General features: G+C 34.2%; 1 protein-coding gene across 3 annotated transcripts; it reads left to right on the top strand.

Moving 5' to 3' along the window:
* The first annotated feature begins 54,348 nt into the window (after positions 1-54,348).
* Positions 54,349-131,716, top strand: LOC149080665 (protein FAM13A-like). Of its 3 annotated transcripts, none has more exons than XM_089239853.1 (24): positions 75,141-75,226; positions 81,009-81,384; positions 86,653-86,722; positions 88,383-88,548; positions 90,621-90,830; positions 94,497-94,680; positions 100,022-100,172; positions 102,742-102,881; positions 103,588-103,667; positions 104,163-104,350; positions 104,597-104,740; positions 106,025-106,241; positions 107,809-107,902; positions 114,559-114,615; positions 115,202-115,258; positions 116,308-116,369; positions 116,482-116,540; positions 116,622-116,703; positions 118,573-118,796; positions 122,425-122,676; positions 126,466-126,596; positions 127,186-127,287; positions 129,441-129,495; positions 130,244-131,716. In XM_089239853.1, exons 3-24 carry the CDS (start codon positions 86,672-86,674, stop codon positions 130,313-130,315), a joined length of 2,778 nt encoding a protein of 925 aa, XP_089095979.1. In that variant the 5' UTR covers positions 75,141-75,226; positions 81,009-81,384; positions 86,653-86,671; the 3' UTR covers positions 130,316-131,716. The 3 variants fall into 3 exon arrangements, with proteins under 3 accessions (XP_089095978.1, XP_089095979.1, XP_089095977.1); XM_089239851.1 differs by having other exon boundaries at positions 86,595-86,722; XM_089239852.1 differs by lacking the exons at positions 75,141-75,226; positions 81,009-81,384 and adding an exon at positions 54,349-54,477 and having other exon boundaries at positions 86,595-86,722.
* The last annotated feature ends 8,867 nt before the right edge of the window (positions 131,717-140,583 follow it).

The raw sequence follows: 140,583 nt of genomic DNA, 5'->3' as shown, positions 1-140,583 counted from the left end.
TTTATGTTTGACTCCATCTATTCAACTAAGCAACTTGACAATTCTGTCACAGTGGAACCTCGCATATACGACGTTCAAGAGGCCGCGTCACAACGTCGTATAAATGTGTAAGTTGAATAACTGAGACTGTTTAAAAAATTATCTCCCCCCCATACATACAAAATGTTATAAAATTTAATGTGTTTGTTCATTCCAATTCTGTTCTAAAAAAAATTAATGTAATAATTAAATCACACTTCAAATCACTTAAAGGAATAATATTTAGCAGAACATTATTTTTGGGGCACAACATTCATGGGCGGAGATATGGGGGGCATGGGTGGGTCCCCCAGTGTCAAAGGTAGTGACCTGATCTAATGTATATATGTATAATGTCAATTCATATATGTATATATGAATCATCATCGGGCCCCCCCCCCCCAGACTTTCAAGCCTGTCTCCGCTATGACAACATTGGGTACAAAACTGCAACAAAATCTTCTCGACTTTTTTTGGTAGTAGATGATTTTCAACCAGTAGCTTGCTCTTTGATTTTGTTCTCTGCTTTATAATCGTTTTCAAAGTTGAAACGAGGATATTCAACTGTTTTGCAAGATGAATTTACGTTATTAAATTAAAATTCTTGTCGGATTCTTCCAAAATTTCCAATTTCTTTTAGAGAGAGCGTTTTTTGTTTTTTCGACATTACGAACGACGGATTTAACACAATTAGCAAGCAAAGCACCACATCAAAAGAAAATTCTGCAGGAAGTTATCGAAAGAACTTACTGTGCATGTGTACCGTATCTGTCTCTTTTCGGCAGACCTATATCCCCCCAAATGCTTATACAATGGACTTTCTTGCCTTCTCAGGATAACGCTGAAAACATGGAGAGAAAAAAAATTCTGAAAGGACGTATGGCTGTCCCAGCAACTGAAACCCGTTTCTTCGGGGCTCGCCGCATCTGCGTATTCTCAGAAACAAGCAATAAACAAATCACTTGTGTCCGGTCTAAATGGTCATCAGCCAGCAACTGGCAATGTTCGTATACATTAGCAATGATCCTAAAATGTATGGCTTTTGCGATGACAATATGCAAGAACTGCTGTAGCAACGCGTTTTCATTGCATACAAAAACTTTGTGAGCATTTGATAGATATAAATGACTTTTTTTCGAAGTGGAAACGTCGAATAATTGAGGTTTTCCGTTGAATAAATTAATGAATTATTTTAACATTAAAATGTATAGGAACCAATTGCGACCGAAGCCAAGCATCGTGAATGTCGTTTGAGCGACGTATAAACGAGTTCCCACTGTAATTCATTGTATGCCCTATTAAAAATGAGCATTTTAAACTTTATAAAATACAATTCAACAAACATCGCAACTGGCCTCGAGCAGTGTCGTCTTAACGCATGGGCCTACCCGGGCAGGGCCTAGGGTCCTCACAAAAATGAGATCTTGTTGAAATTTTCTAGAATTAATCAGTGGGGCCTCAGAAAAATAACTTGGCCCAGGAGCCCATGATGCTCTTAAGACAGCTTTGACCTCAAGGCAGGGCATAACTCTTCGGACGTAGCGTGATAAAAATTAGCATCAGCTCAGCTCAAAATAAAAATTTATCTCAAGTGTACATTTTCAGCTTTGTTAACCGTTCTTTTGGGCTAGAAGAAACCATCTTCAGGATTCATCTACGAGGGAAAAAAATTTAATCCTTTATGGACGCACTCGTTCAACTATTTTACTAAAAGATTTCGAACAAGTGTATTTTTTCAGATGGGAACCATAAATATTTTCTTTTCAACCAATCCAACAACGTTGTCTCTGCATAAAAGTTTAGCAAGGAGATGTGTCCTCAAGACAGTACATCGGCTTAAAAAAGGCCGATGCGGAGTGTAGAATCTTTTTTTCAGAAGCAAGGAAAAGAAACCCAGCAGGAAAACGTTATAAGCTTGATCCACTATATTGTGTACAAAAGCTTGTACCAAAGTCGTCGCTTTATCATGACCCGCCCACGAGGATGGGACTAAGCTTTAGCCATGGAGTCTGGACCATTTTCGTCTGTCATTTTTTGTTTTTTCACACTATAAATTCACTATAGAGGGGTCCGCTGAAGAGCGCAGCCTAAGGGCTCCTGTTCCAGAATGTAGGTCATGCGCTTTAACGGCACCCAAAGGCAATTTCACTGTAGAATGCGGCATCTGTTTATGCTTCCCCCCCCCCATTTTCATTTCATCCTGACATTATGGCCTTCTATGCACTGAAACAGCAGCGGTCGCACTCTATAGCCTTGAGGTCACACAAGGGCGTAGCGGGGGGGACGACGACTTGGGGGTCTGGTCCCTCTCGAAATGTGAGAAAATGACTGAAAAAAGGGAAAAAGATGGCCAAATCTATTGTTCTATCACTTTGGTCCCCGTCCCCCCGAACGAAATTTCTGGCTAAGCCCCTGAGGTCACACACCTAATGCTGGTGTCCTAAGCCGGTGGCAGCGGCGTCGGAGCCGGGGTGCGCGCTCGAACACCCACAGTATTTTGTAGCACCAGTCTGAGCACCCCCAAAATTAATTTAGAAATCAAAAATCTCTTTTTTACCAAGTCGAGCACCCCCATATGTCTCAAACACTTTCGACGCCTTTGATCAATGGTGCGCAAACCGTTGGTCGTCAATGAACTGGGGCCGGGGGGTCACGAGAGATTCTCCAAAATGAAAACTTCCAAATAAGAAATTAATTTTTATTCAAAAATATGTTAAAACTAAAGAATGCCTTTATTCAGCTGAGCTAATTACCATGCATCATACAATGTAATTTTATCAAATTCTACTTGCAAAATAATCAATATTGTGGCCTCGTCATGCCAGAACCATGAATGTGCAATGTCCTTGTAAAAAAAAGAACGTGGGAAATGGCGTTTGCATTTTTACTCTACCCATGTTACTCTATTGAAGTTATTTTTCTAAAATGTTTTGTAACGTGTGTTTCAATAGGGATGCACATTCACGTTTCAGGCACAAGTTATTTACAGGGTGACTTAGAGAGAATCACCCGATTTCAAAATTGTATATTAAGTAAAAATTAAAACACAGAAGCAGTGCCGTCTTAACGCATGGGCTCACCCGGGCACGGCCTGGGAGCCTCAGGAGAAGAGGGGCCTCACAAAAATGAGATCCGATTGAAATTTTCTAGCATTTGCAAGGTAGGACCTCAGAAAAACCAATAGGCCCGGGGGCCCACGATGCTCTTAAGACGGCCCTGCACAGAAGACATGAACGGATGACTTTTCTGTCCAAGTTCACCTCAGCATAGTGTCCAGAAAATAAATGTCTTCACAGAATAGAATGATAAGTTATATGTGAATATACGGGAGAAATGTGTCTACGTCTTATGAAAAATGTTCATTAATAGTCGATTTGAAGTGTAGAATCATTTTGAAATCGGATGGCTCTTAATCACCCTGTATACGAAAATCAAGGACCATATACACATTGCTACACTTCCATCTTGCATAAGGGACACTAAGTAGGCAACATAAAAAAAAAGTAAATATTTATGAGATATTAAAAAAATTGAATATCTTTGGGACAGCACGTTTATACTGGCAAACAGTGATGGTAACCTCGTCAAGTATAAATTTCCCTCCAAAAAAAAAAAAATTCCCTTTGACTAAATTTTCACCCCCCACACATTCTAAAAAATGTGCTACCATCTATCGGTGGAAATACATAGTTAAGTATTTTAGTTTTCGAATCTAGTAACCCTATACCAAATTCTAACTGAGAAAGGAGGATGCCTGCGCGCGCAACCTTAGTGAAATAACTTGTTCCAATTTTCCCCAGTAGATGGCGTCACTATTCCGACCAATAAAACCGGCCACAACAATAATTTTTTCCCAACTCTAAAACAGAACTGCTAAAAAAAACAGAAATAGAAAAAATTCTAGAAATTTTGGCGTTTATTGGTGAATGCGTGTGGGGAAAAAACAAATATCAATGAAGAAATATATATATATATATATGTTTCAAAATGGAAAAAAAAATTTCCCCCTGAAAAAAAGAAAAATAATTCCGGAACCCTGAAAAGGAGGACAAAAGGGTGAATTTTCCGAAACGTATAAGGAGGACGCTTGAAATGACATAGAAAAGGAGCAGAGGCGCCGACGTGAAGAAAACATTGGGGGTGCTGAAAGGTGCTGGTCGTCCCGTATATACGGGACTCAAGCACGTACACAGGATAGGGAAGGTGTATTGCATAGTTTTTTAGAAATTATTGGGGGAGGGAGGGGCTCAGCCCCCTTTCAAAATTTATTGGGAAGGGGGGCTCAAATGGCCTCATCCCCTGGGTTTTGGCGCCTATGGGAAGGAGAGTGGTTGGTACCCCCTAACTGTATATATCACACTTATCTCTTGAAACTCCTGTGGCGACATGATGGTGATATATTACTCTATAGCGGTGTACACCGAGATTAAGATTACCAGATTCGCGCGAGAACTGAAAAAGGAGGACGCCAGCGCATGCACCCTTAATGAAGTTTCCCCCCAACTAAAACAAAACCGCTAAAAAATGGCAAAAACAGAACAAATTCTGGGAATTTTGACGGCTATTGGTCAATGCGTGTGTGAAAAAACATAAAAACACTCATATCAATGAAGAGATGCATGTTTCAGAGTGGTGAAAAAATTTCCAGCCCCTCCCCCTTCCCCAGAGTGGTGAAAAAAGAGAGGACAAAAGGGAGAATTTTCCGACACTTGAAACAACATCAAAAGGAAGGACATATACTCGTAAAGGAGGACGTCTGGAGAAACCCAACCGAGATTGAGTGAGTCATTACACACGTGTGATTGAGTTGTGAATCCATATCAACGTTTTGCATGATCATGAATATAAACGATCAAAATGTGTTTATTTTCTTCAGAAGTGATTCCCCAACGTTTTTGATGTCGCGGACCCACAGTAGCAAAAAGATCATTTCACGGCCCTCTCCCTTTCCCATAAAATCCAAAATGTACCTTTTTATAATTTGCATATGATAAAAATTCACAGCACTAAATAAATGAGTTATTCATAGAATGGAAGTAAATGAAAATGATCCCGCAGATTCCCCCTACAAAGTACTCGCGGACTACAGGTTGAAAAACACTGTTCTAGAGATTTATGCAAAATTACTGCGTTAAGCTGTGGAAAACATAGCCGTTAATCAAAAGGAGCATATGAACATCCGTAGAATGATTTGTCTAGCGGCGGAGACACATGTTTACAATTTTCGCAATAATGTTTTATTTATTAAATGATGAACGCATCATTCGAAGTATTTCGTGTTATTTGAACCAGCTCCCTTCACAGTTGCGAAGTTTCTCTTCCCCTCAAATATTTAATGCTGATAATCCTAATATGTAAACTAACATTGCTTGATCCATTTGAAATTTTTAAGGGAGTTGGTGCACGCAAATTTTCCAAAAAACACATTTTCCAATTTTTCAATTTTTAAATACTATGAAATTTTCTGCGTCTAACTGTGTTTAAGTTTTTGTTCTACCTGTATTAAAAATATTTTAATGTATTTTTACATTAACTGCTGGCAGGCATTACACATGCTAATGTTTTTCACTATAAAATGCATTTTTCTCAAAACTATGTTTATTGTTAGATAAGGAACATTTTTTCGAACACTGCTCATTCAAAAGTCATGAAACTTTGTATGCCTCTCAACACTATAGTGTTACATACTTTAACACGAGCTTTTAGGATTTTAATTGTTGGTTGTTTTTTTTATCGAAATTTAACTCCAACAACATGCAACTTTTTCAAAAATCATCAAAATTTACCCATATTTTGGGCCTTAAAAAATTTTAAAATAATTTTAATAAAAAATCATGAAGTGTGTAACATTACAGTGAGGGTTGAGAGACATACAAAGTTTCAATACATTTGAATGAGCGGTGTTTGAAAAAATGTTCCTTATCTAATAATAAACATAGTTTTGAGAAAAATGCATTTTAGTGAAAAACATTAGCATGTGTAATGCCTGCCAGCAGTTAATGTAAAAATACATTAAAAATATTTTTAATACAGGTAGAACAAAAACTTAAACACAGTTAGACGCAGAAAATTTCATAGTATTTAAAAATTGAAAAATTGGAAAATGTGTTTTTTGGAAAATTTGCGTGCACCCCCTTAAATGTAGTTTTTTTTCAATAATTTTTCATACTTTTAATAATTTTTTAGCATACTTTTTTATAAATTTTAAAAAGCATATATTTTTTAAATTGATTTTTGTGCTACTAATATCATGTATTCTTCATTACATTATCGATTTTTCAATTTTGTTAATCCTCGGAGTTCAACACTAAATTTTCGATAATTAAATCACGATCAAATTCATTTTCTTCTACTTTAGCTCCCAGTTATATAGGAAATAGTAGTTAATTTGAAATTCTGAAGGGTTTTTTTAAATTTTATCATTTACTATCAAAAATACTTGGCGCTGCCCGTGTTCTCTTCATATGCTGGGAGCATTGAAGAAGTGACAAAACATTGTAAAGGGATAAACATATCTCAAACGCATCGTTTGGGAACCGTGGTAACCAAAACGAACATTCCAAAAGTCATTGTTGAGGCTCACGAACCAGTGTTCCCAATGGTTTTTCGACTATTTTGGGCATTTTCTAAGCTTTCACGAACTTTAGTAAGTATCGTTTAAGTCGGGTCCTGTGTGTTTAGTATATATGCAAAATTTAGCGAAGATCGGTCTAAAATTGTAGATTTGTATATAGAATACACACACAGAGAAAATCAATTTTTATATAGATTATACCAACATAGGCGTAAAGTTATTGGAAATATTGATGAGCTCAGAATTATTGGGGGGGGGGGGGGGGCTCTCAAACCTAATATTTTCATTAATTACTATGGAGATGGGGGTAACTGTTGGGTGGGGGAGGGGTCCATAGGCCGGATACAAAAATTTACGCCTATGATAACTAATATTGTAGTTTTCTTGGTAGAAAAAGCTTTCGCCGTTTTTCTCGCGTGGGACGTCGCATGTCGTGCCTCATCTTATTTGCAATCTGACCCCATGAACGCCAGAAAAAGCTTTTTCGCCAATTTATGGCAACCTAATTTAATTATATATTGAGATGTAAGCGAACACACAGGAAGGTCACTCAGCGTAAACAACTACCTGTTCGAAATGTGACGCAATAGTCGCTTGTTTTAGATGAGAGACTCATCGCATGCCCACAACACGTCAAAAACAAATGCATTGTCATCGGAAAGGAAACGGAAAAGCAACGATATGATATAAAAAAGAAGATCTAAAAATAAATCATTCCGTTCAATTCGCGTTGCCATTTTTTAGAAATCAATCTTGAACATAGATAAAACTTTGCGTGCAGCCGTGTAATATTTTCGAGAACTTAGACTATACTTCAGTGGTCTCTGACTTAATTACAGCATTAGGTATATCAAACTCGAATAAATATCAATTCGGGATAATTGATATAATACGTATTAAGATATCCACGTGAGACGCCGTTATTTTTGCTTTCGACAAAGGCAAATAAAAATGATAAAAAGAAATAGTTGTTACACATATGTAGGTTGCTTTTGCTTAACCTTTGTCAGCTAGTAAGGCAATTAGCCTTCAAAATCGCATTATGCTAAACAAAACAAGTTCTACAAATGGCAACATTAATAATTAACGAGTATTTAGGTCGCATCGACGATTAACCGCCGTCGGTGAAAAAGAACAGCAATATACTGTATATCAAATTAACAAAATACACTTAGCGTTAAACGCGACAACATCTTAAGTAAAAAATGTTTGAAATGCTGTGTTTTCCACGGAAATATTTCCTTTCTTTTTTCCTCTCTAGTCAATATTCGGAAGATTAGGAGAAAGTTGAATGTTTCATGTGTTAATTTGGACTTGGTATCAACCTGTTGCTTGTGAGAACTGTTGTGTTCTTTAGATTCTCGTTAAGGCTCGATCGACACCTAATTAAAGTTTCATAAAAAAAAATTAGCATTACACCAATCTGAGTATGAACATTTGTTATATCTGCTATATCGGCGAACTTTTTCCCATACTGGACATAAATGGGTGACTTACAGGACCGCAACTAGATGCTTGATCAGTTAGGGCAAGCACGCATTTTGTCAACCCTTGTTGCTTCAGGAAAGGTGCACGATCTTAGCTCCCCAGGCGAAAATCTTCATTTAAAATTTTTATATTCATTTTAGGCACTCAATTTTTTTTTCAAATATACTATGGATATTTTTATACAATTTAATGAGAGCATTTGGGATTTTAATCGTAGGTTATTTTTTTCTCGAGTTTTAATTTCAACAACATGAATTCAAAACACAATTCAAAAATCACTGAAATTTACTCCTATATATACTTTGGCCATAAAATTTCTATAAATCATTTTTTAATAAGAAATCCTCTCTTTAAAGTATGTAACACCTTAGTGTTAAGAGACACACAAAGTTTCAAGACATTTGAACAAGTGGTATTTGAAAAAGTGTTCCTTATCTGACAAAAAACTCAGTTTTGAGGAAGTAACATTTTAATATGGGAAACATTAGCATATATAATGCCTGCGAGCAGTTTATATTAGAATATGTTAAAAATACTTCTAGCGCAGGTAAAACAAAAACTCAAAGTTAGACGCAGAAAAATTTTATAGTATTTGAAAATTGAAAAATCCAAAAATGTATTTTTTTTTAAATTTGCGTGTATCAACCCCCTTAAAGGGGGAACCTTGTGACCCTTCTAGTCCGGCGTCAGAGGCACCAGATCTGCCTGTTCCCCTTTCCCCCCTTGTTGCGACCTGTGTGCTGGACATATTCAGACACGTATTCATACCGTATTTCACCCCCCCCCTCCCCCCGATAACAGCCGGCATACCGTAAAATTCGAGGGACATCAGCTTTTTGAATGTTGTGGTCTGGTTTGTTCCCGGCATGCCGCGGAAAGAGAGGTTATATAAGGATCACAATATGCATTTAGCCTATTGAATGTATTTTTAAAATAAAAATATTGTATTTAAGTATTTTCCATGATCTGTGACTCGAATTTCCCGGCATACCGGGAAGTGCAGGTGTTCCTGGCATGCTGATCTCTCTCACTGTTTCCCGGCATGCAGGCTAAAGAGGGGGGGGGAATACGGTAATTAGAATTTTAGGTTTAGAAAGACAAAATGTAATGTACACTTTGAAGACTGCCACGGTTTCATTGCAAATCAGAGACAATCCTTTACAACTGTGAAAAAACAAATACGATAAATATATTATTTTAACAACTTTATGCATATTTAATGCATATGTGTTCCATTTTTTTGCATAATGCAACAGTTTTTAAATCAATTTCCATTTAAAAGATCTCCTTCCCTTTTAACATGGTGAAAACTATGCTCTAGTAGAAATATTATTAAAAATTCTACTTAACCATTGATTTATCAAAACTTTTTTACACATATTTGCGATTATATACGCGCCATCCTATGTCAGTATAAAGTTTTACACATCTCTAGCACTTAATTTTTTTTACAAATTTTTAAAATAATGCATTAAAAACAGCTTGCGCGCAAAATAGCATTACATCAATGTAATTGAATAAAAATTGATTCAAAATGTAAAGGAAACTGTTCAGCTCATGAAATGAAGCAAAAGGTTGAGATTCCATTGACTCGATCTTATTTAAAATTAAAAATCAAAATTAAAAATTAAAAATTAAAATTAAAAATTAAAAATTAAAATTAAAAATTAAAAATTAAAATTTTAAGTTTAAATTTTAAATTTCAAAATTTTTAAATTTTAAATTTAATTCATTTCATGAACTAAACAGTTTACTTTATATTTTGAATCAATATTTTTATTCAATTGTATTGATGTCATGCTATTTTATCATGCTAGTTTATAATGCATTTATTTGAAAATGTGCAAAAAAATAAATGCAGTAGAATTTGGTTAATTAAGATTTTGGATAATTCGAACTTTTACGAACTCCCCTTGAGTTTCCTATCTAATTTAATGTTAAAATTTCTTGTTTAATTCGAACTTTTCCGCATTTTTTGGATAATTCGAAGTTGAAAAAATCCTGATTTTTGTATGAGCAGATTCAGTTTGGAAAAATTCTACAAGACCGACTTTGCTTTTTTCGATCAAGTTGTTAAACAGCAAATTAAAACAAGATTAATAAAAGTTTGAAAATTCTGTTTTTCTCTATTTTTTTTTTTTTTTGATAATTCAATGCTATCATTTTAACATATTGTTAAGCTGGGGTGCATCGAGAATGTGTACCACTGGATATCGATTATGCTTTTCAACTTATAGGATCAAGGCATAGTAGCATTTAAAATCTGAATCTTTTTGTCGTCATTAAGAATATGGAAAGTATAGTATTTATTGGATAGTTCAGATTGCGTAATACGTTAACCTTGATATTTCCTTGATAGCATGAGAATGATAAGCAAAATTTGGGAAAAGTTTCGTAACGGACGATCATGAACTGTTTCCGTAAATCATTCTTTGAACATGATCACGAAATTCTGCAACGATGCTGTTTTCGGAGCAGTGAAATAATGTAGCAGCTAAGATCAACTTGGGAAACTTGGGAAACAGTTTCGTAACTGATGATGAAATTTTAATACTTGATAATTATTATCCTATATGAATGTTCATGATTAAGTTATATAATTTGTAGTAATTTTACAGATCCATGATAGATCATCGAACTTTTTCCAGGGACTTCGGACCTCGAATTAACCAAGTTAGACTATATTAGAGATATATAAAACTTTTATACTGACATAAGATGGTATATATAATCAAAAATGTATAAAAAATATGAAATAAATCAATGGTTAAGTAGTATTTTTAATGATATTTCTCTACTAGAACATAGTTTATCACTATGTTAAAAGGTATGTAATATGAGACCCCTTATATAAAAATTCTCACATCTATATTTTCCACATGCAAAAAAAATGGATCTCATCCTCTTAAATAAATTTTTTTAAAACACTGAAATTGAAAATTTCTATACTATCATTTTAAAATCTGCGGCAGGCTGGATAGAACATGTAAGCGGGCCGTAGTTTGCCCATCACTAGTCTTGATGGTCTGTGGAATTGAAATCAGTATCATCTCTTTATATAAACGTCACTTAAACCGCTCACAAAAGCATGACGCGCTGATATTCTTTTTTAAACTTGTTCCGAATGCAGTTTCTCTTCTTTTATGAATTTTTTTTTCCTTCGATTTGTCCGGATTCTCAGCCTCTAGCTAAAAACCGGCTTCGGATTTCGCTGAGCAATAGGCTATCAATTCATTTTTTTTTTCTTTGCTCTGCCGCTAGAAGATGACGTTTAAAGATACCGGTAGAAACATCTTGAAGCGGATCAGATTCCTATGACGCTGGTTTTTTTGTTTTTTTTTGTTTGGCTTTTTTTAACACATGGATTGTTTGTGAATATGCATGCCAAGTTGACTGTGTGAATGGAATACCAAAAGAGTATTTTGAAGAGAAGCTGCGTAATAATAATATTTTTCCTCCTGACACATTAAAAGGAAGAAACATATCAAAGAATGTCAGTGAAGAGATCCGATAAACTACCCGTGAAATCAGACTGACGTGATTCGAATTATTAGACACTTTTGGTTATTGTCATTTTTGACGTTTCCCACTAGAAGGAAAAGTGTTGTTGCTGTTTAGTTAGATGTGTTCAGCTCTTGTCGAATCATATTAAATTCTGTGATATATAGTACATTCGGGTAATATGGAATACCGCTTCTATTTTTTTGATTATTCCAATTTGAAACTTGGTAGAAACCTGAAACCTGTATTTCTATAAAATTTGGTTTCTTGTTTTTGTATTGACAAGTGTATCCTACTTAAAAGTAAATATTATAACTAAGAAAAGTCATTAAAAAATCATTTTTGTGGGATAATAAGGAATAGGGGGGGGGGGAAACTGAAGCCAACTAATTCTAATTAATCAAGAACAAGATTTAATGAGTCTATGATAATAAAAAATAAAAGTTCCATTTTCATCAAATAAATTTGTTTTTGTAATTGATCATGTGGTGGTGTCATAGTTTATTTGCAAAAGATCTAAATGTAATTTTCATATTCTGCCCCAAAACAGTCAAGATGGGCCCACAGAGAACAGGAAACATTATTTCTAGACCTTTTCTCTTCTATCACATACTAATCTTTCTATCTCGAAGAGACATTCTAGCAATACTATAATCCAAATAATACTTACGGTATTCCCACATAATATATATATATATAACCCGCCGCACCATCTGTGAAAAAATAGTGTTCCATCTGACCGGAGCTAGTTAAAAATGAGCACAGAACAATAAGGTACAACACTTTTGATGTACACTGTGCTTAATTTCAAATTATTGGCCCATTTTCAATAACTATAAACTTTTGAAAACTGGCCTGAGTATATTTCTGGAAGTTGGAAAAACAAACATTCTTCTATAGGAGCTCTGATGATGGTGACAACCGAGTGACACTGAGTCTATAGCGTCATTGGGGACATTTTGAAGTTGTTTACCACTTTTCTCCACTTGGACGCGATACACGAAGGCAAAGAAAAGCTGGTGAGTTCTATATTAACCGACTACTCCATATCACCCGAATGCACTTATGCATGGTGTTCACTAAGAGTATAACAATCCTATACTAGGTTCTAAAATTAAAATAAAGTATGAAAAACGATCAGCAAAAATAAGGAGAGAAATCTATCTTCATATTCCCATAAAATGATAATAAAAAGAAATTGAATAAAAAGTCACCGAGAGATATCACTGAATGATATTCTTGATTTTGCGTTTTTTGCATTTTTTTATGTATTGAAAATTTTTAGGACTTAGCTATTTTAGCACGTAAAAAAATGGAAAAAAATTCAGCCAGTATCTCAGTAAATTTTTTATTCGATTGTCATAATTTTTTTTTTCAGTAAAATAAAGAGGGGTGAATTTTACGGGTTAATATTTTTGTGATTGGGAGACGTATAAAATTTTTAATTTTTATATTTTCCCTTATTGTCATCTTACGGGAGTGGAAACTAATGTATTTAAGCTCGATTTCGCTCTCTCTTTTCTCATTTTTCACATTTTATTTTCATCAACTGTGGAATTTTTATTCTTTATGGGCACTCTCTCTCTCTCTCTCTCCCTTTGTGAGCGAAAACCCTGTATAAAACTATTATACACTGTGTATAGACCAATAACGTTCAGATCTAGATTAAGATGTGAGGGAAACGCTTGGTAATTATTTTTCACACGTAATAAACGGATTTTTTGACGATCTGTAAAAGTGTCACGTGTCTAAGCTATTTGTAATGTTCCCCCTATCACGTATTTAAGTGAATTAAAGGTACTTCCCTGGAGAACTATTGAACAAGTGACATTTATGACTCAAGAGTAGAAAAAACATAATGATTCGACGTGTTAAAAGAACATGTCAGTTCTCAGATTAAAGCTTTAATAAGCTTCACGCTTGGTCAACTAAAAGATATGAAATGGTGATCTCAACCTGAGGCCACGTGGCTCCCTTGTGGTCCTAGGACATTCTGGAGGGGCGCGGGTGAAAATAATATAAAATAGGAGCCACGACATGTGGTGAACGAGACCATTGAGAGCTGTGAGGAAATAAATTTTTGAAGTGAAATATGTATTGGGTAAATTTTTCCTACTTTCAGAGAATGCAGCAAAGCTGTTCTTGGGCAGTGGCGTCGGAGCCGGAAGTGCTGTGGCTGCTCGAGCACCTACGGTAATTTGTGACATGAGTATGATCGCCCCAGAATTGATTCAGAAATAAAATTTTTCTATGTAAAGACTCAAGACGAGCACCCACCAGTTTGAAACACTTCTGATTCCCTTCCATGGGAATAACCAACTAGAGCATGCGCAAGCATATGAATGAGAGTGACCTAGAGCGCGTGCAAGCATATGAATGAACTTGAAGAGTGACCTGTGGCATCGAAGTCGGAGCCACTAGCTCACCCACGGTAATTTATGGCATAGGTCTGAGCACTGCTGAATTGATTCAGAAGTCAAAATTTCCTACATAAAGATCAAGACAAGCAACCACAAGTTCCAATGTCCCTGTCCACTTAGCCAGGGAAATCTTTATTCATGCACCCATGTAAGCATGGCTAGGGGCATGTCCATAGGAAGCTTACACGAGGAGAGATATGGTACTATGATTTTCGAGTGTATGTATGCAAATATGTAAGCTGTTACTTTCAGCTGAGTATGGGCCCCAGAACATCATTTTGCATGTATAGAATCTCCCCTCCCCCCGCACCACAAGAAAGAAGCTCACTCTAGCCCGAACCCATGGTGGTGTGTCGGGAGGGGTGATGGGGTTATTTATTGTGTAGGTTCGTTGGATCTCCCGTATTTTATACAGACGTATTTTTTGCTTATAATTCAGCTCTTGGTTGCAGAGATCAATTTTGTTTATAAAATTTTTGTTGACTGAATTCAATTTAATAAGTAGAAAGGGTCTCGCTCCTGGGTGAAGATAGAGGCCCTGGGTGAGACAATGGGGTACCGACAACAGCCCAGGCCTATCTCGGGTTTGAACCTGGGACCCTGACAGCAACCTTCAGGGTAGACGAGCATCTTACCACCACGCCACTCGGGAGCAGTATTGGCCCTCCCTGGGTAAGACAGGTGACCAAGAGAAGAAAAATATGATCAAAAAACCATGGACTGAAAAATTTCGAGAACCACTGATATCTATATTATAGCTCATGGCTGTTAATCTGATCGGTTTTTACAACTTATTTGTTTTGATAAGTTTTCTAAGAAATTTTACCGACATCCATTCACTAAAATTTCTGGTATTTTTACTTTCTTTCATGTTGAGAATTATTCACCCCGACTTAATATCCATTTCCAACAGGTTTCTTTCTCTAACACTAGAAATAAACACGATAAATGCATATAACAGGGTCACGTCAAGAACAGTAAAAGCGAATGATTGATTTTAGAAATATCAACATGCATTAGGTCAACCTGTAATCGACCTGTCCTTGCAGAATATTAAAAACATCGATCAATATGAGTAGCGTTATTTTTCACAGTTTGGTTACAGTTAACTACTCTGCTACAGCGTACCTTGACGGTTGTTTAGGTTTAAAGAAGATTATAGTATAAAAAAAAACGAATTATATATAAAAAAATATATTCATCAACTTCTCAATTAACTCAACCATTTTAATCGTTATTGTCCGGGTGTACATTTCATTTTTAATCGCATCATTTATAAAAAATCAAATATTTGTAAAATTTCACCGAGAAGGTTATTGGAGAAATAAAGCAGAAAAAAAATTAATGCGGCAAGGAATGAAAATTTAGAAAAGTGCTTTGATAAAATCAAACTCTATTTTAGCAACTGACTGATTGGGAAATGGTAATTAATTTTTTTTTAAAAATGTTGAACTAAAATTTTTTCAACTTTTCAAATTTACAGAGTTTTAAGAAATTGTGAGACGTCCAAAGCAGAGTTTGATATGAATATTTCAATGCAATTTCAATAGTTTTGGTGAATTAGTTTCATTCAATTATTTTTCGCACAATTTATTTTATTCATTTCATTTCTTGTAAAAAATATGAGGTAAAAACAGCCAAGGATTCAGAAGACTATTAATATTGGTTGATACAATGCAAATTTATAATCAATATTAACAATTACCAATACATGTAATTAGTCATCGAATTAACAACAGAAAATGGGGGAAAATAATGCATAAATTTTGCGAGAGAAAAAGAAATGAGTGCAGTTGGTTTGCGACTAGAAACAAATCAAATGCCTATAATTCTTTCTCGTGATTTCTAAAATTTTTTGGCAACAAATTTTTTGAGTGCAATTACGCTACGCGAAACGCACATATTGCGTGATTTTTAAATTACTACAAATGATGAAAACTAGCTGTTACCCGTGGCTTCGCTAGCTTGGATTTGGTAATCTGAAAATTACTCGGCGATGATTCCCCCGTATAGCATTTGAACGCCTCACGACTCACTTGGAGGTTGAATTTTCAGAAATCCCACCTTAGAGTGGGGGTATCTACATTATAATATAATACTAACCTAATTTCATATTTATAGCTTCAGTGGTTTAGGTTTGGCCATAATTACCCCATATAACCTATGAACCGAATTATGACATTTGAAAAGTTCCTCCTCAGTGAATATTAAAAATCATAAAATAAAACTAGTGACCAAATTTCATAATTATAGCTTCAGCGGTTTCTACTCGGCGTGATTTTCCTATGTGACCATTGTACCCCTTATGACCCCCCCCCCTGGGGGGGGGGAATCCCCTTCTTAGTGAGTCCTTTCATCATGATATATATATATATATACAGGCGAAATTTTATATTTATACTTTCAACGATTTCGACTTTGTGATGTCAGTCAGTCAGGAGATTTTATATACAGGGTGTCCTATAAGTCCTAATGCCTCCTTGATCTGGTCAACCGTTTTTCGTAGAGGTATGGCATAAATTTAGAATACGCTCAAAATGTGCTCAGGAATCACCTGGTACCAGTTTCGAGAGTGAAAATACAGTGTGTCATAAAATAGAAGACCTTAATTCTTTTACAATCCCCTTGTCCTCTAAATTCCAATCAGAAAGTTGTTGCCCTGTCCCTCCTGAGCCAACACCATCTATAGGAGAAGCCCTCCGCACGAAGCTTTGACGTCACTGAAGAAGTCCATTTCACCTGTAGCCATTGAATATAGCAGGCCGATGCGATATCTTTACCTTTTTGCAGTATGTACAATGACTATAGGTGAAATGGACTTCTTCAGTGACATCACGAGCTTCGTGCGGAGGCTTTCTGCTATAGATGGTGTTGCCTGAGTCCAACAAAAGAAATAAAGAAAAATTCCACGTCTATATAAGGGCATTATTCGCTAAAATATTTGAACTAAAAATTGGAGAAAAGTTGGAAAAGGACAGCATAAATGAGGGAAAAAGCGTTTTCCGTGAGTTTATGCTGTTCTTTCCCAATTTTTCTCCGATTATTTTTAAATTCAAATATCTCACCGAATATTGCACTTAAAGACGTCGAATTCCTTTTGTTGGCTTCAAGAGAGACAGGGCAACAACTTTCGAATTGGAAGTTTGAGGACGGGGGAGGGACTGCATAAAAATTTAGATTTTTTATTTTATGACACACTGTGTATTTTCACTCTTGCAACTAGTACAGATTAATGATTCGTGAACACATTTTGAACGTTTTTTAAATTGGAACCATACCTCTCTATGACGAATGGTGGATGAGATAAAGGCCACATTAGGACTTACAGGGTGTCCTGTAAGTCCTAATGCGATATTATTACATATCGCAATATGTAAGAGTCAGTTGATCCACAATTTAACTAAATAAGAAGCGTGGAGAAAATGAAGAGAAACTCTCAATGTCACTGATTGAAAGTAGATATTTTCGCTCATGTGTTTTTGACGGATGATAAATTAGTAAAATTTCGTGGTGTATTTTTACACCTTTTATTAATTTCTTTTTAAATTAATTTTCAGAGAAATAATAGATCGGTTGATACTTTTTAGTTCTATTTCTTCTAAATCATTTCAGAAAAATAAATTTTTAAGATCCTGTACGTTTAAGGGTAATAGCCCCACACGTTTGAAAGGAAATACGGTGTTCATTTTAGGATAAACTGAGATTCTATCTATAATTGTATGAAGACAACCAAAATTCCTTGAGGGCAATGTATTATATTTTCTCACAGTTTTTAGTTTTTTTTAAGAAAATTGCTTTTATGTTGGGTTGCTGAATTTTTTAATTTCTATTTGACATCCATATATATGTGAACATTTTTTGTTTTTCAGCCACCTTGTTGGGCAGTTTGGCTGTTGTGGCCTGTGTATTTAAATTACCAACGGGATATTAGGAGATGATCAAGAAACTAAAAAAAGCAGAAATAGACACGCACAACATTTAAGTTAATTCTTAATAATAGCCAATAAATATTCATATTAAGTATTTGAAAAATGGGTAAATATTTTTGTTTTTCTTCTCATTCAACTTTTGTTTTTCCTTTAACGAAAAGTTAAATTTAGAAAGAAACTATAAAAAAAAAAAACCACGTTTATAAGGAAACGTATTGACCGACCGGGGTCTTACTATACTGTTTAGCCGTTAAATGATGACCTTCGCATTGAGCAAGCAATTTTCAATGAGTTTTTAGATCCGACGGTTAAAATTTCTGTTCTTTGTGAATGCTCCCTTTTGGAAATTATATTATCGCACGAGAAACCGGTCCACGTGCGTGTCTTCCTTTTCTCTCTCTCTTTACCCCTTTTTTTTTAGTTTCTTTTTTTTTTCAAAATTTTTCTCCCGCAGCTGTGGAGAGGTATGTACAGTATATGTGGTGATGGTTTACGTTCAGAGTTACCATCAAATAAAAAGATGGGAAGGTCGTTTGAAGGGCATGGAGCGGGAATCACGCGGATTCGTAAAAGCAAGATAGGCAACACGTGCCCTGAAAGAGATGATGAGATGGAATTCTCTTGCTCCGGATGCTTCTTTCTTTGCTTCACATCTTTTTCTTTTCTGCTCAAGACAATCACAAGAAACCAAAGAAAATCTTACGTAGGGGGATATATATATATACATATACACAACACACGCACGCAAACACTAATACGTATTACAGAGAGAAAAGAGCTGATGCTTGAACGCACCCGTGCGCAAGGTAGTTTTCTACGTTAATTTCCATTCTAACCACACCACCAGAATGCTTTTATTCTTTCTCAGACGGAAAATAAATAAATAAGCTCGTATCTTGAAACCCGCCCACGAATTGATTCAGAAATATTATAAATATCATATTTCGTTTACATGGAAGAAATTGGTGCATTAAAGCAGGGCCCGTTTCTTGTTTGGGCCTCAGACAAACTTTTTACTTGTTTTTTACAATCGTTCTTAAACTATTTAACCCTTAAATGTGTAGTTTTGCGTATGCACAAAGCATTTTTTAAACTCGTATTGTGCATATTACACGTATACATTTCTAATTTTGAGCATATTTTCTTGAATAAAATGATAGGAAACAGAAATATTGCGTAACACACATTTATATATTTTAATACAAAAAAAATTATTATAACTTATTCTTTATAACCCTTGAATTGATAGAACAATCATCATAAAATAAAAACTTGAGCATTTAAGGGTGAAGAAACTTTTTCGAAAAATGAATTACTGTTGTTATTCTAAAGATTACTATTGTTAGTAATGGATAAATTACTATTGTTATTGTAAAAAGGAAATTTGAACTTTATCAAAAATTTGAACTTTAAAAATCGTAGTGAAAAACGTAATGAAGTTTACGAAAAACGACAGTTGAACGCGACAAATATGTAAGATGAATATTTATAGCCATAATTATTGCTGTAAAATACAATTTATAAATTATAAAAATTATCTTCATTCACGATTTTAGTAAAGGTTTCAAATTGAAGCATGCTTTGCTTTGGTAAACGGAACAATTGTCCATATACTGTACATATAAAATTCGATACGATCAAAAATACAGGAATATTCCGTAAAACACGGGTCATACGGTCACTCCAATCAAGCTGTGAGTTAGTGGTCCGTTGAATTGTTTCAGACATTTTAGTTGTCCTTTGGCTCGAGAAAGGTTGAGAACGCTGCTCTAACCATAGACTTAAGATATATATTATTATTATTACTATGACATAGGTGGTTCGCTGATAGACTTGATAAAATTATTCACCCGTTGTAATTGATACTAGTGATATCCATATAGGTTCAAAATTATACCTCCATACTTGGGTTCACCATACATCATCGAGGAAAATGCAGGAAATGGCGATCCTGAATACGGAATATTACTAAATTTTGCCAAAAATTGTAATTTATTGCTTTAAATGCATTGTGCTAATTACTGCTGAAATTGCTAAAGGGCGTAGAAATAAAGGGCCGCTACAAATCGTAGTAAACAAAAATGTGTTTCACGGAAAAAATGTTCAAATGATAACCATGTTTCAATGGGAAAAATGCGGTAAACCGGTATCTTTAAACAAGAATCCGTTAAATACGAGACATCGCCAATTGTCATCAAAAACATTGTCAGAAGTAGGCACAATCAACAACCGTAATAAAATTTCCAAAAAAAATTGCGGACAAAACGTTAAATCTGACAAATATGTGAGATGAATATTTATAATTTTTTGCCATAATTATTATAATATAATTTATATTATAAAAAGGCTGTGCATTCACGATTTTAGTGAATATTACAAATTCAAATAAATATTGTTGAAAAAATGAGAAAAATGTATGAAAAAATCGGAACAACGGAAATTACTGGAATATCCCATAATACGGGACACAAGTGGTCCGTCATATTGTTTCAGACATTTTACTGGTCCTTGTTTTCAGAAAGATTGAGAAGCACTGCTCTAACTCATTGGTTAAGAACTGACAGTGTAGTTCGTAATATAGACGTCTTTGATTTATAGATATGTAAGGATCACTGTACTTTTCAATGGAAACACAATTTTTGTTTTTTGTGTTTTATCTTTGGTGTTGTTCGCATATTGTTTACATAAAATTAGGTTACACTCTTAACAATAGTATTAAATAAAAAAACACACAGCAATTGCCTTGAGTTATGAGACGTTCATTTTGACCTTACTTTGCATTTGAGTGGCTTCGGATGCAGAAAAAAAAATACAAATTAAAAGCTATTGAAGCCTGAAGGCTTTTTACTTTTCCTTTTACATCGATATTAATAGTAAGTTTATTGTTAACGAGATATACATAAAACTCAATAACCTCATCATTAACGTCTAAAATGAAAAACCACGTTATCGCCTTGAATTTCAATTGAAGGTTGTGATCAAAAGCTTGGAAAAAAGTGTAATGTTTTACTACAGTTGTAGTAGTAAGAAAGTAATTGTTAAGTATCATTAACACTAAAAAAATCACCATAATCCTGGATTAACTCTTCGCTTCTGATTCTTTTCTAGGATATACTAATTAATAGATGTGCAAGAAACATTCATTTTCACACACACAAAAGAAAATACGGCTACTTTCGATTATTCTTCCAAATATTTCTAGGCATAATTAAAATAAAAGCCAAACAAAAAATGAGTGCATATAATTCAGAGAAGAGATCTTAACCAATTTATGTCCGCATCTTGATGCGCTTTGAATTCCATTTCAATATTGTGATATTTTGTTCAAATTGCACCAATTAAGAATATTCCAAACGATTTTTTTAAATACATCATCAACAGCAAGTATGGCACTAGACGACAAGTGTCCTCAACTGAGGACAGCAACATATGACGACGTATTTAAAAAAAAATTGAAGTGAAACGAAACTGAATTGTGTTAGTTTTATTCACATTAAACTGTAATCTAAATAATCAATTACAAAAGAATCACTTCATAAAAATAACAATATAGTGTCGATAATATAAGGTGGAAAACAAAAGTACCCACGAGATAATAAAATACACCAGCACTTCAAGAGTTCATTTCTAAACCAGAAACGGCTTCTCAAGAATTTTTCCGATACCAATCTCTGAGTAGGGTTGTCATTTACACGTGCTAAATTACACAACATTTAGCTGCAAGGCTAAAACATTATATAAAGCCAAATCCTCGCTGTACTCAAATGAATAGCAATCTTAATTTTCCACAAAATTGAAGAAACTGAATCATAAACATTGTGTTTTAATTGTAATTTGGAGTTTAATGTTTAGCAATGAAATAACTATTTAATTTTATTTAAAACTTCAATACTTTATGCGCATAAGAATATTTACAAATAAGACATTTTTATAAACCTGTTAAATTTCAAAAATGTGAAGATGAATCTTACTGGTGTTACTGAAAAAAATATATTTGAGAAATATGAACGATAAATGCTAAGATACGGACAGAAATAACTTTAGACTAATATATAGCTCATTACGTGCATTCAAGGTCAATACATTGCTCCTTTAAATGGTTATAAGATACTGGAAACGAAAACATGTTTTTCCTCATAGTGCTCAAAAACATTGCTCGACCTATCAAATAGATTCTCATTTTGATAATAATTGTTGGTCCCATAAAATAAGACAGCTATAATGAAGAAAGAAATTTGTTTATGAGCGGTGATTTATTACATAAGTATCTGAAAAAATATGTCGGTAAAATGAAACAAGTACGTCACATTTCATTTTTACAAGACATTTCTCCATTTTGTTGATGACTGGCGATATGGTTGCTTTATTTTGCCACAAAAATGATCATGGGTGAACTCCATCAAGCGAAGAAACATACTGAGTCGATGCTCGAATGACTTTTTCGGTTAAACTTGACCGTTTTTGGATGCCGTTAAAAGATCCATTTTATCATTGTAAATATAGTATAAAAGTTAGACGAGCTCTCGATAATGACGCGTGACTTGAAAAGAAGTAAATGGAAAATTAAAGAAACTTTTTTTTCTTCAATCATTAGTATTAAAATTTCAATAAATTTCAAATATATGCTAAATATTGAGGAAAAATATTTCATCATAGATCTATCAGTGTTATCAAAACTTAGTAATTAAGTTTCATTATTTATGGTGACTTTTTTTGTTTTCCCGAGAAATTTGAATATAATGAAACAGAGCCAGAGATGAAAATGACTGAAAAGAATGGAAAAAAAATCATAACAGAGAGAGAGAGAGAACGTTAAGAAAAGCAATTACATGATCAAGTTTCGAGTGAGAGAAATGGTATGGGGTCAAATTTTACCTTTCGTAGATTTTGTAATAACATAGAAGTAGGAGAAAATATTATTCCTAAAACTTGACTATATATATTTTTCTCTCACTCGACTCTTGTTCATTTGATGCCCTTCTTAACGTTCTGATTATGGTTTTTTCCCATTATTTTCTGTCATTTTTATCTGATTCTGTTTCATTATATTCAGATTTCTCACGGACCTGAGTTTATGTGGTGGATTATTGAAAGTTTTTGCTTGATACGAGAAATAGCGGTGCTGTATTTAGTAGACTTATCGCAAGTCACAATGAAATATTAGTTGGTATTTTCATCAAATGAAGTATTCTAATTCACATAATACAGAACTTTTGAGTTTTTTTCAACTATCTGAAACCAGAGCAGCCCCTTGAATGTGCAATAGGTATAGCTACGCTTGCAGAGTCTAAATAATATAAGAAATTAATGAACAGTATGCAATATATTCATTCGGCACTGGAGGGGGGGGGGGCTTTGATTGTTTCCGCACCGGGAATAACGTCTGGTAAGGGCGGTCCTGTCTGTGAAACGAGATTTATATTGTATTTATATTTCCAAAAATGAACTACTTGTTTAAATCGCAATTTTGAATGAGAATACCAGCCATACTAATTTACATATTTACTTTCGAAAATCATAGTACAGATTTCATTACAAATGGCAAGGGTTTCCATTTGGACTTCCACAGTATTAATATCTGTACAATTTTTCACTGTTTGGGTGGAGTAAAATATCTATTTTGTGGAAATATTCATGTCTTTTTTGGATTCCGTGACACAATTTATTAACCATTAAGGGTTCCGCGTGAATTAAAATGTTGAAAAACTCTGATCTGAGGGGTTCGATACTCACCGGAGGTCTCCAGGCCGTGCCTAGATGGACCCATGCTATAACCTCTTCAGTCCTCGAGATTATGTTGAATTTTACGGTTTCTTTTAACTGTGAAACTGTCTAAAATTAATTTCTGCCGATAGATGAGTATGAATGAGTTGCTATCAAATGTTTATAACATTTGGAAGCAACTCATTCATGCTCATCTATCGGCAGAAACTAATTTTAGACAGTTTCACAGTTAAAAGAAACCGTAAAATATCAAATGTTTATAACATTTGGAACTAATTTTGAGGTCTCTGAGCATTTCATTTAACTAGGAGTACTTTTTTAAACAGCTATTTTGTGTTTACCACAGTCAATGCAGGGACTGAGGAAGTTAAGACGGCCCTGATCGGTATCCGAAATTGTGTGTGTATGTGTTCAACCGTCTAACGCCCAATGTTCTCCATTGGGAACATCGATTTTAATAATCAGAAAAAATATTTTTTGATCGTGAAAGCACTTAATATTTTATCCTGAATGTGTGAGATTCCAAATTTAATTTACAAAACAAAAATTTTATTCACTTCAGCACTTATGTCATAAATTTAATTTTTTTAATCACTTATTTTTAAGAAAGAATAAAATTTAATTATTTTGTTTTTAATGTTATTTTTCTATGGACATGGGCAATTCCAGAAAACGTATAGGAAAATTTTTTTCATGAATTTTTTGGTTGATATCTCTAAACTAAAGGATCAGAAAATAAAATATAAAACTAAAAATATATGTGTGTGAGAAAATCAAACACAATCTGAATTCGGCCTGTAAAAGATTATCAAATTTTGCCTTTGTTTGACGCGACTACTGGCGACGATTCAACTCAGGTCAATATGAATCTCATACTAGGTAATATTTAATCCCACTTTTCCTCGTATCATAAGGATGCACTAGAACAATTTGCATGGAAAAAAATAAAAAGAAACGTTGTAATTACGAAATAGATGATAATAATAAGAAGAAAAGCAAGAAAACTAGAAGAAGAGAAATATTGGTTATGCGAAAAACAACAAAGAAGTAAGTAACCGGAAGGGAAAAATGTTGCATAACAGAAGTAATAACAATAACTGGATAGAAAAGAAAAAAAAAAGGCACAACATAGAGAGAACTTTATGGTAAAAAAGGGTGAAGGTGAGTCAGGTTAACAGCCTAAATAGCATTGCCTGTGTTGAAACTCATCTCAGGGAAAAAGGTTATTCAACTCCTTCGAAAATCGAGTGGCACTTCTTTTTTATACTATATGTGCGTATGTTTTCTTTTCGAGTGTCTGCAGTGTTCCGTGAAGAACAGTTTCACCAATCTTTTAGTACCTTCCACATAACACAAGCAATAACTATACTCAAAAAGCAACTCTTATTTTATTTTCCTTACAATCTTGCGTAATAGCTACAAACCGATATGAATTGTGCGAGGGAAAAAAAAAACGTATTAAAGATTTATCTGTCTTTTAGCCTTGGACCATATTGTATGATTGGCGAGTCCATTTTGGCGAAACGAAAACAAGAATAGAATTGGAAACGGAATTCATATCGAAGAGAAACTGACTATGCGGGGTGTTTTAGAGCAGGGATTTGCAACGTAAAAGCTCTTGCGGAACCCTTGATAGTTGTAAGACTGTTTAGGGGAAACCTTGATGATAATGATGCTGTTCCACGGAACCCAAACAAATTTTGAATATTTATCTAATGTACAAGGTGTCTCTACCGCCATCTTAACAGTATCATAGCAGCCGGGCAATATGATATGCTTGGACACCAACCCCAGTTTACTCATTTATATTAACATTACACAAATATCAATGACTGAAATTTTTTGATATTTCCTCTTTTTTTTGACATCTCTGTATTCTTTTGGGACATTTTAGAAAAAATTGACGAAAATCTTGTATTTTGATTATCGATATCTCGATGAATTTTAATTGAAATGTTATGGATAGGCATTAAAGAGAAAACCGTAAATTTTATTTATTAACATTTTATCATTCAAGATACATACCAAGATATCAATTTTTATATTTCATTATTAACATAAATAATTGAATAAATAATTATTATTTTACAAATACAAGGTCCGAACAGGCAAAATGCCCAACGACTGGCTGAGCAAAAGAGAAAACACAGAAAAATTACAAAAACTAGAAACAATATATATACATGATAAAATAACATAATTACGAGAATGAAACTCACAGCTCAATTTCTCTCTTTTTGCTGACATATTTTTACATTTCACTTTCATTTTCAAATCAACTATAAAATTTTTATTCCTTTCGAACACTTTTCATAAAACACTCGGTATACAAGCAACGTTTTGTTTTCGATTTCATTGTGCCATCAAGAGATATTAGAATCTGTAACTCTTGAAGCTTCGATATTCTATTAGTTTTATTTCGTATTAACCCTTTAGCCCATTTTCGACTGCCGCAACGCCATGAAAAATATATATTTTCAATTAATTTTCATACAAATGTTTTGTATGAAATTTAATTTTTTGGATATTAAAAGGTCTAATGATTGCGCTATAGTATTTAAAAAAAATTTTACAAAGAAATTTAATTTTTTATGACTTTTCAAAATTAAATTTTGGGAAATTTTATCTTGATTATAGATCTGTAAATTTTTTTTCCATGACCACGAACAAAAATAAATTTTTAAAAATAGAAAAAATTAATTTTTCTTGAATTTCTTTTGTCGCGTGATACATGAGATTTCCCAAAATCATAATTATCAATTATTTTAATTAAATGAATTAATTAATTTATATTAATTAAAAAGTTAATTAAATTAATTGGGAATTTACATTAATTACAAAGAAAGACATGCTAAATTAATATCGAATTGATTGAAACTTCTCAAATTGCTATTTAAGTAACCAGTTATCATATATGAAAAAATTGTGGAGCGGTCAAAAATGGGTTAAGCGGCACAGCAGAAAAATCACTAAAACCCCTTCATAATATTATATATTTCTTAATGAAGTAAGCTTTCTTCCGATTTTCAGCAGAAGCAAACTAAGGGATATAGAAAAAAGTGTTTCATTGAGAAATCGATTTTACAAAACATCTAGGCTTGTCAACATCTGGGCTAAAATAAGAGGCTTTCAAGAGGGCGAGATATCTCGTCAATGCCGCTTAAAGAATCAATGTGGTAATAAGATGACTAGAGAGTCAGTTTTTTTTAAGTAAATGCATTCCTATAATAATTTTCTTTTAAAAGTATAAAAAAAATTAAGTAAACCAGCAGAGTAGATCGAAAGTCAAATTACTTAACTTTTATGTTGATGAAATGAAAAAACGCGAAAAATGTACAAGAAAAGCGAGCTTCTTATCTAATTTCATAACTATTTTTCGTAAGAAGTGAAAGTTGAGTCGTTAGTTGGCAAAAAAGAAAAAGAAGATGGCAATGATGATGGTGTCATTGGGCCTAAAAACGAGTAATGCATGGAGCGACGCAGACTCAGCTTAATTCCCAAGATGATGACAGATTTAGGTCAGTCATGCGTACTTCGTAAAAAGACGGTGTTCGTTTCTTTTTGCAGAAAACGCCCAGATTGTGTTGTTATAGTTAAGCTCATTTCCTACTGGGCATTAGAGGTGAAGGATAGCCAATAACCTCATAAGTTTTTGGTCATATATCTAAGTATATAACACCCTCAGAAATATATCGACTTTTCTTTTACTACAGATTTTGTTGACATGGTTTCTCTTTTTCTGTTCTTTACCAGGTTATTATGTTAATCAGTTTCATACGTTATTATTTTTTTCCAATTTTTATACTTTTAATTGCATTATTTTATCTTTCCATCAATTTTTTATTATTATTTTCATAAATTTATGGAATACTGAAATGACGAAATTCGCGTGTCACTTTTTTTTTACAGAATCACCCCTTTTTTTTTGCTGTTCATCCGTCAACATTCGCAATAAATATAAGACATGGAGACGATATCAGGTTTTTTTGATGAATCAGCATCCTGCATAAAAAGAAAATAGCTGAAGCATTTTCGACCATATCGAGCGTAGATCGTTCGAGAAGAATGACGGTAAATTTACCTGATTCATCAGAAATAAAAGCCATCATCAGCATCATTTTTTGTTTCGATTTCATCCGTCAAATGAAAGCCACAAAGTGATTCTACCTTATCTATTTTTTTTTTACATTAGCTACATGTTTTAATGCCTCATCCCTTTACTCGAGAATTATTTGAACAGAAAGGCTTAGTCAATGCTGAATCGTGGAAACTGAAGAACTATGAAAGAAAATTTTAAAAAATAGTTTTATTCGTTTCATGGGATATCGTAACAATAATCCATTTATACAGAATGTACGCGCATTATCGAAAATTTAAAAGCCTTAGTCCACAACGACTTCAAAAAGAAAATATTTCATTTTTCAACAAGTAAAGGTAAACAAGTGTTTCATGAAAAACGCCTGAAAATAATAAAAACTGATCATTTTGGTTCTAAAATTAAAGTAAAATATGAAAATATTTTAAAATGAAATGAAAATATACTGGCAAAAAGAGGGAAATTCAGATGTGATTGTGACACCTCCGTAAAATAATAATTTATAAAAAATTTAAAATTGAAAGTTTTATACGGCCCACAATACCAATGAAATTTGCATATTTCTTTATTGTACTGAAAACTACTTATCTTTGACGTTTGAATAAAATCAATCCAAATATCAGATTGAAATTTATGATTTTTGCCAATTTTCACTGCTTTCTCCAAATCTTGAAATTTCTTGAGATAGTTATTTTAGAACATGAAAAAATGGAAAAAAAAAATCAAGAATTTTTATTACTCGTATCTCAGCAAATTACCGTTCAATTGTTACGAGGAAAAATTTTTGATGGAAAATAGGGAGAGACGCAAATTTACTAACTGGCATTTATTTTGATTATATGGGCTATATATAAATTTATAGTTTCATCTTCCCCCCCCCCCCCAATTATTATTTCACGGAGGTGCCTCTATCCCTGCCCTGCTGAATTCCCCTCATTTTTCTGATATTTTTCCATATTTCACTTCAATTTGAGAATCAAAAACTGTAGAATTTTTTTCCCGTCAAACGCTTTTCATGAATTTTATGTTTCTTATAATTGGGATTTACTTCATATCAGTTATGTGTGCAGGCAGGATGATCGATTTACAGAAAATTACACTGTCATATAGCACGCACGCGTTTCAAATTACCGCATAATATTTTACAAATTCAAGTATGCATCTAGACAATGTGTCCTTGAAAAAAAAAAAACAACCTAAATTCATTATTGTTAACTCCCTTGAGTGAAATCCGACAAAGTGTTATTAATTAAGCTCTTATTGTGCTCCTACCACGATGGAGAAAAATTGTAAATGCTGACGTAAGCTATTATATCGAACTGCCTCCTACTTTGTGAGAAAACAGAGAACGAATCAATATTCAAGACATGTTTTGTGAATGCTCCGATATTTATTACTTATCTCTTATGGGAGCAAAAGCGTTAAACTCTCATTACTCATCAGCCAGCGGGAGGCGCGCCCATTGACGCCAGCTCGGTGTAAAGGGCGTACAATGAAAATCATGGTATCGCCTTGTTATGTGTACATACATATTTGCGACTAAGTTAATTTATCAGGGCTAAATAAAACAAATGTAGTTCTCGGTGTTTATTTTTCCTTAAAGCTAGAAATATTTGACCTTGTGAGCGATGGACGTCTCGAATTCTCTTTCTCTTGTTATTATTGTTATTCCCGGGTTTAGGAAATAAAAATCTTCCACAATATCCCGCAGAGAAGATTAAATATACATATATATACATAGTATAAATATAATATATATATGAAAGAAAAAATGAAGTCACATTCTTCCTTCTTTGAAATGGGATCATACATTAACGAGTAAACAACAAAAAATCGCAAACATCCCTCAAGGTGAAAAAGCGTCTCGAACTTCCTTTTCTAACGAGTTTACGAATAAAATGTTTCGTCTTCCCTGTGTTGTTGTGTGTGGGAATGTTTTACATTTTTATATTCCTCCCTCTCCCGGATACTTATCGCTGAAGTATATACACGGTGAAGTGCCTGAAATCTTACTATATTTTCGGATTTTTAAAATTTCACCAAGTCCACATAATTGAAAAATGTTCTTTTGGGCTATAAGTTCGTTTTGTTCTCAACGTTTCTCCAATGCTAATGGCAATCACAGTGGATTTTTCATGAAGAGTGTCCAAAATAAATATAAATTTCATGGTTCGTTGTTAAATTAATGAAAAACTTGAAAAAAAAAATCAGCAAAAAGAGAGAAATTATTCATGAATTATAGTGGCATTTCCATAAATAATTAACGAACTAATAAAAATTGAATTTTTTATGCGGCCTAAATAAAAAAATTAATAATTTTGCACTTGAATAAATAGTCATCAAGATATCGATAGTTGGAATTCTGGAATTTTGCCTCTTTTCACGTGATCAAGTTTGAAAAGGAATAACGGAGATGGTCGTAAAAAGTATCAATTAACATCTCGATGAATTTTCGTTCAAATAATAAATTTCTTTCGGTATAATAAAAAAATTCATGGATTTTAATAATACCGGTAGATATTATTTTAATGAGTCATAAAAAAATATTTTTATTTTCTCACAATTACGATTTCAAGTGAGTGAAACTATTACGGATCGATTTCGCTCTTTTTGCCGACATTTGTTTTATGCCTTGATATTTTAGAATCAACCCTGCAATTTATATTTCTTTCGGACATTCCTCGTGAAACACTGTTAGTTGGAGAAATGTGGAGAATGAACCCAAACTTACAGGCAGCATATATAAATTAGCATATTTCGGCTCCGATGCGTCCTGATTTGTACGCAAAATGTTGGAAACTCGAAAATGGCTTTTAAAAAATTTAAATTTATTTACACCAACAAATACGTTATAACACATCAACACGCAGTAACACACGATACACACAAAATACAAATATACATTATTCACCCACGTTATTGCCCAACAATCCGTCCAAATCAAAATAAAATTTATACATATTGATATATACTTATACCGGGGGCCGACAACAGATCAATCATTGGTATAATACCGTTCTCAACATATTCATAAAGCTGAATAAAAAAATGTAAATAATAAAATTATAATCCTTATTCAATTCGATTTATTTTGCTGATTTTTTTTAGTAGTTTTTTAAATTTATGTAAAGATTTTTCCGAGATTTCATTATTCTATCTATTATATATATTCCGTTGGTGCTATGTATATAAACTGTGTTTTATAGTTTTATTTTGTCTAGTTTGTCTCTCTCTCTCTCTCTGACGGTGCTTAACTTCAAACCCTCCGGGATTTTTCTGAATAAAAAATAAAATTTTGTAAAGACAAGTTTATATATTGATGTTAAATCTAGTCATTATAACGGTCTTGGATTTTATTAGTTTTTTCAGCTATGTTATTTACTACCTTTCTCAAAGTGTTTCTTACTATATTTATATTCGAATCATAATCATATATCATAATCATCCCCATATCGATATACTTTGGCTTTTAGGATTGAGATATCGTTTAACGTTCAGAAATAACATCGAACAAGTACAGAGAATGTCAACAATTAATTTATTAGATTAACTCATCAAAAACATTAGTATAAACGGTTAAAACAACTAACCGTTGTTTTAGATAAGATAGAGAACGAGGAATTTCTCATCTTTTTGCACACACGGCACGGGCCCGTGTATGACTGCTGGAGTGAACGGCGCTATCATCTTGACGCACGAAGACATGATCTGCTTCAGCAAATTCTTTATGGACGAAGCTTTTCCTCGATGAATGGTTGTACGCTGGAACTGGTCTGAGATTGCGAATTATATTCCGCAACTTCTTCAAGAAGTCTGTTCGTGGAGGCAGGTCAACGAGAGAAGAATTACGGAAGAATTCGCAAGGCAAGCGAATCGTGCTGCCATATACCATTTCCACTAGCGAGGCTTGCATGTCCATCTTCGCACTGGAGCGAATACCCATGAGGATGGTAAGAAGCAGTTCACTCCATTTGGCTCCACCATGGCACATCAGTGAGCTCTTCAAATGACGGTGAAAACGTTCAACCATACCATTGGCCTTCGGATTGTAAGAGGTTGTTCTGGTGACGGATGTTCCTAGGAACCTGCAAAGTGACTTGAAAAGATTACTTTGGAAATTTGTGCCTCGATCAGTTACAACTATGCCGGATACCCCAAAACGGGTTACCCAGCCATTGTAAAAGGTACTGGCAATAGTGTCAGCAGATTGGTCTTTCATCGGAAATGCTTCAGGCCATCGACTAAAGCGATCGACCATATAGTTAGAATATACTTATTGTCATTGAAAGATGGCAAAGACCAACCACATCTATATGTACGTGGTGAAATCTAGCAGGAGGCAATGTATACTCGCCGAGAAGAGATTTCATATGCCTCTGCACCTTAGATTTTTGACAAGTAATGCATGTTTTATGCACCATAGTCCACAGTCTTTTTCCAATTATTTCCAAATGAACCACTTACGTAGAATGTCGATAGTGGCCTTGATCCCTGGATGAGGCAATCCATGTACGGCGTCAAAAACTTGACGTCTGAAGCCTTGTGGCACATAGGGTCTAATGGTGTTTGTTGACATATCACAATACAGTGTATAGTTCGAAGGAAAGGGAATTTGCTACAATTTGAGATTAGTATCTGCCAAGCAGTGACCGCAGTTCCCAATGCGAATCCTGAGCAGTCATTTCCTTATATAATTTACAGATAAATTTTTAATTTCAGATATGCGGGAAAACGCATCCTCTACTGAGTTTTCGCTGCCCTTGACATATCGCAAATCGGTCGTAAACTGGCATAAATTCTAAATGACGAATTTGTCGTGGTGAACGTTTATCACCCTTTTGCAAAAATGAATAGGTCAGAGGGCATGGTCAGTCAGGATGATAAAGTCTCTGCCTTCAACCATATATCTGAAATGTTTTATAGATGAATAAACGGCTAAAAGCTCACGGTCAAAAGGTACTATATTTGCATTCAGATGGTAGAAGTTTGCGGAAAAAAACCCTAAAAAAAAAGGTTTGATGCGATTATCAACATGCTGTTGTTTGTACATGCCAGAATTTGCGATTGCTTCTATCGCAAATTCTGATGCATCTACCATGGGTGACAATTTAGCGTTATGTTTGGGATAAGAAAGTAAAGTAGAGTTAGAAATCAGGGTTTTAAAATTTGGGTTTTACATTGGTCAAAAGTATCTTGCAAATTTTTTGTCCAACCTGTATCCGATTTATCTTTCTACGATTACCCTTAACTAAATCGAACAAACGAGCTTGCTCTGAAGCAGCATTCTTTAAAAATTTACGGTAAAAGTTAAAAAATCATGACCACAAAAATCTGCGTAGATCATGAACAGTTTTGGGTAACGGATAATCCAACATGACTTTGACCTTGTCAGGCAAAGGTGCCACACCCTTGGATGAAATTTCGAATCATGAAATATGAAAGTTTTTCTTCTCCAAAAATGCATTTATCCAAATTAATTACTATTCCATGATCAGATAAAACTTGGAAAAATTTACTCAAATCGAATTTATGTTGTTCAATATTTTCTGAAGCTACCAGAAGAATGTCATCTAAATAGCAAAGGCAGCAATCAAGATCTCTAAGAATATTATCCATAAATCTTTCAAATGTCTGTGCCCTATTTCTTACGCCAAACGTCATATAACATATAACCCTATAAACATATTCATATAACCCTATGGGGGTTATGACCGCGGTTTTAGGAATATCTGATTTTTCGATAGGAATTTGATGGTACGCTCTTTCACCAGATCAATTTTGGAAAAAATGCTTTTACCACGCAAATTGTGCGAAAAATCATGAATATGACGAATAGAATAACGATATGCAATAGTAACGGCGTTTAATGTGAGAAAATCACCGCATATTGCGCCACTCGTTATTCATTTTTGGCACAAGATGTATGGGACTAGCCCACTCACTTTTCCAAGGTCGAATAATCCCTCGTTTTAAAAGTGATTGGAATATATTCCTCTGTTTAAGGACTATTAATTTCTCCGGTGTAAGTCGTCTGACTTTGGAAAAAAACAGGAGGTCCCTTATAGTTTTAATACAGTGGGTAATTCCATGGCTAGTAGGCTTCACATTCAATGTGGTATTAAACAATTTGGGAAAAATTTACATAATAATGGACTATATGGCGATTCATTTAGTACTGGCGTTAAGCCAAAAAATGAGACGGAAAATGGTAGCCCTTTATTCCAGGGTTGTCAAATTGTCAATTAATACATTATTCTTGACATCTACCAATAATCCAAACTCCCTGAGGAAGTCGGCCCCCAATATGGGATGGCTTATGTCAGCAATAATAAATCCCCATGGAAATTGTCGACGTAATTCTAAGTCCAATTCCAAATGTTTGATGCCATAAGTGGCAATTTTAGAACCATTCGCTGCGAACAGCGTGAAATTTTGTACTTTAGAAGTCCTGTCTAAATTTCGGGGGGAAACGGGATACTACAGCCCCAGTGTCGACTAGGAATGGAAACCCTGATTTCTTATCAACTACAAATAAATGGCTGTTGGTATCATGAGGTGCGTCGGCCGCCGCCGAAACGGACGCACTTGTCAGTTTCCCGACCACTGGCAAGGACTAATGCATTTTTTTGAAAAATGTTTATGGTACCAACATAACTTGCCATAATTAAGTCGGTCTCGGGAAATACTTCTAGAAAACTTTCGTTTAAACCAGTTTCCCAACCTTTTTTGACTCATCGTCCCCTTCTTCAGAAATTTTTTTCTCCCATCGTCCTCCAACGCAATCTAACCCATAGGATCCTATGTTATATCCGTAGCTTCAACCCCCCCCCCCGGAACATCCCATCGCCCCCAGGGGGCGTTAACGCCCACGTTGGGAATCACTGGTTTAAACGAACGCCGATTATTCGAAAAATGAAGAACCGCATGTGTCACTTAGGTTTTGACACATGCGGACGACGTCCGGACCCTGATGAACATTTCCTAGGTGCGGAGATTTTTCGGCTCGTCTGAAAGGCGCAGTATATTCCAATTGTTAAAACTTCTTCCGGACCCGCGTCCGAATCCGCATCCGCTCCGTGTGAAAGGGGCCTAAGCAGCACTGGTATTCCATCAGCAAGATTTCGTCATGGTATTGCAAGTCCCGTAAATTGACTGGAGAGAAAATCCCAGCACATGCACAGCATATCGATGATAGTAAGACATTTGAGTATTAAAGTTGGCTAAAAAAAATCCGTACATAATTTTCACGAGCTCGAAACCCGAGTCACCAGTTTTGGCTTTTAGGATTGAGATGTCATTTAACGTTCAGAAATAACATCGAACAAGTACGGAGAATGCCAACAATTAATTTGTTAGATTAAACTCAACACACAAAAACAATAGTATAAACGGTTAAAAACAACTAAACATAATTGAATCAACATAAGGGGAAAAAAATAAACAGAAGGCTAAAAATCGACGAAAAAAAGCAACATATGCTGTACAAGTATACATCCAGTCAGCACCTGCTAGAGATAGAAGGCCTCCGCACGCTGCTTGTGACGTCAGTAAGTAGTCCATTTTCCCTCAGAGTATTCAGGGGAAAAAATTCCCTGCTCGTGCCAGTATCATCTTTGTGAGGAAAAGAAATGATCGGGCTCAGAATTGGCGATTTCTATGCCCACATTCAATCACTATGCGGTATTTGTGAGCCAATCAGGAAGATTCTACGCGAAAATAAGAAGAAACGAAATAGGATGCCGTATTTCAAAATGTGGCAAACTTGCTAGGTAGTCTGAATGACGTTTATGGCAACCTGTGCAGAGGCCTTCTATCTCTAGGAGGTGCTAGTACATCACGCTATTTATACTGGTTGTGTCCGTGGCCACACAACACAAATGACCATCCAATTACGCACAACGGTTAAGAACAAAACTATATGTAAAACAGCCAATAGTGCGACAGTTTCAGCACCACAATACCATATTGTATGATTGGTAAAATCCATGCAAAATAAATAGTACGAAGAAACACTGGGAATATATATATATATATATATATAGTTACTATTTATTATATAGAATAAGTATCATTAGCTCAGGAAATATTTTTTGCCATATTTTTGAAAATAGAGAGTTTTTTCTTTAGTATCATATCTTTATATATATGTGTATAATAGTATTTATTTTTACTAATACAGCAACTACTCTCTTGTTTCCGCATCGTCCATCATCGCAGCGCTATTTACTCATTAAATTAAAATTTAGCTATCTATTAGTTACTAACAAGAAACACTTTAAAAAAATTGATTTGACTAGTATTTCAAATTATCTACAACATTTAAATTTCTTTTTTACGAGTGAGGGTCCATTTGTTTTTATGAATTTGATTCTTAAACTCAAAATCACAGTGACAATCACACAGTGTACCCCCAAATTAACCCAACTAAAAAGAAACACGAACCTTGGATTACCCCAGAACTAGTTGATTTGACTAAGATAAAACAAAAACTTTAAAATCTAAAATAATACCCATTTCACATCTTAATGCAGAATGCTTACAAACACGTCACAAATTATCTCAAAAATCAAATTAGAGCAATGAAAAAAAAAAATATTATTCAACTCAATTTTCAAACTGCAATACATCATTCAAACGTTGGAAATTGATTAACACGATACTTGGATCTGATAAAAAAAAAAAAAATCACACACTGCCTTCTGAAACTACAGTAGACTCTCGGTAATCCGGCACATATCACAGACCAAGGTGTGTCGGATTACCGAAATCGCCAAAATACTGGAAATCAATTGAAAAAGCCCATTTAAATATTATAAACTTTTGCACAAAGACATGCAGGGACATGTTTTCGTCTTATATACTCGAAGAAAACCCGCCAAAAAAAAAAACCACCGGATTACTGGACGAGCCGGATTAGCATACGGCCAGATTATCGAGAGTCCACTGTACCTGAACGGGAGAGAAAACATTTTATCAACCAAGTATGCTGAGATATCCCCTCCTTCAACTGACGTTCTTATCTATAAGATCATTACAGCACACTCTGTGGGATTTTCAAAGAAAACAAATTTCTTTTGGTTTCATTTAAGCCTCTGCTGGTGCATAGAAAACAGGTTCCGAGCGTGTGATTTACATTTTTTCTTCGATGTAAAACTCCTTATGTCTTTCTTATACACGCACTCTTCTTCATAGAGTTAACCTTGCAGTTCGAAAAAAATCGTGCTACGGTTTTATTTAATGTGGGTGATAAGAAGAACGAGTTAAAATAAAATGAATAGTATGCGATCGCTTTTAGTTTATTTCATTATCATTTATTTAAATGTTTGTGGGCAGGTGATCCTCTCTCAAACTGGATTCTAAAAGGTTTTTTTTTCCTTTTTTTACTTATGTTATCGTCGCTAAAAATAATTCTATATTCTAGTTAATTTTATTTTTTTATTTTAAGAAGAAGAAAGGAAACGTGATTCTATGGTTTTTTTTTCTTATTCCGCAGTAGGTATCTTGGAAGAAACTGTTTAAATATTCCTACGCTTCCATATTAAAATGACTTCGTGCATTTCTCTTCTCTGCATGGAGTGGACGTCGTGACTAAATGAAATAAAATGAAAGGAAGACATAAATCAGTCTTGTCTATGTCCTTTTCTTTTCTATCTTATAGCATATATTTTGGTTCTTATTCGAAAAAGATTCGTACTTTATAGCCTTGGGATTGCGAAATATCTGAGATAAAGGGTTACCGTATGCAGAACCTGCAATTTGGCTGTTATTTTTAGCTGATAGCGATTGTAATTTGTCATGTGTTTCGGTATAATTAATGTAGAATATCATCTCTTTTTCATTTCATGAAAACTTTCACTAACTCAAATTGCAATTTAAGATGAAAATTTTGCATTCAAAAAATATATAAGAAAAATTTTGTAACTTATTAACATTTTAAAACGTTTTCTAGTTTATATCTTAGAGCTCGATTTTGGTATTTTACGGTTTCGGATCATATTTTAGTATAGATATGTATAAAAATACTTTTTTTTTCTAATACTTTGTGAAAGTGGAACCGTATTTCCTTAGAGGAGCTCACGTCACTTGACATTCAAATATAAACCACAATTAAAGTGCCTTTCAACTATTCCAAATAGTTTGAGCATCAAGCAAGAATTTTCTAATTTCCTTTAAATACAAGGAAACAGTAATTGCATGAAGTTAAATTTATCCTGGAAAGAAGCGCGATTCTTACCTTGAATTGCCTTGAAAAAAACATTTATGACTGCATCACTTACGCAAAAAAGAAATACGGCACTCACAACTTTTCATCATGTTATAAGATTTACATGATTTATCAATAAATACGACACGAGTTACATTTTTTTTACGCTCTATTTATAAAACGTGTTCGATCCTTGACACGAGAAGTATATTTTTAACACCTTTTGTTATAGTTTTTCAAAAGCAACCTGAATTCTTTTATTGCTGTGTCTTTATTCGCTTTCACTTTCGGGGAGCCAAAAAATATCGTTTTGTATGCCTACGTCAGTACGTCTTAAGTAAGATCTAGCATCTTCCAAAAAGACGTTTGGCCGTGACCGTAATTATGGTGTTTGCATTTATTTATGGAAGAACAAAAGCAACTGGAAGAGAAAAACTGACCCAGTTTACAGAGAATGAATGCTGCCGTTGTTTTTGTTGTTGTTGCTGTTGCCGATGTTGTTGGTAATGATGATGCTTACTGTCCATTTGTGATCAAATGAGTCATTCAAAATAAGAGCACTGATCTCAACCGGTCGAGGAGAACGAGTGCATGATAGGAAAATAACCGTTTGTTGAGCATGCTATGCTTTACTTCTGGTGTATAATAAATATTTCAAATACGTCAAGCGTAATCCGTAAATATTTTAAAAACTGTTTCACCTAAAGATAGAAAAATCTCAGAAAATTTCTAAATGTAGTTCGACAAAAATGCATGATATTTGTTTAATTTTTTCAAAATTTTACGCATATATTTCTTTCTGAAAATCTTCGCAAAATTTCAAAAGAAATAATTACCTAATGGTACTAATGCAAATCAAAAAGGTTTAACCATTTAAAAGCAAATCTCATTTGTCAAAATAAGTATCAAAGATGTACTGTATCTCAGAAGTAGTATAAATTATTTAAAGTCGAATTAAGAGTGTATTATAATTTTATGCAACTATTTTTTATCTAGTCTAAATAGAAGCCATAATTTTTTCTAAAACGACAGTTTCAAAAATGTATTGGTTGAGGAAAAAAATCTAATTATAAAATAGTAAAAATTGTTATTATTATTTTTTGTATTCAGAGCGATGATTGCTTGATCATGAAATGATGTGCCGTTCTAATTGTGTGAGCATGTGACGTTTTAGCGTGAATATCCACTGAAATATTTGAATACATTTACTGATATTGATTGAAATTACTGTAATTGACATATTTCGTTGTGATTATAGCGAATGCATATTATTATTTTAGGGGGAATGTTACTGTATGAATATGCGGAATAGTGAAATAACAACAATGATTTCGAAACAGAATCCAAATAATGATGTAATTTTTCCTCCATAACTGTGTCGTCTGTTATACAGTTAAAAAAAATTACATCAGCCAAATGCACAATCATTTGAATTCCAGATGGAACCACAAAAAAGAAAACAAAATGCCAATAACTTATCTAAAAAATGATCATAGATACTTTTTTCGTTACGGTAACCATATTCTCCAACACAATTGTTTTTGTATTTTAATGGAGCAAGAACTTGTAAGGTCGTGGTGCGTCATCTCTATCACGAAGAGTCCTGTAATCTGAAATAAATTACATTCATTTTTTAATGGTTATTTCATTCCATGGCCCTGTTGCCAGAAGCTCATTTTTGTGCTCTCTTCGGCGAAACCATTGAGGCACCGTCTTTGTTACAAATTTGGTGGCAAGTTATTTGGCTCAGCTCTAGCCGAATAAACAACAGCAGAACAATTATATTCAGTTACATATGACCAATCTTACTCTACGAGAAACACATTCTCTAGTGAATTAACATATTGAGGGTTCGCATCACTGAATATATTGATATCGCATTTCTGTCATCCACGCTTCATTATTAGTTCGGTACATTTCCAAAACTGCGGATAAGACATTGGACAGGGTAGTAGATGAAACAACGTCAGATCCTCCACCCACTTTGGTCACAGAATATATTTATATTTACAAATAATGATGTAATAAATATTTTTTGGATATAGACATTCCCTTTGATGTCATAACCTATCATTACACGAACAGTGGGTATAGTTTTTCTCTTCGAACCGTGAAAGTAAACGAACCAGAAAACTGGCAGACAACAGCTATAGCTTTTAATTTTATGGCAGTGAAATCGAGTTATCAGCGATGCATACAAAAAGTAATAAATTGAAATAAATTACTAGAGGAATATAAAAAAAACACTATAAATATAATTTATTTCAAAAATGTAGCTTCGGGTAGCCATTTAGGCATCGAATAAAATACGCATGTAGATAATTGTTCCCCTCTTTAGAAATAAAATAAGTATTAAATTTGTCACCAGTAAATGGCTGTCGAATGTGAATCAACTATACAGCATTCGAACAAAGTGAGAGATCAAGGAAACATATTCCCTCGATGTTATATCGAGGTGAACTCGGAAAGAAAAGTTCTCTGGTCTCCATCGAGACTCGAACCCAGGTCCTCCTGCAGACCGAGCACAAGCATGGTACCATCTACACGACTGGAGACATGACCCTGCCTTAATTATTTCACGCACTTCGGCGTGAGGCGATGTTCGTCAAATTTTAATTTGTTGAATGTTTGCCGTTTTGCGGAATCAAATGGCAGTTTCTTTCCTTACAAAGAACTGAAACAGACAATTAAGTATGGAGATTCAGTTTTTTTCCCATGGTAGTTTTATAAGCCTTATTTGTTTAGTTTGAAAGTAAATCACACCACGGTTTGAAAAATTTCTAAAAACTACTGTTAAATAAATAGGATAGAAAAAGTTATTCGGATGAAATACGGAATAAGAAAGCAACGAGAATTAAACAAAGTGTTGATTTTTAGACACCATGAAAAAAAAATAATGCTCATTAATAATATGGTGTTTAAATTTTTTACATTTTGCAAAATTAATTACAATTATAATTAATTTTGGCGAATTAATTAAACGAACTATTTTATAAGCATTTAAAAAATAATCATTTTTAAATGCCTTTAAAATAGTTCGTTTTTGTTAAAATAAGAGGTTTTTGGTTTCCTTTGACGTATGATTTTCCATAGGTTCTTGTTTTTGGATTCAAATCTTTTGCACACTCATCCGCGTTGAAGTGATGCGAGCACCCAATCATGAATCTGTAACTTCCTCATTAGTTCTTTATCCGCTCTGAACAGTTATTTGAATATTTATGAGTCGTCGCTATTAAAAGCAAACTCGTCTGGTATTATTGCGACGCATTAGTCATTCATTACGTTCCAGATCCTCCTGTCAAGCTCGTACTTAACAACAGAGAGATACGATAAAGACTTTTAGACAGATTTACATAATGCTATTATCTCAACTGTTAAATATATCTCGCAATATTCTCGAATTTTTCCAACAGGCAATTTTTTTGCCGTTGGAATCGTTAATGCCAGGTTTCCCGTATGAATTACATTTCTCACGATAGTATTAATATGAAATTACTTTTTTTTTTAGAAAAAATATATAGTATATAGATATTTTAGAATAATTTTTCTCTTTTTTTCATTTTCAAAAATAAGTTATTTCGGTACCTTGGTTTTAGCGAACTTCAGGAGAAAGAGCAGGTATTTATAAATATTTTAAATTTTATTGATTTTATTTACTAGAAATCTGTCATTTGAGCTCAGAAACTCTCCTATTTGTACTGTATTACAAAGCTTCAGAATTTTTTTTTTATTAAAAGCAATCTTTTTTTTACCATTTTAATTGAAGCGCGCATGCACACACACACACACACACACACACACGAACGCACGCAAGCACGCACACACACACACACAAAATATGTATCCATTAAAACCGAAAAGTTTCGGATCTCTGAGTCGGTCTCTATCAGAGATATGTAAAATTCAAACTGATATAATATTCGAAGTAGTAAAAAAAATTGATACAAGGTGTGAAAAAAAATTATCAATAAGATTTTGCGCAGTTTTAAGGTGACAGAACCTATTTTTTTAAATTTCCATATACATTAATTATTTATGAAAAATGATTTTTTTTTGAAGTAAAGGCATTCTGTAATTTCTCAACAAGCAAAAAAAAAAAAAGAAAGAAAGAAGACATTATCGTACTCATACTAAACTTCCCGCACAAACATTAAGTGCTGCTATAATTAGAAAACTACCTGTTCCTTAGCGAGTTCAGGAAAACTATTCACTTATTGAAAATAAAAAATTTTCATGCTATTATATATTAGGGGGTTCTGGTTTTTTCTCGTTTGTTTACGAGTTTATTAGTTTAAAACATCAAGATTCGTTCCAAACATTATGAATACCCGTTTTGCCAAGACGCCTGCGTGTACACTGGACTGTATAGAACAAGGGCTTGAGGTGAAAACATTATAAAGGGCGAGTTATAAAGAGAGTTGAAGAGCTTTTTCAAAAAAAAATTGAAGGAAAATTTTCAAAGTTTTCTGAAACTTAAATTGTTCCCAAAATTATAGATATTCATAATTATTTAAACCTAATATGTAATATTTAATTTATCTAATTACCTAGATTGCAATATAAGTTCATTATCTTATTACTTTGTCTACTTTATTGCTCTTATTTTTAGCCCTCGCGTGTGAGGAGAATAAACATACTTTGACTAAAATACAAGGCATTATTAGCCTACCTTAGATTTAAAAGAAGGAAATGATACTTGTAATAATAAATATCTATTATAATATTGGTATTTATTATTTCACATCGCTAAGTTTAACACGATTACTTGACTTTTAAACTACCGCTGATATACCGCTCATGCTGCTAACCTCTAACGAATAGAATTCCGTAAGGTGTGTGTTGGTATCGCTTGCAGTATAAGTGTATGTTTGCAGTTAAATACTTTGTTCAGTGCTGCCATCTATCATCCGAATTCGAAATTAAACCGGCAAATTCGTATATTTTTTTTGGTCCTGAAATTTCAGGCGTTTGAGTCTGCTAGGGAGATATTTTGGTGGGGAAAGGCTCTGGATTTTACAGTCAAGTTCAAAAACCAACGTTAACCAATTTTTAACCTACCATGATTTTATAATGAGGCTGAGAATCGATTAAAACTTTTAACTGGTTGATAAAAAAATTTTTAATCGATTAATCTGATATTTTAATTCATGCTATAAAAAATATTTTATTCATTTCACGCACCTATTCGCCAGACGTGAACAAATATATAGGAATAGATCAAGAAATTAAGGTTGCCCCTTTGATGCAATTAATTTAATATGCTGAACATATTTTGTAAAAACCTGGAATTTCTCTACTCGGATCTTGTGCTTTTTTTTTAAAAAAATCGGTTATTTTAAATTAGCCACTGATTTTGAAACTACTTTCGATCATATTGTTGTTTTTCTTTCGAGAAACTTCTCTTAAATGGTACTTGGCAGGAAAGAAGCTGATACTTCCAGAAATACGAAAAACTACTGTTCATATGAATACATTAAATTTTTGTCTTAAAACTTATCAATCAAAGTCATCAAACTGAATTTGAGACTGAAATCATCACTAGTTTTTGTTGAACCGACTTGTATTTCCTCCATGCCAAAAAATTTGATCAGAATATTGATTCAAATTTTTTTAAATATGGTCACTTATCCAAAATATTATATAAAGCAACATAATTCTCTCTCTCTCTCATTTAAGACAACTAATAAGTTTCGTTAAATAAATCTTAAATATTTCAAACTTTTAACTCAAATTTTAATCGGATTGATAGAGTCGATTAACTCGACTAAAATTTTTAACTGTGATTAACAATTGACCGATTAACCGACCAGATAAATCGGTCCAACCCTATTTTCAAACTACAGATTGATGAACGGTCAAGATGATTGCATTGCTATTATTATATGTTAATTAGACGCATAAATACCCAAGCATTGGTCAAATTAGAATCAGTGGAACGATTATCAATCGGCCTCACAATGTATGATATCTAGTGATACAGCCAAGGAATGAACGAGGTCTTTTTGGTTCAGCCTGTAATATAAAATTGATTTGTGTCTTCATACAGAAAGTCTATATTCCGTTCACGTTCTGTGAAGAGAGATGTACAGAATCAAAATTGAATTTATAATGAGAAAAATTATAATATAATAGTAGTAAACGGAAAAAAAAAAAGAGGAAAGAAATCTTGTTCGTAAAATAGATTTTTTTGCCTGATGCAACAAAGTGTCTGTTTCATTGTAAAAAAACAAGGTTAGAGCAAAAAAAGTAAACAAACGAAGCGCAACAGCGATGGGACGTACAATAATGGCGTGTGCTTTAGTAAGCAGGAGGATATCGAATTGCGCTTCGTTCATGTTCTTCTACTTTCACTTTCTTTATTTCTTTTTTCTACGTTTACTTCTTTCTTTTATTTATCTCTTATATATTTATTTATTTTCTCTCCTTTATGGTCACTGACCAGCAAATTCACAACTTGCGAAACAGTAAACTTAACGTTACTCTACGATTCAAACTACAGCTACAGATTTATGGTGCTGTTGCTCTGAAATTCACGAGTTTGAATAATGATTTGTTCTGACAAGCTTGCTTCGTATTCTAATTCATGCGTTTTTACGCCTTGGGCAAGAAAGAGCTTTATTTTTACTAAGCTCGGGTGACAATGACCTAAAACAAAGCTGGGTGATTTCCGCTTTTTTTCACTTGCTTGCTGTTTTTATTCTCTCCCTTCTATAAATTTGATCGATTTTAATTTTTTTAATATTCAATATTTTATTTTTATCTTCTGATGCAAAAATCGATTTTCAAGAGACTAAAATAAAATGTTTGATTAATGGAATCTATAACTTTTTCTGAGACAAGCGAAGAAATAAAAAACAACGTATTATTTAGCAAATAATAAATTTAAAGCATTAACCTATGACCTATGTTTCTCCAATCATAGATGCAGTTTTCAAGTCGAAAACAAGCTGTAAAAATTTTTGATTATCTTTAATTTCAAACAACATGAAACTTTTTTTAAATATTATTTATTACTCAATCAAATCTAGTTATTCCTATTTATCTGCAATGTAGGTACAGTAAAACTCGGTTGTAGCAGCATTCATACCGTAGAATTTTTTCGTTATGAATAAGGTGTCGTTAAAATCGAGATTAAGGTTTTCAAGACGATGGTTTGAAATACAGAGGGTGATTGCTTAATTACCCTTGCCACATTTTACTGGCCAACCGTTGATCCTAGAGGCATACTTCCAATTAGAAAAGGTATCCAAATAACAAGAAGAACTCCGATACGTCATTCACGTTGCAAGAGGGCTGTGCATAGTTATTAAAATAAAAAATAAACTTTTCATACGAATACTCGGTTTTAAAAAGCCTAATTAGAAAGTTGTTGCTCTGTCTTTCCTGAGGCCAAGAAAAAAATTCCATTCTTTTTAGTGCAATATTCATTGAGATATTTGATCGGAGTAAAGTTGGGAAAGAACAGCATAAATAAGGGAAAGAAGCGTTGTTCTTTAGTGTTTTTGCTGTTCTTTCCCACCTTTCTTCCGATTTTTGAAATCAAAAAATAACTCAGGGAATATTGCACTTAGAAACGTAGAAGTTTTTGTTGGCCTCAGGACAGGATAACAGCTTTCAAATTGGGTTTTTGAGGACAAGGTGACCGTATAAAAAGTTAATTTTTTTTAATTTTAATAAGTATAGAACCCTTTGTAACATAAATGATGTATATATATCTGAGTTTTACACGTTATTTGAATAATTTTCTTAATTGGAAGTATGCCTCTAGGATCAACGATTCGCCAGTAAAAAGCGGCAAGGGGGAGTTAATTAATCACCCTGTATATACAATATAATTAATCACGTACTATCATGAAGTGGTTATTTTTCATACTGATAAATAATGTAGAAATAAATAAAGCTTGTATTATGTATAAAAGATGGTCTTATCGTAAACAGGAATGAAGAATAAATCTTTGAAATCAGAATTGATGACAAAAAAAGCAAGTATGTGCTTTTCTTACCATACGCTCTGAATTCCAGAGTGAATTCCAGAAGTTACTTCAAATAAAAGACAAAGCTTAAAGAAATAATGAACGCATATATTGTACAGAGTAAAGAATTCCGATCCTTAAGGTGTATTTATAGTTTCTATGGAAAAAACTTGCCAATAGGGATTCATTGGCTCTTAGAAACTCTGCCAATGTTCCTATAGACAGGGCCGTAACTAGGCGGGGGGCGGGCAACTGCACCTGGCGGCAGAATTTATGAGGGCGGCAGTTTTAGGTGGGAACAAAGAACACTATTACAACATTATTGAATTTTAAAATTCTAGGGCAGCAAAATAATGTTTGCCCGGACGGCAAAATTCCTAGTTACGGCCCTGTCTATAGACATCACATGGAAATTAAACGATAAGCGACAACGAATCTTGCTTTGTTGTCATAGGTATAAACAACAAAGTCAAAAATTTTTTTAACAATGTGTTCAATTGTGAAATTTCAAGAATTTATTGAAAAAAAAGCACTAAAGCAAAAACGAAACTTCTGAAAATGTGTTGTCACATCCGAATCAATTGCATTTCGTTGACGTTAAAAGCGAAATCCATCCATATTGTTCCATATGGGAATCGGCCGGGACCACCTCTCATTAGCATCATATCTCGATAGTTGTAACAACCAAGATTGAAAAAAAAACTGAGTTTAAATGTATGTCGTGTTGAATTGGGTACGGTATTTCATTCAAAGACATGGGCCTACACGTTTTCATATAAAGTACATACTCAAAATGAGGTATTTTCAAGACACATCGAGCTACGGTGTATTTTCTCAAGTGGAGAAAACAGTTACCTTGTGTTTTATAATTCGTATTACGCCCCAAAAAATCAATTAATTATTTTGGAGTCACCATAACCATCACTTATGTCCCTCGGGATAATAGCATAGCTCATGTCTGAAACTGTAGGCCACAGACTACGGCAGATCCACCACGTGCGAGTGACGAAATCTTTCTCGTAAGCAGCTATTTTTGGTAATTGGGCTTATCTATAATCTGCGACCTATCTACGTGAGGAATACCCGAAGGTTAAGTTCGAGAAGCCAAAACGAAGGAGAAAAGCATGTGTAACAACGAAGAGAAGAGAAATAAGGACTCTTTCATTTCGTTGCAATAAAATAAATGTTTGTCCTACATCGAAAAGAAATTCCATCCATCATTACATGAACGGAACGCTCAAGTTGATATCAAATTAAAATTCAATGCATCATAATCTGATGCATAGATATCATACGAAGCCTGAAGAAATATTTATCTTCATCTCGTAAGGTTTTAAGAGTTTTTTTGCGTTTTTCACCTATTTTCTACTCAATAATTTTTACATAAACTTAACAATTAACCCTTAAATTCGTAGCTTTGCATTATATGCAAAGGGTCCTTTAGACATTCATTACTGCAGCCAGGTTGAAGATGAAAATTCTGAATCGACTTTACACATAAGCTGAGGTCATTTTATTTCCATTTTATACCTTAAATTTGCTGGCAGGTGCCCCAATTAATCTTTTAACCCTTTATATTCTGACGGTACTTTAAAGTACCAGGTTAGATAATTTGTTTTGAACGAACTAATTATTTCAAAAACATTGTTTTTTCTCTTTAATTAGAACTAAAATTATCTACCAAATAATTTACATGATAGCTATTTATTATTATCATTACATTTATACTATTATTTTCATTTATTATAATTTTCTTCTTATTCTACTTTCATCAATGTCAGATATAAAGGGTTAAGCGGTAATGACTAGATATCTCTTCTTCATAAAAGCCTCTTATTTTAGCATTAACAAGCCCAGATATTTTGTAAACATAATTTCTCAATGGGAAACTTTTCCCTATACCCCTAAAGCCGGGTTTTCTTAGGAGCAGGTTTTCTATGCCGGGTGCAACGTGAATCGCCCAGCGCGACACGCCGTCCGTGTTTTCCTACAGAGTGCAACACGCCTCACGTCAGCGCTTAGCAGATGCTATAGATGGTGTTCGATTGGCCGACTGCTTCTGGAAGAGTCAAACGCGTCGCGCTCCGCACGTTTTGTCGATCTTCTCTCTTCACTTTTGTTGTGTTTTCTTTCCATTCCTTTCTGTCTTCCTTTTTTTTTTATTGTGCAAAATGGAAAAAATTCGTGGACATGCAGACAATAGAATAGATGATGCGCCACGCTAGGAAAGTTACCCGTTTCTGCCGACGAGAAATGGTCTTATTTGGTGCAAGCGGCGCAGAAGAACCTGCTCCTAAGAAAACCCGGATTTAATTTGCATCTGTTGAAAATCGGAAAAAAATCTACTTAATTAAAAAAGATATGGCATTTTGAAAAGGGTTTAGTGATTTCCAATTGCCGCTTAAAAGATTAACGACAACGATCTCTTTTTTTGTTGCGCTAACCCCTCGATGTGGGATTCCCTGCGGTAGCAATCGTTTTCTGAGGTCATGTCACAATGATGTAAATGTGATAACCACAAGTGTCCTTCATGCCGCTATTCTAGCTAGGGTGCTAGGCGGGACGACACGAATGGTTTCATAATAACCCTTACATGTAGTTTATATTATATATATATTCATTTTTTTTTTCAATATAAATATAACCAGCCAGATCGAGTCAACCAAAACACCAAGACCGAAGCTGATCCTTAGCTAAGGCTCTCTCCAGACAATCCCCCATTTAAACCAAGCCCACATTGCTCACCAAAATAGGTATTAGACGACTCGACCTGGCAGTTATATATATGTATATAAATGAGTGTATATGTGTGTATTTCTCTTTCCTCTATTCAAGTTGTTCATGCATTTCATGTCCACAACACACGTGCGTACTCATATTGTCGGATTCATGTTGCTCACCGAATAAGGTGCTAAGCGAGATGCCACGGGTGCTCCCTAATTGTATATATTCCTCCACACAATACTTCTATTTTGTATATTTTCATTAAATCCGCCGGAGCGAGTGAACTCAACCCAATAAAACTGATGCTGGCTTCTAGTCGCAAGTTATCAAACCCATTTGCTCACCAATAAGGTGTTAAGCGAGATGACTCGCTCCGATGGATATATATATATATATTCTTTCACAATAAGATTCTCATTTCTTTTTCTTTTTGTATCCGGTGTATATAATATGGCAAGCGTAAGATAACAGATGAGATGGCATGGGGGGGGGGCGCTCAATTGCTTTTAAAACGTACCTCCATCCTAATATGTGTACATTCATCTTAACTAAACCCCGAAACTTCTCCAACTCCTAATCCCATCTCATCTGTAATCACCACAAAATTTGTTAATCGCGACAGTACCCAATTGTCCAGGGAAAATATGTTGTAAAAAAGTTTTTTGTTTTTTTTTGACACAAAATAAAGTGTTCCAGACTCTGCCACGAAGCTGGGATGGAAGAGATCTCGGCAACGGGATAAGTCCAGTGGCAAAGTTCTGGCGTTCATTCATTCATGATTTCATGTCACCGTTTCTGTTGTACCCCAGCGTCAGGAAAGTTTCTGACAAGGACGAATCGGTTATCGAACGCGCGACACCTCTAAACATCCTTTGGTACTTCAAGAGAGTATCTTATTAACCTGGGCTACCGCACCCTAATTTTTTTTTTAAATGGATCAATTTCTTTAACTATTTACCAAACTGAGCCACATGAGAAAATGAAACATTTGCCCAGACCCTCCGAAATTTAGTAGTCTTCACATTTAAGTCGTTTTATTCGTTGAATCAACCAAACATCTTCAAACATAGTCGTACCCATGGAAGTCCGATTCTTCCAAAGCCTCCCACTTCAATTCAGAGTCAGTCCCTGTTGTCAACGTTGATTGTTTAGCAGTGAATTTTTTAGCGGACTAAACGCTAGCTTGGCCATTAATTTATCTTTAGCCAGAGTCGCCATAACAGCATCATGGGCTACCGGTCCAAGTGATATTCTGGGGCCTCCTATCAGGTTGAAAAAGTATCTACCTGTTAATTTCATTTTTACTTTCGAAAATCATAGTAATAGTTCACATATTACCACAAGACCCCATGCGTTAAGATAGCTTCGTCTGTTCAGCTCAGATCGAAGTGGTCATTAGCAAAAGTAAAATGACTGATATATGACACATTGATCTGAAACTTTAAATTGAATTCAAAGGGCCTCATACCTTTTAATATGGGGAAAAACTATGCTCTAATAGAAATATCATTAAAAATACTATTTATATATATATATTACGTTGATTTATTTTAATTTTTTTACATATATTTTGGATTTTTCGTGCTATCCCATGCTAGTATAAAGTTTTACATATCTCTGATACTTAATTTTTTGTAAGTTTTCAAAAAATGCATTAGAAACGCTTGTACGCGTGATAAAATACCATAACATCAATGTACACTGCTCAAAACAATTAGGGGAGCACATGGTTTTAACAAAATTACGCAAAGATGTATACCGATAAGTAACATAAAATGAATCATCCATAATTTAAAGCCTAGCAGGAAACGGAAGAAGAAAACTTCATATGCAAATCAAAGTTCATGACGTCAAAAACCAGAAAAAGGAGATAAGGGCAGAAATCGGGATGTTGCAGAAACGTCTGTTTTACCGCCGTAACTGCGAAATTCGATTGCGCAGTATTGTTTTTTGAGACAAGGTGACTTGAGGATGTCTCAACAACGTGATTTACCGGAATCCATGGCATGGCGTGTTATAGGCAGACTGGAATCCGGGCAAACACAACGTTGTGTCGCGGACGCTGTTGGAGTCGCCAGAAGTGTTGTTGCAAGGCTATGGAATCGATTCCAAGAAACAGGAAATGTTAGACGTCGACCAGGGCAAGGTCGGCCACGCGCCACTACAGCAACTGATGACCGGTATGTACGGTTAACAGCCCGTCGAAACAGAACAGAGAATGCTACGCAGCTACAAAGACGGTTGCTCTTGGCAACAGGACGAAGGGTGTCCAGCCAAACAGTACGTAATCGGCTTCATGAGGGAGGGCTCTATGCACGTAGGCCAATGGTCTGCATTCCGTTGACCCCACGCCACCGTGCGGCCCGAAGAAGATGGGCTGCTGAACATCGAGATTGGGAGCAACATGATTGGAGCCAAGTGCTGTTTACAGACGAGTCCCGATTCAGTCTGGAGTGTGACACCCGACGTGTTCTGGTATGGAGGGACAGGGGCACTCGAAATAACCCCGCATTCGTTCGTGAAAGGTCACAATACAGACGAGCTGGTTGGATGGTATGGGGTGGAATCAGCATAGGCGGACGTACGGACCTGCATATCATTCGGAATGGCACTTTGACGGCCCGAAGGTATCCAGACGAGATACTGCGACCTCATGTCATCCCTTACGCTGGAGCCATTGGAGATTCCTTTGTTTTCCAGGATAATAATGCCCGACCGCATAGAGCTCGTCTGGTGGAGACGTCTGCTTGACGAAATGCTTGAAGCTGAAACAATACAGCGTATGAAATGGCCAGCGTGCTCTCCTGACCTGAATCCAATCGGACGACGCATTGCTGCGCGACCAAGGCCGCCTGTTACTGTCCGAGACTTGCAGATTGCACTTCTTGAGGAGTGGAACAGTATTCCCCAAAGTCTGATCGATAACCTCATCGCATCCATGGCAAACAGGTGTGCAGCAGTCTTAGCTGTTCGAGGAGACCACACGCCCTATTAAAACTCACGCATCATGTCTAAACAGTACTTTTTTTTATCGTTTACATGTAACCAAATTGTTGCCCTAAATCATCTTTTCATGTTTTTTCCATATTTTCAAAGAATTAAAGCTTAATTCCAAATTTTTTTACGTCTTTTTTCTGTATTGCGCATTGATACGCGTGTACTATCCATTGTATGCCAATACGTGGCTGTCTCGCACGGTTTTCTTCACTTTTTTGCTTGCTCCCCTAATTGTTTTGAGCAGTGTAGTTGAATAAAAATTGATTCGAAATATAAAGGAAAATTCAGTTCATGAAATGAAGCAAAAGATTGAGATTTCATTCACTCAATCTTATTTAAAATGGAATTTTAAAATTTCAATTTTAAAATTTGAAATTTAATTTTAAATGATATCGAGTCAATGAAATCTCAAACTTTTTCCTCATTTCACAGTTTCTTTTATTTTGAATCAATTTTTATTCAATTACATTGATGTTATGGTATTTTATCATGCACGCCAGCTGTTTTTAATGCATTTTTTTTTTAAATTTACAAAAAATTAAGTATCAGAGATATATAAAATTTTATACTGGCGTAGGACAGCACATACAATCAAGAACATGAGTAAAGAATGTAAAACAAATCAATGGTTAAATAGAATTTTTAATGGTATATTTCTATTAAAGCATAGTTTTTCACCATGTCAAATTGCAATGTTAGATATATTCTTTATTTCAATAGCAAATCGATGCTCGCTCTTTTAAAATACTTTATTATATTAAATTTTTTTAACTTATAGCTTATTAAATTTGTAAATTTATTATAACTTCAACCCTAGATAACTAAACATTCATCTAATAGACTACCGACCCCTGCCAGTTTTGTTAATTGAAGATGTGTGTTGACGTTGCGCTCGCACCACCTCACTCACAGTACTTTCATAACTAGTAAAACGAGGTTTTTGATATATATTTTATAATTGAAATACTGTATTATTCTCTTGAGTTACGCTAATTTGTTTGAAATAAATAAAGGAAATATATAGAAATACTTGTTTTTAATTCGTAGTCTATATGAATCGAATGATTAATTACTGAGCAACACTGATTTAAGTTTAGTTATCTAGGGTTAATAACTTTTTGCTATAAATCTTTTTTAAGACTTTTTTTATTTTAATTTGACTATCTTTTATAATTATCTTTTATAAATAGTGAAATTTGACGTGTTAACGTGTGTAAAATTTTTGAGAAAGGATTGAAATCATGACAAAGCCTTTTCTGTCCCACCACACACACACTGGGGTTATTACCAGAACCCTCAATTTTCAAAGCCGAATATGTGACTGCTTCCACGACTCTCGCCAGGATTCGGACCTCGACCTATCGAACTGAAACATATTGCACTACCCCCTTCACTTTGCTGCCAGGTGAGGGTTTTTGAAATAATCAATACTCTCACCTTCTCTATTATTAACAATTGATTTAATTCTTCGCTGTCATCTCTATTAAAAAATATTCTGAGTGAGAGAGAATGGTGATGGGCATCATATATTTACGGTCATCCTCCAGATTTGCACGCGGGTATTTCTTTTACCTATCGTTCTCTGAGTCAAAAGCAACAACAAATTTCGTCACTCGGTGGTTGGATGATATGCACGACGTCATAAGTAGGCAAGATTACTCTCATCCTATCCTAGAAGTTCTCAAAGACGTGAATGAAGTCACAAAACAGTCTAGAAGTCTACCTCAATCGCTTATTTGGCTACTAGAAAGAAAAATTGAAAAAAAAATTGTTTAAGTTAATTGTTTAAGTTTTGTTAAATAAAAAACACAGTAATGTTGACACATATAAGTTCCTCTACCGAAAATGTATTGAGTTAATTAGCTATAGTAAAGTATATAAGTAATAGTATAATTATATAGCTTCTTATGCATATAAAATATGCCTTATCTAGTAAGTTGTTCGGATGTGGTGACTCCACAGAGAAAGAAGGAGAAAGAGAGAGAGAGAAAACTCCCATGTCAGAAACTAACGTAGATGACCTTATATATGAATTATTAAACGATGACGTGTTTCATGTATGACAAAAAATAATAATAATGTGCAATGCATAGATGTATATAAGGAATGGCATGCTATTTTCAGCAACAATGAGAACTGACAATGCAATTCTTCGTAAGAAGCTAGCATTGACAGCGATGCAGAAGTTTATTGTTATTCAAGTTGTTTTGAATAATATTGTATAATACTATTGTATTTGCGAAGATGATGGAAATTTTTGTTTTTAGTTGTGTGCTGTGGATACTTGTAATTAAACTTCATAACAGAAGTAATAGGTATTTCCTATCTTATTGGAATATCTTCCGCGAATTAAATTACTATTTCAATACTCATTTTTATTCATCGTGATTATGTCATTATATGCGTTGATATAACTAGTGATTGAAAATTGTAATAGCTCTTACAAAAATTTCGAATCAAATTCAAAAATTAAATGCTATGTCAATTTTTTGTTATGCCCAGTGTTATTTAATGACACTACTATAGAAAAATAGTATTATGATATTAACATTTATTTTGAATATTTAAAAAATTGGCACTCTATTTGGCAGGTTTGGCTTCATTTGCTGGTAGTTCTCAATCTCTGGCAACCACACCAAACAACCGGCTTTACGTATGCTTACTTTTTCTTATTTATATACTTTTTTTTTTGCTCCGTGTGTTACCAAATAGTTTTTAGTTTAGAGAGAGCCGTATATTCCAATCAGCCATCAGTTTCCTCACACACCGGACGTTAGAATCTGATACGCGGATGCAAGTGGATACTGTAGTACCTTTTGTCTCGATCCGGTAAGTATTTAATTAAACGAGCTGATAATAATTCTCAATAGGGGAAAAAAATAAACAAAAAGAAAATAAGCATTTTAACCCTTTTTTTGTGGTTGCGAGAATTTTTTTATTCTCAATAAATAAAGTACCTGCGAAACAACAACTGTCATCTGTGACATCCTCAAGTACTTAATTCTTATGTGGTAAGTTAATTTTGGTGAATATATCGCAATGGATATTTTTTTTTTTCAAATATTATGTGTGTAAATTTCTGTTATTTCATTGCAACAGTATACTGTTAGAAAAATTGTCAGATTCAGAAACGAATCTGAAAACCTCTGTGTATAATATTTTCTATTACTTCTCGTGCTGTACGTCGTGGCTATATTTTCCTAGACTGTCCGCATGATTGACCATGAAGGTCATGCAGCCGGCTTGAATAATACCCTAATAAAGATTATTTTTGCTGCTTACCTATTTTTTATTGTTGTTTTTTTATATTAATCAAAAAAAGGCGAGAAAAACAGTTTAGTCTGTCAATCACATTAGTAACAGTCGATTGCAATAAAAAAGCGGTTTTTGTTCCTGTCAAAAACATTTCGGTTTGAGTCATTTAAGATCAGGTGTTATCATGTGATATCCGATGAATGCTAATTTCCTCCGTAATGACGATGGTGATGCGCAAAAGTTCAGGAAGTTATCTATGTTAATCACTTTTTCTCTGTGAGATTAACGATGTTTTTTATTTGTGGTTCTACTAATCAACCAACCTCGAAAATTACGAAAGATATGATATGTAAGTTTACTCTTCTTTGTTTTGTTTTGTGTATTTTAAAGATGTTAAAACAATACAAGCTGTATAATGTATATTTTGACGAGTCGAAATAACAGTCAGTTCAGATTTTTATCTTCCCAGAATGCAATGTACCGGTAGCGAAAGAAAACACGTGCCAAACAAAGTTTCCTGTTCATAGTCACACAACTGCATAATAAATGTAGTTAGTATACGAGGAAATTTAACAAACTCTCGATCATCTGAAATGTTGAACTTGACTTACCCGGATGATCGAAACTTCGTATTTTTTTATTTTCGAGAATTTTGAAACAATACTGCATTTTAATGTTTCAAACTATTTTTGGGGCTTTCTTGAGCCATAGATACCTTTTATTTACTTTTTTCAAGAAACATATTGCATAAGTGCATAGGCTATATACATAGCTTTTCATTTCTTAAATTTACGTTCTCTGTACGTTACTGCGATCTTAGTAATTTTTTTATCAATAAAGAACTCCAATGTGGTTTTTTTATCAAAGCCGTACATGGAGATGATTTGGGTCACACACAAAAAAAAATCAGGAATTTCGGTTCATCGTTTTCAGATAATTGAGTACGATAGGCTATAAATTGTACTTCAGTAAAATATTCATTTACAGTTGAAACTATTATACATAAGAAATAATTTATCGATATTGATAATTATAATGAATTTTAATAAACACATTTCTTTTGTATTGTTTATTAATTTTATTTTTATGAAAAGCTGAAGTTTTAATTTTAGAACAAAAAAATTGATTTGATTGAGTCCAAAAATAAAATCGGCTATGATTTAAAAATTGAAGGTATAAAGGTTATGCTTCCAGTAGGCTTTATGAAATGTATCTGAGCAATAATAATTGCCATTTCGTAAAAAGTTTAGACAGTAGACTTGTTCAATTTTGTGCAAAATCATAATTTTAAATAAGAAAAAAATCAAAACACTTCCTTTTCCACTTTTCATATGAGAAAAGTCAATCACGTGTGTACGCGTGAATATATTGAAGCACAAAAGTTAATTCTTAAACAATTCTAACCAGTTAAGGGTCGTTTTCAGAATATGTCAGTGCAGGGATTCTTAACCTTTTGTGTCAATTAGACGAATGCCACCGATCCTCTCTGCCAATAAGATGAAGGCCACAGACACCTTCCCAGAAAAATATTCATCATATATAATGCAAAAACAATAAAGTAATTGCTTTCTCATTCGAGCTCACGGACATCCTGAAATCTTTTCACACGAGGACCCTCACGGGATCCGTAGACCCCCTAGATAAGAACGACTGTGTTATTGGAATGAGCATAAAAATAATCGCGATTCATTGTTCGGATGTATCTAATATATAAGTAGATCATCGAAGTTCTAGACGCTTGAAAAAAAAGGTTTTTCTACAAATAATGTATTCCGTTCCAATGTGAGTGAATGGCGTATGATGTAAATTGCTTGAATAATTATAAAAAATCAATTGTTTTCATCGTCCGATCGTAAGTGTACATGGCATATAGCAAACACAATTAACTCTCGAGAATTATTTAAATGGCCAAATAGAATAATTTGTTATAGGACCGGACCGATCGCTTATTCTTAAACTATAGTTATTTTAAAGCATTATTTGGTTAGTCACGCAGGGTCTGAGTCAGCCTCCATGGAACTTGATTGGATTCCTACAAGTCACTTTTTGTTTTAGATATTTTATTCCCTCGTTTCGAATTGATGACAGAAGCTTATTGTTACAGCTGATGGCAGACAGCCAAAATAAACTGCACTTCACTACTGCCCTATCCAGCAGTAATTTTAGCTATGAAAGGAACTCTGCAGATAAACGTTGAACGCTTGTAAATAAAACACGAAATATACAAAGCAAGGCTTTGTTCAGCGAGCTCACCTACAAAATGCCAGGTAAAATTTACAGGTTTTTGTTTACTTTTCTTTTATGGGGGAGTTTTTTTTTCTAAAAAAAAAATCTTTTCGACTCCTATTCTCAATTTCATCTTTAAATCATTAAACAAAATTAATTCAACGATATGATTTATATACGATATTTTAATTCTGCTATACCAGCTGTTTTAAATGAATTAATTACCAAAGAGGTGATCAAACAGGCATGCTTTCTTATGTCCGGAGAGTTTTTTGTATTATCCGTAGGAAATGTTTCTTACAAATAACATAAGCATATTTTTGTTTTCGAATTTTCTCAATTTGTACAGTTTGGATCGGGAAATTTCAATTTTGTTTATTTTATTTGAAACGCGTAAGACACAAAAATTTCATGTGGGAAAATATTTAAGTTTGCTCGTTGCGTATGATAAAAAGATGTATTCCCGGATGTATTATTCAGATTTAAAATAAATAATAATTATCATCGTCTTTTGTTTCTCTTCTTTGAATTAAAAAATAAAATATCCAATTTTAGTCACACGTTTAGAGCTTTACGTGTAACCAGCACACACCCATTGCTTGTTGCAAACGTTAGTTCGTTGACCTGTATCATGAAAGTGTCTGGGCGATAACAAGATTCGAGTAGCTCCGTAACTTAGATAAATGATGAAATTTAAATAATTGTTATAAATTGAACGGCATTCTGGCAGGGTCATTATCAAGAGATTTAAAGCAGACAAAAAAATAAAAATAAAAACATTTTGTGAAGGAAAATTCACCATCAGGCGAAGAAAATATATAAAAAAAACTGTAAATAATAAATATACTACACAGCTAAACTTTAATTATGGACTGTTCTTTAGCTCTTTCAATTTTTTTATTTGCACTTATTTGTAATGTATGATTAATTTGAAAATCAATATTCATCTTGATAACTTATACATCTTCAATCATGGCTGACTGTAATGGCTAACGGGTCTTTTTATGATACTTTTCATCGTTATTTTTTAAATATTAGATTCAAAACTAATTATTTTCTGCAAGATTAATGTTGTTCACCCCTCCCCCTTCAGTTAGATTTTGCGTTAAAGTTATTTTACCTTTTCGCTTAATATTGACAAGATGAAATCGATGTATCTAAATTCAAAATGAATATATATATATATATTATTTTGGTTATTTAGGCTGTTATATATATATATATATATATATATATATTATTTTGGTTATTTAGTTTTATTTCATTCAATATCATAAATGGTAGTCATATATCTCATTTTTTTCTGCTAAAATGTTAACTCTGAAGTAGTGATTGTCCAACCATTTATATCACGTACAAAAAATGAAATTCCGACCCTTTGTAAGTCAAAATGTTCATTAAAGAGTTACGGCCAAAATATCAAAAAAGAAACTTACGAAGATGAGTATTATAATAGGATTTCCCGTAGAGAGGGAAGTTCATGCCAAGTCTAACTCATTACTGATTAGATTTCCATTCTTTGTTTTACTTTATCTTCCGACATGATTTATATAATAAGAGACATTCATTTCCAGACAGAGAATGCACGGAAGAAGCACGCGAGGAAAATCAATTTAATCTTAATAAATGAGTGGAAATGATAAAATAAGTAAAACACGATGTAGAAAAGCAAATACAATCCAGAAAAATCGGGGCAGAAATGCAGTTATGTAAAATTAATGATCTAAAGTTTCACCATACCCACACGAAACTGTTCTTGAAACATCGATTATGACCATCATAAGTAATTCATACAAAAATTTGGCATCTTGCGTGTTCTTGATCGAATATTGTTCATTGTTAAGCTGAGTTAGTGAATAATAAATTTCAGAAATTTTAGTAAATGCAGTAAAACTTCGATATAACGATACTCTGCTGACCAAGAAGTATCATTGCAAAGAGGTTATGGTTATATTGAGAGATTTTTGAAAACATTTTTTATCATTAGTCCATACCAAATTTACGCTGTTGTTGGCATCTTTTCTGAATCGGCGTATTATTACTATCACAAAAGTGTTATAAGTGTTTATTTACAGCAAAAAATTGCAATTGATTAGTTGCCAAATAAAATTCAGTTTGCTGTTCCCCACTGTAAAGCGATATACCGCACAACACTTTTATGTACTACACAAAAAGCAGCTTCACGGTAACTTCATTAACGCTTTCGGAGGGTGGATATACTGTATAGTGCAAAATACCAATGTTATTAAACATCCTCGAAAGAGAATAAAAACTGGTGGGGAATTTAAAAATATTTTGAAGTGGATTTTAAAAAAAATACAAAAATATCGTTCTAGCAGTTTCAAAATCTCAAAAAATATCGTTATAGAAGGATTTATCGTAGTAAAAGATACCGTTGTATCGAGAGGAGTTTACCATTGGACTGTTTAATTACACAAGATTTGAAAAAATATCATTGTACAGGGATTTATAGTTATGTCAAGTAGAGGAGTTCACTGTAGAACGATGGGTAATCATGAATCCTTTTCGTCTTAAGATATGTCACTCATGAACGTTTCAACCGTTAACTATCGCTTATTCAAGTTACTTTTGGATGAAAATATTCATGATAAATGTTATAATTTCCCGGATAGGGATTTTAAATTGCCCAAAAACTATTCAATTAAATCGATCATAGCTAATTATGTTACAGATCTGTTTTCTTTTCCATGAAGTATAATCTGCCGAAATAATGGTAAGATTCCAATGATATCCATTGGATGCCTAACTAGTTATATTTGAAATTTGCTATATTTTTCATCACAGTGGTCAATATTCATTGTGAATGCATGCATGCATAATAATAACTTGCGAGTGTAGCTAGAGTGATCTGTATGGCGTGGGGGAGAAAACGGTCAAAAACTGAAAAAGTAACCATCAGTTTATTTTTTCTAAAGTTTCCATAGGAGTATTGGGCCAAATGGAGCCAGATTTATTGTGAACTCACTTTTCCGGCAGTAAGATTTAATTTTCATGGAAAAATGGATAACATCGGAGTGCATTCTGGATAGTAATTAAAAGTAAAATGGCATTGAATGTTGAGTTAATATTCATATTCAGTCTCGACAAAGCTAAATTATGCAAATTTTAGTACATCAAATTTGTATTGACTTATTTACTTTTTGAAAAAATATGGTCCAAGTGACCAATCTGCAGTCACGTCTGCGTCTTGGCTAGTTTTGAGCAGTTTTCGCAACACGACAGTGATCTAGCGATTAACTCAGACGTTTTTCGTTTAATCTTTTGTTTTTGGAGCGAAAGTGCAAGACCCGGAGTTCAGTGACCCGTTAACACATGCGTCTAGGAACATCAGGTGCGATGTGAAGTAGAAGACATGACTTTTCGGGGTCAAAGGTGGAGTGCAGGTGTAGCATTCAAAAACTAGGTAAATGAGGAAAGAGAAGGGTTACGGTAACGTTTATTGCTTCAAATCTAGTCGGCGAGCTTTGATTGATTTTTTTCGTCTCTCTTCAGAAAAGCTCTTGTAAAACCATCAGCTTTGATCGCTTCGTCATTTCCGCAAATGATCAATTTATGGTTCACGATGGGATGATGAATTATTACTATAAAAAGCAGGAACTTTGAATTTTTCATAGACAACAAAAAATATTGAAAAGATTCATTGGGTTTTCTATAACTTGAGCAACAAATGGAAAAATTGTCATAAGTCAAAAGGTATGCACCACCAATTTTGATGAAACTTTAAGATCTTCATTACAATATATATGTAACTGAAAAACATGAGAACCGTGTAAAACACAGCATATTTCATTGCACATCGACAATACAAACATGAAAATTCCGAAATATGTTATCAAAATTAAATACGCGTAAAATACTTCAGTGGGGATTGCAGTCACCCCAAACAGCAAATTTTGCAAACCAGTCATGCAAAAGCCCTACAGCGAATTTGTATGCTGTCAATTAGGTTGTTCGTTGCCAATAAGTTCCATATATAGCAACTTACACTGTTCACGTAGAAAAATTCAATGCTCTAGCAATGTTCCAGAAGGAGGTTATAGATTAGCAATACGCCTTCCGAGAGCGTCCCGAACATGTTCTACAGTATTCAGGTCAGGAGAGTGCGTTGGACATTTCATGGGGGAATTAGTTTTTTCTTTTTAAGATACGGCTTCATCAGGCGCGTGTGTGGAGGTTTTATCTGACTGCAGTGCAAATTTATCGAAAATTGGTGGCCGCATACAGACAGACAATAGCATTCGGGTGATTTTCAATATACTTCCGAGCATTTCAAGTTCCACGTGGCAACATATAGAGTCGGTGCGGCCATCTAAGGATATGCCTTCCCATACAAACACACTGCTTCCTACACATATGCCCCTTTCTTGCACGTCACACGGAAAAGATAATTAGTATTAGACTGTCTATACTAGGTATGAATACGTTGAGAATCACTCTGCAACGCTTCCCGGTGATCGAACATGTCACTGGACTTGTAGAACGTAACTCCTCGTAGAAGTAGGGAACGAGAATAAATGATGCAGTAAATCCACACCATACCGTCACTTTTGGTGAATGCAACGGAACCTCTAAGCTAGCGTGCGGATTTTCTGGTTCCCAAATTCGGCAGTTGTGAGTATTAACTTCACCATCCAAGTGAAAATGAGCTTCATCTGTCCAGAGGATATTCCAAGGCCATTCTGAATCTACCTCAACGAGAGCTAGAAACTGCAGTGAGAACCAGCTGAGTCGAGCGTCATAATCACGTGGAAGCAACAGCTGCACAAGGGACAGTTTGTACGGATAATATCGGAGGATATTCCGCATGATCTTATGGACAGTTGAACGTGGCCTATCCAACGCCTGTTCTACACGCCTGACACTACCACGAGAATTTGAAGCTCTGTCCTCTTCCACCTGAAGCGAAACCTCCTGTACTGCGTCTATAGAAACGGGTTTTCTTCCTCTTCCAGGACAAACAGCCAACGATCCTGTGGTTTCAAATTTCGTTATCATACTCCGAAAGTTTTTAACATTCATTGGACTTTTTCGAATCCTCTCCCAAGTCCGATATTTCCGTAGAGCAGTTACTGCGGAATTGCTGTTTTGGTAAAACAATTTGACCAAGAAAGCGCGATGTCGTAAACTTATCGTCATTGTGAGCAACAAACACATTGAGAAACGAGGTCTCCGCGAATGTTTCTAGGTTTTATAACAGCTGCTGCGTGACATCACATAAATTTGCATGTTTACTACAGGTATTCAAAGTGAAACGCCCTCTTGTGATGACATGTGCAACTAATTTTTTCCTCCCAGAAACAAATTCCCATCACTTCATGAAGTCCTCCATAAAATTTCACACTTTTCTGATGACTGGTTTCGCCTGTAGGCTACTTTAAAATAGGGTCTTTTAATTATGGACGCCCTGTAGATATTCAACTGCGTGTTCTGATCTGACTTAATCAGTCATGCATTTGACACGCTCTCTACGCTTGAAATTTTCTTTCATTCAGTTTTGGTATTATCAAGAAATGATAACATTGCGTACTTTAAAGCTTTTATACTCATAACTTGCTCATTTTGATGATGATCAACACTATGCTTGTTTATTCAGTTTTTATATTTTGGTATTTCATTCTATACAAAAACGAGACATTATTTCCTTCCAAAATTTGCGAAAACTTTCTTTTGTTGCTTATACACACACAATGTTGTTCTTGCATTCAGTAATTCCTATGAAGACAATTCGCATGGAAATAAATTTACATTGAATGTAAAATTCTTTTTCACTTGCGTCAACAACGTGTAAAGTGACAGGACGTTTTATTGCTGTAACTTTATATTTGATATAACATCGAAATTACAGCCACCTGCCTGGAGAATTTTTATACTAAAGTAAATACGAAGCAAAAGCCGTTTCATATTGGCGCGATATTACAGCGGAAGACAATAAAGCAGCATCGCAATCTGAACCATGGTTATCCGTTGAACCGAGCCTTTATGGCAATATCAACTCTCTATCATTCCACCAACGACTTTCCCTATTGGTAGCAATGTCCGAATAATCTTTGGACTGACCTCAGAATTCCAACTCTCCGGGTTATTCATTTTCTTTTTATTATCTCATTGTATGTCTGGTGTCCTGGTTACTGCAGTTAATACGTTTTCTTTCGGCTGTTGATAAGAAAAACTTTAAAAAAACTTTTATATAGTTTTGTAACTTTGAACATGCATGTAATACTACAGCACTCATAAGTTGAAAGTTCCAAAAAAAAACCTGCGAAAGCTTCATATGCATATGAAACATGCAAATTCATATAAAATTCACGACGTACAGGTAAATATTATCTTGAAAAACGAGTACCGATAATCTGATTTTGAATGGTTAGCGAACCAAATTATAGTTGAATAGCTTTCGGTATGAATATATTTTTCTGCAGTCGTTCTGAATTATCTTGGAACAAGGTCCATATTCTCCCCTTGACCCCACAGTAAAACAATTTACCTGATCGAAAGAGGTATTTTTATACGGTTTACTAGCTGTTGACTGCTACTTTGCTCGCGTGAATTTTGTAATCTGAAAATTCGCACTTGTGACCTTTAGGGGTTGAATTTGTACCGTAAATCCCTTAGTGAGTCTCTATATTAAAAAATAAAACTACTGACCAAAGTTCATGTTTATATCTTCAGTGACTTCGGCTCGGCGATAATGAATCAGTCATCAATAGTCAGGATATGGTGTTTTAAATGCAGTATGTATAGATATTTTTATAAATTTTTAAATATGTATAGATCACTCAGAGATATAGAATTTGAAGAAGGTAGTGCTCCCTGCTGGGACTTGAGCCTCAAAAATTTGGTGCATTTAAACATTCGGTAGCTCAGAAGAATGTGATTTGCATGAATTGAGCATGTTGCGACGGAATAGACATATACATGTGCATACTACGTAACGATTTGCAAAAAATTCTTGCTTTTATTCTCTTGCACAATCATACAACTTTTCCTACAAAATAACGAGTCATAGAAAAGAATTAGTAGTTTTTCTTAAATTATATTCATAATGACGAAACTATCGAAATATGTATGACATCCTCCTTTTATTTTGTGATCAGTTATGATGTTGCTATAAAACAACTTGTGGATGAAAACTGATAAGAGACAAATGATTGAAAGTGAATCTTTAAGTTAATCAGCCGAACATCATTATTTTTCCGTTTCCTTCGAATATTTTTAATTACATATTTCATTCGAATTCCTGGTCTCAAAACAATATTTTTTTATGTATCAACTGATTTTTATGCAGTAAACCCAATGCTATTTCTATTTAATTTTCTTTCTTCAAAATTAGCAAATTAAGTTTCTGTAAAACATTTGCTCAACGTGGATGCCAATATATTAGTCAACAATAAATTATTTCGATGGCTTGTTCATTTCAGTATATTCCACCTCATAGTTTTCACAAACTTTTATTGACATCGCCCTCTAACTCAATCGAACCCATAGGATCCTATGTTATACTCGAAGCTTCTATCGCCCACTGGACAATTCTATTGCCCACTTTGGGATACACTGTTCTAACTCATCAATGGGCAGTAAATGACCAAAGAATTGATTTTTTAGTATATATAAGTAAAAGTAACTTTTAAAATTAAGAGATGATGTTTTTTCGGCCCGGAATTATACCGAGAAATTGAATTTTCTGTATCTTATGCCGAAACGAATGTTTGGAAAGAAAAGTGATTTGTCTCCACCGAGAATTGAACCCGGATTCCCTCGCATACCGGGAAAGTGCGCTAATCAATACAATAGAGACACACTTTTCAATTCATTATAACACGCATTATTAGCGTGAAGCTAACACATTGCAATGCGTCTCCCCTCAGCACTTCACGCTAATAATGCGTGTTATACGGAATTGAAAAGTGTGCCCCTGGTTAGCGCACTTTCCCGGTATGCAAGAGGACCCGGTGAAGACAAATCACGTTTCTTTCCAATTATTCGTTTCGGCATAAGACCTAGAAAATTCAATATCTCAGTACTTTAAAACAAAAAATTGTAGGCTATATGAGGGAGGTTTCAGTCAAAGTGGTGTAAGTCACATTTTCAACAATTCTGACTCAAGTCCAGCAATGTGATCTAGAAGTGCCAACCTGTTGAAAGAAAAAAAATTAATTAAGTCAGCTTCAAGGGTTCTCCACAAGATTGTGAAATCCCAAAATTTTTAACATGGAACGTATGACAACAGTTCTAGTGAAACCTTCTTTTTCCTCAAAATGACGATTAATCGACTTACACCACTCTGACTTTAACCCCCTCATATACAGTTAGCCTAAAAAAATTTGTTCTTTTTTATGATATCTAAATTAAGCAAATGCTTCCGTGAAAAACAACAGTAATTGATATTCTTTTATACATAATTTGTAGCTTTCCACTGTCTCTAATTTTTCATTCGAAATGCTTCTGTCGTCCAGGAAAGAAGAATCAACAACTCTTTTTCACTGATATAATCTTGAAAGTTACGAAACAAAAAAAAAAGAAGGTAAATAGAAATCGTACAAAAAAAAAAAAAAGATTGCCGGAGGTGCACCTCGCAGCTTCAATCAATCTGAGTTTCTTAACCTAAATATGAATAATGTTCCAGACACCCCCTCTCGTGGTAAAGATTAATAAAAAAACAACTGTTCCTTATTTTAGAAATATTATTAGTAGTGCGACGAGAAAAAACGAATAAAAGAAACAGTTGAGTGAGAGTGGGGAGTAAAGAAGTTGTGAAGTTTTGTTGGTGTGTGTGTGTGTCCCTTCTCAAAAACAAAATAAGAAAACACAAATGCTTCCATTTTGCGCGCGCGGAAGTCATTGGCAAGCGGTCATTGCACACTGGCGTTCAAAAGAGAAGAGAAAAGAACCAGAGAAAAAGACGCAATCCAAAAAAGAACCACGTGCATGACCTACAAAACTCAATGACGCCACAACCACGCCTTTACAGCCAACAACAAGAAAGGATACTGATTTTTATAACTATTTTTTCCTACCTAAAGTGAACAGTTTGAACTTTATAAATTGCTGCGAATAAACTCCATTTTTATGACTTAGGTCTCCGTCTTCTAGAAAAAAGAGGAATGTCCTTCTCATCATTTTGTTTTCTTCCCAAATGTCCGAGGAAATCACTCTCTAGAAGGCAGGAATCGAGAGAAGAATTATACCGGTATGGACAGCTATGTCAGTCGGATTTTTTTTTTGTTTCAATTTATGATTACGGTGATTTCAGTTAATCGAAATTCGCGCATCCGGTTCTTTTGCGTACGTGTATTTCAGCTACATGAACTTGATACAAATCGAAAGGCCACAACAGACAAAAACTGTCCAACGAACAAAACAAAAAAAAGTCAATAAAAATTTGAAAATTCAATAACCAAAAATAAAAGCAATATTCATGAAAAAAACTAAAACTAAATAACTACCTACAAAGAATTTTTTATTTATTCATCATACTATATTTATCTTGAACCACAGCTGCTTGCAATTATTACTTTTTTTTATTTCAACTAAAAATAACTCTAGAACTATGATGAATAAATAATGAATCATTTATATTCACTCACACGTGTAGCGTACGAAATGTTTTCTTGTTTGCTAATCGAAAAAAACCTCAGCCAAATTCTGTTTGTTAGTTGCTGAAAGATGCGCCTATTTTCGAAATTTCTAGCGGATATGCGATCAGCGAACCCAACCTTGAAAACACTGTCTGCATCACTATCAAAAAGGTTACGTTCATATTCACTTCTAGCCTCATTGGATATGTTATTTGAAACATTTTCCCTGCGAATAATATGCGGTCATAATTTTTTTCTTTCACTGTAGATCAAATTATTAACTACTTAGGTTTTTCTCTGAATAAGAAATAAATTTTCAAATAATTAATGTGAAAATCAATATTTTTTATATTGTATTTACATCAGAAGGAATATTTCGCTTCTTATGAAAGTCTCTCAGCTCTGATAACAAAGTAATAATAATAAAGTACCGGTATTAATTCAAGGATTTTTATACTTACCAGCGACAAAAACGCTTAGATATTTGATACCGGGGCTGTTGAGCTTAGCACGTGTTACAGCATAAACTACAAACATAGGCACCGGAACCTAGGGGCTGGGGTCATTTTAGCCCCTCCAATAAATTTTTTAGGAGGGTACTGAGCCCCCAATAATTTCTGAGAAAAATAATGCAACGCCCCTTCCCTCTCATGCGTACGCGCTTGAGTCCCGTATATACGGGACGACCAGCAACTGTCAGCTACCCCCCCCCCATTTTTTTTTTTCAAGTCAGAGGCCTCTGACTACAAATAGCAACTGGGTTCTACGTAACACAGGCCTGAAGGCTGCAACTATGAAAAAAAGAATATATTATCTTTCTTACCATTAGAATCTAACTTTTATTATTATTATTTTCAACGCCGACGGCCTGCTGTCTAGAAGTTCATCGTAATCAGTTTGCATCGCAAATGGGTCAAGCTCATTCTTGCCTTCAGATAGCGACATAAAGAAAGAGAGAGCAAAAAATAAAAAAAAGAGAAAAAGCCTCTTCTCAGAATCCTTTGCAGACTGGTACGAATCAGAAGAAAGACAACAAACTAAATAGAGGGTCGGTGATCCATCACGTCAGAAAACATTAAACCAACATGCAATGCATCATTTTATTGAAAAATAAATAAATAAAAGAAGTACATTCCAGATCTGCTCTGGGAAAACTGTACAACACCATAGATGACTTGACCGCCTAGATCTTGATAGCTATGTTTGTTCTAGCATTGTTTAATCTTATTAAACTCGTGGCCCCATATATTTTCTACAAACATAATGACCTTTCTGGAGAGAAAACATTATTGATAAGCAAAATATAACTATACTCTGAATTTATCGACATGGTAGTTTATTTTTTGCAGTCGCTTCACTAGTTTTTTCTTACCTAGATGCATCATATCTTGATTTTGTATAGTCACTTTTTAGTTGGAAAACGAAACCTTTTGAATGGGTATGAAACTCGCATCACCATGTGTATATACTTTTATTTGCTTCGCATTCGAAATGTGTGTATTGTGACAGATAGAGAGTGAGAGAGGTTTACGCAATCTATACAAGATACAGGAAGTCTGAAAATTCTTGTTTAAAGAAGGAAATATAGCAGCGCCAAAATAAAATAAAAACAGGACATAAAAATAAAAGCAAAAAATACCCACGTGCCAGTAGCCATGGCTATGACTAGCTAGTGAATGCGCATTAAAATAGAAAAGGGCATTCTTCCAAGAAATTCAACAACATGATGAATTACTTCGCGTGTAGTCTAAGCAGTGCATAAAATTCTCTCCGCCACTTATATACATACCCTTTCCTTTCTTCAAGATGAAAACCGTCTCTTCTACACCTAATACTTATAATCATACTCATCCTATGACTGAAGAATCTATTTCCAGCTCAAGCAGATAGCTCTGATGTATTCGACAATGTTTCTGTTTAATATTCTTAAATCTCTGTTGAATAAGCAATAATTAAGAAGTGACATTCCACATCAATTGAAAAATGAAAGTTCATCTGAGTAAATTTTTCCAGTAAAATGAGTGTTCAACATCGAAGAAATTGTTAATTAAAATATATTTTTGAGAATCTATGTGATGAATTCATCTTAAAAAAAACCCATAATTCTTTTGATCTATGCAAAAATTGTTGGAAAAAAGTGTTAGCTTTTGTAATATGATCAGAATAAATATTGTTTACATTCTAAAATAATACACAAAAATATATATATTGTTAATTTCCTCAATATCAAATTATTTGAATTTTTCTAATTTGGAACAATGATTTATCCTTATAGACCTTTTTTCGACAAAATAATTCGACTCAAATGATTGACTGCTATCTAAAGACCTTTGTTGTTTCAAATCGGAATTACATTTAAACTCAAAAAAATTTTAATAGTATCATATTACTTTTGTAACACTACAGTACAACAAATACAGTATTACCTCTCATTAAAATTCGAAAGTGAGTTAGATGTGCCAACCATTCCGCTTTCACACAGGAATTTCAAAATTTCTCTGCAAGACATCATCTTCTAGAATGTCAAATATTAATAAATTCAAGTATTAACGATCTACTTTACCGATGAGTGACGACAATCAAAAAAGACCGTTTTTTACCCCGAAGCGTTATCCCGAATAAAAGAATATATGACAATGTTTATCACGATTTACGATTTCGATTTTAGTGCCAGAAAAACTGAAGTTTTGATTTTAACCATTTAATGAATCTTCTTTATTAGGGCTGGGAATCGATTAAAATTTTTAACTGCTTAATCAAAGAATTTTAAGCGATTAATCGAATTTTAATCGAATATTTTCAAATACTATTCATTTATAGCAAACGTAGTGTTGATAACTGTATGAGGGGTTCACAACCATAGTAGACCAAGTACTTAAAGTCTTTGATAGATAATTAATTCAGTTCCAAGTGGGCAAAGGAATTAAATATGACAAAATTCGGTTAAAACTATCATTTTTTAGTGCCATGCTTTTACAAAAAACTTTAAGGTGTTATTATCCGTAATAAAGATAAATGGACTTGGTCTACTATGGTTGTGAACCCCTCATATAATATAAGTATATATGAGGGGTAAGATAGATAATATTATTGTAGATAGATAAAATAGATAACATTATTGTAGATAGATAAAATAGATAACATTATTGTAGATAGATAAAATAGATAATATTATTGTAGATAGATAAAATAGATAACATTATTGTAGATAGATAAAATAGATAATATTATTGTAGATAGATAAAATAGATAATATTATGTATAAATAATATTCTTTATGGTTGTGAACCCCTCATATATTAATTGATGGTATAAAAATATATTCTATTCATTTTTTACGCATCTATCCACTGAATGGATGTAAACAAATATAGAAATAGATTAAGAAATAAAGGCCGCCCTCTTGAAGTATCTTAATATCGTCCCCGTTTACCAGAAACATGAATGTGCAAATTTCTAGAACTTATTACTCTATGAAAGTTGTTCTCCTAAAATGTGTTGTAAAATATGTTTCAATAGGGGATACGCATTTGGTCTCTCTGGCAAACCTTAACAAAATAAGTGATCCAACCAGCTTATAAACTCAAAAGTGAAAATTTGCACATTCATGTCCTTGGTATAAAAGAGGCGATATGCTAAACATGCTTGTCATATCCTGGAATTTCTTAACTTGGACCTTGTCGTTTTTTTTTAATCAGTGATTTTAGAAATCATCACTAGTTTTCGTTGAATAGACTTGTGTTTCCTCATGTCGAAAACTTTGATCAAAATATTAATTCAAATATTTTTAAATACTGTCACTTATTTGAAATGTTATGTATAGGAACATAATTTATAAGACATTTAATCGGTTTAGTCAAATAAATCAAGTTAAATTATTACTTTTAATAAAAATTTTAATCGAATTTTGATCGGATTGATCGAGTCGATTAACTGATCGACTGAAATTTTTAACTAGGATTAACAATTGATTGATTAACCGACACGATTAATCGATTAACCGGACCAGCCTTTTTTTTTATTTTAATATTAAAAAACCTACTAAGATCTTGTAATTAAAAATACAAGTAATCTCTCTCCATTCTTTCATCAATTCAATTACAAAATTATTTAAAAAAAAACAGCAGACGAATTAGGTAATACTTGTGATTGAGAATGCGTACTGCTTTCATCATGATTCACTCTGAAAAAATCTTTTGCGCTGTCAAAACAGCTTAAACACATAAAAGAAGTGATATTGCTTCACTGTTTCTTTTCTTCCGATTTCCAAAACAGCAGTTTCTAACATATCATTAAGCTAGCGAGTCCATATGTGTATATGAACCCTTTTTTTTTTATAACCCTAAACAACCTTCGTCCCTATGTAATATTGTCAATTAAACATTTATGATCGCATTTACTGTTCTAAGCTCCAGTGTTTTTCTTCGATTGTCACTACAAGGATGTTGTTGGAGGCATCATATCACGGTTATTTCTATAATCTGGTTGATTACTCATGCAATCATGGAGTATAACGTTGAGAAAAATTGGAAAAGTAATAAGCCTTCATTTTTATATATTATGAAATAATTGTCTTCCTACTTATCGGATAAATGTCATATTGGATTTGAATAATCAATTACTTTGAAGACTTAATTAATATATAATATATGTTATAGTTATATTTTTCACTTCTCATCATATGGTCGTTAGCCTTCCAGTTATTGATTGTGTAAGAAGCTCATATCGCAAAATATTCCATCAAATTCCGCCCGAAGTCTCCCAACTATGAGCGTCTAAAAACTACAATTACTAGATTCATCCTTTATACTCATATATATTTGGCCATATACTCATTTTTTCCTTTAGTATTTTAAGATGTTAAAGTCATCGTTATCTTTATATTCATGAGAAATATAATTTTCATGAAATTATATTAGAATGTTTTAATTTTTTTTTAGTTCTATATGCCAGAGGTAACCATGTCATAAAAGCGAAATTTTTCAGGGGAGCCTGATAAAAGATTTTTTTTAGTATGTCTTTATGAGGCTCGTTTTTTTTATAAAATGAACATCTGTTTTTATTGAAATGGGACCTGGTGTTCTATACCAGCGTGAAGTGTAACGAAAGTTCTATAAATTAATGGCGTTATCTCAATATTGACGAAAACGAACATGGTGTGCCCTTTACTTCTTTCTAGCATATAAAATTTCTACTAGATAATGACTCGACTACTTTCGATTTGAATTACATCGAATGACATTTGATGGCAAAGATTGGTATTGGTGGTTTTTGTTCATAAATCGAGAGAATTTATCATACTCAACGGTAATTATGTATAATCCCAAGAGCTCGTATTGATAAATATGATATAATCCGTCAATAAATTACTTGATTAACTAAACATAACTATGGTCCAGGATGCTGATTCCAAATAGTAATGTTGGTTTTGTTTGCCAACATTACTGACAATGCTTCTGATGCACCTTGTCCCGCTCCCTAAGGTCACCCAAGCAGTGCCGTCTTAACGTGTGGGCCTCAAGAAAAGAGGGGCCTCAGAAAAACGAGAAGTAAAATTTTTCGAGAATTTTCCAGGTAGGGCCTCAGAAAAATCACTTGGCCCGGGGATCCATAATGCTCTTAAGACGGCCCTGCACCCAGGTTAATAATCTGTAAATTCAACGCCACCAACGTAACTGAAAATCAGGGCTGGATTAACCATTAAGCGAAATAAGCACGTGCTTAGGGCATCAGGAGAAAAGGGGCATCCCAAAAAGTTATCAAATTATATTTTTTATTAATGTACAATTTTTTTCACAGTATCAACAATTCGGTAGAAAATCCTCAGAGATCATATTGGAAATGAAAGTATCTTAAAATTCCTCTTTAACACAAGATGAGACGCACATGCTATTTCCACAGCAACAATATTGAAATCTTAAATCTAGAGAACCTAATAATATTGTAAACTAGAGTTCACGTTAATGCTGAGTTTTTGGAATGAGATGTGGCAAAATTTCCATAAAGTAAACCCAGGGCATTCTTATCATAGGCTTCAAATAGTTACGCAGGTAGGGGCCCCGTACCATCCAAATGACGATTAAAAATATTTGGGTAAAAAGAATTAAAATAGCAAAAGAAAATACTTTTATATGTTTCCAAAAATTAATATCGGATAATTTAAAATGCTTTTTTTGAAGGTTAATAACTCAAAATTTCTCTGGAAAGATTCCTTGTGCCCCTGGTCGATCCTGTGTACGCTTTTGATGGGCCCCCGGGCAAAGCGATTTTTCAGAACCCTCCCCCCCCCCCCAGCTGAAAATACTTGCCCCGTCCAATTTGCATACTTATTACTCTCGAAAATTGTAACTAGATGTAATTGTCTCGAGTCCCTCTCGGCACTTTCCTCGAGGCGTGTCCGGGTGGTCCCGGCGTCGAGAAGGCACCGAGTAAGCCAAGTTATACAGAATAAGAACATGAACTTAGAACTTGCAGATCTGCGGGTATATTCGTATATGGATCGTAAGTGGATCAACTGTGTAGTTTCACCCACCGTAGAAACGCTACCAGATCTAGATTACAAACGAACTCGGAAAATATATCTGGAGGAAAGAAGTACCCGATGATAGTGATTATAACCAAAAATAAGGTACAGTAGAGTCTCAATAATTCGAGTCCCGAAAATTCAAAGTTCCTGATAATCCGAGGTATGCTGGAATTTTTTCGAAATTCCTTCTCAAAAAATCCTCATTCTTTCTATTTTTGGTCAAGAACGTGTTTTTTTTTTTTTTTTCATTTTTCCTAGGAATGTCAGTAGTTTTGGTTTGAAGAGGACTCGCACCGTATCTCAGTCCGTGACTAAAAGGGGTTTGATCCGTATGCCGGGGTCTTCGGTGGGACCTCAGGCAACACCTTCTATAGTAGAAATCCTCCACGCGAAGCTCGTGACGTCACTGAAGTCGCCCATTTCACCTATAGTCATTGAATATATTGCAAGAAAAGGTAAAGATTTCGCATACGTCGGATTGCTATATCCAATGACTGCAGGTGAAATGGACGACTTCAGTGACGTCAAAGGTTCGCAGAGGCTTTCTGCTATAGAAGGTGTTGCCTTACGCGCCAGAATTTTCCAGAGGTCCCTCTATAGTAAATTTATGGTGTAAAAAAAAATAATATTTTCATATCGGGTCCCCAGTGCTAGAGGCCCTATTACAAACAGAACATGGATCTCGGCAGCACTAATCTAACGAATTAAGCCCGTGAATCAAGAATTAGAGAGGTAAGAGTAAGTACGAATGCGTTAAGTCCAAAGAAAACAAGTTACAACAATTTCATCAGATAAGAGGAATACGTTCCAACCAGCGCGGTGGCCCTTGTGTTTTCTCAATTTTTTAGTACACAATATGTATGGTATATTTACCATAAAATGAATATATGGAGGTGGAAAAAACTTCACTTATTTTTTTTTTTCACAAATGAATAAGATAGAAAATACAGCACGTACGGTCACCATGGAGAGAATTGGCAATATCCGATATTGTCAATTCTCGCCAAAAAAAACTAAACGTAAAGAATGTCTGAAAGTAAAAGTTATTAGCCTTCAAACGTTAAAAGTGTGGGGGGGGGCACCAAATTTACTCAAGTACTTAGAGCCCTGAAGGATCTTAATCCGGCCCTGCTGATAATGTTGTTATGAACGTTTATTTCTTCTTCACACTTATTTTAATTTTTATTGCAAAATATGTGTAGTGTACATACCATGTGTACGGATAAAAATAATTAATGGGTTTAATGAAGAGAAGAAAGGTTATAAATTTTTCATATTTATCACACTTTATTTGGAAAAACAAAGTGATCAATAATGACCGGTAAAAGTGATATAAATGCACTAAAATTTAATCAAACTTTCTTTATCGAGACGATTGGTGATTATGCATAACCACGGGTGTATCACTTTAAAAACACAGTAACATATAAGAAACAAAAGCAATCGAAGCCAAACGTCGTATAAATGTGAAAGTCGTATAAACGAGGTTCTGTATATCGTACCTCTCCAATAGCGGACAAAAGTTTTGGTTTCATGCAGGGGCGTAGCCAGAAATTTCGTTCGGGGGGGGGGGACCACTTTCATTTTGGGGGGGAATAGACCCCCAAGTCCCCCTCCCCTCGCTACGCCCTTGGTTTCATGGGTGTCCGTTATCGAGAAGTTCTACTGTAGAGAGAAATCATATACTGACAGAGAGAGAGACGATATAAAAATGAAATTAGAAATCGGAAAAAAGAGAGAGAGAGAGAACGAAAACTTTTTCTAGAAATATTCTAGTATATATTCTAGAAACCTTGGAAAACTGTTATTTTTTGGCGACTTCCAATTGGCTTTATGAACTCGTGTAAAATCTCGCCAATATGCCAGCATCTTGAGTAGTAGTTGCTCTACGTCTTCCCTGTACATTAGTCAGCCATATTTGTTACATCATTCTGTTACCCGCTCCCGCCCTCCACAGTGCAGCAAGTGATTGCCGGTAGGTGAAGGAATTACTATAATTTACAAATATTTTCGTGATCAAAAATTGACTATTATTATTGACTGATTTATTCAGTGACAATTTTTAATTATTTGCGAAAGTTATTCTCACTGTTATTGTTTATCTTTTTTCGCGAACATTGATCGCGACTTGATCGGTATTTAAATATCCCTTGGTGCATTGTAAACAAACAAAAATTTCTTCATTAGTCTTTATTTTATATCATGATCTCTGCAGTGCGTCAGATTGGAATCGTTGTTTTAACCTTTTTACGTTGTTAAATATAGTATTTATTTGAAATTTATTTTGTCGTAATCAATTTATTAGGGAATTTAATTTATTCAATAACTCGCTATGCGAAAAACCGGCAGGGATTCTCACTATCCGGTTCTTGAAGCTGTTTATGAAAATTTATGCGAAATTAAAGCGAACTTTATTTCTTCTTTCCATATGTGAAGAAATTAATATCAATCGATTTCATTGAAATGTGTCTCTCATTTCATCAAACCAAGGAGGAAAAAAAAGAAGCCTACCTGAAAGCTTAAACCCTTCGCGTACAAGCTGTTGGCGATAAATTTGAATGATCTGTATTAGACGTATAGGCGATAAATACGGCAGCCTTATTCTCACGTTCAAGTAGGAAAAAAGAGGATAAAAATCAATGAGGGTGTGGAGGAACAGTACAGACAGTAGATAATTAGGTAAGAGAGTTACGGGTAGATGAGAGATGTACAGTACCTTTCTCTTTTCTTTCTCACCTACATGCTCTCTTTCTCACTTCTGTGTACAGTATATAACAGAATGATTAGTTCTGAGAAAGATATGTTGTGTGTGTGTGTGTGGGGGGGGGGGGTTGCATGGAGAATGGGGGGAAGCTGAGGAGAACAGAGGCAGGGAAAACATGCACACAACTTTGTTTCTTAGGGTTGCAATAAAGCTTCGGGATAAGGAAAAAAAGGTTGATGAAACAGTCGGATTGAATATATTGCACTGGCATTTTGGGACGCAATATTATGTCCCTGATTGTGAAGGGGTTAAAAAATTAAGCTGAGATGTCAAGAGTTTGTATTTCAGAATTTCAGTTATATTGATTTGCCTTTTTTTTTTATTTTGTAGCAAATTATAGCTAATAAAATAATTTTAAAAGAACAGATTCTTCCTGAAAGAAAAATTTACCAGCATAAATAAAATATTAAATTGTGACGTACAAGATTTACTAAAACATAAAAAAAATACATTTAATTTTTTTGAAGTATATATATAAATCGTGAGCATTTATTGGAAGGGGCCTTGTATACCATTCATGGTCTACAATAGAGCCACAGATCAAACATATATATTATTTTATTTGTAGATTATGAACTTATAAGACATCTCTTACTTGTTCAAAATAATGGGGTTTTTTTTTATCCTTCAGGAAAGTAATTTGTCAGATGTCCATCTTTTAGACCTCCAATCTAATTCCATAATAACAATTAATAGAAACAAAATATTTTGTCTTTGTCATTTCAAAAAAGCAAATTTTTTTGAATTTTACCATTATTGCCAGGACCGTAACTAGGGAAGAACAGAGGAGAGAACAAGCTCCAAAGCCACTTTTAACTACTACTTCAACATTGATTGGAAATGCCAAAATGCATGTTTGGCCCAGCTGTCCAACCCTGACAATTGTGCCCTATGAACAATAATATATCATCATTACATTAGGAATATGAGAAAATGTAATCGTGTTGTATTATTGCTCTGTGCATTGAAAGATAACTTACAGTGTGCGACATAATTACAAGACACTATACATATTCACAAAAAAAAACTGAAAGAATATTTCCACAATAATGAAACTTAAGTACATGTACCGGCCATATTTTTTATAATTGTGAGTAAAATTACAAGGACATCTGAGACATAGTTTTTGATATTTTAATATTTTTGTGAATTCCAGGAGGACAGAGAAATATAAGATATTTTTATTTCCACCATTTTACAGTAGTGTACAGTTAGAGCATTACTTTATGCAAACCACTTTTTTTTACATCATTGGATAACAAACCAATAAAAATGTTTCCTCTTTACAACTACCTCATCTGTAGAAAAAATGCCATGGGGTACAGAGATGCAAATAAGATGTATACTAAAATGTATATAGAAAATACAATTGGACATTCTCAATGTGCCATCACAAATGCTTTAAACCCTGGAATAGGTAATTAAACAAATGAGCAACTATACAAGGGAACATTCGTTGGGGTAGGTGGGGGGGGGGGGGTCTTCAGTACCAGACTTGCTTGGGTCCAGCTTGGTCAGGAGACATGTGCAATCAGTCAGAGTCTGATTCTTTGACATTTCGTTAATATCTTCCTGCCAACCTGTCCGAGCATCTTGGCTGCACAGCAATGGTGCTGAGCCTCTCATCCTGATTCGGCCCGATCATCTTAGCTTTGTCCGGGTTTTTTTGCAGGAATCTGACAAGCCTGATCAGTCTTCTTGTCGGCTCTGATCTTTTTAATACCAGGTGTACAAGTATGCAATGTGGATTTTTTTTTTTTTAAAAACACGTTAAATTTGGAAGAATGATAAAAAGTGCTTTATTCAAAGTATGCTCTATTGCTTGTTATACATTTCCCCCATCTTTCCTGAAATTTGTGAATACCACGCCAGTAAAAATCTTCCCCTTTTGCTGCGAACCATTTATCGAGCTATTTTTTCACATCTTTGTATGAACCAAAGCGGTGCTCAGAAAGTGTGTGACCCATCAATGCAAACAAGTGGTAATCGGAAGGAGCCAAGTCTGGTGAGTAAGCCGCATAGGGTAGAACTTCCAGCTGAGTGCTTCCAACGTTCCGCGAACCGCTTTTGCTGTATGTGATGGAGCAGTGCACATTGAACATTGTCAAGGAGCATTTCACGTTGTCATGGGGCATTGCGATTGGAAACAGCTTGTTGACTAACGCCCAATTGCTCTGCGAGTTGTTTTTGTGTCTGTGTAGTATCATCTTCATCCAACAATGCTTCCAATTCCACATCTTCTTTTTTTTTTTGACGGTTTTCCATGTTCTTTGTCTGCAACATCGAAGTCGCCACTTTTGAAAAACCGAAACCATCATTCACTCGTATCTTGCGATGGAGCATGTTCACCATAAGCTTCTCGAAGTAATCGGTATGATTCAGTAGCAGTTTTCTTCAAATGAAAACAAAAAAATTAATACAAGATATACAGTTGACTGGATGTTGTGAAGATATTTATTATTTTAGATGTTAATTTTTTAAGGAAGGAAAAAACTCATCTCTGCCTCTACCGGGAGTCGAACCCGGGTCCCTCGATTGCCGGACGAGTGCTCTGAACAATCGAGGGACCCGGGTTCGACTCCCGGTAGAGGCAGAGACAGGGGCGTCGGAACTGTTTCGAACCTGTGCCCGTCTTGAGATTCATATAGGAAATTTCGATTTTTGAATCAATTCTGTGGGTGCTCGAACCCGCTCTACAAACTTCCGTGGGTGCTCGAGCACCCACAGCACCCCCGGCTCCGACGCCACTGGGCAGAGATGAGTTTTTTCCTTCCTTAAAAAATTAACATCTAAAATAATAAATATCTTCACAACATCCAGTCAACTGTATATCTTGTATTAACAAGTGGAGAGCGACATTCATGTCATAAAAAAATTAATGCTGTCCGCGAATGCTCTTTGTTCAGTATAACTTTCGACATATTGAACACAACAATACAACACTATGTACACACTTTTCCAATTTATCACTCGTGCTCGTATGACACTTGTTGATGACACAACAAAATGGCGCAGTGTCAAATCTTTATAGCGCAAACTGCATTGGTGCACCATCTGTTTTCTGAAATCCGCATTTCATACTTGTACACCTGGTACATTGGCCATATTGTTTCCATGGCTTCCGAGGGAACTCTTAGGTGGAACTCTGGTGTGTCGGCAAGATGTGGCGTGATGGAGTTTTGTTCCAAGCTCGCCACAGCTGCAGCGATCGTTGGGAACGGACTTGAACCTTCTGAGGTTAGCAGAGAACAGGCCATGTCCAGTAATGAACTTAATCAGTTCTCTGCACCACTTGCTGTTCCCTGTTTTAATGCGGCACAGAATCTTTTTCGTGGATCATCCCGAAGCCTCCTGGTCATCCCAGGCTATTTGCCATGATGTCACCCCATAGCCTGGCTTTGGGAGTGGATGCTGGCAAGTAGATTTCACTTGTGATGTTGCCATTCTTTGTGGCCTCCTTTGCATAGCGGTCAGCCGATCATTGCCCCCCAAACCCACATGTGCCTTTATCCATGATATTTTGATGTTCGTGTGTCTGTGGAGCAATGTCTTATTTTTCAGGCTGTCTGGTGTTTTGCTTTGTGGGGCTGAAAGTTGTCAGTCATCCTGTATACAAGGCCGTCTTAAGAGCATCATGGGCCCCCGGGCCAATTGATGTTTCTGCGGCCCTAAAAGGTAAATTCTAGCAAATTTCAACCAAATCTCATTTTTGTGAGGCCCCTGTTCTGTTGAGGCCCCCGGGCCGTGCCCGGGTGGGCCCATGCATTAAGACGGCACTGCCTGTATATACAGGACTTGAGCCTGTACGTGGGAGGGGGGTATTGCATTTTCATTAATGGGGGGGGGGGTCTGCAGGTTTCCGGCACCTGTGCCTTTATTACATTTCATGATTTATTGTTGTAAATTGATATGATGTTGGAGTCACATTGCACAATTTTATCTCATGCTGTCAGTGAAATACATAATATTTGTCAATTTTTATGTATTGAAATCACATGTATTGTCATGTTGTCCTTGCTTGTTACAAACTGTATTTTCCTGCGTATAATCTGTGGTGGTGTATAATCGAGATGCAAAATTTGAAAAAAAAACTATAACTATAAAAAAAAATGTAATCCACAGCGCCGTATTATCTGCAGGATTTAAAAAATAAATATAAACTTACATTGTGGTTCTATAATCAATTCATTGGTATGTTAATTAATGAAATTTATTTACAAAACAATAACATTATTTATACACAAAACAAAATTTACAGTTCAACCAAAAACTTTCAAATTCGTACTAATTTGAATTAAATATGCGTAACAGCTCTTCATTTAATTCGAAAGAGTCAGTGTAATCAAGATTTTCATTTTCCGAGTAAAATCACTGGAGTCCAAAGTAACAATCCATATTTTGTGACTGGACTCTATAAAACTTTTATTTTATAGTTAGTCCTTCCGGGCATCACTAACCCACGGGCGTACTTCAGCATCGGAAGCTTGGCATAAATTTCTTCCTTTTGTATAGGAATGAATTCCTTCAGTCATCCAACTTTTCCCAATAGGCTCTAATTTTGATTTTAAATGACTTGTTTATTCCTGAATCTGAATTCTGTAAATTCTTGGTCAAACCACCAGGTATGACTGAAAGACAAGCACCACAATTTTTGCAGGCATCTTTTAAGTTTTTTTGAATATGAGCTTCCTTTGAATCAATAACTGGGAGAGCCATCTTTTAGTGGCTGATATTATCATTTTCTGCAGATTGTTCACAGCAGTAGATAATTTGCATTTTTTAATGTTTAACCACTTTTTCAACCAATAATCTGCGGATTATACGGAGGAAAATACGTAACTTCAGGAACTGAATGTTTTGTTGATTGAGATTTTTGTTTTTGTATAAAAACAATTTCATTTTAATTTACCTCGTGCACTAAAAACAAATCTCAATTAATGAATGTAGAAATTTAGTCTGTATTTTTACTTTCAAATATTTTTTTGTTTTATAGGTTTTCCATTGCTTTACAGCTTGAAGGAGGAAGAAGAAGGAAAAAATTATTAGGCCAGAGCTTGTGCTCCTTGGCTTTAGGTGTGGCTTTTAGCCACAGCTAATTTTTAAACGCTTCTTACTTCTCGAATGCTATCATTGCGGCTGGTGTCTTGCAGATTTCTGAAACAACCATAGAAGACTTTACCATGTTTGTTGATCATGATCACAGTTTTTTCATAGCCAACCTCGGTTTTTAGTTAGAGGTTTCTGTGTTTTATCAGTTTTTTTTTTAAATAGCAAGATAGACTAGTGCTGGTTTGTTGTATTTTTTATATTACTATCGCAATCAGTGCATGTGTGGTAAAGCTTTTGGAATTAGCACCCTATATCATTGGGTATGTTTACATTCTTAAATTTGTTTTTTCTATTATCATAATGTGTTATATTTTCTATTGATATTATGAAAAAGATATGTGTTTCAGACCAAATGACCTTTTCACTGTTGTATTAAGATTAGTATTTTTAACAAAAAACTATGTAACTAGTTTTCCCTATTTCTAAATACTGGGTGAAAAAAAAGTCTGTAGAAACTTTAAAAATTCATAAGAACTGGAAAAATAACTGAAATTAAAAACGAGTTAGCATCGCTAGGTCACAGGAATTTTTTAAGACAGGAAAAACCTCAAAAAACAGCCGATAGGTAGTGCTGACATTCCACAAGTCAAAGAAAAGATATGCAAATAATGAACAGAATGCCTCCAAATTGATTATTACAGCAGTATGTGTTCCACATGACCACCACCACAAGGGATAACACATTACAGGTGAGTCTGTAATGTATCCATGGGCCCTCGGCGTAAAAGTCTGAAATTTTCATCGCATAAATACATAAATGTTTTTTTTTGTCTGCAGCGGTGGTCGTGTGGCAATGATCAAAGCCGATTGTGATGATGCCGGCCTGCGATCATATGTAAATGAAATTACCTTGAAGCCGATTGACTTGTTTAGACACGTGCAGCCAGGAGTTTCCCATTTAAATACTGGCTGTACGTTGTCACAATCACCTCTTTTTTATCACTGCATTTTATCTCTAATAACTTCTTGTTTTGCTAGCTTAAAACAATCGGCTGAGGTCGTTAAACTAAAAAATCATGTCATAACTTGAAAACTTTTGTTCTCTATTTCCTGGCTGGTTCGGTGGAAATGATTTTATCATGAAAAGTTGTGTAAATGAAAGTCTAATAGCCTTTTACGAGTTTTACAGCACCAATCTAGTAACTATCAGCCTTCTCTGGATGATGAAACCCCGAATGGATTATTGGTGAAGGTGTCAATGGAAACGTCTAGACGTCCTGTTATTCTGTGTTCTAAGACGTCGGCTTTAGTAGTTTCCGAGGACTTTCATCTCTAATCTCTGAGAAATCTTAGTCTAGTGTTGGTTGCTGGTGACTTGCCATGAACTCCGGAACTTGGTTCTTCAATTAGCTCTACTAACATGGATAGATGTGCATTGGGTCTACAACTGGAAAGGTGATGTTCAGCAGAATATAGACTTCCTATGGTGAGATTGAACCATATCTAATAAAATGAAATTTTTGAACTGGAAAAAAAAACTTAATTGTAAAATTTTTCTTAACGATAAATTGAGGGTTAACCTGTGAATGTAAATTTACGAAATCCATTAAATGTAATAAAGCAATTGAAGTGATACAAAACAAACTTGTTTGTTTCCTACTTGTTGTCTGCCTTAACTTAGGATAATTCGAACCGGGCATGTAACACTCAATAAGGGGTGTTACAAGTCACAAATCCAGCAACGGCAGAGTGCAGCAGGTCCGGATGTATGCAAGACACCTTTCTGCGGATAGCATCTTTCAGTTCCGACAGATTGGATGGAACGGATCGATATACCTGGTATTTCAAATATCCCCCATAACCAGAAGTCTGTCGGTGCCAAATCTGGAGGCCGAAGAGGCCATGGGAACCCTGCCACTCCTGCTAATGATTTTGTCTTCCTTGAACGTCTGTATTAGGAATGCCTTGACTGGAGTAGCAGTGTGACTAGTTGCTCCATCTTTCATAAACGTGACAGTACAAAGCGCATCTCTTTCACGCAAACATGGCACAACCTTCTCGTGCAGAAGCGTTAAATAACTCTGTGCATTCACCATAGCAGTTTTACACCCATTTACTGTGCACTGTGTTTCAAAGAAGAAGGGTCCTATGATGAACAAACCCACTGCCACTTTTGGGGAATGCAATGGTTTCTGCGTGTATTCACGTGGATTAGACGTCGCCCAGATGTGACAGTTATGGGTATTAACATTGCTATGAAGCAAAAAATGAGCTTCATCTGTCCAAAAGATGTTAAAGACCCAGGTGGGATTCTGTTTGATTTTGGAGAAAGCCCACCTCGCAAATGCTTCCCTCTGTAGAAGGAATCCGCTGGTAAAAGTTCATGGCACGACTGCAATCTGTATGGGTACAGATCAAGGACTCCATGAACAATATTGCATACAGCATCGTGGTAAATCCAAGCATCTGGCAGCTTCACAAGCACTTCTGGTCCCTGCAGCTGATTTGGGCACTAATGCTCCCATTTCGGCTGAAACACTTAGCGAATGTGCCTTCCTTAAACATGGTCGTCCGGCTCTTACACAATCCTCCAGCGTTCCAGTTTTCTCAAACCACTGAACAAGCTTTATGAGGCCTGTCACTGTTAAAGGCCCTTCTCCAGTCCTCACATTCTTCTGAACTCTGAATTTACGCAAGCAATGGTCGCTGATTCCTGGTTCACGTAAAATAACCAGCAAAGCTTTATCCCACTCAGTATCCTTATTTGCATACACTGTTTACATTGGTGAACTGATTGTGGATTAGGAGCATAGGTTCTTATAACCGTCTCATTTGCATATTTCCACTGAAGTCGCCACCTATCGGCGTTTTTTTTAGTTTTTTTGTGTCTTAAAAAATTCCCATGACCTAGCGATACTAACCCTGCAAACCGTTTTTTATTTTGGTTATTTTTCCTGTTATGAATTTTTGAAGTTTCTACAGACTTTTTGCCCACCCTGTACAGTGAGGCCTTGCAATTCAACATCCAGAAATTTGACGTTCAGATTTCTCAGGATTGTGTATAAATGGAATTGCTGAATAGGCTCATATGGACAACGTCCTACGATTCAGCATTAGTTCGGCAATAGATTAGTGTCAAATTGCAAATACAGTTGTATTAAGTTTTCCCAAAAATCACAAACCTGTTTCCATTGTTAACTTATTAAAAAGCAGAACTTTCAGGACGATACCAAAGAGTAAAAACAAGACAAAATTGAAGCTCAATACATCATTGCCAAGCTCATGAAAGTCTTAGATAAACTCTTATCTTGAAGATCTTTGCTAAATATTGACTAATCTTTGGTATGCATAATTACATTTTACCTCATGTTCTATTAGATTACTTAAAATTAATATCCAGATCTGAAATATAAAAATTGTCAAATGTTGACTACCAATACTTAACAGTTTGTTCTCTGATTCAACAATAGATTACGATTATTTACATGAATGGTTTCAGTAAATAATCGTGTTATCTTCGTGAGTTATCGTTCTCCTTCATGAGCCACCCGGGGTGGCTCATGAAGGAGGTGCAAAGTTGCATGCCCCCCTTGAAAATTTCAAGTCATGAATTTAATTCTTCAAATGAATTTGACACCAACTTAATACCATTGAATTTATTTTTCAAATGAATTTGGTAAATTAGAAAAAATATTTTTGGAAGGCACTGATATTAAAAAAAAGTGTCCCATAAAGTACACATCATATGGTCAAGGCTCTGTGGAGCTTTAAATGGACAGAGCTCTGTATTCTTTCCTCTTTAGGCGCTGTATGTCTTGCGCTGATATGAGATACCCTTAATACTGAGAAACGCAAAAGAGGAAGAAAGGGGATAGTTAGCAAAGGTTATTATGTCTGTTTTAGCCACGTTGAAAAACATGCTGCCATCTAACTTCTATTTTTTAAATCTGTTGTATCTTTTGTATCAAAATAGATTTGAGTATAAAAAAATAATATATATTTATAACTTTATTGTTAAATTATAATACACCTTTTAAATTAGAATATAATATTGAAAGAACAGTATGAATTTTCACAATTTGCAAAAAACCATTGCCGATGTCAACTGCTGAGCCTAAATGATGGATGATTTTCAATGTTATTAAAATATTGATTAGGCTCACTGCGCAAATAATTTACGTTAATATTTTGTTGATAGAGCTATTATCATTAGTATAAATAGTAGAGCCATTAGCTATTATTTTCGTACTGCATAGATATACAGATAATGTGAAAAACAATACAAAAACAAAAATTTTGAATGCAGTGCAATAGGCCTACTTTACTAATTGTAAATACTTGACTACATGTTTTCACCGATAGATGGCAGTAAATATTTTGAAATCTGCACCCCCACCCCCAGAATATCTGACCACGAGCCACCACTGATTATTAGACATGACAAGGGCTACTCTTATCAGACGTGGAATATGGTGCAAAAATAATAGCAAGGATCCTTTCACGTGCCTAGGCATCTTCGAGTCGACAATATGGGGAAATGTGTAGACATAGCCCCCCCAATGGTGGGGCTAACAGGGCTCCGGGACAAATACCATAATTTTTTTGTTTTTCATGCTATAAATTCATTAGAGAAGGGCCTGTGAAAGATCCTAGCCTAGGCGCCTTGCCCCAGGATGTGGGGACCGTGAGTGCAGAATTAATTTTGAAATTATCAGACTTCCCACTAATTTGGAAATTCTTTCAAAAACTCTGAATTTTCATTAGTTATGGAATGATTGTTTTCATTAATTTTACATTTTTATTAATTCTATATAGAATTATTTATTTCGTGAATTACTTATTTACTTATTTATTACGTGAATTACGTGAAGTGTTGACTTCCTTCTCTTAAATATATATAAAATCAAACTCGAGGTAGAGGGGGCATGTGTTCAACCCTTGATCATTTAGCTTTTTCTAAACATTTCCACAAAAATATAAGTAATCTATTTTTTCATTTCTATTACTCAGAGTGCCGGGGCGCACTTCTGTTGCATACCCAAAGAGTTGCACTAGGCATGACATCAATTACAGTAATTCTAAGATATCATCCAAGGTTTCATACTCCTTACAGTGCTAACTTCATATATCTTTTATCAAAGGTGTTAACACTAGAAGGACCGACATTTCATTCAACCTAGAAGGACCAATACCGGTCAAAATAACTGGAGGTTGATTTTCACTATAAAATCTCAGTTTTCATAAGTTTTTTTTTTCAATGTTTAAATGTAGATATGAGCATTGGTGAGCAATAGAATATAAAAACTCGGAGTTTGAAACAAAAAACTTTAAAATATTTATTAAGATAGAGAATTATCATAAGCATATGCAATGCAGAGATTCTTTTAGTAACATTTGTTATGAAACTTACTGTTATTAGTGCACTGTAAAAATCAAACTTTATGGAGGAATGCTCCATTTCTATAAATTTTATCAATTTCATTCAGCTGTTCACTTCAATGATTGATTGATTTCAACTTTCTTTTTTAAGCTTACCTGCTCTCTCTACATTGCTATTTGTGCTGTCATACATTCTCTTGCCATTATAGTTTTATTGGAACTGACAGCATGAAAGAACCATTTGTTACAGAACTCTGTGAGAAAGAAGAAATCGCAAAGGTATTGAGGTGTTGATTTTTATTCTTCCAGCATTTTACATGTGATATAAGTTACTTGTGTTTTTTTTTATATTGATAATTATATTGAATGTATATAATTTAGTTTTAGTTATTACTTTTTTGTATCGGTTACACTCAGAGGCGCCAACATGAAGAAAACAATAAGGGTGCTGAAAGTTGCTGTTCATCCCGTATATATGGGACTCAAGCACGTACGCAGAAGAGGAAAGGTGCATTGCATTGTTTTTTCAGAAATTATTGGGGGGGGCTCAGCCCCCTCCCCTTAGAAAATTTATTGGGGGCTCAAATGGTCTCAGCCCCTAGGTTCCGGCACCTATGGTTACACTTCTCTAGCTTTTGCATAAGTGCCTTTCAAATTTTATATATTGATCAAAAAATTGTTTATGTAATATTGATTATACTAATAAGATAGAATGTAAGTAAATAAATATGTATATAAATTTATTCAGTTGGTGCTCTAAAAAATCGCTCCCATTCAGTTGGCATCCTAAAAAGTTGGCTCCTTTCAGTTGACGCCTTCTGTGGCCACATAGTTTGCAGGATTCAAGATCCATCCCTGCTCCTCCCACCTAGCTTCCCCTCCTTGGGGGAAAAAAATCTGATGAACCCCTCTTCTGCATATTCTACTGGTCTCTGCTGCGTACAAAATTATGAGAATTTTGATGGGGGGAAATAAGAAAGTCAATATAGAGAAATGTGTGTCTGAGGCAAAACATCTGTGACTAAACAATGGTCACAGGTGCTGGAAAGAGTGTGTAAACTGTGGTACATCTAGATTAAAACGAAACAGTCTGCCCCAGCATTTTTGTGGCAATAAAAAAGCTTTTATGTCTTGTAATGGGTGCATAACTTCTGGCCTGCCAAGGGATTTTATCTAGTCCACAAGGGTGTTCCATGAAAAAGTATCAGTAGTAAAAGTTTACATTTTACATTTCTTTCATGAAAATATGGAAAATCGGAATCCATACAGGCCATCACCAATTATTGCCAAAAAATTTCAAAAGAAAGTAAAGTTGCTAATTTTTTCCTAAGGAATTGTCAAAGGTGAGTAAAGCTGTCAGTTATCATTAAAATTGCTGAAAAATCACCATTGGCGTGAAATAGAAATCTACTGCAACTCACAATTGATTAAAATATGATTCTCCAAAAAAACATACAAGTTTGACAAATCTGTGAAATGAAATGAATATATTCATATGACTATAACTATTTATAAGTTATGTGGTAGTTATCACTAATTATCTCAATTCATTATTTTAATAAAAAAAGAATAGGAATTCGCTGAAAATCGGGACATTTTATAGAAAAAATTAACGAATGCCCTGTAGAATGTGTCATATGGTCACTTTTTATACTCCAGTTTCTGGCCCACAAGCGGTAGAAACACCACATATCTAGCCCTGTGACCTGGAAAATTTGTGCACCCCTTTCTTACAAGAACAAACTACTGTTGTGTATTTATGCAGATACCACTGTGTGTATTGATGAAAATGTGTTAACAACACCGAGTGTGTTGCAACTATGTTAAGATTAACTGAATTTTGCTAATTTTTGTTTGAGATTACAGATATTTCAGATTTCAATTATTGAAATTAATTTATGCGTATACATGGTAGAAGAAATTTTTTTCTAATTTTCAGAATGTCATGGGAGTCATTAGATCCAAAGAACAGCTGATTGAAACCATGGAGCAACCTAGAAGTATGTGCGTATTTGGAGCCTGTCTTGACCAGCTTATGTCTGTAGCACCAAATTTAGATGTCCCATTCATTCTTTTACGTTTATGCAGTTATATTGAAAAATATGGTGCGTACACATGTTTATTTTACCTTTTTTTGTAAATTTACAACAAAACAAGTACATTAAACTAATAAAAGCAAAAACTATAATGCAAGAAGAACATTCTTTTTTAAAATTTCTAATATATTTTATCAGTTGAATGAGGACTACCCTTTGTCTATTTGTATAAAAAATTTCATTTTAGTTTCATTCCTGCTACTTGTGATGCTCAAGGCAACTCCATGAATGGAAGGAAGACAATTTTTCTTAATTCACTTCAATTATCTTCTTTTTTTCAAATAAACTGATGAAGAAAAAGTAAGAGATGATGATTTGACAAGTAATTGTCACAGTAGAGGTCGAAAAGCTTTTTGAGGTCAACAGCAAAAGAATTCACACTTGATTCCCTTACTTGCCTTGCCCTACTTATGTCTAACTTGAGACTTAATTAAGACACTACTAGTACCTAAACATCCTTATATACATTGAAACTTAAGGGTTAGGAAATGTGGGTGCAGCGGTGGCTCATGAAGGAGACACATAGGTGCGTGCCCCCTGAAAATTAATACCGACTTAATACCATTGAATTTCTTTTTCTTTTTTTTAAAATGAATTTTTATACATTAGAAAGAAAAATTTTCGGAAGCATTGATAAAAAAAAGTCCTGTAAAATATGGGTCATATGGTCAAAGTTTGGCAGCGCTTTCCATGGAGAGAGTTCTGTATTATTCTTTCCGCTTTCCGTCATGTCCCATATGAGATACCCTTTGGTGGTATAAAAACCAGAGGAAGGAGAAAGGGGGATGGTTAGTACGAGGTTATTACTCATTTTAGGCACGCAAAAAAAATGCTGTGAATACTCATGCTGCCATCTACTTTCTTTTAGATCTGTTGTATCCTCTAAGAATATATTTGAATAAAAAATATATATATTTTATAACTTGATCATAGAAATTTATACACCTTTTAAATTGGAGTATAATATTCGGGCATCTGCCCAGACCTTTTTTGTAGGGTCCAGTTTTTGTGAAAATTTCCCTTATTTTTGTGAAAAGGATTATTAATTTTGTGAAAAATAAGTAATTTTGCAGGAAGCAAAGTAATCTAGTTAATATATACAAAAGAAATGAAATTCCAAATTTATGGTTTCATTAGTTTTTATTTTGTGAAGGTCTGTTTTTCAGGTCCAGAATTTTGTGAAGGGTTCATTTTTCAGATGTAATTTTGTAAACGGTTTGGAAAACGGGCCCAAATTTTGGTTGGGCGCAGACCCCTGATATTGGAAGAAGAGTATGAATTTTCACAATTTATAAAAACCATTTCCGATGGCAACTGCTAAACTTAAATAATGATTTTCAACATTGTTAAGACATTGCTTAAGCTCATTGCGCAAACTTTTTTTACGTAAATGTTGCTTTGATATAGAGCATTATTATTTTTGTACTGCATAGATATACACAGATAATGTATATAATCCCAATAATGAACCAAATTGCAGTGCAAGACTTTCCTAATTGTAAGTAGTACATGTACTCAGGGCCAGAACTAGAGGGGGTAGAGAGGGCTATTGCCCTGGGCAGAAAAATTTAGGGGGGGCGGCAAGTTTTAGGGGAAAACAAAGAACACTATTATATCAAATTATCTGATTTTAAATTGGTGGGGGCAGCAAAATCATGTTTGCTCTGTGTGGCAAAAATCCTAGTTACGGCCCTGCATGTACTTGACTACTATTAAACCACACATGTACCTCGTGGACACATGTACTTGACTACATATCATCACTGATAGATGGCGATATATTTTTGAAAATCTGCGTCCCCTCAAAATATCTGACCACGAGTCACCACTGCATGTGTGCTTGAAATTTGTCAGGCTATCACAATTTTTCACCTTTATACATTCTTCTAAATTGTTGCCAAAATTCAGGGAAGGAGTTGATCATGGTTTCAGACTCAAGGGATCAAAATTTGCTTGATCGTTTTTCCATTGGTTATGCTTCATTTTTCTTTTTATTCTGATCAGAAAAATTCAGTCTTAACAAGAATATATTATAATTATTTCAAATTTATTTTGAACAGGTTTATTATTTTTGTTCTCAGGTTTGCAAGAAGAGAGTCTATTTCAAGTGAAAGAGAAAGATCAAGTTGTTACTGATTTGAAAAAACAATTTGATGAATATGGGGATGCCCCACTGGAATCAAAAGGGGATATTCCAGCTGTTGCAAAATTGTTGATAATCTTTCTAGAAGAATTGCCTGAACCTCTTATTCCAGTTGCAGTGTGTTCAATTTCTTCTAAAGAAATAAAAAGTAATTATATCTTGTATACATTTTCATTTCTTTTACTATTTGTTTCAAAGAGAAACACTCTTTTCATCATAGAAGATGCATAGGATTTACAAATTATGAAACCTGTATGAGTTTGTAAACAAGACAAACAAAAAGGTATACCTGCTGGTTTGACAGAATTAAAGCAACATATAAGAAACCAGAATGCACTTATTTTTGTTAGAAGTCACATAGACATTCAGATACACATCTTAATGTTTAGGAATCAACTGAAACTGTCACTAGAAGACTTTAATCCATTTTAGCACCATTTAGCTACTGCTGCATCACTTTTGCATCAGAGTAGAATCATTGTTTTATATTATTTACATTTTTTTGATCGAGTTTCCATAGATGGAAACGATTTGGTGGTGTGCACTTACATTCAACCATCTATGGTCCAGTGTATATTTGAATATACATGGCCAAAAACCTATTGTACCAAATTTTTCTCATTTTTCTTTGGTTTTTAGAAGATACATTTTCTAGTGTCATTTCAGGATAAAATAGGATAAAATATGGCTATATAAATACAATTTTTTTAAATCTACAAGCAGTTGAGATTCCTTGTTGTGTCATTTTTGACAGCTACTGAAATTTCACGTGTTCAGAAATTTATCACTTGGAATTGAAGAAATTGGAAACAAAATTCAAGGAATTTAATTTCCAATTAATTTAATTGGGTTATTTAATTATTTTAATTATTTAATTTAATTTTCCAATTTAATCAAAGGAAAATTCAATTTGCTATGAAAGATTTTATCTGTTTATAAATAACAATAAAATAAAGGCAAAGTATGCATTTTCCCCCTAATTATCCATTTTAGCTAAATAAAAAGCCACTCTAATTAATTAAATTGCTGTAACCATTTATTGTTCTAATTAGACCTAGCACTCATTTGCATCTGTTTTTGTAAAAGAAATTTATTTTCTATTGTACACAATAAAGCATTTTTCTGCCCATATGCAATGTATTCTTACTTTCCAAATAACACTCGTATAAAGGCCCATTTACACGCGGCAAGTGCTTTAGTTGGTAACTTAATTTTTAGTTGCCAAGTACGATACAATGTATGCAGACGATAAGGGCCGTTTACACGGCTTTAGTTGGCAAGTGCGCAAGTGATTTAGTTGGTAAGTGAGAATACGAATGGTTCTATTTTTTCCGGTAAGTAGACCTATGCGCATGCGCCAGTGGGCGTGACCTGCAGCGCTGGAGGGGTCTTTTTGCTCTCTCACGGAGGGGTTTATTTTGATCTCAAGCGTGAACCTGTTCATACTCCGTTGTCTCCTGAAGTTTCGCTAGAATTCCGCGGAAATATTGGATGGTGAGATTGCCAGAGGACACAAGCTTCAAGTTTGTTGAAAAATATCTTCGCCATGAATGTTTGTTGAACTATTGAAATGAAAATTACCTTAACAAACAAGCTAAAAATTATTCGATGTTGGAAAAAGCTATGGAATATTCTGTCGACGTGATGTCAGGAGTTGAAAAAATAATTTTTGTTTAATGAATTTTTATTATTTAATTTTTAACCCTTAGAATTTCCTACGAATGCCAAGAATCTTCTCCCGTATTTTCGGCTTCCATAATTCATAATTTATCTCCTCTTCAACTTCGATTAAAATATCATATAATCGATATTTACAACTTAGAGGAGAAATAGAGAAATCCTATATTTCTTCTCGATGACTTACATAAGTTTATAATATGGTGTGTATTCTTTTTTCCCCTGTGGCGTCATCTCTCGCCCCCTTACGTGGGTGGCAGAGGCGAAAAAAGGGACAAGCGAACTGTTTCCCTTGCGTGACCTACTTCTTGCTCAGTGTGTTGCTCTCGCTCAAGTGAGAAAAAAAGTTTCTCCTTTTTTATTGAATACATTTATTTAAGTGAATAAATTTATATTCTTTAAAAAATATATCATATAATGTGGCTCTGATCATCTTCATCCATCGTTACGAAAGCTATGAGCTTTAAAAAAAGCACCTCTCTGAATGCCAGATAAATAAAAAATTATTACTATTATACTCCCACGCATTGCGTCTGTCTCTCTCCGTGGATTTGAGTAGACTGAAGCGCGCATGTGCTAACTGCGCTCACCTACGTAAAAATTATCCAATGAGCGCCTACTTACCACTCATCGTGTGGACAGTTTCAAGAAGAATCGGTAAGTTAGAATTAAGTTACCAACTAAAGCACTTGCCTCGTGTAAACGGGCCGTAAGCCACGCACACAGTTGTTAATGTTATGTGGAATTCATTAGTTCTCTAAGTGATCACATATTTTGTGATACTGAGACCTAAATAGTGGGAGTCTTGCTTTTAAAGATAGGGTTTTCAGATTTCTCATGAGAATGTGTCCAGTGTCCTGTTCCATATCTTAGTTTTCATAGAAAGAATAAATTTTGAATGCTTAAAAATGATTAATGAGGTTCAATATGTTTTATACTATGTACGTATATTTATTTTTATTTCAGAAAAAATTCGATGGTAAGTAAAACAAATAATCTTAGTAGTGGAAAGGTTTAGTTATTGTAGAGTTGCCGTCTGTTAAAGACAGAGGCAAGTGAAATTTTGCAAAATTTCTTCATCAAGGCACCTGATTATGGATGTTAGTCTGTGCTGCTCCATCCATATTTTCAGTTAACATGCAAGGAAGATATGCCCTGTATTTTGATTTTTGAAAAGTATGGTATCTTTTAAAACTAATTTTTTTTTACCATAGAAGAGAGATGGATTTTTATATTACTCTAGCCATAGCAGTCACAATGATATTCAAAGATTTTTTTTTTCAAATTATTTTATAACATTTTTTTTCATTAAATAGAATTTCAAAAAAAATTATTTTATTCATTTATTGTAGACTCTGGGGGATCATGAATTCCAATACAATTGATACGTTTAAAGAGAAATACGATAAACATGTTAGGATAAATTGAGAAGCTGCTGATATTTAGATGAGACAACCATAATTTTTTATGGGCAGTATTATATTTTAGCATAATAATTGGTTTTTTTATTGCTTTTATTTGGTTACTGTATTTTTGATATAGTTTAGATATATATTCGACATCCATATTTTTTATGAGTATCATTTTTCAGCCACCTTGTTGGGTATTTTTTCTGTTGTGGCTTTTGTATTTGTATTTAAGCAGTAGCCGACAAAAACTTTAAGTTATGGTTAGTCATTGAAATAACCACATCAAACATTGAAGATTCTGGGGCCATGTGAAAACTTTTACTTACCGTTAAAAAGTCTCGCCACAGAGAGCAACAGGCCTACAAACAGTACAAATATACAGTCACTACACATCACTCACTTCACTTCTGAGATATAGATGGCAGCACTGAAAAATCATACACAACACTAGATACTCACTCAGACTGTTAGGTACACACACTTACAATTCCGGCACAAATCGCTAGGTAGTAAATTGCCTATGGCGATAGACCTGAGCTGTGCTCGGTATTAAAAAAAAAAAGCGCTTAATTCCAATGAGTCAAAACTTGTTTATATTCCAAATTGTCTGTATTAGATCACACTGTTTGTAAAAGTATATTATTACAAAACAGAAGTTTGATTAGTTCTATCATTTTTGTGTGGAATTCTAATGTCCAAATTTTCTTTATCAATATTTTTTTTTTTAGATTTTTCGGTTGATTCTGTTGAATTTCTACAGTATCTACGAAGCTTGGTAGATAGGTTACCTATTCATACATTTTGTGCTTTGAAATACCTATGCCATTTTCTTACACTGGTGACTATGTATGCTGATGTGAATGGTATGAATTGTACTGACATTGGCTTGATTTTTGGACCTTTGATTTTCAGGTAAGGATTTTGTACCATTGATTTGTTGACAGAAAATATTCTTGAAAAAATATATAAAATGTTAAAATAAGAATGGATGATACACTGTGTCTTGATTTTTCTGTGCATTAGTCCCGTGAAGAAATAACACATTGTGTATTAGATTTTTTTCATCATGAAGATTTCTATCATTATGATATTTCTATCATATTCATCACTAATCTCTCAGGTTTTTTTTTTCTTAAATGTTTTTGGTGACCTTGAGTTGTGTATGATAACTTTTGTAATAAAAAATTATATTTTTTAAAGTCATACCTGTTTATAACAAATTCGGAAAAAACAGCAAAACTAATGGTTATGTGTAAAGTTTGTTATATCCATACTAGCTTGAAAATTTGTGAATCTATTATAAGCGAGTTTGACTATTCAGAGGTGCCGACATGAAGAAAAGATTGAAGGGACTGAAACTTGCTGGTCATCCCGGGTATATGGGACTCAAGCACATATGCAGGAGAGGGAAGGCATAGTGCATTATTTTTCAGGAAGTATTGGGGGGGGGGGCTCAGCCCTCTTTTAAAATTTATGGGAGGGGGACTCAAATGGCCTTAGCCCCTAGGTTCTGGCGCCTATGACTGTATTGAATATTGCATTTTTTCACCAAAGAATATTTTAAATGCCATAATTTTGGGCAGAAGAGCCACTGCAGTACATTGCACACAAGCAAGAATAACATCAATTTCTTAAAAATTGATGAATCTGAGTTAATTCCATATTCAAACCAATATTTTTTTTTTTACAAATACAAATACAACGCCACAACAGGCAAATTGCCCAACGAGGTGGCTGCTTAAGAACATCATGGATCCCAGAGCCCCTACCTACTACTGCTACACCACACATGCACCCCCCCCCCCGCGGAACCCCCCAACGAATCGGTATATGCGGGAATGTGCGTGTACGTGTAGTGCAACCTGACGTAAAGTTTGTTTCTGTGTAATGCTTGTTATGTGTAGTGCTGTCATCTGCCCCAGTTTTTACTAACTATGAGTGAAGTGTTATGGTTGAATGATTTACCGTTGTAGGACTGTTGCTCTCTGTGGCGAGACTTTTTTTTAACTGGGAGATCGGCTCGCATTCGCGCCTTGAAGTTGGGAACCACAGAAAACCAACTTCAGCCGACCACCACTGTGGGGTTCAAACCCGGATCCTCGCATCACGAGTCCGGCACTATAACCACTCGACCACCACAGCGGCGATTTATTGCGAGCAAGTCAGTAATGTTGATATTCCTGTAGCTACAAAACTGGCCATTAAGCAGCAAAAGTTTCACTCTAGTAGATAAGTCTCTTTGGCATTAAAAAAATTAAGTTTATTTTGGTTATTCAATTTTCGGCTTCTTGAGTTGTGACATTATTCTTGCTGGTATGTGATATATTGCAATGAGCAAACTTACTGGAAATTGTTTCTGTATGTTCTCTACATGCTTTGACAAGTATTTGTCAAAATCTGAGTATATACCAAACAAATATATATATATAATTATAATCAGATTATTATTATGATTATAATCAGTCTTGTTCCAAAAGGGTCACACAGTAAATGTGTGTATGTTAATTTTTGCATGTTTTTGTCATCTGTCTGTCTTTTGTACTTTTGGCATGTGTTCTATCCAATTAAAAAAAAGAAAAATTAGACATTGCTTGACAATAGCTATTTTAGCAACTGCCCCACCTAACAGAACAATCGAGATTGCAAGTACAGACTGTGATGGGGAAAAAAGTTTATTTTGAGAACAGAAAAACTTTTGATAGGGACAAAGTATAATATTAGGGCTGGCGATGTATCGATCTATAATAAACTACTGATATATGGTAACCACATCGATATCTTGCTTTTGAACATGGCAACGCATTGTTAATTCTGATGTCTAACATTGCAATGCCAATTCAGTGGACACACTGGCAGGAGGTATCTGTGAAATCAGATGTTCTTACATCAAGTTATTGGTGAGGTTCATTTATATGCATGGCATGATATTTTTTTATCTGATGTAGACATCAACAGGTATGGTAGAACCAATTTTGCGAGCGAGTACACATGCGTGAATGCTGACATCGCTTTCTGTCAGCAAATAAGGAGGAAAGAAGAAGGATCTATTCATAGCTTCCACTTTGCTGCCTGACAGTCGAGTGATTGGGGAGTTAGCCTTTCACTGTGCAGGTCTGGGTTTGAATCCCGGTTTGAGCATGTATGTCTACTAACACTAACAAATTCCCTGGATAGATCATGCTGATCCCTTAGGAATACGTGAGGATCACATTATTTAAAAAGAATCTGCCCCCCCCCATGGGGGGGGGGTGGAGTCAGATAACCAATTTTCCAGCACTCTATTGAAAAATAAAGTGAGGTCACCTGATCACATGATTCCTCGTGTGACCATCTTGTTTTATGTGAAAATGGGTTTTTTTTGGAATGTTGTAATCCACAGAACTTTTGAGTAGATGCCACAGGTCTCTCTTACTATCAAGATATTTATTTTTTTGAAATTCATTTGATTTTTCACAAATGTTTTTACTTAACTCATGTATACAAAAATCAATAAGAAGTAGCTATGCTCGGAAAACAGAATTATTAGAGATTTTTCTTTATGGGGGGGGGGGGGAGGGGTAGTGATTACAGAGTAAGTCTTCTGATATTTCAAGTTCATCAGTTATGAATTATGGAAAAAGTTATGATTTCATCCTTTTTTTCATAAATCAGCCCCACCATTAGTTGTTGTATGGCTCCCACATCCTAGATCAGAGCATTGGTATATTAAAGGAGGGCAGAGGGACGACCACCCCACCCCGAGAGCAAATATATATAATATTCTCTGGGGGAGTATCTCGTACCCCTAGGTCCCCTCCCAGTTTGTTGCATCTTTCAATGGCAACATATTTTTTACGTATTGTTAACACCCCCAAAATTGCATTAGTCTATCACTAGATCAGGGGGCCCTAGGCAGGCCCTAAATGAGACTTTGCATGGGCCCTTCTATAGTAAATTATATGTAATATTATAAATTATATTATAAGCTATATATAAATTAAATTATTATATAGCATGGAAAAACAAAACATGGTAACTGCCCCATGGCCTTTGGAGGGGGCATGACTTATTAAATATAGATCAGGCCATGATTCCCACATGAAGTGGGAGTGTTTGTTCAGAGCCCCCAACATTTAATCAACATATATTAACTAACTGATCTTAGTTGCAACCCCCCCAGTCTCATGTCAAAGCCCCACATAGGTAGATACAGACAGACGGGGTGACCACCCCCATTGCTTTCCCCCATTCATTAAAATTTTCATTATTAGCATGGGCACGAGGGTGGAGGTTGAAATTATTCCCTTTTTCTTCACTATGCACCTCAGTGATTCACGCTGCTCCCCCCCTGTATAAAAAACTTTTATCTGCTGCTTATGGTCAGGATGGTATATCGATATGTCACTATATTGTGATTTAAGGTTGCGATACATTGCAACTTGAAATTTTCAATATCGCCCAGTTTTAGTGTTTGTATACAGGGTGCATAGGTAACAGGGCAAGTCATTTGCAAACCATTGATCCTCTAGAGGCATATTTCCAATTAGAAAAAGTATCCAAATAATATGTAGTGCTGAGATATGTCATTCATGTTGCAAGAGATTGTATAGTTATTAAAAAATATTTTATACAGTCTCTGTGTGTGTGCCCAAAAACCCAATTAGAAATTTGTTGCCCTGTCTCTCCTGGTGTCCATTAAAAAATTGCACGTTTCTAAGTGCAATATGCACTGAGATATTCAAATTCAAATGATGGAAGAAAGTTGGGAAAAAAAATTAAATGGGGAAACTTTTTTATCCACATTTAATGTTTTTCCCAACTTCGCCAGTAAAATGCCATATGCCCTGTTACTTATGCACCCTGTATATAATATATAGCCATAAGTCGATGTTTACTTTGGAGTTTAGACATTTTTCTTAAATTTCTTTAAAAGTACTGGACAAATCAGTCTGTAATTTTGGACATGTAAACATGTTTGAACTCGCACTTTCCAGTGCAGATTCAGCCACAAGTGTTTCAAAAGACTGGCAAAAAATTTGAAAAAAATGTTGATCACTTCTGTATCATAAAAAGTTGAAAATGATTTGTAACTTTCACAGAATACTTAACTTGCTTTGTACAATACTTATATTAAATGCATACAAGTATTGTGTGAAAATAGCATGTATATTCATAAAGATATAAATGTTTTTCATAGAAAATTTTCATCACATTTTTTTGCTTATAACATGCAGTTTTAACCAATTTTTACAAAACTTACATAGAAACATAGAAAATTTGACACTATACATACGAGACACTGTAAAGTGATTTAAAATGTGGTAATTTAATATTTGATAAAATTTTTGAGCATTTTAAGTAAATGGTTTTTGGTAACACATGCACATGAATATCTATTTTATTTTTCATGATTTGGTTGCTAGATATAAAGTGTTACTTATATAGAAATTCCAGCTGAACATCGTGAAAATTCAGAAAGATATACACAATATTGTGAACTGTAATTTCAGGACTTGCTGAAAGTAACTGAATAATAATTGATTTTCCAAAACTGTTAGTTTGATTGTTTTGTTACTTTAATTATTGATTTTAAAAAAATTCAAGTATTGTACAAAGCAAGGTAAATATTCTGTGAAAGTTACTTTTTTATAATATAAGGGTTGATCAAAAACATATTTTTTTACATTTTTTGTTGGTCCCCTAAAAACATATGTGATAGAATCTGCACTGGAAAGTGTGAGTTCAAGCATTATGTTTATATGCCCAAAATTACAGGACGATTCGTCTAATAGTTTTTAAGAAATTCAAAAAAATGTTGAAACTCCAAGTTGAACACTGACTATGGCTATATAGTGTATATACACTTTGCCCCTGTCAAAAGTTGTGCTCTCAAGATAAACTTTTTTATCCCAGTCTGTGTTTTCTATCGTTAGTTTTCTGTTAGGTGGGGCAGCTGCTAAAATAGCAATTGTCTTTAAATTTAGTGAAGAAAAAAAATTATAGTTTCTGTTTTGCTGTAAAAATAATATAATTAAGAGAAGTTTATTTTCCTGCTTAGTTCAAGTTTGCAACAATGTGTGTGCTTATACGCACACACATTGTTGCAAAAAAATCTGATGATTAGGACTATACCATATTTTTAGCAGTTCTGTATTCATAAGATGCTTTCTAATTTTTTAACACGCCAATTGTGATGTGATAAGAACTTGAGTGAATCAATTTTGTGATATCAAACTGCAAATTGGGTTTATTAAAATTGCTATAACTTTTATAGAGCGGGTCCAGAAAATTCACCTGTTCTCTCTTCATTTGCAAGAAATGCCACATGCACATTTGTATCTGATTATTATTCCATTTTTGAAGATGAAGAGCCTCTACATGCTAATAGAAAGAGCAAAAAAAATATTTTTCCAGATGAAAGACAGGTGAGTTCTCTCAATGTCATGTTTAAATTTTTGATATGTTGGTCTGAAAAGAAACCGAAATGTTTGGAAACCATTAACCGTTTCAATGCCAAACTATCAACAGAGTCACTATTTTGTTCTAAAAATTGGCATTAGGGGACTTTTTACGTGCCCATTCATAGATTTATTTTAAAATTTGAAGTAAAAAGTTTTTCTTTGTTTTTCAACATTCATAGGAAAAATCTGAAGCCACTAATTATTTTGAATATGGCAATTCATAAAATAATCAGTTTGATTAAAAGTTTCTGATTGAATTGTTGTTTAGCCTGCCATTCAGAATTAGCAGTAAATTGTAGGTCCCAGTCTAATTAGCCCTCGTGTGCAGAAAATGACCGTGATGCAACAAAAATGATCAATGATTGAATCATTGTTATTGTTTTACTGTTTCCACCAGTCACCTTCGTCAAGCTACCATTTTTACAATCTTCGTTGAAGCTTTTTACATGTAACTGCTTTGATGAAATTTTAAAATAAAACAAAAAATATTGCTCTGTTTTATTGATCAACACTTAATGTCATTAAAATGGTAGCATAGAAAAATGATCGCATAGTAAACACTACGCACTGTATGCATCTTCCCTCAAAAAATTTAATTTGATAGTGAAAGAGAACATATTACCACATTTTGGCAAAAAAGTGTCTTATTTGGTTTAAAAAATTTTCAAGTAGATCTTATTTGGCTAGCACTTTACAAATCTGGTGATAAATTTGCCAATATAGTGGATGAAGCTACTTCGCACATAATTACATGTAAGCTACTCATAACAAGAAGGTTATAATATCACACTACACATTGAAAGAACAAGCACCAGCCATGAAAGAAGAAGGCTGAACTTGGTTTCTGAGGGATTGAATACTTCAGTTCATTTTCAAGAAGTTGCAACCTGCTGCTGGCAGAGATATTTACTTTTGTTGAATGTTTGGCATGTAACTGACCATTATAAAAATTGCCAGTGACAAAAATTCAAAGCATCATAACTCAGTAAATATTTGTCGGATCCCCTAAAACAGAAAACACTTTCCTATATTAGTTTTTTGCAAGGAATCATGTATGTAAAATTATTGGGGGGTCGATAGTTATCATTGTATATATCTGTATGCAGGAGGTAAAGGGCACCATGTGCCAAAAAAGACATTTTACATACGAGCCATTTAAAGATTTTTTTTTTATTATGGCTTTCTATGGAGCTCACTTGTTTTAAAGTGAATATCTCTGTTATTTATTGAAATAGGACTTGGTGACCTATACCTATGTGTGTAGTGTAACGAAAGTTCAGCCAATTAATGGCGTTATTCCAACATTGGTAAAAATGGACATAGTGTCTTTTTTTTTACCTCTGGTATACAGATATATACAGGGTGTCTCAAAAATATTGGGACAAACTTTTAGGGGTGGTAGATATCAAAGAATGAGAATAGCACATAGAAACCTATATCTGGAAACGTCGCCATAAGCAAGTAGGTAGAGCTGTGCATCAGTGCGGTAGATGGGAAATTTGTAGTTGGTACGAAGGGCATATTAAATAATAGATACTTGCACAAGGTATATGTCTGCCAGCTGTTTTCATATAGCTGTGTTCATATTCCTACCCATGCATGCTCTTTGTACAGTGGCTACTGCTCAAATAAAAAAACCAGAAATTTCTTGCACACTGATGAACAGTGTCGCCTCCTGGATTATGGTCACATTTCTGGACATGGATTTCAATGCAATTCTTATTCTTTCAGATGATGCCTACCTCTCCTGAAAGTTTATCCTTATATTTTTGAGATACCTTACATATAGTGTTCTTTTGGTGCATAGCACACTGTCTGTGCATTGTACGCAAACAAGGCTGTAGCAAGGGGGGAACTTGGGGGGTCTGGCTCCCCCCCCCCACCCGAAATGGGGAAAAAATTACTGAAAAGGTGGAAAAAATGGCCAAATCTATTGTTCTGTGACTTTGGTCCTCTCTCCCCCCCCCCCCCCTGAAATGAAAATGGTCCCCCTCCAAACGAAATTTCTGGCTATGGACCTGTAGATAAAATACAATTATTGTGCTTACAATGTATCAATGTGCCTCAATGCATGCACATCAAATGATGAATGATTGAAATGCAGCAAAAATGCCCAAAAAATGTCATTCAAAAATTCTGTTGAAATAATTTCTAATAACTTAAAGTTTCTGAACCATCTCACATAATTAAGATCAGGAGTTTTCTGTAGATGGATTGTCAATTGTAGCTGGTTAAATTTGTATGCCAATGATTTTAATTACAGAAATTTTCAGTAATTTGTTTCACATCTCAGTAAAGTTTTTTTTTTGTCAATCTTTCCAATTTACACATCTACAGTATCATAATGCATGTGTAAAAAAGTGTTAAAATATTTATAGCAGTTTTTGCCATTTTGCTTGTAATTTTATGATTAAATTATATTCTTATCCAGTGTAATGCCATTTTATAAATCATAAATATATGTGTTTCTTATAGTGCATAGAAACTCATTCTTTAATGATTTTCTTGTGTATTTGTAATAATTTTTTTTTAGGTTGCACCTCTGCCATCATCGATTGCACCTTTGATTAATTTGAAACCTCTTAATGTTATGATTCCTCATATGGATGTAAATCTAAAGGATGAAAGAGACAGCAACTATAATAGAAGTGTACCTACACTCTTAATTGAAAGGTATTAATTATTCAGTCATTTTAATACTTAAAAAATGTAAATGCAACTAGATTTCACCATTAAAAAATCTGCAAGAGATTATTTATGGTGATAAATTTAAAGAAAAAACCTTAAACTCTTACAGAAAGAAAAACAATTTCTCTAGATATGTGTAAGATGTATCTAAAGTACAGTGATACAAATTATTCATTATTAATCAGTTTAAAAATTTGATGTGAAAACTTTATAAAATTTCTTTAAAATATGAAAACATCTAAGACTCAAAATATCAGACAATAAAAAAAGAAGGAACAGAATTTTTTTTTAATTCATAAAGATACTTTAAATATTATATATTATACTTTGATTTCAAAGCATAATAGTAATAAAGTATGCAAGTAAATTATTGTATTTAGGAAAAAATATTGCTTATGAAAGGCTCCATTAAGAGCTGGCAACTTTTCTTCACATCAAGATAGAATGATTTTACCCATTTTGAAAAGTTTAGTGATAAGTATACATGCATCAATAAAATATTTATGCATTTCATCTTAAATGGTATGTCACATCAATGGTGTCTAAATTTTTTTTTTTTTAGTTTTTTTTTTATTATTTAACCTAATAAGTATATTCTGATCTTTCTGCTTTAGTAAACTTGCGTGAGTGGTTTGCCATTAGAAAAGATTTGGGATAGTTGAATCTGAATGCAACTTTTTTTTTCTTTCAGACATTTGAAAGTAATCAAAGATGTCTGCTCTGAAAATAAGTCATCAGCAGTACCGGAAAATTTTGTAAAAAATAGTTCAGGTATGCCAAAAAAACAAAAATGATATAATAAAACATACAAGTCTTTCACAGCCATAATTTAAAGAAAAATTCATTACTTTCTAGATATTAGGCCAACATGATTGTAATCTTTGTCTTTTTTTTCATTTCATTCACATGAGTGGCAAGCATTTTCAAGAAAAAAAATATTTTTGATATCTTGTGAAAATAGATGTACTTTCAATCACATAACTCATGCTCAACTGATCCTATCAGAACTGTCAAACAGAGAAAATGTATAAGAGTTCCAAGCTTTATTGTTAAATATGCTTGCCACTTGTGCAAATGAAATGTGGTAAAGGAAAAACTCTTTAAATCACATGGGCCTCACGTATACTGAAAGTTATTAATTGTTCTAAAAATGATGTAGGTACTTTTCTTGTATCATATTTTCTTTTCTGTCTATCGCCGAGTTTCATGTTTTTGGAACTGATTGAAAAGCAAAAAAAAATAATTATCTAATGGTTTTTTCCCCAGCATTGTCTATTTTTTCCACAAGAAAACGCAAAGATAAAATTTATGTTGAGTCGCCCACTCCTATCCAAGATAAAGAAATAGCTCTTTCAACTCTGCACACTGAGCTGATAGAGTCTCAAAAAGGTGAAATACGTGAAAAAAAACAGTTATCACAACATATTTCAAGTGAAGAAAAATCTGTTGGAAAGGTATTTTTTTAAACATAAAAATTTATAGATTTTACTAAATAAATAAGCTAAGTGCAATTTTGATCTAATTGTAAAAATTAGTGTATCAATCTACCTCTTTTTTTTTTCCATTGTATTGAATAATATGATAAAATCTACACAAAAAAACAAAAAAAAAATTAGCATGTATAAATGTTTTATGTGCTCATGAAAATTTATTTCTAATGTTTCTTTTAATGTAATTATCAAACATGTTTTTGTTTTCAGAAACTCACAGAATGTCATGAGCTGTTAATTCTTCTTCCAAGACCAATTTGTTTTGAAAGTGATTCAAGTCCCCACCCACCGAACCCAAAACGACGTGAACTTGAATTTTCTGATTCTCAGCACAATTCTAGCAAAGATATCTCTGTAAGGAATAACATTCAGGCTTTATACTATATTAGTATTGATGACATTAAGTTATGAAAGTAATTGAAAGCCTTATTAATAATTCAAACATTGAATTAGAAATGATTCAGAACCGTTTGAACTAGAAATTTCTTTCAGAAAGAGAGTGACTAAACTGATTGTTCAGTATCATAATCATGACCTGATTCTATATACAAAATGACCATAATTAAAATTTTCCTATTCAGAGAATTCTGTAGCTCCAGTCATTCATTGGATTGACACCAAAATTGGTATATAGATTATTCAAAAAAGATATGGAAAAGGAATATATAAAGATCATGCGAAAATTCTCTTGGGAATGCTTTCAGCAAAACTGTATTATGCTTCATGTGCAAAGCATCACAAATGACCAGATGCGATCAGCTGTTGAATGCCGATAGATTGTTTATCGGCTTCAAATTTTAGAAATGCTGATAGTGGACACATTGAGCAACATTTATTGTCATTGTAAATAGCATTAAAAAAATTACTAGCAATTTTTTTTATTCTTTATTCACCTACATTTGAAGCGTTTCCATGAAATATTCAACAGCGTGTGATGAATTGCATGTTAAAAATGTAATTTTGCATAGTTCTAGTTATCTTATATGTTCCTTTTGCAGTGTTTTGCTGAAAAATCCCCCCCCCCCCCAGTAGAATTTTGAAAGATTTTTTTCGATAAGATTTTTCTTGTTTGCACAAACAGAATAGAGAATGGAGAGATGTATAAAATGTGGGAATCTGTGCAAAATGTATAAAAGAGCCACCCAAGTAAAGCTGTAGCAGTGCAAGCAATGAATCTGGCCAATGATAAAATGCAATTTCCCATTTCCAAGAAATCCTAAAAAAGGTGGCAAAAGCAAGTGTAACTGGATAGGTTCCTTTTCAAAGTCGCACAAAAAGAATACGTTTGAAGACAACAGTGAGTCCGTAAATTGTCCTAAAAGGTAGTTCTCCTCTCTCTTGTCTTTTAGAGTAAGTTAATATGCAAACATCATTGTATTGGGGGAAGCTTGATTCAATATACGAGCACGTTCATGGAATGAATTAAGCTGGTTAACCAAAGTTCCACTGTATTATTGTATGATGATCAATTTCCCTGAATGTATTATACAGATATCTGTGTTAATGCAAATGTACTTGGCTTTTATTATACTTCTTGCAGGATATTCCAGTTTTGCCCTACTTTTTGTGATCTGTTATAAGTCAAATTATCTTTCCAAATAACTTTTATACTCAACATGGTATAATTTTGTTTAAAAGGGAATGGAATCAGTTGAGGAAGAATGCATTGATGACAGCGAAGAAGCCTTGCAATATGATGAGTGTGATACTCCTTGCTCTGATGTAATGTATTCTGCAGAGTTATCTCCATTTCCTCGATCGGTGAGCTGTCCAATTTCAATTCAAGATGATGCTGAAGATGCAGATTCTCGTAGTGTTTTGTCACTTAGCTGGAATAAACTTTTCGATTCTGTTGGTGAGTCAGATATTCATAAGCTTAACATGTAACTTGATTAATGATCATAAAGTTGACTCTCATTATAATAACCTCATTGTTTTATGGAAAACAGACGTTGTATTGGGTAGCTGTTATATGAAATGTCTAAAAGAAAAAATTCAGCTCTTCTCAAGAAAATTTTATATTTGGATGGAACAAAAAAATTATATTACTTATTTTATAATGTAAGCATTAGCGATGAAAATGTCTTCTCTTATCTGCAGAAAAGTGATTAATTATGAATGCCTATTGGATGACGTGTTCTTATGTTGTGGTCAGGACCTTTCATACCCATTCTCTTCAATCAGGATTCTGAGGAAACTCCCAAACTTCGAGAAATAATGAAGGATGGTTACAATCACGCAGCTATTTATCAGAAATCCCATGTCTTACTATTAAAAACATTATACAGAATTCTCTGGTATGAAAAGTGTGGTCTAAGTGGCAAGATGCTTGACTACCACTGTGGAGCAAGCATCAGATCTGTGAGCTCAATTCCAGAGATTTGAAAAAAAAGAAATTGCTCCCTCTTAAATACTAGGTGATTGCCAATAGATGGCGCTTCCACAATGTGCCCTATCTAGTCCCTTCTGGCCACAGAAAAAGGGTAGAATTACATGTGCACATGCATCACCCCAACCAGAATTTGAAAGGAGTAAAAGCATTCTACTACCAGAGCAGCTCTACACTGTAGAAGTACTTTCTTTAGAGCAAGAGAATTCTAACCCAACTTAATGGGTAGTAAATTTTCCTGTGGCAAGATGACCTGTGTTGGTGTATGGTAGAAAATAATGTGTAAAAGGGTCACAAACATGCTTAAGGACTGACTATTCATTCTTTTTCAAAAAAAAGAGTAGAGAGTTTGGATGTTGTAATTGAATGATCTTTGAAGGCCATTATGTTGGATAAAAAATAACATGGCATAAATAGGAAAACAGTGCCAGTTATTTTAATGGAATACACAGTCATTGTAATAACTGATGACCATGTAAAGCTTTAAGAAGATATAAATTACACAATATCTTTAAAATTGTCATAAAAGTGAGGTTTTTAGGCAAATTCTCAATTAATATGCTTAATTAAAACTTTACAATGATTGAGAGAGAGCGAGACTATATAATTGGGAGTAGCATTAAAGCAGGCCCATAGCCAGAAATTTCATTCGGAGGGGGACCACCAGTGATAGAACAATAGATTTGACCATCTTTTTCCCCTTTTTCAGTTATTTACTCTTATTTTGAGGGGGGCAGACTCCCCAATCCCCCCCCCCCTCTCGCTATGGCCTTGCTTTAAGGCATTTATGAAAAATATGTTTGTAAAACAAATTTTCATATTTTGAACAAGGTTCGATAATTTAGTTTAAAAATTCACGTGCATAAATTTTATGTGCATAAGCTTAAGTTCTCTCTTATTCCTCTTTTACATGTGTAGACTCCCCCCCCCCCCCAGCATGACAATGTAGTGAAATGCCACCATAGAGTTGTTTTTCTTATTTTCAAATTAGCATCAAGTTTTTACTTCAAGGCAACTTTTTATACTTTTTCAGAACCAGTTCGTGCACAACATAGATTGAGTTGGCCAGTTTTGAATATGGTTCAGGATGATAGTGATGTGATCCCTGCAATGGCCAATCAGCACAAGTATGAATTATTTATTACTTTGCAAATTTTATTCTTTTTGTCAACCAACTTCAAATGGTGGTACAGTTAAACCCTGATTTAATGAATTAGGCGAAACTGACAATTTCATTCGTTAAATCTAAACAATTTATAATTAATAATAATTTATAATTAACAATCTAAATCTACAATTTCATTCGTAATTTCATAACCTCTCAAAATAGATTTTTTAAACTTTTAAATCATTTGGTTTTGACTTCTGGTGCTACAGTCAAAGACATCTTGAATCTTGAGTTTACGACACTTGGTTGTCTACAAATCGATATTGACACTTCATAAAAATAAGAATTTATGCTCTTCTAAAAAATTCATATTTCTGAGGAAACCTGGTGAAATATTTGAAATCCCTTTGCATAGAAAAGAGATATTTAAGAAACACTTTGTCTATTTAGCTCTCAAAATTTACAATGCCTTGCCATTCGAATTAACAAATATAGCTTCATATTCTAAATTTAAAAAGGAATTATTTAGTTACATTGCTGCTATCACTAACATTGAAGACTATTTTTAAATGTATATCACGGGACTATGTGAATACGGTACTTGAATTAAAATTGCTGCTTTATGTTTATGACTATTATTAACATGTACATTGTATATGACTGTGAAAATTGTTTTGACTATGATCATTAATTTCATTGATTGGTTGTCAGTACGGGCATAATTACCCCTTGACAACTCATATATATATCAATACACTTGCATATGTTTAGATATATCGCATTATACATTATATTGTATTGTGTTTTTGAATGAATTTGATTGAATAAAGTTTGTGATTGTGTGAAAAAAATCCAGGAAATAATTAAATCGGTGAAATTGATCAAAAAGATAAACCCACTCGAAAAGACAAATTTTAAAAGCTACTTACTTTAGGGTTGCTGTTACAATAACTTATTTCTGACAACAATTGAAAAATATATATTAACTCTAGAATAAAGTCAGGATGCACGAAACAATTGTTTAATAGAAGTTTGTTTTGTACATCCAGGGCTCGGCACGGGTCACTTTTTTCACTAAAAGTCACTTTTTTAGAAACTGGTCACTTTTATTACGTATTTTCAGGCCCAGGTCACTTTTTCCACTTTTTTAGCAAAAAAACCTTGGTCTCGCGCGCTTTTCTGCTGTCAGTGTTTTTCTTTTCTTCAAGGAGGAACTTTACCTGTTCAATATCGCTAATTTTCTCCCTCCCTTCATTGAACTACAATCGAAGGCATCTTATCTTCCCGGGAGCATACCGTGTGACGTCAGTATAACTTGATTTCAAGGCGCTTGGAAAAAGAAAGCTCCTTGGTTAAAGAATCGTCATTTTATGGAAAAGCCGGTCGGAAAAAAAACTAGCATAAAAGGCGTACTTACAACAAAGAATTTTTTCCCCCCTATACTACCATTCTTTCTTATTTCCCCACGTGCTCACTCGTTCTTTCATTTTCATCTTATTTTAAAATTGATCCTTTATTTTATTTGTTTTAAAAAATTATAGTCCTAAGGGCCGAATTCCTTTCTTGGAGCATCGAGAAAGTTACATTTGTTGTTTGTTCTATCGTTACTTTTGTTAATTTTTTTAAATGTTATTTGAAATGACGATTAGAGAGCCCGTGCAGAAACTAACTTACGCGCAGCGGGAGAATACCAAAGCGCGTATTAAAGACGCGTATTATTAATACATATTAAGCGTATTAATACGCTTTGGAGAATACTCTTGTAGCTGGCCAAGGTTAAAGAAGCTCGCATGTATTTTGAATTTACTTACAATAAAAAAAAAATCATCCGATTGAAAATCGCGATCTATCGACAAATAAAATTCGTACTATTTTTCTAACTGGATTTAAATCTCAGCAAGAAACCGTACCCCCAAATTTGATCGAAAGGAGAACTATTTATGAAAAGATCACAGAATCCTGCAATTCAACGTTTAGTTTAACACAAAGGTTTCCAAATCAGATGAAAATTTGTCATCAGGCTGATAAAAAACTCAGTTAACGTGCATGCGAGCCGTAACTATAGAGGCGGATTTATCGATGGGCACACCGAGCGCTGGCCCCTACTTCACATTTTTTTCCTAATTTAAAGGGCTTCATATTAATTTTTTTTATGCCCGGGCCATAACTTAATTTAGAGCATCTTCACGATACTGATTGTTGACTTAATATTGTTGGATTGTTTTCCTTTTTTTTTCTCTCCATGCACGTGCGGGAACCGGTTGTTCCGACGCTGTATGCAAATCGGCGGCGGCGTACCCTCACGGGAGCACGGATATATAGACTGGTTTTTTCTCTATAGGTGAGATGTCTGTTTTTTCCGCATGGATGTATGTCGGGATTCGATTTGTTTCTCCCTTTTGATTGCCGGCCGTATTTTTGATCAACGAAAATGATCTTGTTTTTTGTTTTTGCAACTTTTATGGAAAAAGAATTCAAAATGAACTTCTGATCATTGTTTTTCTTCAGCTCAGTCGGTACGCTCTGCCCCCCCCCCCCCCCAACAAATATCGACATCTTGCGCGCCATTCTTGATGTGTAAAAAAATCTTATTTTTAGACCTCGGAAGTTATTAAAACGTTTGTCTCGAGTCTGTTATGACCGCAATAGGAGAGGGCGGGGGTCTGGTTCCACGGGTGTTGAACGAGGAAAGGTGCCGAGTTTACTCATTTTCTGTTAAAAAGAGTGGATACCGGCCCCGAGCGATAGTAAATTTTCGTTCGTACTTGCGACCCGGATTGCTACATACCGTGATCAGATCCAAAAGCGTGGGGGGGGGGGCAATGCCTTGGACGGCGTTTTTGATGGAATGGTATATTTAAGAAAAGGCAATAAAAATTCCTTTGCAAAATTATCGAATTTCACAGTCAAGGGGCAGTAAAATTACGTTTCCCCTCCATAAAAAACAATTGTATTACGGCCATGGTAAATCGGGTGTCCCGGATGGGGGCGAATTCACTATTTTTGTTCGTTGAAAGTTACGGGAGGAGTCAGCGCTAACGTGGCGACTTGTTTTCGCGCTAAAATAGGTAGCCCTGACAGCAGCATCCATAAACTCTGTATCAACCGCATTTATAAACCCCGTATGTTGTTGATTCGATTTTTGTGTTCATTTCATCCTAATTTTCCGTATTTCCCGATATGTTTCTATCGATTTTCGCATATTAGGTTAATTCATATTATAAATTATATATTTTTTTGTAATTTTTTATGTGCCCTTTGTCAGCCATCTTGAATTGACTACCGTAAAACGGCGATTCCTTGGCTTGAAAAAAAGTCGCCACGTTGGTGCTTACAAGGTTCATGGGAAATTTACCGGGGAAGGCCGCTGAGTCTTTTTTTCTGTTAAAAATTACGGGGAGGGGGGGAGAGGCCAAAATTATACTGTTTCCAGGGGTAGGAACACCGCGCCAAAATTAACATCTTGCGCCATCCTGCTCCAATAGTGTTTTCGTATTTTTCTGCGCCAAATAGCTAATTTTGCTTCGTATGCCCAGAATTTCTTAAAGGACGCCAAAAATTTTTTGTTCCTGCTTACCGTGAAACGATTCTTTCTAAGAGCGTGTTTTATATATATTCCACTGTACGCCTTATTTAAACTATCGGCTTTTCCATCGTGAAACCCTGATAATATCCGTGATTGTGCAACTGAAGATAGTTTGCAATGGTCTTTCAGCTTCAAAGTGCGCCGCTGTGGTGGTCGAGTGGTCATAATGACGGACTTGCATCGCGGGGACCCGGGTTCGAGCCCCATCGTCACCAGTGGTGGTCGGCTGAAGTTGGTTTTCTGTGGTTCCCAACTTCAAGGCGCAAATGCGAGCCGATCTCCCCGTTAAAAAGTCTCGCCACAGAGAGCGACAGTCCTACAAACAGTATAAATATTCAGTCATTACACTACACTCACTTCACTTCTGAGATATAGATGGCAGCACTAAAAAAATCATACATAACACTAAATACGCACTCAGACTGTTAGGTACACATACTTACACTTCCGGCACAACTCACTAGGTAGTAAATTGCCCATGGCGATAGACCTGAGTTGTGCTCGGCTTCAAAAAAAAAAAAAAAAGCGCTTTAAAGTGCAAATGCGAGTCAGTTGCCGTTTAAAAAAAAGTCGCCACGGGAAGCAGCAGAAATTACTGTAGTCGATCGTCAAATCCAGATGTTTCGTGAAAAAAATTTCCATTCCGGAAGTAAAAAGTGTGTTTTCGCCGAATTACGAATGTTAATTTAGAGACTTTGCCGAATAACGAGTGTCAGATCGCTAATCTCGCCAAATAATGCGTACTTAATCGCCAAACGTCGTGTTGATTCTTCCGAAATTCTCCCCCATTTTGCAACAATTTCTTTCCGAGTATAAAAAACTTATAGAAAATTTTTTGCTCATTTGAAGTGCTGCTGTTCAAGACAGCAAATAGTGCCCTCAGTAAGCAAAAATCATCTTAAATAGACTGGTGTGAAAAATTTTATGACAGCCTCTCTTTCAAACAAGGTGTCAAAAGCCTGAAACACCAAAAACAAAAAACAAGCTGATGAAAAGATTTTTGTTAACAAAAGACACTGCAGTTATTCTATTTTGAAAAGGGGGTCAGGGTTAACGAAAATATTCTTGTTAATTTCCCTGCTCCAATTTATAAATATCTGCTCAAAATCCTATATTTTGCTGCTCCAAAACTGATCCGAATCCTATATTTTGCTGCTCCAAAACTGATCCGAATCCTATATTTTGCTGCTCCAAAACTGATCCGAATCCTATATTTTGCTGCTCCAAAACTGATCCGAATCCTATATTTTGCTGTTCCAAATCCTGAATTTGCTGCTCCAAAACTGCTCAGAATCCTGAATTTTGCTGCTTCAAAGCTGCTCCGAAATGGACTTTGTCACTTCCCACCCCTGTGTTTCTGGGTAAAGGAGTAAATGTGGTTTTTTTTTTTTGCAGGAGTGTATGTTGTGTTTAAAAAAAGGAAAAATATATATTTTTACAAATTTCAAAACTGGTTTATTTTTTCCCTCAACCAAGGACAGTATTATTTTGGTGCCCCCGCCTGATACTTTAAGGTCTTAGGGGTGTGGCACGATGACAATTGATATACATCATATATATGTATACATCAGTAGGCTCTGCCATTGACGCTGGGGGGAGGGTGGATTGCCCCTCCCTCAACATGTAATAATTAAAATAATTTAGTTAATTTAATAATTTGAATACTTTATTCAATTTAATAATTTAAATAATTTATAATTCAGTAATTTAAGTAATTTTTTAATTTAATAATTTAAAATGTTAAAAATTTAATTTTATGGTTTTTAATCATTAAGTAAATTTCTTAAAATTTGTTGGAACATATTATACAAACCTAGGTATGTAAATCAAATTTGTACTAGTTAAAAAAAGTTTGAGTACATTTTGTATACTGCCATTCATAGCATAACATGAATGAAAAATCCACTGGAATGTAGATGGGACAAATTCTCTCATCAAATTTTGTGTTATTTCATTTTTCTCCCTTCTTTGAATGGGAAAAAATTTTTCCCGCTTTGAAGTTTTTCCTGCTTAAATTGATTTTAAGATGGGTTGTGGAAAGCAACATGGGGGAAGGCATTGCTGCTGTTACTTAAAAAGGATGTAATGTAGTTATTCTCTCACACATAGTTGTTGATAAATTTGATAAGTTATTCAAAACTTTTCTGGTTAGCAGAATGCGTTTGAGTTTGATTTAATTATTTCTATCTATTATGTAAAAAAAGCAATTTCAATGAGTTCTATTGAAATGAAAAGGTAAAACTAAATTCAATTTCAATTCATTCAATTTGGTAATAAAAATTCATTGTCCATTTGGTCTCTCTCTCTAAAAATATTTCGGTTACTATTTGGTCACTTTTAAACATTTCAGTCACTATTTGGTCACTTTTTCAAACATTTTGGTCACTATTTTCACTAATTTTGAATCCATGATCCGTGCTGACCCCTGTACATCCAACATTTTTATCAAATTCTGTCTAAATTGACTTTTTTTTTGCTAATACAGTAGAAAAAACTCGTTCTCTTCAGATAACCTGCCATTCTTTGTTGTCAATACAGACCACAAGCTTGAAGTAACTTTAGGTTGTTTTATGGCATTGGTGTACACCAATTGGTCACTTAAACCTTCCCACGCAACTCTAAATGGCAATCTAGTTAGACTTTGTGTGATTAAAAACAACTGTGGTGCCATATTTATGAATAAATCTTTTTTTTTGTTTTTGTTTAATTCACAGTGGTTCAAGTTGGGAGCATGCATTATGCCCAGCATTAGAAGAACACTCTTATGACAACTCAGGCGAATGCTTAAACTATAAACATCATAACATGAGTTCTTGAATGCAACTTGATAGGATGGTTAAAGTCAGGTGGTAATCCAGAGTTCGCAAACATCACACAAGCATCCAGCACTCTTTGGTGCTGTAGTGAGTGCTGATGTGCCTTTGAACACTAGGCTAGAGATCCTTGCTTTAATTGGATGGATACTCTGTTAAAAGTTAATTACAATGTCATGGTGGATGCTAGGAAATTATATTAATTTTTTATTATTAATATGTTAATGTAGAAAATTATCTTAAATGTGAATTTTTCATTTAGAATTTTTTTTTCAGATCGTATGAGGCTCCTCTATCTCCCAGTGCATTTAAACCATATCTTTCTCATCGAAGGTATTTTTAAGCAATACTCTCTCTCTTGTTTTATGTGAGAAATGTTTCACGTGTTTCTATGTGTCTTTTTTTTTTTTTTTGCCTCTTTGACAAACAGCATCAACACTTTTCTCTGAACTACCTTCTCCTTTCTGGTCCAGAATGTTTTTCTTATAGAGCGAATACAGTAAAAGTGTGTTATGTCATCTTTTATAAAGACACTTTACAATCACAGGGAAAATTGTCATTGTAACTGACTTCTTGTTATAAGTGAATTTTCAATTTTTGCACAAGGATATCTATCAGGTTATACACACTTTTCCATACTTATAACTCAAGCACATTTTAAGAAGCATTGTAAACCATTGTTCACACAAACATCCAAGACAAATGTAATTGACAGCACGAGACTAGACAGTAAGGGCTATTTTGATGAGAAAGGAACAAGTATAAATAAATACTAAAGTATGCTGCACAATTAATTCTCAAGTCGTGTGCCACAGTATGTTTTTATGTATAATTTTCTTGATTACTTTGGATTATTTCATGGTTTGATTGTTTGAAATTAGTTTAAAAATTTCTAATTTTATATATATTTTTCTTGTAGCGTAAATATTGATCCAAGCATACCACCTTCTCCACCTGGAGAACAAGACAGCTTCGAGTAATTCTTATTTTTCCTACTAGTAATTTTTCTTGTGCATTTCAATTTTAAGTTTGTTTCAGCGATATCATATATTTCTTAATTAGATTAGTCTTCCTTAATGTAATACTAAAATGGTAATATTTCAATGGTGGTCTGGAAAGAATAAATCATTTTAATGATTTTTGTATGTTTTGCTATTTACTTTTTTAGACACTACAAATTATACTAATATCAATGTATTAACATCAGAAACCTCTTTTTTGAAACCTATATCTCATCATTTGGTCAAATACAAATTTAACTATTTTGCTGTTCAGTTTGTAAATGACGCCTGAATCTCCTCTTAAACTTCAAAATTTTATATCTCAGTCAATATTTGTCGTACTGGAATGAAAGTTGTTTTCTTTAACCATATTTTTTTGATTAGAAAAACTTTTTTTAAAATATGGCTTGGGGAAAATATAAAAAGTTAAATTTTGTAATTTTTTCAAAAACTAACTTGTTTATGTAAATCACCATAATCTGAATATTTACCTCATTCAGAACATTTTTGTAATTGGGAGTTTTTGTCTGTGAGTAGAGTTGAGAAAAAAATGGCTGAATAAGAATTTTCTGAATATTCTGTATACATATATCAAGTTTTCGAACTTATTCATGTAGCAGGTCTCCTGAGCTTGAAAAATATGTGTGAATCTTCCCTAATCTTCTTAAGTCTGTATATGCACTTTACACAAAATTCCAAATATTTTCAATTATTTTAGGATTGAGATAATCAAGGATTTTGGCAATTGACAGTTACCACATAAGACCATAGGCCCGGGATATGGGGAGGGAGGGCAATGCTCCCTGAATTGATTATTGTGCTCTCCCCAGACCTTCAAGTCTATCTCTATCTTTGTATTACACTTATTTTTTCGTACACTCAAAAACTTTTGCCCATCAATTATTTGAATGAAAAAAATGTCTTGCATGCCAGCAAATATTGAAGCATATTAATAAGTGTAGAAATGTGTGTGCTAGTATATAAATGCTCAAATTCTTATCATATATGTTTCAATTTTTTTCAGATTAACTATTAAAGAGGATGGACATGGTGACTCTTTGAAAATACTTTCAAAGAACATTCGCTGTAAGTATGTGTTTTTGAAGTCATCAAGCTTCACCATAAAAATTATTTGATGACTAATCACACACCTAACATCTCTTTAACCATTTTTTTTTTTTTTGCTTTCATATTTCAGCTCTGAAGAAAAAACTGAAGCATTTTGATAAAAAGTTTGAGAAAGAACATGGATACAAGGTAAGCTTTATATAACTTTCTGGAATCATTTGGTAATATTTTATTTTAATTTATTCATAATATATATATATATTTTTTTAGCCCAGTTATGCTGAAAAAATCTCTCTTCCGGAAAACAAAAAAGTCTTAGATGAGATGAATAAACTGAAGCAAAAACTCAAAGGTATCATTTACAAATAATTTTATATACTAGTCCCTTCCCCCCCCCCTCCAAACGTACGATTAATTTTGTGTCTATATAAAGGTGGCAGGGCTGCTCTGAGTATCTTTTTTTGTCTGATTTTGTTTAACACCTGTGAAATATATGACCAGTTATCACCCATGATTGTGACCCCTTTAAAGGATTTTGAATTTTGAAACATCCTTTCTTAGTGAGTCTCTACAATATAAAATAAAACTACTGATCAAATTTCATATTTATAGTTTCAGGGATTTCAGCTCAGTGATGATGAATGAATCAGTCCGACAGGACATATTATTTTATATAAGGGTGCATAGCTAACTCCTCAAAATTACTGGTGAGCTGTTGTCCTAGGGGCATACTTCCTATTAGAAAAGTATCAAATAACATGTGGACCTCGGATACGTCATTCATATTACAAAGGTTTGTATTGTTATTAAAACAAAAAAATTAACTTTTTATGCAAACACCCTGTGCTCAAAAACCCAATTAGAAGTTATTGCCCTGTATCTCCTGAGACCTACAAAAGAAATTCCACGTTTCTAAGTGCAATATTCACTGAGATATGTGAAATAAAAATATGAAGAAAAATTTGGAAAATAATAAATGAGAGGAAAAAGCATTTTCCTTTTATTTATACTGTTTTCCCTAACTTTTCTCAGATTTTTGAATTCAAATATTTCAGCAAATATTGGACTTGGAAATGTAGAATTTCTTTTGTTGGCTATGGGAGAGACTGAGCAACAACTTTTTAATTGGGTTTTTTTTAGTACAGGGTGTTCATGTAAGAAGTAAATTTTTGTATTTGTAAAATATTTTGTATTTCGTATCTGAGGTTCACACGTTATTTGGATACCTTTTCTAATTGGAAGTATGCCTCTAGATCAGTGATTTCCAACGTGGGCGTTAATGCCCCCTGGGGGGCGATGGAATGTTTCAGGGGGCGGTAGAAGCTACGGGTATAACATAGGATCCTATGGGTTAGATTGCGTTGGGGCCAATGGGAGAAAAAAATTTCTGAAGAAGCGGGCGATGGGACAAAAAAAGTTGGGAAACTATGCTCTAAATCAACAGTTTGCCAGTAATTTGCAGTTTGAGGAGTTAGCTATGCACCCTGTAAATAGATTACCATATCTCTTAGAATATCATTTAGAGTTCCTCATCTTTCAAAACACAGTTGCGCATTGTTTTGGCAATTACACTGATGTGATGCTTATGTCAACTTTCTTTTCTCAAAAAACACAATCTCAAGGAAATTGAATATGTCATTATTATATAAAAACTCAAATATCAACTTATTGAATTGCATTTCACCTATTCAAAATTGGTTCTGGACATTCAGCAATAATTTTCTCTTCAATATTTGTTTTTGAAATACACCAGAAAACAGTAATTACATTGAAGTTGAATTTTGTCCCAGATTCCTTATCCTGATTCATGATGTTTTGGTTCATCTATAAAGTTGTACTTTTATTGGTTTTGAAGGTGTAGTGGGCACGTCAATGTATTTCTCAGCTAAGCTCACCAATATATTTTAGCAGTTTCTTTTTTTTTTATACTTCAATACTTATTCCAAGAAATATGGTATTTATTTTTATGAAAAATGAAGCATCAGAAAGATGCTATGATCTTTTTATCTGTCATTTACTAGCCATCTGGCCAATTAATTTCCCTTTATACTATCATGGCTGCTGGCTATGTCATGGCCAGATGATTGGCTAATCATCGGATAAATTAGTAATCAAACAATTATTTGGATGAATGTTTTCATGCATTGAATAATGTTTGTTAATGTTTTGGTTCATCTATATCATTTTACTTTTGTTAATTCTAATATTTTTGTCATTTAAGTTCTTAAGGAAGAATCACAGTCAACAGCTTCTTGCACTTCTGCTCAAAACTGGTGCTTGGCAAGCAAAGTGCATGTGTTAGAAGATACGACAAATTGCTTGGAAAATAAAGAACCCAGAGATTTCAGTTTGAAATCCAAGCCAACAATGGAAACTTTATGGGATGAAGCTTTAAAATCATTGGAAGATGATAGAAAGTTATTGAATAGGCCAGAACGCCTTGAAGTAATACATGTTCCTTACAATAAATTAAAATAGAAAAAACTCACATAATGCCTGTATCCCACAAAAAATTGAGTTATAATCCTGGGTTTTTGGCTGTCGAATTCTGGGACACTCTGTATATAATGAGAAAATACAAAGGTTTCCACAGCTGGCTGATGTAAATAAAAATCCAGGAAAGAGAATTTTAAATGCCTTTGCAGAGAAACAAACCCACATCCTCTCACTTACCAGATAAGTACGCTAGACCACTAGGCTACAAAAGGCAACAAACCCTCTTTCCTTAGAGCTTGCGTTCACTGAATGGGGTTGTACGTGAACAGCCAGACCTAACTCACAAGGAAAGCACCCAAAGGTGTCATCCTCAAAAAATTATGGAAAAATTAAAGTATATTCATCTCTCCGAAGATTTTGACAACTAGCTGTTGCGAAGATATATTTTGGAAAGAGAGAAAATTCAGCGGCCCCTGTGGGGAATCGAACCCACGTCCTTTCACTTTCCGGGTGAATGCCCTAGACTGCTAGACTACAGAGGCACTGAATCTCTCAATCTTTCCTTGGAGCTTGTGTACACTGAAAGGGACCGTACATGGATGGCCGGACCAGACTCAGGCCAAGCTCACAACTGCTGACGCTGCCACCAGATGGCGACTTTTATAGAAGGATGACCCCCTGCTGGGGCCGCTGAATTTCCAAAATATATCTTCGCAACAGCCAGTTGTTAAAACCTTCGTATGGTAGCGGAGAGTGACGTCATCCTTGTATTCATCTCTCACCCAGAAATATATAAAAACAAAAATTAGCCGGAGTTCAATTATTAAAGCTGCAAAAAATTGTTAAAAATTACAACAGTTGGCTACACATCGCCTTTCACATTACTTGGCCTTATCTATAAAATTTTCTTTTCACTCTCTAGCTCTCTTTTTTGTTTTCTGTTGAATACTAAGTGACGAGAAGAAAAAAAAAAAAGGGACAAATGGGGAGAAAATAACAATAAAAGATAGCTATGGGAGACAAAATAGCATAATGTGTAAGCAAAGAAAGAATTATTTTTTGAATTTAGCGCTTTTGTGTGCGTTTCCTTCTTCCCTTTCCAGCTTCTCTCTTCTAGAAAACCAGTTATTTTTCTCTTTTTTCCCTCTTTCTTTGTGTATGTTGTACCTTATCATGTGATGTTTGAATGACATCAATAACACTCTAGGGTTGTGGGATTTTTATCATTCTTGGCTTCTATTGGCATTCAAAATATTAATGTTTAAAATTTTTTTGATTGACCAGTAATAATTCCGCTGGATATTTTTGTGCATATTTTAATGAGTAGAATTAGTGGTTAAGTAGGGTCCAAAGTGACACCTTTGAACCCTTTTCTTGTCAGGCCAAAGATGACATTGCCACTAGATGACGATTTATTAGAAGATGCCACTTTAAATAGAAAGATTTAAACAGTTGACTGATGCAAAGATGATTCCAAGAAAGAAAACTGTTCTGAAAAAATTCAACTCTCTAGGCCAGTGTTTCCCAACCTTTTGAAGTTTGCAGCACCCTCGGGAATAAGATTAAAAACTTGGGGCATCCTTCCTTGAATACAGAATGCAGTTTACTACAACAAAAATCACCAAGTAAAAATATATCAATAAAGTTTTGTTCGATTAATCATTAATATGAAACTTGTGATTGATGCTTAGAGCACAGATACTTGGTATCAAGCCTTACAGTTGGCAACAAAACACGTAAATTCTCCTCAAGGTCTTGTGGTCTATTTCTTGACAGAAGGCAACACTACAGATAACAAACATTACACAGAAACGAACTTCACATTAGATTCACAACATATACACGCACTTTCCGGCATGTACCAATTCATTAGAGATTCCGTAGAGGAAAGTGTACAAGCGCTGCATGTACAATTGAGTAGTAGTAGTAGTCTATTTCTTGCTTTGTATTTTATTGTCGCTATAGCAGAGAATGCTTGCTTGCATAGATATGATGTTGAAAAGAGCAAAAGTGCGTTGTCATTCAGTCACTTCATTAGATTAGGATACGCCTCTCTCAGTCCAAGCCAAAAAGCAGCCATCGACGCCTCACTCTTGGTGAACTTACTTTTGAGTGTGGAATTGGCACAAAGATCAATAAATTCATCTCGTTCGCAAGCCGTGAAATTTATTTCCTCCGCATTGTGTGTCTGTGAAATCAACTGGTGAGACAACCCATTCTAGATTCTCAGTGGAAAGAAATGGAACGTACATATCTATTGTATCTTGCAATCTTGATAAATGTTGACAAATGAGGTCTTTCAGTTTATCTGAAGGTGATGTCACTCTCCGCTATTACTATGAAGGTTTCGACAGCTGGTTGATGCAAAGATAAATCCAAGAAAGAAAATTCAACTGGCCTTGCGGGGAATTAGACCCACTTCCTCGCATTTGCCATGTGAGCACCTAAGGCCATTAAACTACAAAGCCAATGAATCCTCTTTCCTTAAGCTTGTGTGTGCTGAACCAATACCATCTATAGCAGAAGGCCTCCTCGCGATGCTTTGACATCACTGCAGAGGTCCATTTCACCTGTAGCCATTTGATATGGCACACAGACGCATGCCATATCTTTACAGTTTTTTGCAGTATATCCAATTACTATAGGTGAAATAGAATTTTTCAGTGATGTCACGAGCTACATGCAGAGGCTTCTTGCTATAGATGGTGTTGGGTGAACGGGGCCGTACATGGACAGCCAGACCAAACTCAGGCCAAAGCTCACATTGCTTACACTGCCACAAGATGGCGACTTATCCGATTAGTCTGTCACACATGAGAGTAATTAATTCGACTTTAAGTGGACTGTCATATGTTTTTTATTTATCTCCATAGTATCTAGCGGCAGCCCTTAATAGATGACATCGCAGCACCCTAGGGTGCCAGGGCACACCGGTTGGGAAACACTGCTCTAGGCAATTGAATTTTCTTTCTTTGATTTATCTTTGCATCAGCCAGCTGTAAAAACCTTCGTATTAATCTTCAAATATATAATGAGGATATATATGTATACAGTCAAACCTCATTAGTGCGTCACCCGGTTAACTCGTCACTTTGCTTACCGGGTCACTTTTTGTAAGTCCCAATTGTCCTCATGCAGGAATTGGCACAGCTATGGCTTACTCCGCATAACGAGTCACTCTAGTCAATACTAAGTCATATTTTTGCTCTCCCAAGAGTGACTTATTAACGAGGTTTGACTGTATATATAAAACTGCTCAGTGCTTTAAATGCTACACTTGATTCTCAAGATCATACCATGTGTGAAGTACTGAAATTATTTGCTTAACTTTTTTTTTATATTCCCTTTCCTTTATTCTTTCAGAGTAGCACATTGCTTTTATTCTTCAGAGTTTTATGTACATGTATTGATATTTTGTGGATAAATTTTTTCTTTTATCTATAGTTATTCTTTTTTTGCTCTCTATTAATATTCATTTCCATATGATACTGTAGCTCATAGAGTGGTGTATAGTTTACATTTTTCCCCATTAGAATACAATCAGAGTAATATATTGTTTTATTATATTATTATAGAAATCTGCAAATTTTTCTTTGCATTATATCAAATACTGATGCGTGAACATTTTTATTTTAAGCATATGACCAAAGAACAAGTTGAAGATGAAAAATTAGCAATACAGAAAGCATTATTGCGATTTGAAAGCATACATGGTAAACCTAAAGACCATGCAGATCGTAACAAAATCAGACCATTATATGAAAGGTATCGAAATGTTAAACATCTTGTTAGATCCAGTTCTTTTCCTGCAAATTCAATTAATACTGGTGTTAGTCTTCAACCAATCATGGAACATGAAGCAATGGACTTTACAGTGAAGCAGGATGATGTAAGTTTTTTTTTTGTTGATAGTTGTTAATTTTGTTCTTTCTACAGTATCAAACATGAGCTTAAAGAAATTCATTGTAGTCATTTCGAACTTTAGCAATATTTCCTTTTCTCCCCTTTAATAATGTACAGCCACCTGCAGACTTATCAACAAAGGCTACTTAAGTATTTGAGACTTGTGAGTGCCATATTAGTTTTGCTGAGGAAATTTTGATTTCTGAATTATTCCTTGGAATGCTCTGCTCTGTGATATATTAAACTGAACCCGCTCTGATGTTACTGCTGCTTATAAACATATTCTGTTCCTAAAATCTGAAGCTATATTGAATTCATTGTGATGAAGCCATGAAAAGATAGGGTAATCCATTCACAGGTTTTTTTTGGATGTTGCTCAACTTGGTTAGGTATTATGAATTTAATACAGTTACACCTCAACTCACAAATGTATGACTTGCAAGTTATGAAAGTTTTAAAAAAGAAACAGTGAAACCCCTAAGATGAACACTGTATGAGACGGAAACCTGTCTTGAACAGAATAGAAAAATAGTCTAGTGGATAATTAATGCATTTTCAATTATGGGAAACCTCTTTTAGATGGAAACTGTCTAACGTGGAAACAGAAGGCATATTTAGTGAATTTTTTTTTTCAATATACGCACACATACGAATATATGCAACACACACTTTTGATCTCAAGGGACATGAATGTCCTTTCAGTAGGTCTATAAGGGTTTCTCTGTTGATATTTAAGATGTTGATATTTTAGATTAAAAAAACCTGCTGAAACAAAATTTTTCGCCTGCTTTGGATGGGGGGGGAGAATTCAAGTCATACTGATCCACCTTTTGTTAGAAAATTCTTTCACTTCTTGGAAAACCGATGAATGCTTATTATCTCTCTGAACTGGTTCTGGAAGTAATGGGTTGGGCTTAGGCAGAAGGGGATTCACTATTCAAAATTTAATAAAAGCCTGTTTAGCCCCCATTTCATCTGTGTAATTTACAGCATAATTAATCACAAGTCCTGATCAAGAAATTCTGCGATGTAATCTTGTTTCCATCTCAGACTAGTTCTCATTTTGGCATAGGCCTATCAGCCTATCTAAAACAGTTTTCATGAGAGCTTCTAGTAAAACTCTGTCCCTCGAATACTCATAACGTTAATAATCAATAACGTAACCATATCTCAAGTTTCTCAATTTAAATATCTGGGTGTCATAATCTCAGCTGACCTATATTGGAATAATCATATCGATTATGTCTACCAGAAATGTGTCTTGATAAACTTTTCTTCCTTCGCCACAACCTCAAACATTCTACTCGTGGCGTCCAACTTCTCTGCTACCAAACTTATATTTCTCCCATTCTTTCTTATGCAGCTGAGGTCTGGGTCCTCCACACCTCTAGTTATATCGACAAACTTGAATCTATCCAAAATAAATCTGCCCGCTTTATCCACGACTGCTGGTTCTCTCAGCTCTGTGTTTCCAATCTTAAACTCAAACTTAATCTCCACCCACTCTCTACTCACCAACTCCTGCTTAGCCATGATAAAAATTTAATCGTTTCTATAAGTCATGTGAATATTACTCATTTATAAGATTACTCATAGTCATCTAAATTCCATACATCCGGTATTCTGACCAAGCCTTCTTATGTTTGCAATAGACTTAACCACCCCAAAAAATTAAAACGTATTTTTCCCTCTACAGACTGTTTTAAATACAGTTTCTTTCCTAATAGCATAGTGGAATGGAACAAACTCCGTCCCCCCCCCACTATTGTTAACTCCCCCATGATCTGATTTCTTGTCAAATGTTACTAAATATCTGTAAATCTACCGCATCCTCTTGTATAGGCCTTTCAAAGGCAAGTAAATAAATCTACAATAGAAATGGTGGCTTTTGTTAGAAAACACTCCTGTTTAAAAAATTTTGATAATCTTCATTTAAACTAGTTCGGGAGAGAAATAGGTAAGACAGACTGAATTATTGTTCACAATTTAGCGATACTGTGTGTTTTAGCATTTCATTCAGTGTAGAGATGGCAACCAGCCACAAGAAACAAGTTTTAGATTTAAATACAGAAATAGATGTCATAGAGGCAAAAGAAAAGCAAAATTTAAGTGAAATAGAAATGTACAATCTTTCTTTTGCAAATGTTATTGGTTGTTGATCTCGGGCCTGTAACCAGGCTGGAGCAACTGAGGCACTGCCAAGGGACCCCGAGCTGAATGAACCCCCACAAAAAATATAAACCTATATTTTGCATGATGATAACCCCTTCAGGGGCCCCAAGAAAAAGTCTGCCCAGGGCCCCTGAGAAGTCATGCTATGACCCTGATTGATCTCATTGTCACTATTTTTAAATAGGTACACAATTTCCCAATTTTTTATTTTAGATATACAAGTTGTTCTGTTAATGGACCGACAAACTCAGAGGGTTGTTAGTAGACATCAAGAGGAACAAAAATTGCAATGGAACATGGTGTTGCAAACAACGTTGAGAAGGTGAAAATCACAAAAAACGCATGCAGGCTCTGAGTCCAGAAAAGACAAAAGGTGGATGTCAGTTGATTGCTGAATGTATGATCGCTCACCATATCTGATGCAAGCAATGTCGCGAAACGCATGCCGAGGTAGGAATCCTCTGTGATTATCTCTTGTAGCCATACTTGCTGCCTGAATGGAGCAACGTACCTTGTTTTTCTGCAACACGTCCGCCCAGAACTGCTGCAAAGTGTGCAGGCTGCAGTGCAGCGAGGCATGTGGTTCATGCGTGACGGTGCCCTTGCACATTTCCAATGAATAACATAATTACCTTGATGTTACATACCCAAGGAGGTGGATTAGATGCGTGGAACCTGTTGCTTGGCCTCCACGTTTGCTGGATCTCAATCTGTGTGACTTTTTCTTTTTTATGGGGTCACCTTAAAGCACTTGTTTATGCGACACCTGTGGACACACCAGAGGATCTCGTAGCGCATATTGTTGTTACTGTGGCAAACATCAAAAGCATACCTGGTATCTTCGAGCGCATCCAGAAATCGTTTTTACGTCATTGTAGACTGTGCAATGACATCAGTGGCTGCCACTTCCAACAACTTTTGTAATAATTAATAAAATAAATCTTTTTGTAGTTATTGTATTTTTTGTAATTCCAGCGTGACGTTGAAACCTGCATGCGTTTTTGCGATTTTCACCCTCAATGTGGTTTGCAACACCATGTTCCATTGCAATTTTTGTTCCCCTTGATGTCTAGTAACAATCCTCTGAGTTTGTCAGTCCGTTAACAGAACACCCTGTATATATTTTTTATTTTTGAGGAAAATAAGTGTTCATTCTATTGCTATTCAGAATGTTTTATATTGAAGTTGAACTATCAGCACATTAAATATAAAATTTCAAATGTATAGTATTTGAAACAGCAAACACATGAAAAAAATTCAAAATAATAATATGCATGTCTCTGTTTAATACTTGTTGGTTTACCAGTTGGGGTGATATTCCCAAAATTTAAGTTTTGCAAAACAACAGAAATAAATCACTGCATATATTTTTGTGTGCACCTTTATAAAACGGAAACCTATCTGGAACGGAAAATAATTTCAGTCTCTTCACGTTCCGTTTTATACAGGTATCACTGTATTAAAATTACAAGCACTTTTGAGGAACAAATTATGCTCACAAACCAAGGTACTAGTGCATTTGAAAATAATTTTTTCTTTAATATTTTTTAATTTCAACTTTATACTGTAATAGCTGATTTTCACTTTTTTCTTTTTTTGTTAGATCCAGGTCATTCAAGATAACGACATAAATGAAAATTCTAACTGTGATCAAACTGAAAAGATAAATGGATCTCATTGTCAGGTGTCTCTGCATAATAAATATAACAACTCAAACCTTCATGAATTGCCAGTGTAAGTGCCTTTATAAGTATTAAAAACTTTTGTTTCAGTATAAATAGTTAATATAAACTGCACATTAAGAAATCACTATACCAAATGATTGAATTACAGTGAAACCTTGCTACAACACTTGATATAACGATAAATCCCTCTAAAACAATATTTTTTCAAGTCTTGTTTGGAAATGTCTATACTCTAATGTTAAATTGCTGCCTCTCCATATAACAATAATCCCTCCACAACTTTTTTTTTTTCTTAGTCCACAGAGTATCATTATATTGAGGTTTCACTGTGAATAACAAAATGTCAAAATTTTAAAAAATAAAACAGCATTACATATTCAACAAAAACAGTTTCTTTTGAAGATATTACTTGAATATTTTTTGACTATTATAGTTATTCATAATATTTTTTTTCACACCAAATCGTAAAAATATAATTTAATGTACAATCACTTCCTGTAGGTGCAATCAAATTGAGCTCTTCCATGATAAGTTTATGGTTTTTATATCTAATTAATAAATTGATTAAATTTAAACTCAATTATTTAAGATCTTGCAATTCAGAATGTGTTATGTCTACATATTAATTACCATTTCAGTACGGCACTAGTTTCTGAACACCATCATGCACGATATGAAAAACGACGCTTACGGAAATTGCTCAGAGAATTTGAAGCAGACTTTTTGCGAGCTAATGGAAGGTATACTTTTTCCTTCTGCATTGATTTTTGTACAGGGTACTCAAAAAGTCTGTAGAAACTTTAAAAATTCATATAAACCAGAAAAATAACCAAAATAAAAAATGGTTTGTAGGGTTAGCATTCGCTAGGTCGCAGGAATTTTTCAAGACAGGAAAAAAAACCAGCTGATAGGTGGCACTGACGTACACAAGTTAAAGAAAATATACACAAATAACGAACAGAATGCCTCCAAATTGTTTATTACAGCAGTATATGTGTTCCACATGACCACCACCACAGGGGATAACACATTGCAGGCGAGTCACAAATCCAGCAACGGCAGAGTGCAGCAGGTCCACATACACGGTTTACAATGGTGAACTGGTTGTGGATTAGGAGCACAAGTTCTTATAACTATCTCATTTGTTCATTTCCATCAAAGTTGCTAGTACCAGCGCCCCCTATCGGTGCTGTTTTTTGAGGGGATTTTTTTCCCAGTTTTACAAAATTCCTGTGACCTATCGATGCTAACCCTGCAAACCCTTTTTTTATTTGTTATTTTCCAGTTTTTATTCATTTTTAAAGTTTCTACAGACTTTTTGCTCACCCTGTATCTTAACCCATTTGCTTTATCACTTTAAATCTGCTACTTTTTTCACAAATCAAATGTGCTCAACTATCAGCCTGCTTCACAACAATAAGGAAGCATACTTATGTACTATACTATACCAGGCTTGGCGAATTAGTAAAGTGTTGTCTACGTAATACATTTACATAAAATGTTTGCATGAGAAAATTACTCTATCTCTTCAAACTTGTATACCTGAGTCTGGAATTTCTTTGATCAAATTCATAGCAAGGTACCAAAGTTTTTCCTCTTTGTTTGGATACTTCAAATATTTTCCTGCCTTCTGCATGCAATTAACTTTGAATTCCGAGTCAGATATTTTATTTATTTTTACCAGGTTAGAATTTTCCATGGTATTTTACATTTCTAGACTCACAAAAACTTGGACAGCTATGTCCTAATGTCACCACGTAATATGTTTACATTTTATTATGTAAAAATCTATATAACCTGATAGGTTTCACAAGGTTATGATAATCACTAAATAGAAGGCAGCAACAATCAGAAGCATCACTCAGAGTATATTTAAGCACCTCAGCACATTCTACTAATTGTTGTGAATGATTCTAGATCAAGAATGTGACAAAAAACTCAGCCCATCAAATTATTTCAAACCTGAAAATAATGCTTGTCCTGAAGTTACCCTAGTTTACGGTATATAATCATCTCTGAAATTTTCCATGTTCAACTTAAAGTGTATGTGAAATACATTTTAAATCACTGCAGGTTGGTTTTGGCACTGCATTTCTCATCAAGGGTTATTTAAAAGCAATATTTAGCAATTTTGCCAACAATTCACAAAATTTTTGTGAGAATTGCAATGTTCTATATTTATGATTTGTATTTCCTGTATTTTTCTCCATGATTTGTATTTCCTGTATTTTTCTCCATCAAATATGATCAATAATGAAATGACAGCTTCGTGCACAGTATGTCTTTACAGTGAGATTTGTCTATCACAGTATTTATATTTTGTCAAAAAGGTCTTAAAAACATCAACTTCGGTTTCAACGACACCTTGTTTATAGCTGTAAAATTTCATGAAATTGTTGATGTGTTGTTGAAACCAAGGTTGACGTTTTTAAGACTTTTTTGATAAACACTAATCAAACACTGTGCATGAAGTTGTTGTTTCATTATGATTAGGGTGACTATATTTGATGGAGAAAAATACAGGAAATCTGATTCACAGATATACCAAACATCACCAATTCTCACAAAAATTTTGTGAATTATTAGCAAAATTGCTAAATACTGCTTTTAAATAACCCTTGGCAAGAAATGGAGTGCTAAAGCCAGCCTGCAGTGATTTAAAATTTATATTTCACATACACTTGGCGTTGTACATGAAAAATATGTGAGATTAATTATAATGGCGTCAACATTTCATGAAATTTTACAGCTATTAACAAGTTATTATAACTGAGTTTGACTAGATAGTAATTTTGTGCAACTGAGTCATGTGTATGTTCATTTGAGTGAATGCTTTTTGAAGTGTAGAAATAAATTTTCTTAACACATTTTTTTCTCTTTAATTACTGTACAGGAAAGTTCAGAAAGAAGACAAAGCTCCTGTTGAAGATTACTATGTAGAGTACAAGGTATTTATGCATTTATTCTAGTTGCTATCTTGAACTTTTTTTATATTGGAGTGAAAATTTTAACTGCAATTTCTTTCTTGAATTCATATGGTGATCATTCATTTGTTAGCCCATCCACAAAGTTCTAAAAGTGCTGTAAAAAAATGGGAAATGTAAAATATCTACAGTCATTGCTTGTGTCATTCTAGAACTTTTCTTCATTTTGTGTAGTAACACCCGGTTTATATGGAGGTTTTTCAAACAGTTCCGAAAAGCATTTACTATAAGATCTGTATCTTGTGTTTTTTGTCACACCTTGCTTATATAGTATGTCTCATCATCTCAGCACTTTTTTTTAGTACCATGTTTTTCTAGAAACGGATTGTAGGAACCATTTCACCACAAATAGATTATGAACAAACTTACTTTTGCTCATCCATCAAAATCTGAGTTGTAGCATATAATGTTTTTTCTTTGCATTACAAAATAGGCTGTACTCTCACAACAATATGTGTCATAAATCGTGATGAGCTCACCTCACAAGCTACATAAATAGACCTTATGATTGGTTTTTCTTTCTACATATGGTTCCCAAATAAATAGTGTATTATGCTTTTCTAATCTCACTGCGGAAGAATTTAAATCTGAATCATATAATTTCATTGGAAATTTCATATGCATGTTGATACCTGTTTTCTTCATAAATTTTAAAATTATGTCTATAGTTTAAAAATTTTTTTTTTTTTTCATGAAATCCTTTTATTTACAGTTTATCAAGGCCAGAATCAAGCTCTTAGAAGCTTTAATGTCAAAGCATGGAATGCACAGTTCATCTTCCTAATTTCATGTTCATCTCATATTTCTTCTCTTTACTCCTTTTGTTTTTTTAAACATTCAGTGAACCCAAGCATTATTATATCAAATGAATGCTGTATCTTTTTTACAAGCTCTGCACTTTTTCCATGATACTTTATTTTAATATTTTTTAAAAATTCTTTCAAGTCAGATGTACCACACACACACACACGTTAAGGCTTTTTTTCTTTTCCTTATTAAAACTAGTGATTTTCTTTTATTATTTTCACTTATTAATCCAAGTTTTGATTCACATTACTTGTTGATATGAAAAACATTGTATTCTTTTATTCAAGTAATTCCTCCATTAAAAAAAATCAGGACAAAGTAAAATCAGTGCTGGTAGATATTTAATTTCTTTGTCATTTATTTTAAATTTTGCAATTTCTTTGTGTTCTTAGTTTTTAAAATATGAAGAATGTATTTTTTTTTTCAACAAGTGCCAAATTGCAAATATTTTTATGTTAAAATATATTTCTTTCAGATTATTTAATTAAAAAAAACAAAACTACTCAAATTAAATCAAATGAGTTTATTTAAACAAAAAACTTGTAGAGAACGTGCAGAGCTAGCAAGAGATATTTTTTGGTAGCATTGTTTGTGCTTCCATTTTATTTTTAATTAAAGATTTAGCTGAACCTACTTATAATGAAGTAGAAACAAGTCATGAAAACCTTTGATGTTCGTGTATTTTGATATATCTAAGCTTGATATAGACATGTCAGACAATATTAATTTCTTCAGTGGCAATTTTATCGTTCTTGGACTTTTTGTAGCAAAATATGCTTTTGTGGTGGTTTATGTAGGAAGCACACAAGTTGTTTTTCAAGTTTGTCTTTTTTTATGACTTTCTCATGCACTGTAACCAAAGGTATAATAATTATGTTTGAAATGAACTGCTTGTTGAGCTTTTTTGCATTATGTATGATCATATGTTGAATTTTGTTGATTTGCTATATGTATATATATTTTTTTCAGTTTTCACAATGGAGTGATTGTTTAGTACGTTTTAGTACTATCCGTGTTTGTTTTTTTTTTGTTTATCAGCTTTTGAAACTGTATTGTATCTTTCTAGATATTTCCATGTATGTGTGCTTATTTTTTTTTTAATTATAGGCATAATTTATATTATTGTGAAACACTTCAATCACTGATTTATTTGTGCTGTTTGAAATTATAAGAAAGTATGCGTCACATTCTTTTGTATTTATGATTTCAATATTGTGAAATATGCTAGTGTATTTTTAATTTCTTGCAGAACATGTTTATATTCAAATTAAATTCAATATATTCTATAGAATATGCATATATACTTTTGTGAACTGCTTAAAATGTTTCTGTATTGAAAATTTATTTTATTCCATTAAAAAGTTTCATAGAATGTAAATTGATTCTGTATTACCTCGATAAATGAAGTTTTATTTCAAATCCAACATTCCTGATTTCTGATCGCATTGAAAATTTCATACATTTTTACTTGGGGGGTTTTTTTTTTTAAATTATAACAGTGAATAAAAATTTATTGTATAAATTTATATAAATATAAATCAGTGATGATTGTAAAGTCATTTTTTTCATATGATTTGAAGCAGTGTTATCTTGCCAAAAGTCTTGCCAAAACTTTCTTCCTGTTTTAGAGATCCTATGTCTGCCAATGATAAAATGTGCCATGCCCAATTGTTATTTTTGCCATTATTTCCAGATAGAATGAAGAGTAATGAAACATAATTTATCTGAATGTAGGTGTGCAAATGCCCTAGAATTGTTGTACTTAAGTAACCGAGAGTTCCTCATGTATCACAATGAATTTCTTGGCATTCACTGTAAGTCACAGTGTGATTTAACTTCAGTGTGATGGGACTATATATCCTAATTTGTTAGTTTTTTGACAAAAAAAAAAATGTCCTATGAGATAAGACTGAAACTAGCTGTATGTAGAGATGCTGATATTTTGAAAAGAAAAATTCATCTCTGCTCCCCTCTCCCAGGGACTCGAACCCTGGTCTCTTGTATACTAGATGAGTGCTCTACCAGCTGAGCTATGAAGACAAAATATTTTTTTATTTTTTTATTTTATTTTATTTATAAAACAAAGCTACAGGTTTAAACCCAATTACAGCTTGCAGTAAAAATAAAAATAAAATCTCTTCCTTGGAGCATTTCATTAGCTATTTCTCAGCTTAATTGGTAGAGCACTCGTCCGGCATACGAGAGACCAGAGTTCGAGTACTTGCGGGATTTACAGAAGTACTGTTGCTGAGGCCATCGTTTCAAGGGATTGCTTACTAATATGGTTTCAATATTTAAATGGGGTAGTAGAGAAACTGTGTTGAATTATCGTCTAGTGAGTTTGACAAGCTCCTTCTCGAAAATTTTGGAAATTATTATCAAAAGGCAATTGATGAAGTGGATAGATAATAATAACGTATTGTCAGAAAGCCAGCATGGGTTCAGGAAGGGGAAGTCATGTGCAACCAACCTCCTTTGCTTCTATGATCACTTGACTAAGGTTTTGGGAAATGGGAAAAACACCAATGTAGTTTATCTTGATTTCCAGAACAGAAGGAATTTGATCGGGTTTAACATGTTAAACTCTTGAATCTTTTACATGGGATTGGGACAACTTGTTGAATTGGATGGAATCATTGTTGAGAGAGAAGTCACAAAGGGAGAGGGGTGAAGGGAGAATTTTCTGATTGGACAGGTGTCATAAGTGGAGTCCCTCAAGGAAGTGGTCTTGATCCCATTCCTTTACACTTTTTATCAATAAACTCAATTAGTATCGATGGGATTGTTAGAAAATTTGCAGATGATGTGAAGCTAATGGTGCAGTCGGGAATCAGGGAGTTGCTCCAGACCAACTTAAATAGGATTGCAGCATGGGCAAATGAATCGAGCATGACGTCTAGTGTTGACAAGTGCATGGTCACTCATTTTGGTTTGAACAGCCCACGTCTCACGAGTTGAATGGTATCGCTATCCCGGATACAACTAGGGTCACCGATTTGGGTATTCTCATTGCCGAGCGACTTAGGTTTTCTGAACATTGTTTAGCTGTGGTCAAAAAAAAAAAAAGAATGTTCAGTTTCATTCTTAAAAAAAGGTCTCTCTTTGCATTCTCCTAAAGTCATTCTTCGGCTCTTCCAAAGTTTAGTTTGTCCTGCACTGGAGTATGCTGTAAGCTTTTGGAGACCATACATACAAAGAGACCTTGTTGGCAGACAAGGCTTGAGCTATGAAGAAAAACTCGATTTCTTGAGTATGTTTACATTGGAAGAACACAATTGTTGAGAGGATATGATTGAAGTATTCGAAATTTTCAACGGAATGGATAGGATGGACCATAAGGTATTAATACAGCGTCAATCAACTGCTTTGATAAGGGAATACCAGTATCATTTAGTAAGGGACAATTCCAGGTTGTGGTGTCGTAGGGAGTTACTCTCTAATAGGATATGGAATATAAATGGATTAGCTTGTCTCCCGGGGGGTCGTGAATTTTAACACAATTGATATGTTTAAAATAGAATACGATACACATAGTGGGATAAATCGAGAAGCTATCCATAACCATAATCTTTTTTTATGGGCAGTGTATTATATATTAATTTTTGTTGGTGATATATGCTTTTATAATCAATATTTTGGTTATATATGTGACATCAATATTTTATGGGCAAATTTTTTTGGCCACCTTGTTGGGCAATTTGCCTGTTGTGGCCCTTGTATTTGTATAACAAGTGTAAAGGACATTTTCCTCTAGAGAGAATGTCTCGTTTCATCATTACTGTGTGAGGCAGATAAACAATTCTCCATTTGTTTCACTGAAAAACATCAACATATTCATTCTGTATCAACAATCTGTTATTGAATTGCTAGTATGACAAATAGGCCAAAATTTTATGCACATGCAAAAAAAAACAAAAAAAAACGGGCAGCAATTCAAGTCATCCCTTGTGACTCTGTTCTAGGTTTAAGTTTTCTTACTGGCCAATAAAAAGTTTTGAAATGCAAAACTGGGAATAAATTCGAAATTCTGAATAAAAAATGGCAAAAAAAAAATTAATAGCTGCAGTGCTTTAAAGGAGAAAATACTCTGTTTTGCCATTTTGTGGACATTGTGAAAGCCCAATATTTATCCTCTCAGACTGGTGGTGGAGCTGAAGGTGGTTTTCCAACTGCAAGGTGTAAATGCTAGAAGGTTCCACCCTTAAAAAAGTATCTCCACAAGATCCACAACTCAAAAAAAAAAAAAAAATACACTGGACCACACATAGGCCCATGGGACTTATATTTAGTACCCATGGAATGAGAGGTATAAGCTCGATGGTTCCACTCTCTCACAGGAAAATACAATTTTTCCCTTTGGCCGATCGACTGCTGACCAATCAAATATTAAGCTTGGGATATACAACTGCTACTACACATTTACTAAAATTTTTTTCAGCAAAGGTGGCAACGCAAATTCATTTTTGGTGCATGTGCAGATGGTTTTTTTCACATTCTTCAGCATTAAAAATGGAAGGTGTTAACCTCGGAAGTATTACTATTACAGTACTTCCAGTGGTGTAGCCGGGGGCGGGGAAGCAAAAATTTTACCCCCACTCGTGCCTATTCTCCTGAATGATATATTTGATCTAAAAAAAAGTTTAATTTTTTTTTCTGCCTCCATTGACTGAAAGGATGAATATCTAAGTGAGAGGAAAAAAACCCATTTATATATATATATGCTTGCTCTCTCTTGCAGTTCCACTATGACTATGTTTGTGCTATTCATTGGAGAGAAGACAGTGAAAAGTGTAGGGATTTCCTTACTATCAAAAAATCGTCAATGAATGAGGCAAATACCAGGAAATACGAAAAAATTCCTAATGCATTTCGACACGCTATGGGTGTCGTCTTCAGAGGATAAGAGTATCACGTGATACTCTTATCCTCTGAAGACGTAAAAGTAGTACAAAGATATAGATCTATATCGTAAAATTTCAGTTTCCAATATAGATCTATATCGGGCCACGATATCGTTCTGGCTAAAAAAGGCATAGTCAGAGATAAATAGATCTATATCGTGAATGTGATATATTCAAATAATTCAAATTTTGGACGATAGATGGCGCCCTTTCGGAAGAAATTTAAAAAAAAAAAAAAGTGCAATTATTTGGAGGTGGGTGGGTTTGAACCCATGCAACCTGAACTCTTCCTAACCTCTAACCCCATATCTTACCAACCCATCACTACAGCATGGGTTGCTCGTTGTTAGTATAACATTAATTTACAAGTAACATTAATTTTTTTTACTTGTATTTTCAATCAAATTTATTCATTTTCATGTATGCACAAAAGTTACAAAATAGAAATTGTGAGACATATTTATCATTTTGAGGCAGATAATTGAAAAATTATATTATAATTAAGGAAATTATATATAACACAAGAAACAAATTAATGTATTGTGTAGTATATTATTTATTTAAAATTATTAATTTATATGCTAATAAAAGAAAAAATACAGAATAAAAAATATGCATCACAAAAGAGTTAAAATTCTCAAAGTATGGTAAAAAATGAAAACATCAAAGGAAAAAAATAAATAATTTTAAGAAAAACACACAACAAACACAAGAGCAATTTTTTTTAATTAAAAAATATGTGCAATTATAAAGTTTCAATTAAAGTTACGGTGGATAAGTTCTCGCTTCTCCTAAAATACCAACATCTACGATGTAAAACATACACAGTAAGGATTCAATTATAACTGACGAAATGATTTTGATATATCAACATAATCAATCCTATTAAAATCAAAATTTCATATAAAAATTATTCATTCAAACGTTTTTAATTTCAATTCAAACAAAAAATTGTACACTCGACTTTAAATTTTCTCCAAATTTTTATTTGAAGGCAATATTTTTATTTAAAGGCACACAATATGTTGATATATCAGCATATTGTGTATCTGAAATATATATCTTTGTCAGGTTCACGATATAGATGTTATGTCATGTTCACGATATAGATGTTATGTCATGTTCACGATATAGATGTTATGTCATGTTCACGATATAGATGTTATGTCATGTTCACGATATAGATGTTATGTCATGTTCACGATATAGATGTTATGTCATGTTCACGATATAGATGTTATGTCATGTTCACGATATAGATGTTATGTCATGTTCAGGATATAGAGCTATGTCTTCTTTGATAGATCTATATCAGGTCTATATCAAGAATCTGATATAGATCTTTGTCAGGTGCCCGATATAGATCTATGTTTTTCAAACTATATTAAAATAATTTATTGTCCCAAGTTGCTGTCCTTCAAAGTAGAGATTATTCACATGGAATCAAATACATATTCGCCTGAAAAATTAAAGACTTGATCAATTAACATCATAAATAATTTACACCATATAAGACGAGATTGTTCTATATCATAGTTATGACATCTGATATTCCTCTGACATTTCGATATATAACGATATGGTCCAAATATTGTACTATATTGTTGTGCTACTGGGTACGCTGACCAAGTTTCCCACTTGGATTGAGTACCAAATCTTCAATCTCGGTTGCTCAGCGGAACGAAAAAACAATACGTCTGTTCAACTCAAACGTCGTGGTAAGGAAGTTTTTTTTTTGTCAAAGAAAGGTTTTTTTTTTCGTTCCGCTGAGCAACCGAGATTGAAGATTTGGTAATCAATCCAAGTGGGAAACTCGGTCAATGTGATACTCTTATCCTCTGAAGACGACACCCATAGCATGTCGAAATGCATTAGGAATATTTTAGTATTTCCTGGTATTTGTCTTATTCGTTGACGATTTTTTAAATATTATTAGGCAAAGTCATTTACTCTTCCGTAATTTCCTTACTATCCTTTTTCAAAATTGTTATTATTAAGTTCTGAAAGTATGCATGGTCAGGGCAGCCCGCTCCCTTCGAAAGGACAATAATTTACCTACATCTTTGTGAAGCTTTTTTTGTTGATCGTTCAGGGTAGAGCTCCTAGAAACACCTTTATTTGGTGCCTTAGTTCTGACGAACAAACGCTCATTCTGTTGTGAGGTAGTCTTGTAGAGCTTTGTTGAAGGCGCCTACTGAATGAATGAACTTTGCCACTGGACTTATCCCGTTACCGAGATCTCTTCCAGCCCAGCTTCGTGAAGGCGCCTACTGAAAAATTTAAGTACGATATGGAATCCTATTGTGGAAAGATCACCGAGTCTAGGAAGTAATGGCTAGAGATTTTGAGCTCCTAAAAATACTAACTTATCTATAGGCACCTCGGCTAGAATTACTAGCTTACGTTAGGTCAGTGTTTATAAAAAAAGATGAAAAGCAACTCGGAGATTCTGAGCCCTAAAACAACCAAGATTAAACACAATGGAGTTATAGAATCTAAACGATTTTTTTCTTGAAGATGAGTAAAATGAAAAAGAAAAAAAGCTGAGCTATGTTTTTTTTTTAAAAAAAACAAATGTTTGGTGTGTAAATCTGAAATTACGATACGCAGCAAATTTACATTAGATGGAATGATTCGTAGAGGAAACAGTAATTTTTGATGCATTCCATCTAGCTGGGAATACAGCTGCAAGTTTTGGTGGTTGTTTTACTGGGGTCATTTATACACCAGGAGCTGTACTAAAAAAGGGCCTCGAGCGGGTGAAAATTCTGTCTCAAGTCATCATTGATCCCGTGGATTCATTTAATTAAAAACAAACATACCAGTAGACCACTGGTAAATCACATATGCACCTCGTCGATATATTTTTTTAATAAACTGCACAACACCTTCTTACGCTTTCCAACTTCGAGAGCAGGCCTTTCCTTCAAAAAGTCTCTCCACAGAAAGCAGGTAGATCCGATCAGCACTAAAATTATTTCACTCGATATTCAATCGATTCATACACCTGCTACTTTCAGTTCTGTGATTTGGAAGATGGATAGTTGCGCTTCTCTCTCTCAAACACACACACACTTTACACTCTTAATACTCTGCGGACCAAGAAAAAAAATATCGTTGAAGAGGAATTATCGTTATATCGAGTTCCGTTGTAGTGAGGTTTCACTGTATATTGCATTTTGGTAATGAGTAAATTTCGAATTCAGTCTATTTGTAAAAGGCCAACGAAAAATGCATTGTTTTTTTCAAGAAAAAACATTACATGTGTGAGTCATCGTAATAAATATGTTCAAGTCAAAGAAATGAATTTTCCATTAAACAGGCAACATCACGAGTAGAAAATACTATCATCCGATGCTGAAGGTCTCCTCTATCCGTATCTTCCTCCGAATATTCAGAAAAAACATTATGCTTGTTTTCGGGGGGATGCCGATAGGCCAAAATTTCACTTTAACCCACGGCTCGTCTCCGTCTCGTGTCAGTTCGAAAAAATATTCTTCTTCCCTTCACTGCTAATAAGTGTAGCAGTCGGAAATAGTATATAGAGGGAAAAAGAATATTTGTTCGAATTGACACGAGACGGAGACTAGCCGTGACGGATGTGTATGAAGATACCTCTATCCTTATATTGTCATGATCGGCGCGGATACGGATCGGATTCCTGATAAACATGAGTAGATAGTACTGCCTCAGCATCGGATGATGGTATTTTCTACTCGCGATGGCACCGGTTTAGTGAAAAATTTATTCCTTTGACTTCAAAATTTTGATGATCGCAGATTTCAATGTTCAGAAAGCCTAAGTCGTTCGTCAATGAGAATACCCAAATCGGTGACCCTAGTTGTATCCGGGATAGCGATACCATTCAACTCGTGAGACGTGGGCTGTTCGAACCAAAATGAGCGACCATGCACTTGTCAGCGCTAAACGTCATGCTCGATTCATTAGCCCATGCTGCAATCCTATTTAAGTTGGTCTGGAACAACTCCCTATCACTTTGATTCCTGACTACCCCATTAGCTTCACATTATTTGTAAATTTGGTAACAATCCCATTGATACCCTGATTAAGTTTATCGATAGAAAGTGTGAAGGAGTGGGACCAAAAACACTTCCCTTCCTTAGAGACTCCACTTATGACACCTGTCCATAGACTTAAGATATAAATAGACCGCGCACGCTATTCATAAAACTTGTCGAACGTGAAGAAAAGATGAGCAGTATTGTCGGGGAAAGAACAGGTTCTGCGCTATTACATTTGGCGCGTTTTCGCAGAAGCTAGGATGTTGCTGTAACGAAATTTGACTCAATTCGATCAAGTTGATGAAAACTTTCCTTCATTTTTTCAATGAATTTCACTCATTTTTATGTGAAATATTTAGGGAGTATCAGATTTGAAAAAATAAATTCTATAAAATAAAAAAATATTGGAAAACGGAACAACGTATATGTTGTAAAGCCTAATTCATTTATATTTTTAAATATTCTCTTCATTCACTTTGTCGCTTTTAATTTCGAAAATTTATTTATACTAGGAGTTATTAAAACAAAAATATATCTTTCCAGAACATTACAATTACTCTATATACTCATAATTAATGTATAATTAATTATAATGCATCATATTATGTTATGTAATGTAACACATTCACACTCATACCATATTCAGTCATGAAATAATATTCAAACAATAAGAAAAAGTTTCATTTCTAACATTCCTGAAAAACCTTTTATAACCTCATCACACAAAACTGTAAACACTTACATAATATTTCAGGATTAAAATAGATTTTACTCAAGAAAATTACAGAATCTCATCATCAATTTCTCTAAATTATAAGAATTAAAATTCCATGTAGAGTATAATGTAATAATTTAAAGTGTGTGTATATATATATAATATTTTAGGATATAATATTTCATATATATAATATAATATTTACACATGTAATATATATATATATATATATATATATATATATATATATATATATATATATATATATATATATATGTGTGACATATGTAATCTCTTCGCTCCAAAAGTATGCATATGTTAATCTTAATTTAAGGTATTAAATCGTTTTTAGAATGATTCTTTTTCAAGATAACATCTGAAGTACACAATATATGACTTCAGGTCTTAGTACAGATATTGACTCAAAAAATCAATTGAATAATTAATTTTCTTGTTTGAAGCGGCAATTTCACATACAACAAACATAAATTAATGAATAAAAAAATTTCTTTTCTGTAATAGTTTTATCTCAGGTGTGAAGAGGGGTAAAAATACTATTATTTTTAGAGGTTGTTATGCATTTTTATGCAAAACTGCAATTGTCTAG

Source organism: Pholcus phalangioides, unplaced genomic scaffold, assembly GCF_987345545.1.
Source record: "Pholcus phalangioides strain wild (caught in Gottingen) unplaced genomic scaffold, Ppha-v1.0 ptg000011l_1, whole genome shotgun sequence".
NCBI classification, from domain to species: Eukaryota; Metazoa; Arthropoda; class Arachnida; order Araneae; family Pholcidae; genus Pholcus; species Pholcus phalangioides.
This window is presented reverse-complemented; position numbering and strand designations above follow the sequence as displayed.

Excerpts from the sequence above, each read along its gene's own strand:
- LOC149080665 (XM_089239852.1), top strand. The coding sequence starts at position 86,672 with ATGAAAGAACCATTTGTTACAGAACTCTGTGAGAAAGAAGAAATCGCA. Across the intron at positions 94,681-100,021 it reads TTTGGACCTTTGATTTTCAG|AGCGGGTCCAGAAAATTCAC; the intron begins GTAAGGATTTTG and ends TAACTTTTATAG. Across the intron at positions 104,741-106,024 it reads ATTCTAGCAAAGATATCTCT|GGAATGGAATCAGTTGAGGA; the intron begins GTAAGGAATAAC and ends TTTGTTTAAAAG.